This window comes from Somniosus microcephalus, chromosome 12 (assembly GCF_052327205.1).
Source record: "Somniosus microcephalus isolate GS21.2 chromosome 12, FLI_Smic_1.0, whole genome shotgun sequence".
Taxonomy (NCBI): Eukaryota; Metazoa; Chordata; class Chondrichthyes; order Squaliformes; family Somniosidae; genus Somniosus; species Somniosus microcephalus.
The window spans coordinates 202908343-203025044 of NC_140998.1; the positions used below are offsets into that span (position 1 = coordinate 202908343).

The 116702-nt window shown below is 48.8% G+C and overlaps 1 protein-coding gene across 1 annotated transcript; it reads right to left on the minus strand.

Annotated features, from left to right (window-relative positions):
• Positions 1-13891: 13891 nt before the first annotated feature.
• LOC147109911 (uncharacterized) lies at positions 13892-91924 on the minus strand. Its single transcript, XM_086002422.1, has 16 exons — positions 91787-91924; positions 80315-80399; positions 78553-78867; positions 72242-72523; positions 66541-66616; positions 64373-64444; positions 57401-57475; positions 38438-38518; positions 34294-34374; positions 30816-30872; positions 27101-27163; positions 24810-24890; positions 23684-23764; positions 20620-20666; positions 17830-17889; positions 13892-14103 (listed from the first exon to the last, which is right to left on the minus strand). Exons 1-16 carry the CDS (start codon positions 91922-91924, stop codon positions 13892-13894), a joined length of 1806 nt encoding a protein of 601 aa, XP_085858548.1.
• Between the last annotated feature and the right edge of the window lie 24778 nt (positions 91925-116702).

The following is a 116702-nucleotide window of genomic DNA, read 5'->3' on the forward strand; positions in this document are numbered from 1 at the left end:
TCAGTCAGCTGGAGGAGAGCGTGGCTTGACTCGTGCGTGGCCGGGTGACTGGCCCCGTTGCTATTGGAGATGCCGACCCTGTGCTGGGACCCAATGGTAAGGACATGACCGTTTGGACCTCTCTGGTTCCCCTTGCGCTTCAGATCTACATCCTTTGCCACTGTCCCACCAATGCGCATAATGGCACTACTCATGCCTCCTTCGCTGACGCCCTGTCCTCACTCTAAAGCTACTCTTGTGCCTTCCTGCTTTCAGCTGGTGAGGAGGAGGTCCCTGAAGCTGAGAGTGCCAGTCCCTCGGAAGAGGAGGACGACGAGGACCAAGAGGAAGGCGGCACATCGGGGGAACCCTCATCCGCGCCAGGGGATGGCAATGGAGGGGACACGTCTTGCCTGGAGGAGAGCCAGGGGGAAGTGTTGCAGGGGGGTGTAGCTCCTGGGCCCAGTGGCGTCCAGGCACGCGGGAAGGGTCGGGCAGCACGGCTGCCTTCTCCCCAGAGGGGGGGGGAAGTGTTGCAGGGGAGGGCAGTTGCTGGGCCCAGTGGCGTCCAGGCACGCGGGAAGGGTCGGGCAGCACGGCTGCCTTCTCCCCAGAGGGGGAAGTGTTGCAGGGGAGGGCAGTTGCTGGGCCCAGTGGCGTCGAGGCACGCGGGAAGGGTCGGGCAGCTCGGCGGCCTTCTCCCCAGAGGGAGAGTCCGCCCTCCAGTCCGGAGACGGTCCTCGCCCAGGAGGTGCGCCTCCTTGATGAAATGTCCGCGGCCTCGGAGCGGCGCCACAACGAGTTCATGGGGGTTGTGGGACAGTTGCCTCAGGCCATTGAGTCCCTGGCTCATAGCGTGGCCAATTTCGGGGACTCACAGGCCAGGGGTGTCGAGCAACTCGCGGCAGCACAGGCCAGGGGTGTCGACCAACTCGCGGCAGCACAGGACGCGAGTCGCGAGTTCATGAGTGGTGCCGTCCAGACACTGGCTGATCTGATGCGGGCACAGACCAGGGCAGTTCGCGCACTCACTTCTGCCACACTCGCTGTGTCACGGAAGCATCGCCAGGGCACCCGCCGCCCTGCTGCAGCACAGCGGTCTGGCCTTCACCAGATTGCTGCGCTTGCTGCAGTGCCAGGCCGGCCGAGTGCCAGTGTCTCTGGCGACCAGCGAGCGCCTGGCATCAGCCAGCTTGCCCCCATTGCTGCAGCTGCCACTGCCACTCCCCCAGCCAAGGTGCGACGAGCTCCTGGAGAGACTGATGCTGGCCAGCCACAGCTGCAGCAGTCAGCAGCCGGCCCCTCCAGGGCCGGACCTCGTCTAGGCCGACCCCCAAGGGCATCTACCGTCACGCATTGTGCCCCTCAGGAGCCTTCCCCCAGCCTTGCAATACCCACAGGGCCCAGGTTGAGGCGGAGCAACAGGTCGGGCAGGGGCCGGAGAAGCCTGCACAAGGACTCGCCCTCTCGGCACACCAAGTAGAGTGTGTTGCCAACTGTTTTTTTTATATGGGGGTGTTTGTGTTCTGGAGGGGGGGGGGGCTTATTTTGGTAAGGCCGAGGATGAAGGCCAATTGGAAGGACAATTTTTGTTATTCTTCCCCAGGTTGTGGGAGTGAGATATGTTTTTGACTGTTTTTTGGGGGTCTTGTCTGTTTTTCTGTTTCATGTGGGAAGGACGCTGAGTTTGTTAAATAAAGCTTTTTATTTATTCAGCTTGTCCAGGTGTCATGTTTCAAGTGGTTGTTGCGTTAACCGGCTGAGGGCTTGCGGCGCGGCTGCATTCAGGTGCGTTCATTGCCACAAGCCATTCCCTGGCAGGGGGCCTAGAAGTGTCGTTCAATAAGCCGCCGGCGGACGGCCCTTGGACCTTGTGGCTCCCTCCTGGGCTGGTACTCCTCCTCCTCCTCCTGGTCCTCCTGCTCGTCCTCCTGAGGTGGTGGTCCAACGTGAGGTGGCAGTGCCTGAGTCCTGCGGATAGCCAGGTTGTGCAGCATGCAGCAAACGACGACGAACTGGGAGATTCTATCCGGCGAATACTGTAGAGATCCGCCGGAACGATCCAGGCAGCGGAACCGTTGCTTGAGGACGCCAATCGTTTGCTCTATGATGTTCCTTGTGGCTTGATGGCTTTCGTTGTATGCCTCCTCCGCAGGGGTCCTGGGCGCGCGGAGCGGGGTCATGAGCCATGTACACAAAGGGTAGCCCTTGTCCCCAATAAGCCATCCCCTTGGTGGAGGCTGTGCCAGGAACATGTCAGCCACAGTAGTCTGGCGCAGGATAAATGCATCGTGGCTGCTTTCTGGAAAGCAGGCATTGACAGCTAGGATGCGCTGCCTGTTGTCACACACCAGCTGTACATTGAGGGAATGGTAGCCCTTCCGGTTGCGGTAATCCTCGGCATTGTCGATAGGTGCCCGCATAGCCACATGCGTGCAGTCAATGGCGCCCTGCACCATGGGGAAGTCGGCGATCCTGGCAAATCCGACTGCACGCTGCTCCTGCCTCTCTAGGGTCATGGGGAAGGAGATGAATTGGTGTCTCCTTGCGAAAAGGGCATCGGTGACCTGCCGGATGCAGCGATGCACGGCGAACTGGGAGATGTTCGCTATGTCCCCAGCAGCGGCTTGGAAGGAGCCGCTTGCATAAAAGTTCAGAGCCACCGTGACCTTCACTTCCACCGACAGAGACGTCCTGCACATCAGCTGTGGAGGCAGATCTCTGTGAAGCAGCTGGCAGATCTCTGCAACCACCTCCCTTCTGAAGCGCAGCCTCTTAACACAATGCGCGGCAGTCATGGTGAGATAGGACACCTGCTGCCGGTATTCCCTGAGTGGGTAAGGCCTACGTTGCCAACGCCTGACGGCCCCTCTGCGTCTAGGCATGGCTGGCCCTCTCACACAGCGTCTGCGAGCCCTTCGCACATAATGCTGGAACTGAGGGTTGGAACCCCATGCAGCCCCCATAATAAACTTGCAAACAGTGAAATCACAATGAGTCTAATTTCCAAGCTCTGGCCAGAAGCCAAAAATACCTCTCCTATGTTGTCCCAAATCAGTAAGGTCTGTTCCTTGGTCTCTGTCCAGAAATCCAAAGCACTAAAGTCATGGCAGCAAAATGGCTGGCCTTTATAGTTCAGTCTAAGTGCCCTTTAATTAGCGCTCCCCGAGGCCCGCAGGGCCTCTGCTGCGTTCCAGTTCACAGTTCTTAACAGCGCCACGCCCACATTGGGCGGGCGCCACTGAATTTCCGGTTTGGGGCGCACAAACAGCGTTGCACGACGAAATGACGTCATAAGCTGCGCACGCAGCTGAGCGGGCGCAAACACTTTGCGCCGGCGCTAAATGTCAACTGAAGTTGGGCGTAGGCGCAGTTCGGACTGCGCCCGGGCGCTAAGTGCGTAGCGCTGGAAATCTACCCCTCTTAAGGCGTTAACGGCTGGCGAACGCTACTGAATTTCTAGGCCTTAAATTTTTGTTTACAATAGTTAATTTATGTAATTTACAGCAATTTTAAAAATGTGATTTAAAAAAAAAAATTATTTGAAGTTTTACTTATGTTTTGGAGCCGATCTCTAATCATAGATTAGACAGGTCTTCCTGTCAAATCTATGAATGGAGATTCCCTGCTCTGATTGGCTCTCCATGGCCCACGTGATCCCAGGGACGCTGCGAACTACCTGCGCCTCTTGGATACGTGGGCCCTGCGCACCGGCAGATTGAGGAGGCCCATCAATGGAACTCTGCGCCTCCCGGGAGACCTCCGGTTCTGGCGGAGATTTTTCAGGATCGCGCAAATGGAATTTCTGGGCCAATATTGGCTTTGGTCTTCCCAATATTTAATTGGAGGAAATTGCAGCTTATCCAGGGCTGGATGTTGGACAACCATCCTGATATATATATATATGGCCCAGAAATTCGGGTCTCTATGGGTGAGTACGCACGGGGTACATACCCGTAGGCCCAATGGAAGTGCCGGTTTCCTGCATGCACTGCGCATGCGCGGGAAACCGGCACTTCCGTTCCCCTGAAAGAAGGGGTTCAGAGTTCGATCGCGTGCGCAGGAGAGGCTGCGCGGGCGCATCGAACTTACTTTTTTTAGCAGGTTTTCCCGGGAGGGTAAGTCTCCAGAAGTTAGACATGTAAAAAGCAGTCGCAAGGCCTGCTTTTTACAAGGTAAGTGGTGAATTAATTAAAATTAAAACATTTTTTCCACAGGTTTATTATTTTTAAATACTTTAAGGAAAGGTAAGTTTATTTTTAGCTCCATTAGAAAATAAAATTATTTTTTTTCAAAAAATTAAAATTATTGTTAAAAATAGTTATTTCATGTAGTTTATAGTTTATTTTTAAAATGTGATTTTTTTTTTGGATTTATTTGAAAATTTAGTGATGTTTTGGGGCTTATAGTATTTATAAGTTTGACAGCCCTTCCTGTCAAACTTATGAATGAAGCATTCCCTGCTACCATTGGCTCTCCATGGCCCACGTGATCCCAGGGGACGCATCGAACTAACTGCGCCCCTGGGATACGCAAGCACTGTGCGCCGGCAGTTGGAGGAGGCCCAGGATCGGAATTCCACGGGGGCCCACAGCTCAACAGCCGGCGCGCTAGGTAAGTGCAGGTCGGGGGCTTACACCCGCGGGAAGCCCCCGACCCGAATTTCTGGGCCTATATACAGAGTCAGCGAAGGGGTTGTGGTGAGGTAGGACTGGATGCCGTCAGCGTACATGTGGAACCCGAGACCACGTCTTTGGAGGATATCACCCAGGGGCAGCACGTGGATAAGAAATACGAAGGCACCAAGGCTAGATCCCAAGAGGGCTCCCGAAGTAACAGAGCGGAGGTGGGAAGAGAAGCCATTGCAGGAGATTCTCTGGCTACTACGGGATAGGTAAGGGTGGAACCAGGCGAGAGCAGGCACACTCAGCTGGACCAGGGAGGATAGGCGTTGGAGGGGGATTGTGTAGTCAACCATGTGAAAGACTGCAGAGGGGTCAAGAATGGTGAGGGGGGACAGTGCACCACCGACACAGTCAAAGAGGAAGTAATTTGTGACTTTCATTAGGGTCACTGCAGTGCTGCAGCAGAAGTAGAAACCTGATTGGAGAGATTTAAACATCATAAAGTTGCGAGAAAGATGGGTGGGCACGGATTTGGGAGGGGACAACGCGGTCAAAGGCTTGAGAGGAAAGGGAGGTTAGAGATGGGGGTGAAAAATTCGGTTGACTTGCGTCTCCTGTTAGCGCCCTAAGTGGGCAAAGCAACTAGCGCCTGGGCGCAGCGCCGCTAACGCCTCCCGCGAAATTCAGCGGGAGGTTAGTGGCGGCGGTAACTGTTAGCGCCACCGGCGATGATGTCATCGCCCTGCGCAACACCCCGCTCACACCCTGGCCGCGATCATCAGTAGCGCCCCCTGACTTACAGCCGGACGCTATGTCCAACGGGGTCAGGGGGGCCAACCTGCGGCCGGGCCGGCGCTATTTAAAGGAGAGGTGCCGGGTGGCCATTTTTGTTGCTGGCCGCCTGCCAACACCTGCCCCCGTTGCCGACCCAGCCTTCTGAGCAGCCCGCCCCCCACCCCCCGCTGAGTGGCGGCCGCGCTCCGTGAGCCCGGCACTTCTCTTGAGTGCCAGGCTCTTTTGCCAGCACTCCCAATCCCTGGTGGCCCAGCTGGGCCCCGGGTCACGCTGCGCTAGGCCCTTCCCCTTTAATAAGGGGAGGAAGGCCGGCTTTACTGCGGTGCGACGTGCCGCAGCGCCATGCCCCAACAGGAAGACGGGGCACTTCCAGTATTGCCCCGCCTCCCTCTTGAGGCTCTACCGGTGAATTTCGGGCGCGGGGGCGCTAACTTTGTTCCGGAGAAGCTAGCGCCCCAAAGGGGGCGCGACCCAATTTTTCCCCTTGGATTTTATTTGGAGCTGTTCGGGGGGGGGGGGGGGGGCGGTGCCAAAGGTGGATGATTTAAATGGATATTAGTGACAGTCACATATCAAAAATAGAAAGCATCTCATTGTTCTGAAGCCTCGTGCAACTTCAGAAGTGGGAAGTGTTAACAGAGAGAACACGCAACCAATGACTGGCAACGTGCCCTGATGGTTAGAATTGCACTGTAGCATAGTCCACTTCACTTTTGGGAGAAGTTACATTGCGGGAGTCTGGATTTTGCAGTTCTGCATAACAGCAGGTGTGTTCAGTTGGCTGAAAAGCAAAGTGATTGACATTATATTTGTATATTATAAAAGGAACAACAATTCTCTACCACAGAAGGCAGTTGAGGCCAATTCATTAAATATATTCAAGAAGGAGATAGATATATTTTTTAAGGCTAAAGGGATGAAGGGATATGGGGAGAAGGCAGGGTCTGGGTACTGAATTTGGATGATCAGCCATGATCTCATTGAATGGCGGAGCAGGCTCGAGGGGCCGAATGGCCTACTCCTGCTCCTATCTTCTATGTTTCTATGTAAATCCAAAATCTGACAGATATTGTTACAGAAAACTATGCAGCATATTATAAATTAAAAATTGGATTGAGTCTCTCAGGGCTGGTTCCGTATTTTTTAATTTATCTGTTCATAGGATGTGGGCATCGCTGGCAAGGCCGGCATTTATTGCCCATCCCTAGTTGCCCCTTGAGAAGGTGGTGGTGAGCCGCCTTCTTGAACCGCTGCAGTCCGTGTGGTGAAGGTGCTCCCACAGTGCTGTTAGGGAGGGAGTTCCAGGATTTTGACCCAGCGACGATGAAGGAACGGCCGATATATTTCCACGGCGGGATGGTGCGTGTGGCTTGGAGGGCAACTCGGAGGTGATGGTGTTCCCATGCCCCTGCCGCCCTGTGTCATCAGTCCAGGTACTTCTCTTGACCCCGACCCTGCAGGACAACGAGTCATTCTGTTCCTCAGTGCCCCCCCGACCCCCGCCCCGCCATCAGTCTTATCGCTGGTTAAAGGCCGTTAACCATGGCAGAGGGTGTCAGCACAACTGAAGTGATGTCAGACACACAGAATGTCTACATAATAATGTGCCTTTTACTGTAGTTAATCACCATCAGAAATGGTCTTAAATTTATTAGCCCTCACTACAGCATCTCCTACATTGTACAACTGCTGATCGAAGCGAGATGGTCCGAAATATCTCAAACAGAAATCTCGCTAACAAATTAAAGACTGTGTGCCACAATCAATTCTGGAGTGGGGTCAGACCCGGATTCCTGATTTACACTGCATTTTAGTCTAAATTGCATTTTAGTCTAAAGTGGAGCCGAAAACTTTGCATAACAGAATCGAGTAATTTAAACCATTTATCATGAAATGCAATTGCATTCTTGCTTGATGGCACATGGTCTGAGCTCCAGAAATAAGAAATCTTCAAAAAAGACCACAAATGTGGTTGGATATAGTTAATAATTTTAGTGATAATATATCATTGATTAGGATCAGGGAACTCACATATACAGATATAATTGTTATATTACTGTAATAATAAACCTGCAACCCGCGACCTCTACCACCTAGAAGGACAAGGGCAGCAGGCGCATGGGAACATCATCACCTCCAAGTTTCCCTCCAAGTCACACACCATCCTGACTTGGAAGTATATCGGCCGTTCCTTCATCGTCGCTGGGTACAGTTTTGGTCTCCTTATTTAAGGAAGGATATACTTGCATTGGAGGCAGTTCAGAGAAGGTTCGCGAGGTTGATTCCGGAGATGAAGGGGTTTGACTTATGAAGAAAGGTTGAGCAGGTTGGGCCTATACTCATTGGAATTTAGAAGAATGAGAGGTGATCTTATTGAAACATATAAGATACTGAGGGGGCTCGACAAGGTAGATGCAGAGAGGATATTTCCCCTCGTGGGGAAATCTAGAACTCAGGGGCACAATTTTAGAATAAAGGGTCGCCCTTTTAGAACTGAGATGAGGAGGAATTTCTTCTCTCAAGGGTCATAAATCTGTAGAATTCTCTGCCCCAGAGAGCCATGGAGGCTGGGTCATTAAATACATTTAAGGTGGAGATAGACAGAGTTTAGCAAGATAAGGGAGTGAAGGGTTATGGGGAGCGGGCAGGGAAGTGGCTTTGAGCCCGAGATCAGCCATGATCTTATTGAATGGCGGAGCAGGCTCGAGGGGCCAAGTGGCCTATTCCTGCTCCTATTTCTTATGTTCTTATGTAACACCCAGGAACTCCCCCCCCTAACAGCACTGTGGGAGTGCCTTCACCACACGGACTGCAGCGGTTCAAGAAGGCGGCTCACCACCACCTTCTCGAGGGCAATTAGGGATGGGCAATAAATGCCGGCCTTGCCAGCGACGCCCACATCCCAGGAAAGAATTTTTAAAAAATGCCAACTAATATGTGCATTGTGACCAGAGTTCTTTCTGCTCAAAATGTTTTCAGTAAAACATTTAAAAGTTTATAGCTTTGGGCCTATACTCTCTGGAGTTTAGAAGAAGGAGAGGTGATCTCATATAAACATATAAGATTCTGAGAGGGCTTGACAGGGTAGATGCTGAGAGGCTGTTTTCCCTGGCTGGAGAGCCTAGAACTAGTGGGTATAGTCTCTGGATAAGGTGTCGGCCTTTTAGTACTAAGATGAGGACGAATTTCTTCACTCAGAGGGTTGTGAACCTTTGGAATTGTCTGCCCCAAAGGGCTGTGGATACTGAATCGTTGAGTATATTCAAGACTGTGAGCGATAGACTTTTGGACTCATAGTGAATCAAGGGATTTGGAGAACAGCTGGGAAAGTGGAGTTGAGGTAGAAGGTCAGCCACGATCTTATTGAACGGTGGAGCAGGCTCGAGGGGTCGTATGGCCGACTCCCATTCCTAATTCTAATGTTCTGATGTGTCCCTACCTTTGTGATTGGTGGATTTTGTTCATGATTCACAGCATCTGCAAAATAAAGACCAAACTATAAGGAGGCAAGCTGGGTTCATTGGCCTCAGAACATAACAGTCGGTTACCTAACATTCGGAAAGGTAAATGTCCACGTGTGTGGGTTTCTATCTCTCCTATCATCTGTATGACATCTCTGTATTTGCTATGGTTCTAGTGGCAACTGAAATTGTGTGCTCATTATTAAAATATCAGTGCAATATTAGAGCCTGAAGTTTGGATGAAAACAATCCCAATCCGGACAGATCACAGCCAACCAGTATTTTTGTACTATAAAACATCTTCGACACCAATTAACTTCAGGCACCGATTATTGTTCTCTTACATTTTCACCAATATATCAACCATAGAGTCATAACGTCACAGAAGGAGGCCATTCGGCCCATCGAGTCCGTGCCGGCTCTCTGTAGAGCAATCCTGTCAGTCCCATTCTCCCGCTCTATCCCCGTAGCCCTGCAAGTTTATTTCCCTCAAGTGCCTATCCAGTCTCCCCTTGAAAACATTGAGTGTCTCCGCTTCCACCGCGTCCGTCGGCAGCGAGTTCCAGGTCCTCACCACTCGCTGTGTAAAAAAGTTTTCCCTCACATCCCCCCTGTATCTCTTGCCCAAAACCTTAAATCTGTGTCCCCTAGTCCTTGTACCGTCAACTAGTGGGAACAGCCTTTCCCCGACGAGCCTATCCAAACCCGTCATAATCTTGTACACCTCTATCAAATCACCCGCAACCTCCTTTGCGCAAATGAAAACAAATCCAGCATCTCCAACCTGTCCTTGTAGCTAAGATCCCCCATCCCCAGAACCATTTTGGTAAATCTCCTCTGCACCCTCTCAAGGGCCTTCACATCCTTCCTAAAGTGTGGTGACCGGAACTGGACGCAATACTCCAGTTGTGGCCTAACCAGCGCTTTATAAAGGTTCAGCATAACTTCTCTACTTCTGTACTCAATACTTCTATTTGTGAAGCCCAAGATCGCATATGCTTTGTTAACCACTCTCTCAGTATGTCCTGCCACCTTCAGGGACCTATGCACATTAACTCCCGGGTCCCTCTGTCCCTGCACACTCTTTAAAACTGTGCCGTTAAGTGTATATTGTCTCTCCCTGTTCCTTCTGCCAAAATGCATCACCTCACACTTCTCTGTATTAAATTCCATCTGCCACTTGTCTGCCCATTGTGCTAGCCTTTCTATGTCCTGTTGCCGTCCATGCTTTCTTCTTCCTTGCTCAAGTTGCCCTGCAGTAAAAGGCCCAAATGGCCTTTCTCCATTTGTGAGCCTTGGCAATTAATTTTGCCAGATTATCCTCAAGGGCAGTGCACCACAGCATTAACTGCTTTGTTCTCAGCAGAGAATCACACTTACCAGCAGGTGGCACTCGATAATAAATCAGGAGTATGAGCTTGTGCGTGCTCAGCTAAGGCAGCATAGACCAGAAACAAATCTGGGTCTTTCGAAGTATTGCGACTAAGTGCTACTCTTTGACACTAAATGCACCCACTGGGCCATCAGCAGAGCTCGACACCAAAGCTTTACAATTACCCTGTGTAAACATTAGCTGCACTCTACACCGTACATTTAATCTCCTGAGAGATAGCTGTGCGTAAATTCTCCCGATTCCCAAAGGTAATGTGAATGAAATTCCTTCGTCCTCTGATATAATGTGGGGGCTAGGCTGTTATATTCAAATGAAGTTCAACACAGATAAATGTGAGGTATTACATTTTGGTAGGAAGAATAGGGAGGTCACTTATTATTTGGAGGATGCAACTAAACAGGGCGTTGGTGAGACCACACCTGGTGTACTGCATACTGTTTTGGTCTCCTTATTTAGGGAGGGATATACAGGAAACTCTCGATTTACTGGCACCTAGATAACCGGAAATCTCAGTTAACCGGCAAAATTCAGGAGTAGGTTCAGGTAAGTTTTACTTCATATTAGTGGCCATTCCTGGATCTGTGGCCGTGTAACCGGGGTTCCTGCACCTGTTGCAATGCCACAGGGACGCCTGGATCTGTGGCTGGGGTTCCTGCACCTGTTGCCATGCAACAGGGACGCCTGGATCTGTGGCCATGTACGGGGCTCTCGTACCTTTTAACTATACCTCTCAGTAATCCGGACTTTTTGATAAACCGGCAGCACGCCAGTCCCGTCGGTGCCGGATAAAAAAGAGTTTCCTGTACTTGCATTGGAGACAGTTCAAAGAATGTTCACTAGGTTGATTCCTGAGATGAGGGGGTTGTCTTATGAAGAAAGGTTGGGCCTATATTCATTGGAGTTTAGAAGAATGAGAGGTGATCTTATTGAAACATATAAGATTCTGAGGGGGCTTGATAGGGTAGACGCAGAGAGGATGTTTCCCCTCGTGGAGGTATCTAGAACTAGGGGGCATAGTTTCAGAATAAGGGGTCACCCATTTAAAACAGAAATGAGGAGGAATTTTTTCTCTCAGAGGGTCGAGACTCTTTGGAATTCTCTACTCCAGAGAGCTGTGGAGGTAAAGTCATTGAATATATTCAAGGCGGAGATTGACAGATATTTGAACTATAGGGAAGTCAAGGGTTGTGGGGAGCGGGCGGGGAAGTGGAGTTGAGGCCAAGATCAGATCAGCCATGATCTTATTGAATGGCGGAGCAGGCTCGAGGGGCCGAATGGCCAACCCCTGCTCCTGTTTCTTCTGTTCTTAGGAGTCTAGGTGGGGTAGAGGAGCAAAGGGATCTCCGAGTACAAATACACAAATCACTAAAAGTTGCGCCACAGGTTATCAAGGCAATAAAAAAAAGCAAAACAAGCACTGGGATTTATTTCTAGAGAGATGGAATTGAAAAGTAGGGAAGTTATGCTAAACCTGTATTGAACCTTGGTTAGACCACACTTGGAGCACTGCGTACAGTTCTGGTCACCATATTATAAAAAGGATATAGAGGCACTGGAGAGGGGGCAGAGAAGATCTACAAGGATGATACCAGAAATGCGAGGGTACACCTATCAGGAAAGGATGAACAGGCTGGGTCTCTTTTCTCTTGAAAAAAGAAGGCTGAGGGGTGACCTAATAGATGTCTTTAAAATGATGAAAGGTTTTGATAGAGTGGATACAGAGAGAATGTTTCCACTTGTGGGAAAGAGCATAACCAAGAAATCCAATAGGGAATTCAGAAGAAACTTCTTTACCCAGAGAGTGGTGAGAATGTGGAACTCGCTACCACAGGGAGTGGTTGAAGCAAATAATATAGATGCATTTAAGGGGAGGCTGGACAAGCATATGAGGGAGAAGGGAATAGAGGGTTACGCTTATAGATTTTGATGTGGAAAGACGGGAGGAGGCTCGAGTGGAGCTTAAACGCTGGCATGGACTGGTTGGGCCGAATGGCCTGTTTCTGTGCCGTATATCTTATGTAATCCTACAAGTTCATGGCCTGGAAATTTCGGTCGGAGGCTTGCCGCCCGCGTACACCTCCGAACCGCAAGAAAACTCTGTACTTACCTGGTGTCCCTGGAGCATTGGACTCTTGTAGTCCTGGGCTTGCAGGCATGCATACGCCTGGTTAAAGGCTCACGCATCCCAGGAGGGCATGCAGTTCGCAAGCCTCCCTGGGATCACGTGGGCCCACCCAACCAACGGCAAAGCGGTGTTCCCATTCTACTTATGGGGATTTATTTACATACGGAATTCCCATAATCATAACAGACATCACCTAACAAATACAATTTCACAGCACTGAAGTAAAAATAACTGATCACAGCTTCACAATTAATTAAATTACCCTTTAATTAAACATCTAAAATAAAAATTTAATGTTTTGAAAAATAAATTTAAACATTTTGAAATGGGACAAAAATAACCGAAACTAACTTTAAATGTAAGTGAATGTTTAAATCACTTAAAAAAATTGATTTAAACATTTATTTTAACCCTTACGCTTGGCAGGAGTCCAACTCGTGCTAGCGGAAGTGAATTTAATTTACAGCGTTTGCGTACAATCTGTCAAGTTAATCGCATGGGGAAGCGCGGAACGTGCGGGCCATTCACAGCACTGACCACGGCGTGCACTGTGTGTATGATGTCATAGGTCTCGTAAATTCCGGGCCAATGTCTCTATTGAAATAGCTTTGAAACACGTTATGCCGTTCCTGCCCACACAGAATGTCTACGTAATAATGCATCTTTTTCTGTAGTTGATCACCATCAGAAATGGTCTTAAATTTGTTAGGCCTCACTACAGCATCTCCTACATTGTACAACTGCTGATTGAAGCAAGATGCTCCGAAATATTTCGAACAGAAATCTCGCTAACAAATTACAGACTATGTGCCGCAATCGATTCTGGAGTGGAGTTGAGGTAGAAGATTAGCCACGGTCGTGTGGAGAAATTTCAAGTTCTATGAAATAATAAGAAATAGGAGCAGTAGGCCATTCGGCTCCTCGAGCCTGCCCCGCCATTTAATAAGATCATGGCTGATCATCCAAATTCAGTACCCTGTCCCTGCCTTCTCTCCAAATCCCTTGATACCTTTAGCCTTAAGAAATATATCTAACCACTTCATCTCAGGAATTAACCTAGTGAACCTTCTCTGTACTGCCGCCAATGCAAGTATATCCCGCCTTAAATAAGGAGACCAAAACTGTACGCAGTACTCCAGGTGTGGTCTCACCAACGCCCTCTAGAGTTGTAGCAGGACTTCCCTACTTTTATACTCCAACCCCCTTGCAATAATTCACATTCCATTTGCCTTCCTAATTACTTGCTGTACCTGCATGCTAACTTTTTGTGTTTCATGTACAAGGACCCCCAGATCCCTCTGTACCTCAGCATTTTGTAGTCTCTCTATGTTTAAATAATAATTTGCTTTTTTATTTTTCCTACCAAAGTTGATAACCTCACATTTTCCCACATTATACTCCATCTGCCAAATTCTTGCCCACTCACTTAACCTCTCTATATCCCTTTGCTCACTCTTTATGTCCTCCTCACAACTTGCTTTCCCACCTATCTTTGTCTCATCAGCAAATTTGGCTATAGTACACACGGTCCCTTCATCCAAGTCATTAATATATATATATATTGTAAATAGTTGAGGCCCCAGCAGTGCTCCCCTGTGATTTTATGTACTTGGGCAGGTCTCAACCCTGATCTGGACAGTAGCCACATGTTTCCAATATACGTACCGTTTCCTGCCTTCTTCTTCTTATTAACTACTGCATACGACGGGACTTCTGTCACAGTTGCTGCATTAAAAGACAAGAATTTAAACTGGAGCTAAAAACGTGGAGGTCCAAAGTGCACTGAAATACTAAGACATAACATTAATTCGAAGGAATGTTTCAGCAGTTCCAACAATTGCAATTTCTTTACTGATTTGTTGAACTGGCAGTGTCAGCTGTGGCTCAGTGGGTAGCACCCTCGCCTCTGGGTCAGAAGGTTGTGGGTTCATAGTCCCACCCCAGAGACTTGAGCACAGAAATCTAGGCTGACACTCCAGTGCAGTGCTGAGGGAGTGCTGCGCTGTCGGAGGTGCCGTCCTTCAGATGAGACATTGAACCGAGGCCCCGTCTGCTCTCTCAGGTGGACGTAAAAGATCCCATGGCCACTATTTCGAAGAAGAGTAGGATAGTTAACCCCGGTGTCCTGGCCATTTATTTCTCCCTCAATCAACATAACAAAAAAACAGATTGGGCCAGAAATTCGGGTCGGGGGCTTCCCGCAGGTGCAAGCCCCCGACCTGCACTTAGCTAGCGCGCCGGCCGTTGTGCTGTGGGCCCGCGTGGGATTCCGATCCTGGGCCTCCTCCAACTGCCGGCGCGCAGTGCTTGCGTATCCCAGGGGCACAGTTAGTTCGATGCGTCCCCTGGGATCACGTGGGCCATGGAGAGCCAATCGTAGCAGGGAATCTCTATTCATAGATTTGACAGGAAGACCTGTCAAATCTATGAATAGAGATCGGCCCCAAAACCTAACTAAAACTTCAAATAATTTTTTTTTTAAATCACATTTTTAAAATAACTATAAATTACATAAAATAATTATAAACAATAACTAAAATTTTTGAAAAAATTAATTACAGTTTTTAACCAGGCTAAAAATAAACTTACCTTTCTTTAAAGTATTTAAAAATAATAAACCTGTGGAAAAAATGTTTTAATTTTACTTAATTCACCACTTCCTCGTTAAAAGCAGGCCTTGTGACTGCTTTTTAAAAGCGTAACTGCTGGAGACTTACCCTCCTGGAAGAACCTGCAAAAAAAACGGAAGTTCCAGGCGCACGCGTTCGACCTGTGAACCCCTTTCTTCAAGGGAACAGAAGTTCCGGTTTCCCGCGCATGCGCAGTGCATGCACGAAACCGGCACTTTCGTTGGCCCTACGCGTGAGTACCCAGCGCGTACTCACCTGTGGGGACCCGAATTTCTGGCCCAATGTTACCTGGTAATTTTCACATTGCTGTTTGTGGGAGCTTGCAGTGTGCAAATTGGCTGCCGCGATTCCTACATTTACAACAGTGACTACACTCCACAAGCACTTCATTGGTTGTAAAGTGCTTTGAGACGTCCGGTGGTCGTGAAAGGCGCTATAGAAATGCAAGTCTTTCTTTTGTTGCAATGGATATGATTCGCCCATAAAAAGGGAGAAACTGCTCAGCCTCTTACATTCCACCCAAGTGCCCATTATTAGATGGCAGCCTTGACGGTGAGTGTCAACAAGGTGTTCAATTGTCAGAGAGTGGGGAGTGGGAAGTGTCAATGCCCAGCCTGATCCTGTCACATTTGATACTCATTCCAGCAGAGATCACTGAAGAACGGTTCAGTAACAAGGAACAGACTGTCCGTTCAAACGTCAGCCGTGGCTCAGTGGGTAGCGCCCTCGCTTCTGAGTCAGAGGGTTGTGGGTTCGCGTCCCACTCCGGAGACTTTTTTTAAAAATTAGTTTTTATGGGATGTGGGCATCGCTGGCAAGGCCAGCATTTATTTATTTTTTTATTTTTTTATTTATTGCCCATCCCTAATTGCCTTTGAGAAGCTGGTGGTGAGCCGCCATTTCGGACGGCAGTTAAGAGTCAACCGCATTGCTGTGGGTCTGGAGTCACATGTAGGACAGACCAGGTAAGGACGGCAGATTTCCTTCCCTAAAGGACATTAGTGAACCAGATGGGTTTTTACAACAATCCAATAGTTTCATGGTCACCAATCCTGATGCTAGTTTTTTTTAATTCCAGATTTATTTAATTATCTTAATTTAAATTCCCCAGCAGCCACAGTGGGATTTGAACTCATGTCTCCGGATCAGTAGTCCAGGCCTCTGGATTAGTATGTCCAGTATTGACCCAAGCACCACCAGAATTTCCCTGCACTTCTACCAATAGTGCCGTGGGGCATTTACTGTCTAGCCGAGACAACAGATAGTTTAACAGCACCTCAGAGAGTGCAGCACTCCCTCAGTACTGCACTGAAGATTATGGGCTGAAGTCAGAGGTCAGAGGCTGGGGATTCTGTGGCGAGTGTCTCACCTCCTGACTCCCCAAAGCCTTTCCGCCATCTACAAGGCATAAGTCAGGAGTGTGATGGAATACTCTCCACTTGCCTGGATGAGTGCAGCTCCAACAACACTCAAGAAGCTCGACACCATCCAGGACAAAGTGACCCGCTTGATTGGCACCCCATCCACCACCTTAAACATTCAGTCCCTCCACCACCGGCGCACCGTGGCTGCAGTGTGTACCATCTACAAGATGCACTGCAGCAACTCGCCAAGGCTTCTTCGGCAGCACCTCCCAAACCCGCGACCTCTTCCACCTAGAAGGACAAGGACAGCAGGCGCATGGGAACACCACCACCTCCAAGTTCCCCTCCAAATCACACACCATCCTCACTTGGAAATATATCGGCCGTTCCTTCATCGTCGCTGGGTCAAAATCCTGAAACTCCCTCCCTAACAGCACTGTGGGAGCACCTTCACCACACGGACTGCAGCGTTTCAAGAAGGCAGCTCCCCACCACCTTCTCAAGGGCAACTAGGGATGGGCAATAAATGCCGGCCTTGCCAGCGACGCTTACAACCCAGGAACGAAAATAAAAGTCTCTGACGTGGGGCTTGAACCTGCAGCCTTCGGAATCAAAGGGAGAGTGCGTCCGCTGATCCAAGGCTGACAGACCAATAGCAGCCAACTGCTCGATACATGTACAACCCTCAAGACAGTATCTAAGTAATCAAAGGCCCATTCAACTGGTGTTTTCCACCACACAAGTTTCAATCATTATTTATCAAGTGAAATTAAACTTTGATTTAAAGATTAAAGTACATTTTACCAAAATCAGCTCATCGCACTATTATTTTTTGATTCTGGACTCAGGAGTTACTATTTTTAAAATTTGTTTATGGAATGTGGGCATCGCTGGCAAGGCCAGCATTTATTGCCCATCCCTAGTTGCCCTTGAGAAGGTGGTGGTGAGCCACCTTCTTGAACCGCTGCAGTCCGTGTGGTGAAGGTACTCCCACAGTGCTGTTAGGGAGGGAGTTCCAGGATTTTGACCCAGCGACAATGAAGGATCGGCCGATATATTTCTAAGTCAGGATGGTGTATGACTTGGAGGGGGTGGTGTTCCCATGCACCTGCTGCCCTTGTCGTTCTAGGTGGAAGAGGCCGCGGGTTTGTGAGGTGCTGCCGAAGAAGCCTTGGCGAGTTGCTGCAGTGCATCTTGTGGATGGTCCACACTGCAGCCACGGTGCGCCGGTGGTGGCGGGTGTGAGTGTTTGAGGTGGTGGGTGGGGTGCCAATCAAGCGGGCTGCTTTGTCCTATGTAACGATGCTTGGTAGCATTGGAATTTTAGTAACTCCATGGGTTTGTGTTCGTTTATTTATGATTAGTAAGATTACACGTCTGATTGAGGGAAATTCAATTAAAAACGAAACACGATTTTCAATTTAAACCTTTGTAAATATGCTTAAAATTGTACTTGCATTTAATTCTTGGATGCTCCTTATTAATTTCTCTTTGTGCTGGCTCTGCCACCGCAGGAACTGTATTAATGGAAAGGTTTAACTTTCAGACAAAAATGTTCAAACATTAACAGCCCTGCGTTACTTTTCTCACCAAATGTTACTGTTACTATTCCCAAGTGTATAATCCGGAACTCTACAGACCTGAGTGCAAAAATCTAGGCTGACACTCCAGGGCAGTACTGAGGGAGTGCTGCATTGTCGGAGGTGCCGTCTCTCAGATGACGCGTTAAGCCGAGGCCTGGTCTGCCCTCTCAGATGGATGTTGTTATGAATCTTATGATGCATGAAGACTCATGAAAAAGCACTGGATGGCCAGCTGGTGGCGCCGTCCAAGGAGAATAAATAAGCGGACGTGGGCCCAGCATCCCAGGACATTTTGTAAACAGGAACTAGTGAAAGATAACTAGCCCTCCATGTTTTGAAACAAGTTGATTAAAGCCTTGCTTTATACTCGAACCAAGTGCGTAGTGAGTTTTATTACGTCAGACGTAAAATATCCCATGGCAACCATAGAGTTGTCAGCTGTGGCTCAGTGGGCAGCACCCTCGCCTCTGAGCCAGAAGGTTCACGTCTCACTCCTGGGACTTGAGCACATCAAGCTAGGCTGACACTCCAGTGCAGTACTGAGGGGGTGCTGCACTGTCAGAGGTGCCGTCTTTCGGACGAGACATTAAACCGATGCCCCGTCTGCTCTCTCAGGTGGACGTAAAAGACCCCATGGCTCTATTTCGAAGAAGAGCAGGGGGAGTTATCCCTGGTGTCCTGGCCAATATTTATCTCTCAATCAACATCACTAAAGCAGATCATCTGGTCATTATCACATTGCTGTTTGTGGGAGCTTGTTGTGAGTTAGAGTTATATTCGCTAGGGTTTTGAAGAATGAGAGGGGATCTCATTGAAACTTATAAAATTCTAACAGGACTAGACAGACTAGATGCAGGAAGGATGTTCCTGAAGGTGGGGGAGTCCAGAACCAGGGGTCACAGTCTAAGGATAAGGGGTAAGCCATTTAGGACTGAGATGAGGAGGAATTTCTTCACCCAGCGAGTGGTGAACCTGTGGAATTCTGTACCACAAAAGGCAGTTGAGGCCAATTCATTAAATATATTCAAGAAGGTGTTAAATATATTTCTTAAGGCTAAAGGGATCAAGGGATATGGGGAGAAAGCAGGGACAGGGTACTGAATTTGGATGATCAGCCATGATCTCATTAAATGGCGGAGCAGGCTTGAGGGGCCGAATGGCCTACTCCTGCTCCTAACTTCTATGTTTCTATGTGAGCAAAATTGGCTGCCGCGTTTCCTACATTACAACAGTGACTACATTTCAAAAAGTACAACATTGGCTGTAAAGCGCTTTGGGACATCCTGAGGTGGTGAAAGGTGCTATAGAAATGCAAGTTTTCTTTTTATTGATTTAATCCTGTTCACTTATCGGTGGCCGAAATGCACCTTCAACGACTATCAGGGCTCCGACAACGTACAGGTCGAGAGCTAGAGTGACAGTTTGAAGGTCGAGAGCTGGAGTGACAGTTTGAAGGACGAGAGCTGGAGAGAGCAGTTTGAAGGTCGAGAGCTGGAGTGACAGTTTGAAGGTCGAGAGCTGGAGAGACAGTTTGAAGGAGCGAGAGCTGGAGAGACAGTTTGAAGGTCGAGAGCTGGAGTGACAGTTTGAAGGTCGAGAGCTGGAGTGACAGTTTGAAGGTCGAGAGCTGGAGTGAGCAGTTTGAAGGTCGAGAGCTGGAGAGACAGTTTGAAGGTTGAGAGCTGGAGCGGACAGTTTGAAGGTCGAGAGCTGGAGTGAGCAGTTTGAAGGTCGAGAGCTGGAGAGACAGTTTGAAGGTCGAGAGCTGGAGCGGACAGTTTGAAGGTCGAGAGCTGGAGCGGACAGTTTGAAGGTCGAGAGCTGGAGTAACAGTTTGCAGGTCGAGAGCTGGAGCGGAACCCGGTTACCAGGACGCCAAGTTGGACAGCCAGGGGTAATGTGCAGGCCAGGTGTGTGGAAGAAACCGAGGGGAAACATCGAGAAAAACTGAGAGGAAACATCGAGAAAGACAGAGGAAACATCGAGAGAGAGGGGAAACATTGAGAGAGACCAAGATGGAAACATCGAGAAAGACTGAGGGGGCACTTTATTTATTTAATTTTATTAATTAATTAATTAATTAATTACATTTATTTAATTATAAGTTGTGAGTTCCTCACGGTGCTCTCCCAGTGTGGCCACCCTGTAACCACAGATTATTCTAGAAGCCTGGGTAGAAATATCAATGTAATTACTGTAGAAATTACTTTTTTTATATTATTGCTTGTTCATTTTATGTGCTGTCTTTTATTTATTTTATGTCTGCTTTATTTATATTTAAAGTATGTATGCGTGTATATGTCGGTATGTGCTTTTTTGTGATGGCGCCGATGAAGATGGCTGCCGTCCTTGCGAGCTCCGTGCGTACCAGGCAGCTAAGTGTTCTTGCTGCTTGGTGCTCTCGGCTCGTCAAGAAAAAAACATTTCACTGACTAGATTACACTTCTTGTATTTAGTTATGTGACCAATAAAATTGTAATTGTAATTGTAATTGTAAATTGTACAGTGCAAGCAAATAGAATTACGGTCTCATGTTTATATAATGCTCGAGAGGAGATGAGAATGGATATTCAATCCTTTACATGCGCAAACATTATTTAAATAAACCTTGAAGTACATGGGTTGTTCACTGCAGTTGCCCGATTATTATTCGTTTCTACTTACCGCTGGCTTTTAATGTCCAGCTGAACTCACTCGATTGCCCTGTAATGCTGAATGAAAGTGAAACAGTCAAAAGGATTCAGAGGTGTAAAGACTGCATTGTCATTCTGTTATTGGATGGGCAGAATGTTATTTTATCTTTGTCTCTGCGCCTGACTAGGGGAATTCGTGGTCGCCAATTTTTTTTTGGGTGACAGAGAAAATTAGACCAGTAGCCGTATTTTTGTGACCCCCCACTGGTGCGTACGAGGTGCGTACACACCCGTCGGGGTTGCGGAAGTGCCGGTTTCAGGCGAAGTGCTTGCGCTGAAACCCGGCACTTGCGATCGGTCAAGAATTCTCTCGACAGATCATCCACATGCACAGGAAAAGTGACTCTGCGGGCGGAGAGTTGCGCTTTTTGCCTGCTGAACGCCCGTCAAATTCCTACGCCTGGTAAAAGCAGGCCTTATGCCAGCTTAAGAGTTTTAAAAAATAGAAAAATGAAACTTGATAACTCATTCAAAAAGGTAAGTTTAGTTTTAGCCCTGTAAAAAACATTCCTTTTTGTTTGCTGGTGTATTTTTTAGGTGATCCCCATTCATACTTTTGACATAACAACAGAAAACGCTGGGCTGGAAACACTCAGCGGGTCAGGCAGCATCCGTGGAGAGAGAAACAGAGTCACCCTTCACCAGAACTGGAAAAAGCTGGAGATGTAACAGATATTAAGCAGGTACAGAGACGGGGGGGGGGGGGTGGTGGTGGGGGAGGAAGGAATTGAAGGAATATTCTGTGCTAAGGTAGGAGACAGGAAAGATAAAATGTTGCAAATGGGGATGGCAGAATCATACAGCCTGAACAAGGGGGGCAGGGGTTATAGGCTGAACTCAACATTGAGTTCAAAAATTTCAGACTTTTTCCAGTTCTGATGAAGGGTCCCAGACCTGAAACAATGGCCCAGAAATTCAGGTCGGCGGCTTCCCGCGGGTGCAAGCCCCCGACCTGCACTTACCTAGCGCGCCGGCCGTTGAGCTGTGGGCCCGCGTGGAATTCCGATCCTGGGCCTCCTCCAACTGCCGGCGCGCAGTGCTTGCGTATCCCAGGGGCGCAGTTAGTTCGATGCGTCCCCTGAGATCACGTGGGCCATGGAGAGCCAATGGTAGCAGGGAATGCTTCATTCATAAGTTTGACAGGAAGACCTGTCAAACCTATAAATACTATAAGCCCCAAAACATCACTAAATCTTCAAATAATTTTTTTTAAATCACATTTTTAAAAGAAACTATAAATTACATGAAATAACTATTTTAAACAATAATTTAAATTTTTGAAAAAATTAATTACATTTTCTAACTGGGCTAAAAATAAACTTACCTTTCTTTAAAGTATTTAAAAATAATAAACCTGTGGGAAAAATGTTTTAATTTTAATTAATTCACCACTTACCTTGTTAAAAGCAGGCCTTACGCCTGCTTTTTAAAAATGTAACTCCTGGAGACTTACCCACCCGGGAAAACCTGCAAAAAAAACGTATTCCACCACTGAACCCTTTCTGTCAGGGGAATGGAAGTGCCGGTTTCCCGTGCATGCGCAGTGCGTACTCACCCGTAGAGACCCGAATTTCTGGGCCGTTAACTCTGTTTCGCTCTCCACAGATGCTGCCTGGCCTGCTGAGTGTTTCCAGTATTTTCTGCTGTTATTTCAGATTTCCAGCATTCGCAGTATTTTGCTGTCATACTTTTGACCGTTCTGTACGTACAGAACTGTCAAAAGTATAACGGGGATTCTCTTCTTCCATTGGTTGGGCCAGCCCACGGTGATCCCAGGAGCGCCTACGAACCGCTTGCGCCCCTGGGATACCTGGGGCTCTGCCCGCGCGGACCCGGAGAGGCCCAGGATCGCAAGCCGCCATTCCACCTGGGCCGCCAGGTACTTTCGTACGCATTTTGCAGATCGCAAATGTTGTCCCAATAATTTGTGACCGAGTCACGAGAATCACTCCCTAAAATAGACAGACAGAGGTAACTGCAGGTACATTTAAATGGCAGATGGTCTCGTAAGTGAAACAAGATGAAGTTCTAGATTTGTCTGTATGCATCCAGCCACATCCTAATTAGTTATGTATTAAACATATCAACACCATGCAGATATGTCCCATACCAAATTCTTAATGCAATTGTCATGGATTGATAAACTGACAGAATGCAATAAACTGACGAACTTAAATGTGATCATTGAAATCAACAACAAGTTGTATTAAATAGCCTTTAATGTAGTAAAATGTCCCAAGGTGCTTCACAGGAGTGTTAACAAACAAAATTTGACACCGAGCCACAGAAGGAGAAATTACGGCAGATGATCAAAAGCTTGGTCAAAGAGGTAGGTTTCAAGGAGCATCTTAAAGGAGGAGAGAGAGGCGGAGAGGTTTAGGGAGGGAATTCCAGAGCTCGGGGCCCAGGCGGCTGAAGGCACGGCCGCCAATGGTGGAGCGATGGAAATCGGGGGATGGACATGAGTCCAGAATTAGAGGAGCGCAGAGATCTCGGAGGGTTGTGGGGCTGGATGAGGTTACAGAGATAGGGAGGGGCGAGGCCATGGAGGGATTTGAAAACAAGGATGAGAATTTTTAAATCGAGGCCCTGCTTAACTGGGAGCCAATGTAGGTCAGCGAGCACAGGGGAGATGGGTGAACGGGACTTGGTGCGAGTTAGGATACTGGCAGCCGCGTTTTGGACGACCTCAAGTTTACGTAGGGTAGAATGTGGTAGGCCAGCCAGGAGTGCGTTGGAATAGCCAAGTCTAACAAAGGCATGGATGAGGGTTTAAGCAGCGGATGAGCTGAGGCAAGGGCGGAGACTTGCGATGTACCAGAGGTGGAAGTAGGCGGTCTTAGTGATGCCGCGGATGTGTGATTGCGGCTCATCTCGGGGTCAAATATGACACCAAGGTTGCAAACTGTCTGGTTCAGCCTCAGACAGCTGCTAGGGAGAGGGACGGAGTCGGTGGCTGGGGAATGGTGTTTGTGGCACTTCTTCGCTTGTTTAGGTAGGCTAACTATGATTGTTCTGAAGGTTAAGATTTTCACCTGGTTATGGGATTAACATATATCCCAATGGATTCCTCCGACCCCTTGTTGCAGCATGCTATCCAGCAATCACAAAGCTCTCTGTGCCAAAAGAAAAATAACTAATTATTGACATTACTCACGCTCCTCCTGTCCTGCCCAAACAGGCCGGTGAAATGGGCGGACACCTGGCAGATGAAATTTAACGCAGAAAAGTGCAAAGTGATACAGTTTGGTTGGAAGAATGAGGAGAGGCAATATAAACTAAAGGGTACAATCCTAAAGGGGGTGCATGAACAGAGAGACCTGGGGGTATATGTGCACAAATCGTTGACGGTGGCAGGGCAGGTTGAGAAAGCGGTTAAAAAAGCATACGGGATCCTGAGCTTCATAAATAGAGGCATAGAGTACAAAAGCAAGGAAGTTACGATGAATCTTTATAAAACACTGGTTCGGCCTCAACTGGAATACTGTGTCCAATTCTGGGCACCGCACTTTAGGAAGGATGTGAAGGCCTTAGAGAGGGTGCAGAAAAGATTTACGAGAATGGTTCCAGTGATGAGGGACTTTAGTTAGGTGGCTAGACTGGAAAAGCTGGGATTTTTCTCCTTAGAGCAGAGAAGGCTGAGAGGAGATTTGATGGAGGTGTTCGAAATCATGAGGGGTCTGGACAGAGTAGATAGAGAGAAACTGTTCCCATTGGCGGAAGGGTCGGGAACCAGAGGACACAGATTTAAGGTGATTGGCAGAAGAACCAAAGGCGACATGAGGAAAAACTTTTTTACGCAGCGAGTGGTCAGGATCTGGATTGCACTGCTTGAGAGGGTGGTGGAGGCAGACTGAATCACGGCTTTCAAAAGGGAATTGGATAAGTACCTGAAGGAAAAAAATTTGCAGGGCTACGGGGAAAAGGCCGGGAGATTGGGACTAGCTGAAGCGCTCTTGCAGAGAGCCGGCACGGGCTCGATGGGCCAAAAAGCCTCCTTCTGTGCTGTAACCATTCTATGATTCTATGATGTGAGGATGAAGATGTACGAAGTGCAGAAAGGTTTGGTGCAGTTATCACATTCAGACATCACTAAATTCCCAGTCCTGCTGTTCATCTACAGAAAACTGCAACGCTCAGCCAGGGGAGTGGGGCCCTCACCTGATTTCATTGTGTCCCTTTGACTGCTCGTCCTTTCGCAATCCACGGTCACAGCATGACAGCCATACCCCGCGATAATTGCTGTGTGCAAAAAAGCAAATAGCACTGAACCAACGTTGATTAATGTTTGGGGTTGTCTTGCGCAAATTATTATTGGGGAACTTGCCAACGAAACAAAGCTGTGCCACAGTTAAACCAGCCCCTCGTGCCAATGTTCTTGTGAAACTGCATCAAACGCTAGCGAGGCCTCAGCTAGAATACTGCGTACAGTTCTGGTCACCACATTACAGGAAGGATGTGATTGCACTAGAGGGGGTGCAGAGGAGATTTACGAGGATCTTGCCTGGGCTGGGGAATTTTAGCTATGAGGAAAGATTGGATAGGCTGTGTTTGTTTTCTTTGGAACAGAGGAGGCTGAGGGGAGATTTAATTGAGGTGTATAAAATGATGAGGGGGCCTAGAAAGAGTGGATAGGAAGGGCCTATTTCCCCTAGCAGAGTGGTCAATAACCAAGGGGCAGAGATTTAAAGTCATTGGTGGAAGGATTAGAGGGGAGTTGAGGAGAACTCATTTCACCCAGAGGGTGGTGAGGGTCTGGAACTCACTGCCTGAAAGGGTGGTAGAGGCAGGGACCCTCATCACATTTTAAAAGTACTGTACTGCTTTTCCCTTACTTGTCCGAGCGCACGGAGGGTAATTTTGATACCCCCCTTCCATCGGTGTTCCTTAGCAGCAGAATAATACATTGCCCGGTACAAAACTCATCTTTGTACAACAGTGCATCATCTGACTTACCACACTCACGGGAGGATGGTTGGACATTGCAAATGTCTAAAAGGGGGCAAGGAAATTTCCAAACAGAACCAAAAACTGCATGTAATCAAGTTAAGTGCTGAGAAATGGGGAGAGATTGGGTCGACTAGGCCTGTATTCAATAGAGTTTAGAAGAATGAGAGGGGATCTCATTGAAATGTATCCAATTCTGACAGGGCTAGACAGACTGGATGCGGGGAGGATGTTTCCCCTGGCTGGGGGTCTAGAACCAGGGGTCACAGTCTGAGGATATGGGGTACATCATTTAGGACTGGGATGAGGAAACAAAGAAACATAGAAGATAGGAGCAGGAGTAGGCCATTTGGCCCCTCGAGCCTGCTCCACCATTCAATGAGACCATGGCTGATCATCCAAACTCAGTACCCTGTCCCTGCCTTCTCCCCATATCCCTTGATTCCTTTAGCCTTAAGAAATATATCTAACTCCTTCTTGAATATATTTAATGAATTGGCCTCCACTGCCTTCTGTGGTAGAGAATTCCACAGGTTCACCACTCTCTGGGTGAAGAAATTCCTCCTCATCTCAGTCCTAAATGGCTTACCTCTTATCTTTAGAATGTGACCCCTGGTTCTGGACTCCCCTGCCATCGGGAACATCCTTCCTGCATCTAGTCTGTCTAGTCCTGTTAGAATTTTATAAGTTTCAATGAGATCCCCTCTCATTCTTCTAAACTCCAGCGAGTATAAGCCCAATCGACCCAATCTCTCCTCATACGTCATTCCTGCCATCCCAGGTATCAGTCTGGTGAATCTTCGCTGCACTCCCTCCATGGCAAGAACATCCTTCCTCAGATAAGGAGAAATTTCTTCACTCAGAGGGTGGTGAACCTGTGGAATTATCTACCACAGAAGGCTGTGGAGGCCAAGTCACTGAATATATTTAAGAAGGAGATAGTTAGATTTCTAGACACAAAAGGCATCAAGGGGTATGGGGAGAGAGCGGGAAAATGGCATTGAGATAGAGGATCAGCCATGATCTCATTGAATGGCGGAGCAGGCTCGAAGGGCCGAATGGCCTACTCCTGCTCCTATTTTTCTGTTTCTAAATTAAGGGTAGAAATTATATTCCTGAAATAAGTAACATTTGTTGAAAGACATCATAAAGTACCCCAAAATAAAGATAGGTGAACTGTGATTCATATGGGATCAATGTGGCAATAAGTCAAATAATAAAAGTAATTAAAAAAAATCTGAGACCAGGAAAGGTTAGAAATAGCCCAGCATCACGACTGAATATGATCAGAGGTTGATATCTAATGGTTCAAATTTTAATAGTGAGCAACTTAAATCATACGGAAATCCTCTGTAATTTTAACGGAAGTATTATTCGAGATAAAATGAATAGTCTTTGCTGGGAAGAATTTCGTAGTAAAGTCATTTCGATAATATCACACAGTGGGATTTTAACCTTCTGCGTAAGCCCGTTAACATTACCCTCCAGCACTGGTATCCACTCACCTGGCGTCAATGTTCCCCTTTAATCCATTTCGGCAGCATGCCATCCAGGTACAGCAGCAATGCCTTCAGAGCAAACACAGGTTCCAGTGAAGAACTATGAGGAGCAGCTTCTTTTGAAAAGCAGTCACAGACGTTAAACGTGCAACTTTAACAAAGTCAGCCATTCGAAATGAGGGTTATACAATCCATATATAGAATGGTTTTACTTGATTAAATCCTTAAGTTAAGTGGGATTTTTTTTTAAATTCGTTTGTGGGATTTGGCCGTCGCTGGCAAGGCCAGCATTTATTGCCCACCCCTAACTGCCCTTAGAGAAGGTGGTGGTGAGCCGCCTCCTACAACCGCTGCAGTCCATGATACGTCTTTGTAGCAGTTTGGTACAACTTCAGTGACATAAGAACATAAGAAATAAGAGGAGTCGGCCATTCGGTGCCTCAAGCCTGCTCCGCCATTCAATAAGATCATGGCTGATCATCGACCGCAACTCCACTTTACTGCCCGATCTCCATATCCCTTGATTCCCCTAGAGTCCAAAAATCTATCTATCTCGGCCTTGAATATACTCAAAGGGGGTGATTTTCCCAGCCCTGGGGAGGCGTTATAGAGGCAGGACAGCTGGGAAAATGGCAGAATCTGGGAGCGGGTCCCCATCCCGCCCCCAACCCGTCTCCGTGCCATCTTCCCAGGTAGTTAACAGGCAGTTTTTTGGCTAATCCCTATTTTGAGACCTAAAGGGCTGGATTTTCTGAATGGAAAGCTTTTGGAGGCGGGACTGCTGCTTGCCTGGTTTTAGTCCCGCCTCCATCAGCCTATAGCCAACCAGCGGGATCTTCCACTGATTGACCTTGTTAAGCCTGCCCGGCGGGCTCAGCAGGCCAATTAGGGAGAAGTCAGTGACAGAGCACGTCACTGTATGACGTGTCATCTGTCAAGAACTTTTGAAAGAAAAAATTTCATCGTTTGACAGCTCTGTGAAGCTCTCAAACACTGACATTCTGTATAGTTTGATGAGGCCTTATGTTCAGGACTCATCAAACCTTTCTACTTTGCAGAAATCAGATGACTGTTGGATCGGAGGATCCAACAGCCAGACTGTGATCTCTACAATGGAGATGTCGGGGACTCCGGCTCCAAAGCAACTGAAGGCTGTAGGCAGAAACAAAGGTAAGTTAACATTTTCTAACACTTTACACTCACCTCAAATACTTACCACTCCACACTTGCACCCATCACTCACCTCTACATCGCACTTTCAGACCCCTCCGACCTCAACTCAGCTCCTACACCCTGGCGGGGTTCCCCCAGGTCGGAAAGCCCGCACTTCAGAATTAAAAATGGGGATAATCCTATTTCCTGCAAGTTAACTGCCTGTTAACAGGCAGTTAATAGGCTTTAATCCCTTCCCGCCTCCAAGGAGACGGGACCCGGGGCTGGACTGCTTCCTGCCTCCTGGCAACAGGGCACGGAAGCAGGTTGGGGGCTGGTTTGCCACCCGCCCCCAAATTCTGCAACTTTCCCGACAGCCCCGCCTCCATACCTGCCTCCTCGGGGCTGAGAAAATCCAGCCCAAAGGGCGCGATCTTACTTTTTGGTGCAAGTTGGGAGTGGGTCAGCTGACTTGCGGGTTCCGATCCCGTCCCCAAAGACGTCCGACGCACAGACACTATTTTGTGTCAATTGGCCTTGTTAAGCCCTGCCCTGCGGGCTTTCCGGCCAATTAAGAGAAAGCCAGTGCCAGATAACGTCAGTTGATGACGCGTCATCTGCTGGTTTTCTTAAAGGGGACATGCTCATTTTATTTGACAGATGATTTTTCAGTGTTTGACAGCATTGAGGTGCTGCAAACACTGCCAATCACTGTACAAAGGTGAGCCCTTGTACCCAGGCTCTCCAGTCACTCTTTCCTTAGGTTTAAACATATGGTAGCTGCAGGTGAGGTTACAGAAGCAATCTGCCACTGGTGAGAGAGGTTCTCCCAATGAGGTGGGACTACAAAACCACTTCAAACCTTATTACCTAAAGAATAGTCTAAATACATTAAAAATGATTTTCCCAACATTTTCTTTCCTCTGAAACTCAATAGTGTATCATTGGATCCTTCACATCACTTCTGCAGCTGTCATCAATGAAGAAACATTACAGTGGACCCACAGCATGCCACACTTACCCTGGCGTGGTGGCCGGATGTCGGGAAGCCCGCAGTCGATTTGGCAAAATTGAAAAAAGCCTCTTAATTGCCTGACCTGTTAAGTGCCTGCAATCCTCTTCCCACTGCTAGGTGTCGGGTCCCTGTGTAAATCGGGGACCCGACACTTGGGAAGATTGTATGGAGGTGGGTTGACAGCGGGTTCGGGTCCCGCTGTCAATCTTTGCAATTTTGTCAGCAGTCCCACCTCCAAACCCGCCCCCTGAGCACCGGCAAAATTCCCCCCAAAGTATTGGTTTAATTTCTCTGCCATTTCCTTATTGCCCATTATAATTTCTCCTGTCTTAGCCTGTGAGGGACCCACATTTACTTTCGCTAATCTTTTCTTTTTTACATACCTATAGAAGCTTTTACAGTCTGTTTTTATGTTTCTTGCTAGTTTACGCTCATATTCAATTTTCCCTTTCTTTATCAATTTCTTGGTCCTCCTTTGCTGAATTCTAAAATCCTCCCAATCCTCAGGCTTACTACTCTTTGTGGCAACATTATAAGCCTCTTCCTTTGATCTAATACTATCTTTAACGTCTCTTGTCAGCCACGGTTGGGCCACTTTTCCTGCGGGTTTTTTGTGCCTTAAAGGAATGTATATTTGTTGTAAATGTATTAATTCTTTAAATGCTAGCCATTGTCGACTGTCATACCTTTTAATGTAGTTTCCCAATCTACCTTAGCCAATTCGGCCCTCATACCTACGTAGTTTGCTTTGTTTAGATTTAAGACGCTAGTTTCGGATTTACTAAATCATTTTCAAATTCAATATAAAATTCTATCATATTATGGTCACTCTTCCCTAAAGGCACCTTTACTACAAGGTTATTAAATAACCCTTTCTTGTTGCACAATACTTGATCTAAAATAGCCTGTTCCCTAGGTGGTTCCTCATCATACTGATCGAGGAAACTATCTTGCACACATTCCATGAATTTGTCCTCCACACTATTACTGCAAATTTGGTTTGCCCAGTCTATATGCAGATTAAAGTCCCCCATGATTACTGTTAACATGAATCAGTCATTCATGAAAGAAAGACTTATGAAATAATACTGAGCGGCATGCGGGTGGTGCTGTCCAGGGAGAGTATAAATTCTCGGGCACGGGCCCAGCTTGCACAGGGCATTCTTAACAGGAACTTGTGAAGGACACAACTAGACCTCCATGTTGTAAAACCGTTGAAGAAAGCTTTGTTTAACGCTTAGACCAAGTGCCTAGTAATTTTCTTACGGCAACTGCATTGCCCTTGTTACATGCAACTGTAATTTTCTGATTTATACTCTGCCCTACATTACATCTACTGTTTGGGGGCCTATAAACACCTCCCACCAATGTTTTCTGCCCCTTGCTGTTCCTTAGCTCCACCCAAACTGATTCTACTTCTTGAGTTTCGGAGCTAAGTTGTTGTTGTTGTCATTGACCAGTCTCTCCAATGCAAGAGGAGAATTTAAAAGTTGTACGGAAATGAGCAAAGAGACCTGCACCCCAAAATAAAATGTAAACCTTTACTTCACGTACCCTGGTTCATTCGGTGACCTCCCGCTACAGCAGGACTGCAAGATGCCACAGTGGTTCCTGGAAAGCAAACCACATCTGGTCATTTCAGAATAAAGGAGGCTTATGATAAATGTTATGTTGGCAAAACAGTACGGAATCAAGCAGAATACATAGAGCGTAGAGGAAAACTGAAAAAGGAAATAAGAGGGGCAAAGCGAGTGACATGAATCAGTCATTCATGAAAGAAAGACTTATGAATTAATACTGAGCGGCCTACGGGTGGCGCTGTCCAGGGAGAGTATAAATACTCGGGCACGGGCCCAGCATGCGCAGGACATTCTTTAACAGGAACTAGTGAAGGACACAACCAGACCTCCATGTTGTAAAACAGTTGATTAAAGCTTTGTTTAACGCTTAGACCAAGTGCCTAGTAGTTTTCTTACGCCAGCGAGTATAAAAGAAAAGATTAGCAGGGAACACTAAAGTCTTTTATAAACATATAAAAAGAGTAAAAGGATAGCCAACAGGATGGGGCCAATTCAGGACTAAAAAGGAATCTTCTAATGGAGGGAGAGGGCATTGTTGAGCTATTAAATTTTGTCCAGGTGTATGATCTCTAGAAGTTCCCCGCCACCGACATTTGGCTGACTGGCCTATAAAAGAAAAAAACTTGCATACCTTACAGCGCCTTTCACGACCCCAGGACGTCACAAAGTGATTTACAGCCAATTAAGTACTTTTGAAGTGTAGTCACTGTTATAATGTCGGAAATGCGGCAACCCAAATGAGCAGGCATGCGGATTGGGTGGTAAAAAATGCAATATAGTGAAGTGTGAAGTGGATCATTTTGGTAGGGACCATAAGGAGGCCACTTCTTCCTTGAAAAGTTACAAAACTAAATGGGATAGAGGAGGAAAGTAATCTGGGAATACAGATGCATAAATCGCTAAAAGTGGCATCACAATTGGTAAGGCTATAAAAAGACCAAACACAGGGCCAGGATCTATTTCTAAAGGAATAGAACACAAAAGCAAGGAGGTAATGTGAAATTTATATCGAACCTTGGTTAAACCACCCTTGGAGTTCTCCATACAACAAAAAGGGTATTGAAGCGCTCGAGAAAGTGCAGAAAACATTTACAAGGATGTTACAAGATTTGAGAGGGCTCACCTATCAGAAAAGATTGAGCAGACCGGTGCTCTTTTCTCTGGAAAAGAGAAGACTGAGAGGAAACCTGAACTTAATGAACATAAGAAATAGGAGCAGGAATAGGCCACTTGGCCCCTCGAGCCTGCTCCGCCATTCAATAAGATCATGGCTGATCTTAGGCTCAAAGCCACTTCCCTGCCCGCTCCCCATAACCCTTCACTCCCTTATCTTGTAAAAATCTGTCTCTCTCCACCTTAAATGTATTTAATGACCCAGCCTCCACGGCTCTCTGGGGCAGAGAATTCCACAGATTTACGACCCTCTGAGAGAAGTAATTCCTCCTCATCTCAGTTCTAAAAGGGCGACCCTTTATTCTGAAACTGTGGCCCCGAGTTCTAGATTCCCCCACGAGGGGAAACATCCTTTCTGCATCTACCTTGTCGTGCCCCCTCAGTATCTTATATGTTTCAATAAATTCACCTCTCATTCTTCTAAATTCCAATGAGTATAGGCCCAACCTGAAGGAGTATGATAGGAAGAATGAGAAGAAACAGTTTCCGCTCGTGGGTGAGTGTAGAATTAGAGAACATCAATTCTTTTTATTCCTTCCTGGGATGTGGGCATCGCTGGCAAGGCTAGCATATTTTGCCCATACTCTAATTGCCCATGAGAAGGTGGTGGTGAGAAGCCTTCTTGAACCGCTGCAGTCTGTGCAGTGAAGGTACTCCCACAATGCTGTTAGGGAGGGAGTTCTAGGATTTTGACCTAGCGACAATGAAGGAATGGCCGATATATTTCCAAGTCAGGATGGTTTATAACTTGGAGGGCAACTTGCAGGTGGTGGTGTTCCCGTGCGCCTGCTGCCCTTGTCCTTCTAGTTGGAAGAGGTCGCGGGTTTGGGAGGTGCTGCCGAAGAAGCCTTGGCGAGTTGCTGCAGTGCATCTTGTAGATGGTACACACTGCAGCCACGGTGCACTGGTGGTGGAGAGAGTGAATGTTTAAGGTGTGGATGGGGTGACAATCAAGCGGGCTGCTTTGTCCTGGATCGTGTCGAGCTTCTTGTGTTGTTGGAGCAGCACTCATCCAGGCAAGTGGAGAGTATTCCATCACACTCCTGACTTGTGCCTTGTAGATGGTGGAAAGGCTTTGGGGAGTCAGGAGGTGAGACACTCACCGCAGAATCCCCAGCCTCTGATCTGACTTCAGCCCATAACCTTCAGTGCAGTACTGAGGGAGTGCTTCACTCTCTGAGGCGCTGTTAAACTGTCTATCATGTCGGGTGGACGGTAAATGCCCCACGGCACTATTGGTAGAAGTGCAGGGAAACTCGCCAAGGCTTCTTCGGCAGCACCTCCCAAACCCGCGACCTCTACCACCTTCTTCTTCTTAGGCAGTCCCTCGGAACTGAGGATGACTTTCTTCCACACTGAAAATGAGTTCTCAGGTGGCTGATGAGTCCAATGCGGGACCTACAGTCTTTGTCACAGGTGGGGCAGATGTTGGTTGAAGGGGCGGGTGGGTGGTGTGCTTGGGTTGACGTGCGCTCTTTGCGCTACCTGCGCTTGGCTTCCGCTTGCTCCCGGCGAAGAGACTCGAGGTGTTCGGCGCCTTCCTGGATACTTCTCCTCCACTTTGTGCGGTCTTGGACCAGGGATTCCCAGGTGTCGGTGGGAATGTTGCACTTTTTCAAGGAGGCTTTGAGGGTTTCCTTGAAGCATTTCCTCTGCCCACCTGGAGTTCTCTTGCCGTGTCGGAGCTCTGAGTAGAGCGCTAGTTTTGGGAGTCTCGTATTGGGCATGCGGATAATGTGACCCGTCCATCGGAGCTGATCGAGCGTGGTCAAAGCTTTGATGCTGGGGATGTTGGCCTGAGCAAGAACATCGACGTTGGGGCGCCTATCTTGCCAATGGATTTGCAGGATCTTGCGGAGGCAGCGTTGGTGGTACCTCTCCAGTGCTTTGAGGTGCCTGCTGTACATGCTCTACCACCTAGAAGGACAAGGGCAGCAGGCGCACGGGAACACCACCACCTCCAAGTACCCCTCCAAGTCACACACCATCCCGACTTGGAGATATATCAGCTGTTGCTTCATCATCACTGGGTCAAAATCCTGGAACTCCCTCCCTAGCAGCACTGTGGGAGCACCTTCATCACACGGACTGCAGCGGTTCAAGAAGGCGGCTCACCACCACCTTCTCAAGGGCAATTAGGGATGGGCAATAAATGCTGACCTTATCACATCCCATGAACGAATAAATAAAAATAAAAAGACTTAAAGATCCTTCCAGCTGGTGAAAGAGAGAAATGGTGAAAGGAAATGACATATTTCTGCTCCAAAGTTAAGACTTACTCCGTTTTAGTTTCATCCTGCAATTCACTCTTGTCTCGCAGCACACTGCTGCAGCACGATATCGAAAGGCCGCTCAGGGTCCTGCGTATGAATAGATGGTCAGTGCAGAGTACTAGTTCTCTAACCCATTGCCATACAGCGTTTGAAGGCGAATACTTGCAATGTTACAACATTTGCTCCGTCACGTGGCCCCAGGACAGATGTGAAGGAGATGAATTACATTCAAAAATATCCAGACAAATTAAGCAAATCATTACATGTGACAGATTTGAACGTGTAAACTGTCGGGTAATTCATATTTCAAGGAGAAACAGCAAATGCACATGATCAAAAAGACATGGCCGGAATCAAAACTGGGAAAGGGAAAGGATGTTGTGCTAAACATAAAACATAGAAAACATAGAAGATAGGAGCAGGAGTAGGCCATTCGGCCCCTCGAGCCTGCTCCACCATTTAATGAGATCATGGCTGATCATCCAAACTCAGAACCCTGTCCCGCCTTCTCCCCATATCCCTTGATCCCTTTAGCCTTAAGAAATATATCTAACTCCTTTTTGAATATATTTAATGAATTGGCCTCAACTGCCTTCTGTGGTAGAGAATTCCACAGGTTCACCACTCTCTGGGTGAAGAAATTCCTCCTGTAAAATTAAACACATGTAAAACACAAATTCGGCCCCAACCGGAGTATTGTGTCCAATTCTGAGCTCCGCACTTCAGGAAGGATGTGAAGGCTTTGGAGAGGATACAGAGGAGATTTACTAGAATGGTTTCAGGGATGAGGGATTACAGTTACGTGGATGGACTGGAGAAGCTGGGGTTGTTCTCCTTGGAGCAGTGAAGGCTAGGAGGAGATTTGACAGAGCTGTCTAAAATCATGAAGGGTTTAGGTACAGTAAATAAAGAGAAACTATTTTCAATGGCTGAAGGTCGATAACCAGAGGACACAGATTTAAGGTGTTTGGCAAAAGAACCAAAGGCGACGTGAGGAACAACTATTTACGCAGCGAGTGGTCAGGATCTAAAATGCACTGCCTGAAAGGGTGGTGGAGGCAGATTCAATCGTGGCTTTCAAAAGGGAATTGGAGAAGTACCCGATGGAACAAATAAATGCAGGGCTGCGGGGAAAGGACGGGGGAGTGGGACTCTTCAAAAGAGCCGGCACGGGCTCGACGGGCCGAATGACCTCCTTCTGTGCTGTCCTTTTCTATGATTCGGTGCGGATCTGGCCGCTGATTATTCACTGAGCTATTCCACTGTATGCAATGCTGTTAATGATATTAATCAAATGCTAGGATTCATCCCCTCGTATTTAACTACAAATTGGAAGCAGCCATTCTAAGCTTGAAAAGACATGCTTGTTTCGTAGAATAGTAGGCGTGTGGAATAGATTCCGAGCAAATATTTGAAACGTATAAAATTCTGTCAGGGCTAGACAAACTGGATGCAGGGAGGATGTTTCCCCTGGGCTGGGGTGGTCTAGAACAAGGGGTCACAGTCTCAGGTTACGGGGTAGGAAATTTAGGACTGAGATGAGGAGGAATTTCTTCACTCAGAGGGTGGTGAACCTGTGGAATTCTCTACCACAGAAGACTGTGGAGGCCAAGTCACTGAATGTATTTAAGAAGGAGATAGACAGATTTCTAGACACAAAAGGCATCAAGGGGTATGGGGAGAGAGCGGGAATGTGGTAATGAGATAGAGGATCAGCCATGATCATATTGAATGGCGGAGCAGGCTCGAAAGGCCAATTGGCCGACTCCTCTCCTATTTTTCTATGTTTCTATTCTATCAATTAAGGCACCAATTAAGGTCGTTAAGCAATCGTTGGATAAATCTCTCAAATGATCAATAACTCCACTCGGCTCCACAATTTGCAGTTTGCGCACGGTGATCATCATCTATGGACGACGCAAGACGCACATGAAATATAAACAGATGTTGGGCCGTATTTTTGCGACCCCGAAGGATGTCTACGAGGTGCGCCCGCGCCCGCAGGGGCCGCGCAAGTTCCGGGTGTCGGCGCGCGAAGCGCACGCGCTAAAACCCGGCGTTTGCGGTCTGTCAAGAATCCTCTTGACTGATCCTCCGCATCCCCGGGAGACGGGCCTCCACGGGCGGAGAGCTGCGCTATTTGCCCAACTTCCACCCGCTGAATGCCCGTGGGATTCTTAGGCCTGCGTAAGGCCGGCTTTCACCAGCACAAGAGTTTTAAAAAATAGAAAAATAAAATGTTATCACTCACCTATACATTAAAAACCCTGTCCAATAAGGCAAGTTTATTTTTAGCCCCGTTAAAACATACACAATTTTATTTCAAAATATTAAATTTTTGTTTAAAATATTGAATTAAATGGCATTTTAATTAATTTTACATGTGTAATTTTATAAAAATCTATCTCATGTGTTCGTGTATTTTTTAAGTCATCCCCATTCATACTTATGACAGTTTCGTAAGTACGGAATCCCCATAACTATGAATGGGGATTCCCTTCTTTGGTTGGGCCGGCCCACGTGATCCCGGGGGCGCTTGCGAACCGCCTGCCCCCCTCCCGGGATACGTGGGCCTCTGCGCGTTTCTACCAGGAGAGGCCCAGGATCGCGAGCCTCCGTATCTCCCGGACCGCCAGGTAAACGCCTAGGTTTTTTGACAAGCGGGAATCTCCCAATCGCTAAATCAGGCCCAATATATAAAATCAAACAAAAACAGAGAATGCTGGAAACACTCAGCAGGTCAGGCAGCAGCTGTGGAGAGAGAAACAGAATCAACGTTTCAGGTCGAAGACCTTTCTCCTGGACTCCAAGGATTAAATTACGAGGAGAGATTACACAAGTTAGGGTTGCCTTCCTGAGAATTTAGTAGGTTTAGGGGTGAGCTGTTCGAAGTTTTCAAGATATTAAGGGGAACAGGTACGGTAGATAGAGAGAAACTATTTCCGCTGGTTGGGGATTCTAGGACTGGGGGCAAGTCTAAAAATTAGAGCCAGACCTTTCAGGAGTGAAATTAGGAAACACTTCTACACACAAAGGGATGGTAGAAGATTGGAACTCTCTTCAGCAAGTGGCAATTGATGCTAGATCAATTGTTAATTTTAAAATCAGAGATAGATAGATTTTTGTTAACCAGTGGTATTAAGGGATATGGGGCAAAGGCGGGTATATGGAGTTCGGTCGCAGACCAGCCACGATCTCATTGACTGGTGGAACAGGCTCGAGGGGCTCAATGGCCTTCTCCTGTTCCTATGTTCCTTTCATCAGCACTCTGATTTGTTCACTCTGTTAATTCGGCTTCTCTCTCCACAGATGTTGCCTGACCTGCTGAGTGCTTCCAGCATTTCATGCTTTCATTTCAGATTTCCAGCATCCGCCGTATTTGGCTTTTATGATATCATAGAAACAAAGGAGTAGGCCATTCGGCCCCTCGAGCCTGCTCCGCCATTTAATGCGATCATGGCTGATCATCTAAATTCAGTACCCTGTCCCTGCTTTCTCCCCATATCCCTTGATCCCCTTAGCCTTAAGAAATATATCTAACTCCTTCTTGAATATATTTAATGAATTGGCCTCAACTGTCTTCTGTGGTAGAGAATTCCACAGGTTCACCACTCTCTGGGTGAAGAAATTCCTCCTCATCTCTGTCCTAAATGGCTTACCCCTTATCCTTAGACTGTGACCCCTGGTTCTGGACTCCCCCCGCCACCGGGAACATCCTTCCTGCATCTAGTCTGTCTAGTCCTGTTAGAATTTTATAAGTTTCAATGAGATCCCCTCTCATTCTTCTAAACTCCAGCGAGTATAAGCCCAATCGACCCAATCTCTCCTCATACGTCATTCCTGCCATCCCAGGTATCAGTCTGGTGAATCTTCGCTGCACTCCCTCCATGGCAAGCACATCCTTCCTCAGATAAGATGACCAAAACTGCACACAATACTCAAGGTGTGGTCTCACCAAGGCCCTGTACAACTGCAGCTATCAGTGAAGTTATGTGGATGGATGAAAATACTGCAGAATGGCAAAATATATTAAAGGGTGAGGATGTTCAGGATACTGCATGAATTCTGAAGTATGCACACACACACAAAGAGGTTCAATTCTCCCTTCCCTTCACATTGTAATGATTATCTCTGTTACTGGGCTGTTTACCTGGGTTCCTCCACGCAAGGTGACTCACACTTTTTCTTGGGTCTGCTGGAGCAGCATGCTATCCAGGTGCCTTTAAGATTGCTGTACAATTGAGAAACAAACATCTTGATATTCTACAGAGTGGAATCTTGGATAAACTGAACAAAAAGGCAAAAACATTGACAAAATCTATATCTATATATATAAATCGGTCCTTCTGTCTGTCCTTCTGTCTGTCTGCAGGTGCGCGTCTGGGCGGCTATGCGCTCGAAAGTTACAGGGCGTACCTACGCGTGCGTTACGTCGAAAGAAAGCTTACCTTTCCAAAACGGTTTTAAGCATATTTACTTTTCGGCCGGGCTAAAATCGCGCCCGCGGTATCCGAAAAACCTTAACATTCCGCTCATTAGCATCTCATTATCCGCTCATTAGCGACAGAGTGACCTCGAGCTCGACCAATCGTACGCCGGGTTGCTGGCGTGTGCCGCCGTCGTTCTGAACCGAGGTGAGTCGCCGCCATCTTGATTCCAAACTTTTCCTTTCTTTTTCCCGCTTTCTGCGTCTTTAAAAAAAACGTTGCTTTTAAAACACATACTGTTTTTAAAAAAAATGATTTAGAAAGTAATTAACTTACCTAATCTCATTAATTTTCCTACCTTTCCCCGTTTTTCCAGGTAGGCCTCGAAGCCTCGGCCTCTACTCCGCACCTATGCCCTAGCTAGGCACCTCCCGGCCCCACTCGAAGGCTGGAGGGGCGGGCCTCAGCCCAGCACCGCTACCTTACTAAAGCGTGCGCGCGCAGCAGGAGCAGCTGAGACGCGGCGTCTCTCTCTCTGGCTCGGCCGGGGGGGCGGGGCTTGGTGAGCGTCAAGGGTTACCCTGGCAACCGGGCCCACCGGCCGTCTCGCACAGCCGCAATCTTGAAGCCAGCTCGGGAGGCCGGTGCTCGGAAAATCGCGCCTCCGGAGTTTGGTGCTTGGTTGGGGGGTGTGGGGGAGGTGGGAGAGAGAGTCTCGGGGGGGCCAACCTCGGGAGTTCGGGGGGTGGGGATCAGGGGGCTCGGGAGTTTGGGGGGACGGGGATCAGGGGGCTCGGGGACTCTCCCCCTTCCCCTCCCCTCCTCCCTCCTCTCCCCCCGCTCCTCTCTCCTCCTCCCTCCTCCCCCCCGCCTCTCTCCTCCTCCCCCCCTCCTCCCCCCCTCCTCTCTCCTCCTCCCTCCCTCCCCCCCTCCTCTCTCCTGCTCCCTCCCCTCCTCTCTCCTCCTCCCTCCCCCCGCCCCTCCCTCCCCTCCTCCCTCCCCCACCCTCCCCCCCGCCTTCCCCTCCCCTCCCCCCCGCCTTCCCCTCCCCTCCCCCCAGCCCTCCCCTCCCACCCGCCCTCCGCTCCCCTCCTCCCTACCCTCCCCCCCACCCTCCCCTCCCCTCCCCCCTCCTCTCCCCTCCCCCCTCCCTCCCCTCCTCTCTCCTCCTCCTCCCCTCCCTCCCACCGCCTCTCCCTTCCCTCCCCCCTCCCCCCACCCACCCCGCCCTCCCCTCCCCTCTCCCCCGCCCTCCCCACCCCCCCGCCCCTCTCCCCCGCCCTCCCCACCCCCCCGCCCCTCTCCCCCGCCCTCCCTCCCCTCCCCCCCGCCCTCCCCTCCCCTCCTCCTCCCCTCCCCTCTCTCTTCCCCCCAGTCGCTCTCTCTCTTCCCCCCAGTCGCTCTCTCTCTTCCCCCCAGTCGCTCTCTCTCTTCCCCCCAGTCGCTCTCTCTCTTCCCCCCAGTCGCTCTCTCTCTTCCCCCCAGTCGCTCTCTCTCTTCCCCCCAGTCGCTCTCTCTCTTCCCCCCAGTCGCTCTCTCTCTCTCTTCCAACAACAACATGCCCTCGAAAAAGCCTCGGCACCGCCGGGCACTTCAGCTAGTCTATCTATCTATATATATATATAAACGGATCGATCTGTCTGTCTGTCTGTCTGTCCTTCGGTGTGCATCTGTCCGGCTATGCACTCGAAAGTTATAGAGCGTACCTACACGTGCGTTACATCAAAAGAAAGCTTACCATTCCAAAACGGTCGTAAGCGTATTTACGTTTCGGCCGGACAAATATTGCGCCCGCGGTATCCAAAAAACGTTCAAAATTCCGCTCATTAGCATCTCATTATCCGCTCATTAGCGATAGAGTGACGTCGAGGTTGACCAATCGTACGCCAGGTTCCTGGCGCGTGCGGGCGGGCCCTCCTACAGTCGAGTGACGGGACAATTGACCAATGCTACGCTTCGGTGACCTGACGGTCGACCCACACCGCGTGTGTGGGCGGGCCTTATCGTTCTGAACCGAGGTGAGTCGCTGCCATCTTGATTCCAAACTTTTCATTTATTTTTCCCGCTTTCTGCATGTTTCTTTTCAAATCTACATTTCCAGCAAAAAAAAAGTTGCTTTTAAAACACAAATTGTTTTTAAAAAAAGTTAGTTAATTTGTAAATCTTTTCTCTAACCTTTATAATTCTCCTACCTTTCACCATTTTTCCAGGCCCGGGGCCTAGGCTTCTCCAACTGCCAGCAGTGTAACTCTAGACCCAGGCTCCCGGCCTAGACAGAGACAAACACTGGCAGAGCTCTCCCCTCTGCCTCTCCCGGTGTAATGCCTCAGCTCCATTCCCGGGGTCATTAGATGGGGAGGCTTCATAAGCAACTGGGGTAGGTCGCAAGCCCCAAATAATAATCTGAAGATCCTGTGTTTGCAGCTGAGGAAATTTCTTCTGCTGACAGCCCCAGGTTAACGGCAGCCATCTTTGTCAAGGAGGGCAAAAAGTTTCAGTGCGACGCCATTTTGATTCAGTGTGTAACAGAGTGCATGCGCAGCCATCTTAGTACAGGAACATAGAGTGGGTGCGGCTTCTGTGCTCCAAATTGGGTGCTGGTGACCGAGACAGACAATCGACTGTGTGGGCGGGGCCTAATCTTTCCAACTGAAAAGCAAGCGGCGGCCATTGTTTGTGATACAACACACTGAGAGGTGAGCACCCCTTTTTTAATAAAAAGATTGGTGAGGTTGTAAAGTGTATGTTATAGAAAGATTTACCAAAAATGTTTTATAAGTACTTTAAGTTTCATGTTTCCCCACCCCTTGCTCCCCCTGCTCCCTTTCACCCCACCTCCCTTTTCCCCCCTCCCTTCCTCCCTCCCTTTCCCCCCCTTCCCCCCCGTCATTTACCCCCCTCCCCTCCCTCTCCCCCCTCCCTTTCCACCCTTCCCCCCCACCCCCACTACCCCCCCAACCCCCTTCCCCCCCACACCCCCTTCCCCCCCACCACACCCCCCACAATCCCCCCCTTCCCCCCCCACCCCACGAGATCGGGAGGCGGAGAGGGGAGGAGGGCTACCAAGGCAACTGGGGCTCGGGAGGGGAGGGGGAGCGGAGAGGGTTACCCCGGCAACCGGGCTCGCCAGCCGCAATCGGCCGCTCAGGCCCAGGCCCGGAGATCGGGAGGCGGAGAGGGGAGGAGGGTTACCAAGGCAACCGGGGCTCGGGAGGGGAGGGGGAGCAGAGAGGGTTACCCCGGCAACCGGGCTCGCCAGCCGCAATCGGCCGCTCAGGCCCAGAGATTGGGAGGCGGAGAGGGGAGGAGGGTTACCAAGGCAACCGGGCCCGGCCAGCCGCAATCGGCCATCTCAGGCCCCCCTCCCTCTCTCCCCTTACCCCTCCTCCCCTCCCCTCCCCCTCCTCCTCCCCCCATCCCTCACCCCCTCCCTCAGCCCCCTCCCCCCCACCTCCCCCTCCCCCTCTCCCCCCTCCCTCTCCGCCCTCTCTCCCCCTCCCTCTCCCCCCTCTCTCCCCCTCCCTCCCTCCTCCCTGCTCCACCTCCCCCTCCCCCCCTTCCCTCCCTCCCTCCTCCCTGCTCCACCTCCCCCTCCCCCCCTTCCCTCCCTCCCCCTCTCCCTTACCCCCCTCCCCCTCGCTCCCTCACCCCCTCCCCCCCACTCCACCCCCTCCCCCTCCCTCCCCCCTCCCTCCCTCTCCCCCCTCCCCTCCCTCTCCCCCCTCCCCTCCCTCTCCCCCATCCCCTCCCTCCCCTCTCCCCCCTCCCCCCTCCCTCTCCCCCCCTCTCCGCCTCCCTCCCTCCCCCCCCCTCTCCGCCTCCCTCCCCCCCCTCCCTCCCTCCCCCCCCTCCCTCCCTCCCCCCCTCCCTCTCCCCTCCCCCTCCCTCTCCTCCCCCCCCTCCCTCCCTCCCCCCCTCTCCTCCCCCCCCTCCCTCCCTCCCCCCCTCTCCCCCCTCCCCCTCCCTCCCTCCTCCCTCTCCCCCTCTCCCCCCTCCCTGTCCCCCTCTCCCCCTCCCTCCCCCCTCTTTCTCGCTTTCTCTCTTCCCCCCCAGTCGCTCTCTCTCTTCCCCCCAAGTCATTCTCTCTCTTCCCCCCCAGTCGCTCTCTCTCTTCCCCCCCAGTCGCTCTCTCTCTTCCCCCCCAGTCGCGCTCTCTCTTCCCCCCCAGTCGCTCTCTCTCTCTTCCAACAACAACATGCCCTCGAAAAAGCCTCGGCATCGCCGGGCACTCCAGCTAGTCTATATATAAAAGGATATGTCTCTCTGTCTGTCTCTCTGTCCGGCTATACAATCAAAAGTTATAGAGCGTACCTGCACATATGTTATACAAACAAAAGAAAGCTCATCATTAGGGGACTCTTGTAGGCGTATGTCCTTTTTGCTCGGACAAAAATTGTGCCGCCGGTATCCAAAAAACTTTCAAAATTCCGCTCATTATCCGCTCATTTGCATCGAGTGGGGGCGGGTTCATTGTGTGTGCGGGCGGGCCATCCTACAGTTGAGTGACGTGATGATTGACCAAATCTACAGTTCAGTGACCTGACGGTTGACCAATCGGTGCGTGTGTGGGCGGGCCTTATCATTCTGAACCGAGGCGAGTGGCCGCCATCTTGATTCCAAACTGTTCATTTCTTTTTCCCACTTTCTGCGTGTTTCTTTTCAAATCTACATTTCCACCAAAAAAAATTGCTTTTATTAAATTGTTTTAAAAAAAAGTTAATTCATTTGTAAATATTTTCTCTAACCTGATTCTTTTTCCTACCTTTCCCCGTTTTTGTAAGGCCTTGAAGAAGCCTGGGCCTCTCCTGCCCAGCCACGCCCGAGCTAGGTAATTGTCCCACGGCTTCTGGCAAGCTCCTCCCCCCCCTCACCCCCCCAAGTCTCCCCCGTCACGTTACCCGGAGCAACGGCGTCGGCCGTGAGGGGCACGGGACAGGCACAGGGTGCGCGCGGAGCAGGCGACACACAGAAGCCCAAGGCACAGAGTGCGGGAAGGCAGCAGGTGAGATGCGGTGTCTCACTCTCTTCCCCGCACGGCGGTCTTGAAGGCGGCTCGGGCGGGGGGTGGGGGGCGGGGCTCTCGGGAAGTGGTGCTCGGGAGAACGGGGCGCGGGGCGGGGGCTCGGAAGGGGGGGAAGGGTTGCCCCAGCAACTGGGTCTGGCAGTCTCTCACAGCCTCAAGCCGGCTCACGCCCGTTCCCGGGGCTTGGCTCCATTTGCGGCCGCGGGCCACTCGCCCTCTCTCTCTCCTTCCCTCTGTCTCTCTCTCTCCTCCCCTCCCTTCTCTCCCCCCCTCTTTCTCTCCCCCCTCCCCCCTCTTTCTCTCCCCCTCCCCCTCTTTCTCTCCCCCTCCCTCCCTCCCCCTCCCCTTCCTCCTCCCCTCCCCCACCTCCCCCCTCCCCACCACCTCCCCCCACCCCCTCCTCCCCCACCCCCTCCCCCACCACCTCCCCCCACCCCCTCCCCCCACCCCCTCCTCCCCCACCCCCTCCCCCCAGTTGCTCTCTCTCTTCCCCCCCAGTCTCTCGCTCTCTCTCTTCCCCCACAGTCTCTCGCTCTCTCTTCCCCCCCAGTCTCTCGCTCTCTCTTCCCCCCCAGTCTCTCGCTCTCTTCCCCCCCAGTCTCTCGCTCTCTCTCCTCCCCCCCAGTCACTCGCTCTCTCTCTTCCCCCCCAGTCGCTCGCTCTCTCTCTTCCCCCCAGTCGCTCGATCTCTCTCTTCCCCCCAGTCGCGCGCTCTCTCTCTTCCCCCCAGTCGCTCACTCTCTCTCTTCCCCCCAGTCGCTCGCTCTCTCTCTTCCCCCCCAGTCGCTCGATCTCTCTCTTCCCCCCAGTCGCGCGCTCTCTCTCTTCCCCCCAGTCGCTCGCTCTCTCTCTTCCCCCCAGTCGCTCGCTCTCTCTCTCTCTTCCCCCCAGTCGCTCGCTCTCTCTCTCTCTTCCCCCCAGTCGCTCGCTCTCTCTCTCTCTCTTCCCCCCAGTCGCTCGCTCTCTCTCTCTCTCTCTCTCTGCCCCCCAGTCGCTCACTCTCTCTCTCTCTCTTCCCCCCAGTTGCTCTCTCTCTCTCTCTTCCCCCCAGTCGCTCTCTCTCTCTCTTCCAACAACAACATGCCCTCAAAAATCCCTCGGCACCGCCGGGCACTTCAGCTAGTATGTTAATATTGCAGAGCGTGACATCCAGTAATGAACTGTTCATTTTACCCTGGCTCTTGCTAATTGGTTAGCTGACCGAGAACAGGGAGTAGGAATAAATGGGTCATTTTCGGGTTGGCAGGCTGTAACTAGTGGGGTACCACAAGGATCAGTGCTTGGGCCTCAGCTGTTCACAATCTACAGGAAACTCTCGATTTACTGGCACCTAAGTAATCGGAAATCTCTGTTAACCGGCAAAATTCAGGAGTAGGTTCAGGTAAGTTTTACTTCATATTAGTGGCCGTTCCTGGATCTGTGGCTGTGTAACTGGGGTTCGTGCACTTGTTGCTGAGCAACAGGGACGCTTGGCCTGTTGCCGGAGTTCCTGCACATGTTGCTAAGCAACAGGGAAGCCTGGAGTTGTTGCTGTGTACGGAGCTCTCGTACCTTTTAACTGTACCTCTTAGTAATCCGGACTTTTTGATAAACCGGCACCACGCCTGTGGTGTATGTGCCTTTAAGAGCAATTATGGTGTATGTGCCTTTAAGAGCCCCAGGTGTGCGTAATGCCGGTAATTGCCACTTGGGCTATATAAGCCTGTGTATTGTGTATATCCTTTAGAAACCCCCCCCAGACTTGCTTAGTAAATACCAATGAACCAACTCCTGTCTTCAGTGTCTTTATCTACACACGGACACTACAGTGGCGACGAAGAGGAAATGGACATACCTGCAATTCGGCAGCACCTCAAGGACATCGATTCCTCCAGCGTCCAGAAGACTCAAGGAAGTAAGAGAAACTGTGGTTTCACCAGCTGGCCAAGCTGGTGACAGGTACTGCGCTAATCCTTCCTGGGCGTCAGGCTGGAGCTCCAGCGGCGGGCTCTACAGCTGAGACGGGCAGCGAAATCGGAGGCAAGCAATAACGGACTGGGAGGGTGCACTCGAGAGACGGCCGGCGCGGCAAGCAGGTCAGCGTTTAGACCTCCGTCGGGAACGAGTCTCCAACAGTGAATAAACGGAAACCACAGTAAAACAGCGTTGTTATTGGTAGCAGCGGCGGGAAAGCGCGGGAAGCGCCATATCGTTGCTACAGAGAAAAAAAAAAGCGCGGGAAGCGCCATATCTTTTCTGAAATGCCTAAATCTGGTAATATTGAGGCTTTTGATGGCGAAATAGAAGATTGGACCACATACGTGGAAAGAGTAGAGGTTTATTGCACTGCAAATGGAATAGCAGATGAAAAAAAAGCTTCAGTACTTCTGAACTTAATGGGCGCGAAGACATACGGGCTGTTACGAAATTTAATCACTCCAGCCAAACCAAAGGACAAGACTTTTAAAGAAATTGTTGATACCCTGCAGGAGCATTTAAACCCAACACCGCTGCTGATAGCGGAACGATTCAAGTTCTTCAAGAGAAATCAACACAAGAATGAATGTAACGCTGATTACCTAACCGAATTAAGAAAGCTATCAAAGTACTGCCAATTCGGAGCAGGACTATCGGATTATCTTCGAGACAAGTTTGTTTGCGGTCTCTTAAGTGAAGGAACACAAAAAAGACTGCTTTCTGAAAAAGATTTAACATTGGACAAAGCTTTCAGTATGGCTGTATCATACGAAGCAGCAGCAAAAGGAGCTGCAGAGATACAACAAGAGACACAGGACTTCGGCACCCATAAAATGACACAGGAGTTCGGAAGCTGTTGTCGCTGCGGCAGATCCACCCATAACCAGAGGGACTGCTGGTTCAAGAGCAAAGCATGCAGGCAATGTGGTAAGATTGGACACATTGCACGGGTATGCCAATCTGGACAAAATAAATCCACTGACAGAAAACAAAAAATCAATAAGGAAAAGTACAGGAAGGTACAAATGATGACGGACAATAGCTCCGAAGACCAGAATAGCGATAGCGACTCCGAAAACAAGAGACTAAGCTGTCTCAAATTACATAATGTACTTGCCAAAGAGGATTACCAAACCATTTGGGTTACCCTCACAATAGCAGGGTCCCCAGTTAAAATGGAGGTAGATACAGGATCAGCTCTAACCGTAATAAATCGACGAGATTACGAGAGGCTATTTTCGCATATACCTCTAAAAGACACATCCATTATCTTAAAAACATATACGGGGCAGAAAGTCTACCCCAAAGGAAAAATAAGGGTGCCTGTGGTATACAACGGCAAAGAAATACAAAAGTTGTATTTATACATTCTACAAGATGGTGGTCCACCGTTGTTGGGACGTGAATGGATAAGGAAGATACGTTTAGACTGGCACTCCATTCAGGCACTGACGGTGACCAGTAAGGAAAAAAACAATGATGACATCATACCTGAACGATTAAAAGACATCTTGGCCAACGCCAAAGAAGTGTTTCAAGAGAAACTAGGAACCTTGAAAGGCATCACCGCCTCAATAAAAGTGGAAGGTACAGCAATTCCAAAATTTTTTAAGGCAAGACCGGTGCCATACGCAATACGTCCGGCAGTCGAGGCAGAGCTGGAGAATTTGGAAAAGGCAGGCGTATTATCCAAAATAGATTGGAGCGAATGGGCAACACCCATCGTTCCAGTCATGAAAAAAACATTGAAAAATAACTCTGAGGAACAGAAAAAAATTCGCATCTGTGGGGACTTTAAGGTGACTGTAAACCCGGTCCTTCACACGGTACAGTATCCTCTTCCGAGGATAGAAGATATTTTCGCCTCACTATACGGAGGGAAACGTTTCACAAAAATTGACTTGGCACAGGCATATCTACAGATGGAGGTTGAGGAGACCTCTAAAAAGTATCTCACAATAAACACACACAAAGGCCTGTACCAGTACAATCGACTGGTTTTTGGAATAGCATCAGCTCCAGCTATCTGGCAAAGAGCTATGGAGCAAGTCCTGCAAGGGATTCCAGGGACTCAATGCTACCTAGACGACATCCTTATAACAGGAGAAAACGACAACGAGCACCTTGCCAATTTGGAGCAGGTGCTCACTAGGCTGAAAGAACGGGGCCTACGAGCAAATCGCCCCAAGTGCGAATTTTTCCAAAATCAGATATCATATTGTGACCACATAATTAATAAGGAAGGGTTGCATAAGTTACCTGAAAAAATTGAAGCAGTTATAAAAGCCCCAGCACCTGAAAATGTTTCACAATTAAGGTCATTCCTGGGATTAATAAATTACTATCATAAATTTTTACCGAACTTATCAACTATTCTACACCCTCTTAATGATCTTCTACAGACAGGAGTAATTTGGAAATGGAACGAAGACTGTAAACGTGCCTTCCATAAATGTAAAGACTTAATCACATCCGAGAAAGTTTTGGCTCATTACAACCCATCACTACCAATCAGACTGGCGTGCGATGCATCCCCTTACGGCATAGGAGCGGTATTGTCCCATAGATTCCCTGATGGCTCGGAACGGCCGATAGCTTTTGCGTCACGCTCATTGAACTCAGCTGAGCGTAACTATGCCCAGATAGACAGGGAAGCACTCAGCCTGGTATGGGGAGTGAAGAAATTCAACCATTACCTACACGGACAAAAATTTACCTTGCTGACTGACCATCAACCCCTCATCTCCATATTCAACCCTAAAAAAGGTGTCCCCATTATGACGGCACAAAGACTACAGAGGTGGTCCCTTTTTCTAGGGGCACACCAATACAACATTGAATACAAAGGGTCAAAACAGCATGGGAATGCTGACGGTTTATCGCGCCTACCGTTGCCAATGATAGAAGAGGCACCTACAGTAGACCCAGTAGAGATATTCCACTCTACCATAGTGGAATGTCTACCGGTGACAAATTCTGCCATTGAAAGGGAGACAAGAAATGATCCTACTCTCTCACGGGTCTACGATTTAACAGTGAAGGGATGGCCAGCACATGGCGAACCACTGTTGCCAGCATTCTCGCAAAGAAGAGAACAGCTGTCAGTGTGCCGAGGAACCTTGATGTGTGGATCCAGAGTGGTGATTCCACCCAAACTCCAGGATAAAGTGCTAAAGGAGCTTCACGAGGGGCATCTGGGTGGAGTGAAAATGAAGAACCGAGCTAGGGCGTTTGTATGGTGGCCAGGTATCGATGGAGACATCGAAGACATGACCAAGAGCTGCCTAGGATGCCAGGAGGTCCAAAATGCTCCGCCACAGGCCCCTCTACATCCATGGGAGTGGCCCTCATCTCCCTGGCAAAGGGTGCACATCGACTTTGCTGGTCCATTTATGGACTCAATGTTCTTAATCGCAGTTGATGCACACTCCAAGTGGCCGGAGGTAATAAAGATGTCCTCCACCACCACGGAAAAAACCATCACAGTATTAAGGACCATATTTGCCAGGAATGGGCTGCCGGAACAGATATGTTCTGATAATGGACCGCAATTTGTGTCCGAAGAATTCAGAAAGTTCTTAAAGAACAATGGGGTAAAGCACTACCCGTCCGCCCCATACCATCCCGCCACCAATGGATTGGCTGAAAGGTTTGTCCAGACCTTCAAGAAGGCCATCAAGGCCATGGGTAATGAAGACATAAAACTTCAGCATAAGGTGGATAACTTCTTATTTGCATATAGGAATGCAACGCATATGGTTACTAACCAAACTCCCGCCATGATGTTCTACAATAGAAACCTAAGATGCCGGCTGGATTTGGTCAAGCCCAACATCCAAAGGGACGTGGAGAACCGGCAGTTTCAGGGCATGAATGAAAGGCCAACTAGGGCCTTCCAGATAGGCCAACCGGTTTTGGCCCGGGACTACCGTACCGAGAAATGGCAGCCTGGAACTATCTGCACACGATTAGGACCACTGATGTATACCGTGGACATCGGAGACAGCATAATAAGGCGCCATGCTGACCAAATCATCAAGTCATCCGAAAAGGGACAACCTACACCACCACTCTATACATCTAACGATGAAGTAGAGATACCCATATCTACCTCCGATCCGGTGATACTGGAGCCCGATGAACCCGACACTGGCCTTCAAGCAGAATCAGCCTTGCCAGAAGAACCTACTACACCACCAGAAACTACTACACCCCCGAGGCGTTATCCGGACCGAGTCAGGAAGCCTCCTGAGAGACTAACTTATAATTAATTAATACAGCAATGTATATTATTTTGCATATAACATGTAATTAATAATTACTTAAAATATGATGTACTGGTTAGCTAGAAGGGGAGGAATTGTGGTGTATGTGCCTTTAAGAGCAATTATGGTGTATGTGCCTTTAAGAGCCCCAGGTGTGCGTAATGCCGGTAATTGCCACTTGGGCTATATAAGCCTGTGTATTGTGTATATCCTTTAGAAAGCCCCCCCAGACTTGCTTAGTAAATACCTATGAACCAACTCCTGTCTTCAGTGTCTTTATCTACACATGGACACTACAACGCCGGTCCCGGATACCAAAGAGTTTCCTGTACCTCAATGACTTGGGTGAGGGGACCAAATGTAATATATCCAAGTTTGCTGATGATACAAAGCTGGCTGGGAATGTAAGTTGTGAGGAGGCTGCAAGGAGTCTTCAAGGGGATATAGACAGGCTAAGTGAGTGGGCAAGAACATGGCAAATGGAATATAATGCGGAGAAATGTGAAGTTATCCACTTTGGTAGGAAAAATAGAAAAGCAGAGTATTTTTCAAATGGTGAGCGATTGGGAAATGTTGGTGTTCAGAGGGACCTGGGTGTCCTTGTACACGAATCACTAAAAGTTAACATGCAGGTACAGCAAGAAATTAGGAAAGCGAATGGTATGTTGGCCTTTATTACAAGAGGATTTGAGTGTAAGAGTAAAGACGTCTTACTGCAATTATATAGGGCCCTGGTGAGACCACACCTGGAGTATTGTGGACAGTATTGGTCTCCTTACCTGAGGAAGGATATACTTGCCATAGAGGGAGTGCAGCGAAGGTTCACCAGAATGGTTCCTGGGATGGGGGGATTGTCCTATGAGGAGAGATTGAAAGACTAGGCCTATATTTTTTGGAGTTTAGAAGAATGGAAGGTGATCTCATTTAAACATACAATATTCTTACAGGGCTTGACAGGATAGATGCAGGGAGGATGTTTCCCCTGGCTGGGGAGTCTAGAACCAGGGGTCACAGCCTCAGAATAAGGGGTCGGCCATTTAGGACTGAGATGAGGAGAAATTTCTTCACTCAGAGGGTGATGAATCTTTGGAATTCTCTACCCCAGAGGGCTGTGGAGGCTCAGTCACTGAGTATATTCAAGACAGAGATCGATAGATTTTTGAATACTGTATTAAGGGAATCAAGGGATATGGGGATAGTGCAGGAAAGTGGAGATGAGGTAGAAGATCAGCCATGATCTTATTGAATGGCAGAGCAGGCTCGAGGGGCCGAATGGCCGACTCCTGCTCCTATTTCTTATGTTCTTATGTTGAATTCTCTTGTATCCCAGGCAATTTCCTTACTTTAAGGTAACACGTACATGAGATGGGCAGAAGTGGACAAGGAAGCCCGAGACTTTGTTTAACTAACTTTTGGGGCACAGAGTGAAAGACTAAAAAGTGCTACACAGCAGAAAGGAAAGACCTAGAAAGAACTGGAGGAGAATTTGAACAGGAAGTTCAAGGCGGGGGGAGGGGGGGCGATGGAGTGACTGGGACGGATAGAGACAGATTCAAAAGGTTACATTCAAGGCCAAAATACAATTGCAGATAGAGTAGTGATGTGGCAATGGGAGCAAATTCACAAGGAAGTCGGAATATAAAGGAAACATTGTTTCGGTGGGTGGGGTCGTGAAACAAACACCAGCAGTCTAAAATATGGGAAATGTGACTTGCAACACCAGAGCACATGAAAATAAACAAAACTAATGAGACTGTAAAACACTAGTTAGGCCGCAGCTAGAGTACTGCGTACAGTTCTGGTCACCACATTACAGGAAGGATGTGATTGCACTGGAGAGGGTTCGGAGGAGATTTACGAGGGTGTTGCCAGGACTGGGGAAATTTAGCTATGAGGAAAGATTGGATAGGCTGGGGTTATTTTCTTTGGAACAGAGGAGGCTGAGGGGAGATTTAATTGAGGTGTATAAAATGATGAGGGGCCTAGATAGAGTGGATAGGAAGGACCTATTTCCCCTAGCAGAGAGGTCAATAACCAGGGGGCAGAGATTGAAAGTAATTGGTTGAAGGATTACAGGGGAGTTGAGGAGAACTCATTTCACCCAGAGGGTGGTGGGGGTCTGGAACTCACTGCCTGAAAGGGTGGGAGAGGCAGAGACCCTCATCACATTTAAAAAGTACTTGGATATGCCCTTGAAGTGCCGTAACCTACAGGGCTACGGACCGAGAGCTGGAAAGTGGGATTAGGCTGGCTAGCTCTTTTTTGGCTGAATGGCCGAATGGCCTCCTTCTGTGCCGTAAACGTCTATGATTCTACAATAGAAACTTGAGTGTGCTAAGAGCACAATAGTCACAAAGAACCAGACATCAAGTCAACACTGGCATGGAGGAGAGGAGCTTAGCGCTTCAATTATGAGAGGCTCACACTTCATATCAAACCGCAAGCGTGACCCCGAGCTTCCGGTCACCTGTCACTTTAATTCTCCGCTCCACTCCCACCCTGACGTCTCTGTCCTCGGCCTCTTACACTGTTCCAGTGAAGCGCAACGTAAGCTCGAGGTACAGCACCTCATCTTTCGATTCGGCACTTTGCAGCCTTCCGGACTCAACATCGAGTTCAACAATTTCAGATCATAACCTCTGCCCCCATTTTTTTGGATGTCAGCTGTTGCTGACGCTTCTGATACTTCCAGTTACACCTCTAGACCCGTCTTTTGTATCTTAACTTGTCCCATTACCATCTCCTTTCGCCTCGCACCATCATCCCTATTGTCATTTATTTGTTACCTCTAGACTTGACTATTCCAATGCACTCCTGGCTGGCCTCCCACATTCCACCCTATGTAAACTTGAGGTCATCTAAAACTTGGCTGCTCGTGTTCTAACTTGCACCGAGTCCCGTTCGCCCATATCCCTTGTGCTTGCTGACCTACATTGGCTCCCAGTTAAGCAGCGCCTCGATTTCAAAATTCTCAGCCTTGTTTTTAAATCCCTCCGTGACCTCGACACTTCCTATCTCTGTAATCTCTGTAATCTCCTTCAGCCCCACAACCCCCCAGAACTAGCTGCACCCCTAGCCAAGCTGTTCCAGTACAGCTACAACACTGGCATCTACCTGGCAATGTGGAAAATTGCCCAAGTATGTCCTGTCTACAAAAAGCAGGACAAATCCGACCCGGACAATTACCGTCCCATCAGTCTACTCTCAATCATCAGCAAAGTGATGGAAGGTGTCGTCGACAGTGCTATCAAGCGGCACTTACTCAGCAATAACCTGCTAACTGACACCCAGTTTGGGTTCCGCCAGGGCCACTCAGCTCCTGACCTCATTACAGCCTTGGTCCAAACATGGACAAAAGAGCTGAACTCAAGAGCTGAGGTGAGAGTGACTGCCCTTGACATCAAGGCAGCATTTGATCGAGTGTGGCATCAAGGAGCCCTAGCAAAACTGAAGTCAATGGGAATCAAGGGGAAAACTCTCCATTGGTTGGAATCATACCTAGCACAAAGGAAGTTGGCTGTGGTTGTTGGAGGTCATTCATCTCAATCACATGACATCACTGCAGGAGTTCCTCAGGGCAGTGTCCTAGGCCCAACCATCTTCAGTTGTTGCATCAATGACCTTCCCTCCATCATAAGGTCAGAAGTGGGGATGTTCACTGATGATTGCACACTGTTCAGCACCATTCGAGACTCGTCAGATACTGACGCAGTCCGTGTCCATATCCAGCAAGACCTGGACAACATTCAGACTTGGGCTGACAAGTGGCAAGTAACATTCGCACCACACAAGTGCCAGGCAATGACCATCTCCAACAAGCGAGACTCGAACCATCTCCCCTTAACATTCAATGGCATTAGCATCGCTGAATCCCCCACTATCAACATCCTGGGGGTTACCATTGATCAGAAACTGAACTGGACCAGCCATATAAATACTGTGGCTACAAGAGCAGGCCAGAGGCTGGGAATTCTGCAGCGAGTGTCTCACCTCCTGACTCCCCAAAGCATTTCCACCATCTACAAGGCACAAGTCAGGAGTATGATGGAATACTCTCCACTTGCCTGGATGAGTGCAGCTCCAACAACACTCAAGAAGCTCGACACCATTCAGGATAAAGCAGCCCGCTTGATTGGCACTCCATCCACCACCTTCAACATTCACTCCCTGCACCACCGGCGCACTGTGGCTGCAGTGTGGACCATCTACAAGATGCACTGCAGCAACTCGCCAAAGCTCCTTCAACAGCACCTTCCAAACCCGCGACCTCTACCACTTAGAAGGACAAGGGCAGCAGACGCATGGGAACATCACCACCTACAAGTTCCCCTCCAAGCCACACACCATCCTGACTTGGACCTGTATCGCCGTTCCTTCACTGTTGCTGGGCCAAAATCCTGGAACTCCCTTCCTAACAGCATTGTGGGTGTACCTACACCATATGGACTGCAGCGGTTCAAGAAGGCGGTTCACCACCATCTTCTCAAGGGCAATTAGGGATGGGCACTAAATGCAGGCCTAGCCAGTGAAGCCCACATCCCATCAATGAATTAAAAAAAAGATATCTACGCTCCTCTAATTCTGCCCTCTTGAGGGTCCCTGATTATAATCACTCAACCTTTGGTGGCCGTGCCTTCTGTTGACTGGGCCCCAAGCTCTGGAATTCCCTGCCTAAACCTGTCCGCCTCGCTACCTTTCTTTCCTCCTTTAAAACGCTCCTTAAAACCTACCTCTTTGACCAAGCTTTTGGTCACCTGCCCTAATTTATCCTTATGTGGATTGGTGTCAAATTTTTTGTCTTAAAATACTCCCGTGCATCGCCTTGGGACGTTTTACTACATTAAAGGTGCTATATAAATACAAGTTGTTGGTGTTGTTATTCTCTCCTGCCTTCCACCCTATCACAGTCAATCCCTTTTGTTCTTTCCTCCTCTCCCCCCTTTCCCTGCCTCTGTACTCGCTTAAAACCTGTTACATCTCTAGCCTTTTCCAGTTCTGACGAAGGGTCACAGACCTGAAACGTTAACTCTGTTTCGCTCTCCATGGATGCTGCCTGACCTGCTGAGTATTTGCAGCATTTTCAGTTTTTACTTCAAACCATGAGGCTTGGGCCAAAAAAAACACATATTATGCACAATCTTCACACGTAGAAACATAGAAACATAGAAGATAGGAGCAGGAGTAGGCCATTCGGCCCCTCGAGCCTGCTCCGCCATTCAATGAGATCATGGCTGATCATCCAAATTCAGTACCCTGTCCCTGCCTTCTCTCCATACCCCTTGATCCCTTTAGCCTTAAGAAATATATCTAACTCCTTCTTGAATATATTTAATGAATTGGCCTCAACTGCCTTCTGTGGTAGAGAATTCCACAGGTTCACCACTCTCTGGGTGAAGAAATTCCTCCTCATTTCTGTCCTAAATGGCTTACTCCTTATCCTTAGACTGTGACCCCTGGTTCTGGACTCCCCAGCCATCGGGAACATCCTTCCTGCATCCAGTCTGTCCAGTCCTGTTGAATTTTATAAGTTTCAATGAGATCCCCTCTCATTCTTCTAAACTCCAGCGAGTATAAGCCCAATCGACCCAATCTCTCCTCATACGTCATTCCTGCCATCCCAGGTATCAGTCTGGTGAATCTTTGCTGCACTCCCTCCATGGCAAGAACATCCTTCCTCAGATAAGGCGACCAAAACTGCACACAATACTGAAGGTGTGGTCTCACCAAGGCCCTGTACAACTGCCGCAAGACATCCTTGTTTTTGTACTCGAACCCTCTCGCTACGAAGGCCAACATACCATTTGCCTTCTTAACCGCCTGCTGCACCTGCATACTTACCTTCAGCGACTGGTGCACAAGGACACCCAGGTCTCTTTGCAGTTCCTCTTCTCCCAATCTATTGCCATTCAGATAATAATCTGCCTTCCTGTTTTTGCCACCAAAGTGGATAACCTCGCATTTACACTGAAGGTGCATTTACATCGCAGGGATTTAAAAGCAGGGAAGTCTTGCTACAACTGTACAGGGTATTGGTGAGACCACACCTGGAGTACTGCGTAGAGTTTTGGTCTCCTTATTTAAGGAAGGATATACTTGCATTGGAGGCAGTTCAGAGAAGGTTCACGAGGTTGATTCCTGAGATGAAGTGGTTGCCTTATGAAGAAAGATTGAGCAGGTTGGGCCGATACTCATTGGAGTTTAGAAGAATGAGAGGGGATCTTATTGAAACATGTAAGTTACTGAGGGGGCTCGACAGGGTAGATGCAGAGAGGATGTTTCCCCTCGTGGGGAAATTTAGAACTCGGGGGCGTAGTTTCAGAATAAAGGGTCGCCCTTTTAAAACGGAGATGAGGAGGAATTTCTTCTCTCAGAGGGTCGTGAATCTTTGGAATTCTTTGCCCCAGAGAGCCGTGGAGGCTGGGTCATTAAATACATTTAAGGTGGAGATAGACAGATTTTTGAACAATAAGGGAGTGAAGGGTTATGGGGAGCGGGCAGGGAAATGGAGCTGATCCCAAGATCAGATCAGCCATGATCTCATTAAATGGCACAGTAGGCTCGAGGGGCCAAATGGCCGACTCCTGCTCCTATTTCTTATGTTCTTATATGTTCTTAACTGGCTTGTTAAGGAGAGAGTGCTGCTGCCTAACTGGGAACAGGCATCCACAACGTTTTTTCCTCACAGGATCTGTCGCCCGTTTTGCCCTGGACGGCAAGCTGAGAATCTACCTGTGGCACCAAACACAAGCAGTAAAACAGTATCCCCTCCAAGAAATAACAACAGGAAATGCTGGAAATACTCAGCAGGCCAGGCAGCATCCGTGGAGAGAGAAACAGAGTTAACGTTTCAGGTCTGGGGCCCTTGATCAGAACTGGAAAATGCTGGAGATGTAACCGATATTAAGCAGGTGCCGAGACAGGGGGGGCGGGGGGGAGTTGGGGGGGGAGGCTGGTTAGGAGGGGAGGAAGGAATTGGAGGAACATACTGTGCTTATGTAAAAGGCAGGAAAGATAAAACGTTGCAAATTGGAATGACAAAATCAGACAGCATTAAAAATGGAGGCAGGGGTTATAGTTTGAAATTGTTGAACTCAATGTTGAGCCCAGAAGGCTGTAAAGTGCCCAATCGAAAGATGAGGTGCTGTTCCCCGAGCTTACGTTGAGCTTCATTGGAACAATGTAATTGGCCAAGGACAGAGAGGTCAGAGTTGGAGTCAAGCGGAGAATTAAAGTGACAGGCGACCAGAAGCTCGGGGTCACCCTTACGGACTGACGGAGGTGTTCCGCAAAACGTCAGGTCATGCCGCAGCTCAAGATTTACATTGCCAGTGTCATATTGACGGGTGGCATAATCTCTTTGCATGGATGCTCAGCTTGCAGTGTTACCTAACCCTAGTTTCACAGACAGAACACCTTTGTTTTACGCAGGGAGGACCCCTTACCCAGTTTCCTGGTTGTCACAAATGTCCTCCGAAGAACCGTCATTGCAGCATGACACCCAGAAATAAAAGATGTATCTGTAAGAGAAACAATATAAATGATGGAATACCTGTTTTGATAATTCAGATCATTTGTATTAAAAGTGAATTGTCTAATAATGAAATTACTTAAATGGTGATTGATGTAAAAAGACTACTGAGCACTTGGTTTGAGTATAAAACAAGGCTTTAATCAACTGTTTCACAACCATGAGATTCTAGTTACATCACTAGTTCCTGGTTACAGAAACATCCTGAGCAAACTGGGCCCGCGCCCGAGTACTTATACTTCTTGGACAGTGCCACCAGCTGGCCGCCCAGTGTTACTTCATGAGTCATTTCTTCATGAATGATAAGATTCATGACTGTGATAGATTGGGAAATGTTGATGTACAGAGGGATCTGGGTGTCCTTGTACACCAGTCACTGAAAGCAAACATGCAGGTGCAGCAAGCAGTTAGGAAGGCAAATGGTATGTTGGCCTTCATTGCAAGAGGATTTGAGTACAGGAGCAAGGATGCCTTACTACAGTTGTACAGCGCCTTGGTGAGACCACACCTGGAGTACTGTGTGCAGTTTTGGTCTCCTTACCTAAGAAAGGATATACTTGCCATAGAGGGCGTGCAGCGAAGGTTCGCCAGACTGATTCCTGGGATGCCAGGAGTGTCGTATGAGGAGAAATTGGGTTGACTAGGCCTGTATTCACTAGAGTTTATAAGAATGAGAGGGGATCTCATTGACACGTATAAAATTCTGACCGGGCTAGACAGACTGGATGCAGAGAGGATGTTTCCCCTGGCTGGGGGGGGTCTAGAATGAGGGGGTCACAGTCTCAGGATACGGGGTAGGACATTTAGGACTGAGATGAGGAGAAATTTCTTCACTCAGACGGTGGTGAACCTGTGGAATTCTCTACCACAGAAGGCTGTGGAGGCCAAGTCACTGAATATATTTAAGAAGGAGATAGATTTCTAGACACAAAAGGCATCAAGGGGTATGGGGAAAGAGCGGGAATATGGTATTGAGATAGAGGATCAGCCATGATCATATTGAATGGCGGAGCAGGCTCGAAGGGCCGAATGGCCGACTCCTGCTCCTATTTTTCTATGTTTCTAAATTCGATGACAAAGTTTAATAGTGCAGGGATTACTGTTCTATTTTGACAGAACATTGGCCGTATGAATACCTATTTCTAAAGGTATATCTACAGAAGTAGATAGCGTCATCTGTGGCTCAGTGGGTAGCACTCTCGCCTCTGGGTCAGAAGGTTGTGGGTTCAAGTCCCACCCCAGAGACTTGAGCACAGAAACCTAGGCTGGCAGTACTGAGGGAGCGCTGCACTGTCGGAGGTGCCGTCTTTCAGAGGAGAGGTTAAACCGAGGCCCCGTCTGCTCTCTCAGGTGGATGTAAAAGATCCCGTGGCCACTATTGCAAGAAGAGCAGGGGACTTATCCCTGGTGTCCTGGGGCAAAATATTTATCCCTCAATCAACATCACAAAAACAGATTATTTGGTCAATATCACACTGCTGTTTGTGGGAGCTTGCTGAGCGCAGATTGACTGCTGCGTTTCCTACATTACAACAGTGACCACACTTCAAAAAAAAAGTACTTCATTGGCTGTAAAGCGCCTTGGGACATCCTGAGGTCGTGAAAGGCGCTATAGAAATGCAAGTCTTTCTTTCTTTTACTAATGATTGCCCATCATCCAATGAGGGAGGGAGTCAGTCCCTAAGGCTAGAAGGGAAGAGTTGTTGCATTTGGTCGGAGGCGACTGGCATCGGTATGTCATGTAGAAGGACAGCTTGCCCCGACCCCGAAAAAAAGTTCTGGAGCCGCCTACCAGAAACAAAACAGCTAATTCAGGGTCAATTGATATCTTAACAAGGAACTGAATTATTAGGATATCGATAAGGGGAATTGAGGGTCAAAGAAATATTAACCATTTCACATTTACATATTGCATAGAATTAACAACACAGAAACAGGCCATTCGGCCCAACTGGTCGATGCCGGTGTTTATGCTCCACACGAGCCTCCTCCCACCACTCTTCGCCTAACTCTATCAACATAGCCTTCTATTCTTTTCTCCCTTATGTATATATCTAGCTTCCCCTTAAATGCATCTATGTTAGTCGCCTCAACCACTCCCTGTGGTAGCGAGTTCCACATTCTCACCACTCTCTGGGCAAAGAAGTTTCTCCTGAATTCCCTATTGGATTTATTGGTGACTATCTTATATTGATGACCGCTAGTTTTGGATTGCCCCCACAAGTGGAAACATCGTCTCTACATCTACCCTATCGAACGAACCCTTTCATAATTTTAGAGACCTCAATTAGAAGGGCCTTCTCTTTCCTAGAGAAAACAGCCCCAGCCTGTTCAGTCTTTCCTTATCGTTATTATCTCTCAGATCTGGTATCAGCTTTGTAAATCATTTTTGCACCTTCTGCAAGGGGATTTGAGTACAGGAGCAAGGATGTCTTACTACAGTTGTACAGGGCCTTGGTGAGACCACACCTGGAGTACTGTGTGCTGTTTTGGTCTCCTTACCTAAGAAAGGATATACTTGCCATAGAGGGAGTGCAGCGAAGGTTCACCAGACTGATTCCTGGGATGGCAGGACTGTCCTATGAGGAGAGATTGGGTCGACTAGGCCTTTATTCACTAGAGTTTAGAAAAATGAGAGGGGATCTCACTGAAATGTATAACATTCTGACAGGGCTAGACAGACTGGATGCAGGGAGGATGTTTCCTCTGGCAAGAATGAGGGGGTCAGTCTCAGGATACGGGGTAAGACATTTAGGACTGAGAGGAGAAGAAATTTCTTCACTCAGAGGGCGGTGTACCTGTGGAATTCTCTACCACAGAAGGCTGTGGAGGCCAAGTCACTGAATATATTTAAGAAGGAGATAGATAGATTTCTAGACACAAAAGGCATCAAGGGGTATGGGGAGAGAGCGGGAATATGGTATTGAGATAGAGGATCAGCCATGATCATATTGCATGGCGGAGCAGGCTCGAAGGGCTGAATGGCCTACTCCTGCTCCTATTTTTCTGTTTCTATGTCTTCTCCAGTGCCTCTATATCCTTTTTGTAATATAGAGACCAGGACTGTGCACAGTACACTAAGGGTGGTCTAACCAAGGTTCATTTACGTGCTAGTTAGGAAGAGATTTGGGGGGAGAAAAAGGACAATTTGCAACAAAAAAATACATTCACAGCAATTCTATGATCAAAAACAGTGATGGAATAAAGTGGAAGATATGATAGCCTAGAATAGGACAAACTTGGGCAGGAGAATGCATTTAAGGGGATTCTAGATAAGTATATGAACATATGAAAATACGAATTAGGAGCAGGAGTCGGCCACTCGGCCCCTCGAGCCTGCTCTGCCATTCAATAAGATCATGGCTGATCCGATTACTCCACATTCCCACCTACCCCCGATAACCTTTCACCCCCCTTGCTTATCAAGAATCTATCTACCTCTGCCTTAAAACTATTCAAAGACTCTGCTTCCACCGCCCTCTGAGGAAGAGAGTTCCAAAGACTCACGTCCCTCTGTGAGAAAAAAATTCTCCTCATCTCTGTCTTAAATGGGCGACCCCTTATTTTTAAACAGTGACCCCTAGTTCTAGATTCTCCCACAAGAGGAAACATCCTCTCCACATCCACCCTGTCCAGACCCCTCAGGATCTGATAGGTTTCAATCAAGTCACCTCTTACTCTTCTAAACTCCAGCGGATACAAGCCTAGCCTGTACAACCTTTGCTCATAAGGCAACCCGCCCATTCCAGGTATTAGTCGAGTAAACTGCTTCCAACACATTTACATCCTTCCTTAAATAAGGAGACCAATACTGTACACAGTACTCCAGATATGGTCTCACCAATGCCCTGTATAACTGAAGCATAACCTCCCTACTTTTGTATTCAATTCCCCTCGCAATAAACAATAACAGTCTATTAGCTTTCTTAATTACTTGCTGTACCTGCATACTAACCCTTTGCGATTCATGCACTAGGACACCCAGATCTCTCTGCATCTCACAGCTCTGCAATCTCTCACCATTTAGATAATATGCTTCTTTTTTATTCTTCATGCCAAAATGGACAACTTCACATTTTCCCAAATTATACTCCATTTGCCAGATCTTTGCCCACTCACTTAACCTATCTATATCCCTTTGCAGCCTCCTTATGTCCTCTTCACAATTGAGAAACAGGAGAAAGGAATGGTCGGGTTAGATGAAGAGGGTTGGGAGGAGGCTGGTGTGGAGCACAAACACACATGGCGATGACCAATTGGGCTGAATGGCATATTTCTGTGCTGTACATTCTATGCAAATTACTTTTTCCGATATCTGTGGACGAACACTTGGTATAAAATTCCTCTGCTGCTATTTTAAGGAAAGCTGTGACATGTGTAAAGAACGGCCATAGAATGCAGCGAAGAATCACCAGACCGATTCTTGGGATGGGGGGATTGTCCTATGAGGAGAGATTGAGTAGACTAGGCCTATATTCTCTAGAGTTTAGAAGAATGAGAGGTGATCTCATTCAAACATACAAAATCCTTACGGGACTTGACAGGATAGATGCAGGGAGGTTGTTTCCCCTGGCTGGAGAGTCTAGAACCAGGGTCACAGTCTCAGAATAAGGGGTCGGCCATTTAGGACTGAGATGAGGAGAAATTTCTTCACTCAGAGGGTGGTGAATTTTTGGAATTCTCTCCCCCAGAGGGCTGTGGGGGCGCAGTCCTTGAGTATATTCAAGACAGAGATCGATTGATTTTTGAATATTAAGGGAATCAAGGGATATGGGGATAGTGCAGGAAAGTGGAGTTGAGGTAGAAGATCAGCCATGATCTGATTGAATGGCAGAGAAGGCTCGAAGGGCCAAATGGCCGACTCCTGCTCCTATTTCTTCTGTTCTTATGTAACAGCAATCCCCAATCTATTGAGGCAGATCTTTTCCTGTGTGCTAGGCGCAGCGAAATTGTCAATGCATTTATGAAAAACAGGAGGGTAATTGTAACTGTTGGCGGTGTCAGAAAACGGACGATATTGGATCAGCCACACGCTGTGCACAACACGCGATTTTGCGCTCCATTGACTTGAGCGCAAAGGCTGGGATTCAATAGAAAGGAAATCGGAAAATCAAGCAGCCCATCCGATATTGCATATTTGACACCATCGCCAAAAATTAACATTACCCTGCAGGCGTTTGGTTGCACCTAGCGCGTGGAGCAGATCGAGGGGTTGATTTTCAACTTGTCACCTGGGCATAAAACACATTGGGGATCATTTTAACTTCAGGAGATGATGATATGACGGATGATATCGAATTAATCGCCCATTATACAATGTTATATAAAATAGTTGGGGCAATTCAGTGAGGCTCAGCTTACACTCACAATTCCAGATGTGAGGTGAGAGTGACTGCCCTGGACATCAAGGCAGCATTTGACTGAGTGTGGCATCAAGGAGTCCTAGTAAAACTGAAGTCAATGGGAATCGGGGGGGTGAACTCTCCACTGGCTGGAGTCATACCAAGCACAAAGGGAGATGGTTGTGGTGGTTGAAGGTCATTCATCTCAGCCCCAGGACATCGCTGCAGGAGTTCCTCAGGGCAGTGTCCGAGGCCCAACCATCTCCAGCTGCTTCATCAATGACCTTCCCTCCATCATAAGGTCAGAAATGGGGATGTTCGCTGATGACTGCACAGTGTTCAGCGCCATTCACAACTCCTCAGATAATGAAGCAGTCCATGCCCACATGCAACAAGTCCTGGACAACGTTCAGGCTTGGGCTGATAAGTGGCAGCTAACATTCACGCCACAGAAGTGCCAGGCAATGACTATCTGCAACAAGCAAGAGTCTAACCACCGCCCCTTGACATTCAACGGCATTACCATCGCTGAATCCCCCACCATCAACATCCTGGGGGATCACCATTGATCAGAAACTTAACTGGATCAGCCACATAAATACTGTGGCAACAAGAGCAGGTCAGAGGCTAGGTATTCTGCGGCAAGTGTCTCACCTCCTGACTCCCAAAAGCCTTTCCACCATCTACAAGGCACAAGTCAGGAGTGTGATGGAATACTCTCCACTTGCCTGGATGAGTGCAGCTCCAACAACACCCAAGAATCTCAACACCGTCCAGGACAAAGCAGCCCACTTGATTGGCACCCCATCCACCACCTTAAACATTCGCTCCCTCCACCACCGGCGCACCGTGGCTGCAGTGTGTACCACCTACAAGATGCACTGCAGCAACTCGCCAAGGCTTCTTCGGCAGCACCTCCCAAACCCGCGACCTCTTCCACCTAGAAGGGCAAGGGCAGCAGGCGCATGGGAACACCACCACCTCCAAGTTTCCCTCCAAGTAACAGATCATCCTGATTTGGAAGTATATCACCGATCTTTCATCGTCGCAGGGTCAAAAATCCTGGAACTCCCTCCCTAACAGCACTGTGGGAGCACCTTCACCACACAGACTGCAGCGGTTCAAGGCGGCGGCTCACCACCACCTTCTCAAGGGGCAATTAGGAATGGGCAATAAATGCTGGCTTTGCCAGCGACGCCCACATCCCACCAACGAACAAAATAAAAACAGTCACAAACCTAAAATGACATCGGAACAGGAGTAGGCCATTGAGACCCTCGAGCCTGTTCCGCCATTCAACGAGATCACGGCTGGTCTGTGACCTAACCCCATATACCTGCCTTTGGCCCATATCCCTTAATACCTTTGGTTAACAAAAATCTATCCATCTTTACCTCCCTTTTGTGTGTCAACCACCTGTTATAGAAACTATAATGAACAATTGGGCCATTGCTATAACATACGGGGAACCCACAGGGCCAGCTTTGCACACAGGTGACAGGTTGAAAATCTACAACCTTGCTCTGAACAAACTTGACTCTCACCTGACGCAGAAGTAGCAGGAGCACTGCCAGTCACAACAGTTTAACCTGAGCCTGGTCAGAATTCCGCAGCATCTGGAAAAATCAGAACCATGCACCTTAACATAGAAACATAGAAAGATAGGAGCAGGAGTAGGCCATTCGGCCCCTCGAGCCTACTCTGCCATTCAATGCAATCATGGCTGATCATCCAAATTCAGTACCTGGTCCCTGCTTTCTCCCCATACCCCTTGATCCCTTTAGCCTTAAGAAATATATCCAACTCTTTCTTGAATATATTTAATGTATTGGCCTCTACTGCCTTCTGTGGAAGAGAATTCCACAGGTTCACCACTCTCTGGGTGAAGAAATTCCTCCTCATTTCTGTCCTAAATGGCCTACCCCTTATCCTTAGACTGTGACCCCTGGTTCTGGACTCCCCGACCATCGGGAACATCCTTCCTGCATCTAGTCTGTCCAGTCCTGTCAGAATTTTCTAAGTTTCAATGAGATCCCCTCTCATTCTTCTAAACTCCAGCGAGTACAAGCCCAATCGACCCAATCTCTCCTCATACGTCATTCCTGCCATCCCAGGTATCAGCCTGGTGAATCTTCGCTGAACTCCTTCCATGGCAAGAACATCCTTCCTCAGATAAGGTGACCAAAACTGCACACAATACTCAAGATGTGGTCTCACCAAGGCCCTGTACAACTGCAGCAAGACATCCTTGTTCCTGTACTCAAATCCTCTCGCTACGAAGGTCAACATGCCATTTGCCTTCTTAACCGCCTGCTGCACCTGCATGCTTACCTTCAGCGATTGGTGCACAAGGACACCCAGGTCTCGTTGCACTTCCCCTTCTCCCAATCTATTGCCATTCAGATAATAATCTGTCTTCCTGTTTTTGCCACCAAAGTGGATAACCTCACATTTATCCACGTTATATTGCATCTGCCATGCTTTTGCCCAATCACCCAACCTGTCCAAATCATCCTGGAGTTTCTCGGCATCCTCCTCACAGCACACATGCCCACCCAGCTTTGTGTCGTATGCAAATTTGGAGATATTACATCTACTTCCCTTGTCTAGATCATTAATACATATTGTGAATAGCTGGGGTCCAAGGACCGATCCCTGCGGTACCCCACTAGTCACTGCCTGTCAGTCGGAAAAAGACCCGTTTATTCCAACGCTTTGCTTTCTGTCTGCCAACCAGTTCTCTATCCAAGTCAATACCTTGCCCCCAATCCCATGTACCTTAACTTTACATGCTAATCTCTTACGTGGGACCTTATCGAAAGCCTTCTGAAAGTCCAAATATACCACATCCACTGGTTCTCCCTTACCTATTTTACCAGTTACATCCTCAAAAAATTCCAGTAGATTAGTCAAGCATGATTTACCTTTTGTAAATCCATGTTGACTTTGTCCGATCCTGCCACTGTTTTCCAAGGGCTCTGCTATTACATCTTTTATAATGGACTCTAGCATTTTCCCCACTACCGATGTCTGTAATTCCCCGTTTTCTCTCTACCACCTTTTTTGAATAGTGGGGTAACATTAGCTACCCTCCAATCCATGGCTACTGTTCCAGATTCCATCGAATGCTGGAAGATGATCAGCAAAGCATCAACTATTTCTAGGGCCACTTCCTTAAGTACCCTAGGATGTAGATGATCAGGCCCTCGGGATATATCGGCCTTCAACCCGTCAATTTCCCTAACACCATTTCCCTACAAATACTGATTTCTTTCAGTTCCTCCCTTTCATCAGACCCTATGTTCCCCGACATCTCTGGGAGGTTATTTGTGTCCTCCTTTGTGAAGACAGAACCAAAATATGTATTTAATTGGTCAGCCATTTCTTTGTTCCCCATTATAAATTCCCCTGATTCTGACTGCAAGGGACCTACGCTTGACTTCACCAATCTTTTTCTCTTCACATATCTATAAAAGCTTTTACAGTCAGTTTTTATGTTCCCTGAAAGCTTACTCTCATATTCTATTTTCTCTTTGTCCTCCTTTGTTGAATCCTAAACTGCTCCCAATCCTCAGGTTTACTGCTTTTTCTGGCCAATTTATATGTCCTCTCCTTGGATCTTATGCTATCCCTAATTTCCCTCGTTAGCCACGGTTGAGTCACCTTTTTGAAAATCAGACTGGGTAAAATGATGCAGCCTGTGGTTACTTACGTCATCAGAAATGGTCCGACTATGGCCAGAATTATGACCCCTATGAGCAGGTTATAATGATGGTGATCTGAAGGGTCTGTAAAAAAAAAAAAAAGTTCACTGCATTGCAGTTGAACGTATTAATAATCTCCAAGTGGGCTCGCAAGAGTAGGAACTCATTCTACTCTTTGTAGTAACATCATCATATCTCTCTGGTGCAATCATAAATAGATTCATTTCAAATGGTCTATATTGACGAAAAGAATTCTTCCCTCCTGAATGACCTTGGTCCGAATATTCTGATGACTACGGGTGTGTACGGGCTGTGCACACGCCCAAAAGGTCATTGGAAATGCCAGTTTCAGGCATGCCAAGCGCATGCACTGAAAACTGGCATTTCCGATCTGTCCTGCCCTGGAGAAGGGCCTCTGTGGGGGGGGAGAGTTCCGCTTCCTGGAGAACCTCCGCCCGCAGAAAACCCTTCGAAACTTACGCCTGGTAAAAGCAAGAGTTGCAAAAAAAGTTTAAAAAAAATCTTTTTCACTCATTTATAATTAAAAAATACTTTAAAAATAGTAAGTTTATTTTTACCCCAGTAAAAAACTTTAATTACTTTTTACAAAAAGTTAAATTTTTGTTTAAAATATTTAATTTATTGTAATTTCATTTAAAAAATGTGATGTTTTCTTTAAATTTATTAAATGTGTTACAGTGTTTTTGGGGTGATCTCCATTCATATATTTCACGGGTCTATCTGTCAAGTGTATGAAGGGAGATTCCCTTCTGCTATTGGCTCCCCATGGCCCACGTGATCCCAGGGACACTTGCGAACCGCCTGCGCCTCTGGGATACGTGGGCCCTGCGCATTTCGAGTCTGGAGAGGCGCATGAGCGGAAGTATAGGCGCCTCAGCAGCCCTCGGATAAGTTCGTAGATTATTTCCAGGTCAGAGGTCTCCGCACGCAGGAAGCCTCCGATCGGAAAATACAGGCCCTCGTCATCTTCACCGCCTGCATGGTAGTCTAGTCGAGCGGATCGAATTGCGCTTTGGAGAAGGTACTGGATTTCTCCCGGTGCCCTGGCCAATATATATCCCTCCAACCAACATCTCGAAAACAGATTACCTGGTCACTTATGTGCTGCAGTTTGTGAATCCTTGCTGTTTTAATGATGGGAGGACTTTAATGGTAGATGACCACCTTTTCCTAAATGATTCAGAATGTAACGACTATTAAAATGGCTTCCTTGTACCGCTCACCAGAGGTCAAATTGGCTACAGGTAAACAAGGAAATTTATTAGATTGCCAACATATTTATACTACTTCTGAAGAAGCCACTTGATGCTGCTTGGCCCATACATATAAAGGGATATATCATTGAAAAGTTGGTGTTTGCTTGCACTTCCTGTCAATCTTCTGTTGCCACCGATTTGGGCCATACTTTTATGTCAACATTGAAACAGGGCACATTTTGCATCAATATTGAGCATTGCAACATTTAAAATGGAAATCTTGAGTGTAAGCATAAGAAATAGGAGCAGGAGTCGGCCATTCGGCCCCTCGAGCCTGCTCCACCATTCAATAAGTTCATGGTTGATCTGATCTTGGCCTCAACTCCACTTTCCTGCCTGTTCCCCATAACCCTTGACTCCCCTGTAGCTCAAATATCTGTCTCTCTCCGCCTTGAATATATTCAATGACTCCGCCTCCACAGCTCTCTGGGGTAGAGAATTCCAAAGATTCACCGCCCTCTGAGAGAAGAAATTCCTCCTCATCTCCGTTTTAAATGGGCGAGTAACTTTCTGAAGACTATCTCCAAATTCTGTCACCGTCTTGTTGCAAAACATCAACTGATCATCGTTTTGTTATGGGCAAGCTGCCATTATTGCAAATGAGCCAAATCTTGCTGGATTTGCACCTTATTGCCAATTAAAGTCACCGCATAAAGTTAAGTCTGGTAATTCAGAACGTAAATACCCTTTTAAAGATGTGATAATTGTTAATTTATTGCAAGGGGGTTGGAGTATAAAAGCAGGGAAGTCCTGCTACAACTATACAGGGTATTGGAGAGACCACACCTGGAGTACTGCGTACAGTTTTGGTCTCCTTATTTAAGGAAGGATATACTTGCATTGGAGGCAGTTCAGAGACGATTCACACGGTTGATTCCGGAGGTGAAGGGGTTTGACTTATGAAGAAAGGTTGAGCAGGTTGGGCCTATACTCATTGGAATTTAGAAGAATGAGAGGTGATCTTATTGAAACATATAAGATACTGAGGGGGCTCGACAAGGTAGATGCAGAGAGGATGTTTCCCCTCGTAGGGAAACTAAAACTCGGGGGCACAGTTTCAGAATAAAGGGTCGCCCTTTTAGAACGGAGATGAGGAGGAATTTCTTCTCTCAGAGGGTCGTAAATCTGTGGAATTCTCTGCCCCAGAGAGCCCTGGAGGCTGGGTCATTGAATACATTTAAGGTGGAGGTAGACAGATTTTTACAAGATAAGGGAGTGAAGGGTTATGGGGAGCGGGCGGGGAAGTGGCTTTGAGCCCAAGATCAGCCATGATCTTATTGAATGGCGGAGCAGGTTCGAAGGGCCAAGTGGCCTATTCCTGCTCCTATTTTTTATGTTCTTATGTTCTTATAATGCCAATCAACCCCTCTGGCCCAGAAAGGGAACAATTTAAACTATTGCATCTCATAGAGTCATAGAGTCATACAGCACAGAAAGAGGTCCTTCAGCCCATCGCATCCGCGCCTGCCATCAGGCCCTGTCTAATCTAGTCCCATTTTCCAGCATTTGGTCCATAGCCTTGTCTGCTATGGCATTTCAAGTGCTCATCCAAATGCTTCTTGAATGTTGTGAGGGTTCCTGCCTCTACCACCCTTTCAGGCAGTGAGTTCCAGATTCCAACCACCCTCTGGGTGAAAAAGTTTTTCCTCAAATCCCCTCTAAACCTCCTGCCGCTTACCTTGAATCTATGCCCCCTTATTATTGACCCCTCTACTAAGGGAAAAAGTTCCTTTCTATCTACCCTATCTATGCCCCACATAATTTTGTACACCTCAATCAGGTCCCCCCTCAGCCTTCTCTGTTCCAAGGAAAACAACCCCAGCCTGTCCAGTCTTTCTTCATAGCTGAAGCGCTCCAGCCCAGGTAACATCCTGGTGAATCTCCTCTGCACCCTCTCCAAAGCAATCACATCCTTCCTATAGTGTGGTGACCAGAACTGCACACAGTATTCCAGCTGTGGCCTAACCAGCGTTTTGTACAGCTCCATCATAACCTCCCTCCTCTTATATTCTATGCCTCGGCTAATGAAGGCAAGTATCCCATATGCCTTTTTAACCACCTTATCCACCTGTTCTGCTGCCTTCAGGGATCTATGTACATGCACACCAAGGTCCCTCTGATCCTCTGTCTTTCCTAGGGTCTTACCATTCATTGTGTATTCCCTTGCCTTGTTAGTCCCTCCAAAATGCATCACCTCACACTTTTCAGGGTTAAATTCCATTTGCCACTGTTCCGCCCATCTGACCAACCCATCTATATCGTCCTGCAGACTGAGGCTATCCTCCTCGCTATTTACCACCCCACCAATTTTCATGTCATCTGCGAACTTACTGATCATACCTTTTACATTCACATGCAAATCATTAATGTAGACCACAAACAGCAAGGGACCCCACTGGACACAGGCTTCCAGTCACAAAAACAACCTTTGACCATCACCCTCTGCCTTCTGCCACTAAGCCAGTTTTGGATCCAATGTGCTAAGGCACCCTGGATCCCATGGGCTCTTACCTTCTTGACCAGTCTCCTATGCGGGACTTTATCGAAAGCCTTACTGAAATCCATGTGTACCACATCCACTGCGCTACCCTCATCCACACACCTAGTCACCCCCTCGAAAAATTCAATCAAATTAGTCAGACATGATCTTCCCTTGACAAAGCATGCTGACTATCCCTGATTAATCCTTGCCTCTCCAAGTGGAGACTAATTCTGTCCCGCAGAATTTTTTCCAATAATTTCCCTACCACTGATGTTAGGCTCACTGGCCTGTAATTCCCTGGTTTATCCCTACTACCCTTCTTGAATAATGGTACTATGTTAGCTGTTCTCCAGTCCTCTGGCACATCCCCTGTGGCCAGAGAGGTTCTGAAAATTTGTGTCAGAGCCCCCTGCAATCTCCTCCTTTGCCTCACACAGCAACCTGGGATACATCTCGTCCGGGCCTGGGGATTTATCCACTTTTAAGCCTGCTAAAACCGCTAGTACCGCCTCCCTCTCGATGCTAATAAGTTCAAGTATATCACAATCCCCCTGCCCGATTTCTATGTCTACATCGTCCTTCTCCATAGATGCAAAAAATTCATTTAAAACCCCACCTACATCTTCTGGCCCCACAGACAGATTGCCACTTTGGTCCCTAATGGGCCCTACTCTTTCCCTAGTTATCCTCTTGCCCTTAATATACTTATAAAACACCTTAGGATTTTCCTTTATTTTGCTCGCCAGTGTTATTTCATGGCCCCTCCTCGCTCTCCTAATTTCTTTTTTAAGTATCCCCCTGCACTTTTTATACTCCTCTAGGGCTTCATCTGTCTTTAGTCCTTTGTATCTGCCAAAAGCCCCCCTTTATTTCCTAATCCATTCTCGTATATCCCTTGACATCCAAGGTCCCCTGGGCTTGCTGGTCCCACCCTTGACCTTTACGGGAACATGTTGCCATTGTACTCTCTCAATTTCCTTTCTGAAAGACTCCCATTGCTCCGATGTGGATTTTCCTACAAGTAGCTGATCCCAGTCCACTTTGGCCCGATCTCATTTCTTTAGGTGGTAAATATTCAGAGATTTAAAAAAATCTAATTTTAATTTTTTTAAAGTTGTTTTCTAACTTTGTCTTCTTCATTCTCTCTTAATCCAATCTTTCTTCTTCACTATTCTTATTTTTCTTTCTGTACCTAATTCGACTTCAATTCACCCTCCTTCTGCATCGTTCCTCTATTTCCTGCTGAATCCTAAAATCTCATTGGGTAAGGAGATAAACTGTTGATCTAAGGTCCCAGAGGCCCCGTTATTAGCTCCCACCACCAGCAAGTTACGGCACACACAATTGAGTTGAAGGGTACAGGAAAGAAATCTAACTAATGCCGTATGCCACGAGATGCCCCGCTTCAGCAAGAGTTGTCCCATTCTTTTTTTTTTTATTCGTTCACGGGATGTGGGCGTCACTGGCAAGCCCAGCATTTATTGCCCATCCCTAATTGCCTTGCTTAGGCCATTAAGAGGGCTGTTCAGAGTCAACCACCTTGCTGTGGGTCTGGAGTCACATATCGGCCAGACCAGGTAAGGACGGCAGATTTCCTTCCCTAAAGGACATCAGTGAACCAGATGGGTTTTCACAACAATCCGGTAGTTTCATAGTCCCCATGACTGATGGTAACTTTTTATTCCAGATTTATTTAATTAACTGCATTTAAATTCCCCAATTACTGTGGTGGGATTTGAACTCTTGCCTCCAGATTATTAGTCCAGGCCTTTGGATTACTAGTCCAGTAACATTACCACCATGCTACCATTCAAATACACAGCAGCAACTTGCATTTATATAGTGCTTTTAACACAGTAAGACGTCCCAAGGCTCTTCACAGAAGTGTTATCGGACAAAAAACAGTACGTAATTGTTCAATATGAAAAGATATGATTCCCCTGTACTCACTGCCAATGATGTGCAGGAAGTAGGTCTCGCTTGTTATTTCACTAACAGGACTGCTTGCATAACATCTGTATTCACCGGAATTGTTCGTGTTAACAGCAATTATCGTCAAGGTGTCATTTTCCGAGGATAATATTATTCTCTCATTGCTTGTGACAACTGTCCCATTGAAAGACCAAATTCTTCGGGTACAATTGCCGACTACATTGCAGGTCAGACAAACCGTGTCATTCTCTCGCAAGGAGTTGGAAACATTGGCTGAAATAGATGCAGAGGAGATTGGTTCTGTGAACAGAATTGGAAACCAAGAATTATTCACCAGCCTAGGCTAGAAAGATTGAAAGAAATAATGTTATTATATTTAAAAAAGGAATAAAAGAGCTCTACCTATGTGGAGCCTCAACACATTTTTTAAAATTCCTTTTTATGGGATGTAGGGTCGCTGGCAAGGCCGGCATTTATTGCCCATCCCTAACTGCCCTCGAGAAGGTGGTGGTGAGCCACCTTCTTGAACCGCTGCAGTCCGTGTGGTGAAGGTGCTCCCACAGTGCTGTTAGGGAGGGAGTTCCAGGATTTTGACCCAGCGACGATGAAGGAATGGCCGATATATTTCCAAGTCAGGATGGTGTGTGTGACTTGGAGGGAAACTTGGAGGTGGTGGTGTTCCCATGCGCCTGCTGCCCTTGTCCTTCTAGGTGGAAGAGGTCGCGGGTTTGGGAGGTGCTGCCGAAGAAGCCTTGGCGGGTTGCTGCAGTGCATCTTGTAGATGGTACATACTGCAGCCACGGTGCGCCGGTGGTGGAGGGAGTGAATGTTTAAGGTGGTGGATGGGGTGCCAATCAAGCAGACTGCTTTGTCCTGGATGGTGTCGAGCTTCTTGAATGTTGCTAGAGCTGCACTCATCCAGGCAAATCTTTCAGAAACAACTTTTAATAAAGCATATTGGAGCATACCTGGACTACCCTTCCTCCAACCCGCTTTCTGTAAGGACTCAATTCCATTCTCCCAATTTCTCCATCTCCGCCGCACCTGCTCTGACAATGTTACCTTCCATACTAGTGCTTCCGATATGTCTTCCTTTTTCCTCAACCGAGGATTCCCCTCTACTGTGGTTAACATGGCCGTTGACCGTGTCCGTTCTATCTTCTACACTTCTGCCCTCATACCATCCCCTCCCTCCCAGAACCACGATAGGGTTCCCCTTGTCCTCACCTTTCACCCCACCAGCCTCCACATTCAACGGATCATCCTCTGCCACTTCCGCCACCTCCAGTGTGATCCCACCACCAAATACATCTTCCCCTCCCCTTTAAGCATTCCGAAGGGACCGCTCCCTCCGCGACACCCTGATCCACTCCTCCATCACCCCTAACACCCATTCTTCTTCTCCCGGCACCTTCCCGTGCAAGCGCAGGAGAAGCAACACCTGCCCTTTTACCTCCTGCCTTCCCACTATCCAGGGCCCCAAACACTCCTTCCAGGTGAAACAGCGGTCTACTTGTACTTCTTGCAATTTAGTATACTGTATTCACTGCTCACAATGTGGTCTCCTCTACATTGGGGAGATTGGGTGACTGCTTTACGGAACACCTCCGTTCACTCCATAAGCATGACCCCGAGCTTCCGGTCGCCTGTCACTTTAATTCTCCGCTCCACTCCCACTCTGATCTCACCGTCCTCGGCCTCTTGCACTGTTCCAATGAAGTGCAACGTAAGCTGGAGGAACAGCACCTCATCTTTCAATTAGGCATTTTACAGCCTTCTGGAGTCAACATCGAGTTCAACACTTTTAGACCATAAACTCGGCCCCTATATTTTTTATTTATTTATTAAATTTTTAAAAAATTCTCTCACATGGCAGCTGTTGATGATCCTGCCATTGCCATTTACACCTCATCTAGAGTCATCACTTGCTTCTTTTTTTTTATTCATTGATGGGATGTGGGCGTCGCTGGCTGGCTAGGCCTGCATTTAGTGCCCATCCCTAATTGCCCTTGAGAAGATGGTGGTGAGCCGCCTTCTTGAACCGCTGCAGTCCATATGGTGTAGGTACACGCACAATGCTGTTAGGAAGGGAGTTCCAGGATTTTGGCCCAGCGACAGCGAAGGAACGGCGATACAGGTCCAAGTCAGGATGGTGTGTGGCTTGGAGGGGAACTTGGAGTTGGTGATGTTCCCATGCGTCTGCTGCCCTTGTCCTTCTAAGTGGTAGAGGTCGCGGGTTTGGAAGGTGCTGTTGAAGGAGCTTTGGCGAGTTGCTGCAGTGCATCTTGTAGATGGTACACACTGCAGCCACAGTCTGCCGGTGGTGGAGGGAGTGAATGTTGAAGGTGGTGGATGGAGTGCCAATCAAGGGGGTTCCTTTTTCCTGAATGGTGTCGAGCTTCTTGAGTGTTGTTGGAGCTGCACTCATCCAGGCAAGTGGAGAGTATTCCATCACACTTCTGACTTGTGCCTTGTAGATGGTGGAAAGGCTTTGGGGAGTCAGGAAGTGAGACACTCACTGCAGAATTCCCAGCCTCCGGCCTGCTCTTGTAGCCACAGTACTTATATGGCTGGTCCAGTTCAGTTTCTGATCAATGGTAACCCCCAGGATGTTGATAGTGGGGGATTCAGCGATGCTAATGCCATTGAATGTCAAGGGGAGATGGTTCGAGTCTCGCTTGTTGGAGATGGTCATTGCCTGGCACTTGTGTGGTGCGAATGTTACTTGCCACTTGTCAGCCCAAGTCTGAATGTTGTCCAGGTCTTGCTGCATATGGACACGGACTGCGTCAGTATCTGACGAATCTCGAATGGTGCTGAACAGTGTGCAATCATCAGCGAACATCCCCACTTCTGACCTTATGATGGAGGGAAGGTCATTGATGAAACAACTGAAGATGGTTGGGCCTAGGACACTGCCCTGAGGAACTCCTGCAGTGATGTCATGTGATTGAGATGAATGACCTCCAACAACCACAGCCAACTTCCTTTGTGCTAGGTATGATTCCAACCAATGGAGAGTTTTCCCCTTGATTCCCATTGACTTCAGTTTTGCTAGGGCTCCTTGATGCCACACTCGATCAAATGCTGCCTTGATGTCAAGGGCAGTCACTCTCACCTCAGCTCTTGAGTTCAGCTCTTTTGTCCATGTTTGGACCAAGGCTGTAATGAGGTCAGGAGCTGAGTGGCCCTGGCGGAACCCAAACTGGGCGTCAGTTAGCAGGTTATTGCTGAGTAAGTGCCACTTGATAGCACTGTCGACGACACCTTCCATCACTTTGCTGATGATTGAGAGCAGACTGATGAGACGGTAATTGGCCGGGTCGGATTTGTCCTGCTTTTTGTAGACAGGACATACTTGGGCAATTTTCAGCATTGCCGGGTAGATGCCAGTGTTGTAGCTGTACTGGAACAGCTTGTCCCTTTACCATCTCCTTCTGCCTCGCACCATCATCCCTTTTGTCTTTTACTCTCTCCTTCCTTCCATCCTATCACAGACCTTCCCTTTTGTTCTTTCCTACCCTCCTCCCTTTCCCTGCCCCTGCACTTGCTTAAAAATCTGTTACATCTCTAACTTTTTCCAGTTGTGATGAAGGGTCACAGACCTGAAAGGTTTACTCTGTTTTTCTCCCTCCACGGATGCTGCCTGACCTGCTGAGTGTTTCCAGCATTTTCTGTTGTTATTTCAGATTTACAGCATCCGCAGTATTCTGCTATTATATTGGAGTATTACTGCTTAATGTGCTTTTAAACTTCCCTTTTACTCAGAGACATACATATGGGGAATGCATTCTATTTCACCTTCTCCTTACATCTTTACCAGCTCACCCAGAAGCTAGCAGAAGACTATTGAGCATTCTCTTTCAATGGGCAAGGCGAGGTTATACATTTTGGTGTCAAAAACAGGAAGGCAGATTATTATCCGAATGACAATAGATTGGGAGAAGGGGAAGTGCAACGAGACCTGGGTGTCCTTGTGCACCAGTCGCTGAAGGTAAGCATGCAGGTGCAGCAGGCGGTTAAGAAGGCAAATGGTATGTTGGCCTTCGTAGCGAGAGGGTTTGAGTACAGGAACAAGGATGTCTTGCTGCAGTTGCACAGGGCCTTGGTGAAACCACATCTTGAGTATTGTGTGCAGTTTTGGTCGCCTTATCTGAGGAAGGATGTTCTTGCCATGGAAGGAGTTCAGCAAAGATTCACCAGGCTGATACCTGGGATGGCAGGAATGACGTATGAGGAGAGATTGGGTCGATTGGGCTTATACTCGCTGGAGTTTAGAAGAATGAGAGGAGATCTCATTGAAACTTATAAAATTCTGACAGGACTGGACAGACTAGATGCAGGAAGGATGCTCCCAATGGCCGGGGAGTCCAGAACCAGGGGTCACAGTCTAAGGATAAGGGGTAAGCCATTTAGGACAGAAATGAGGAGGAATTTCTTCACCCAGAGAGTGGTGAACCTGTGGAATTCTCCACCACAGAAGGCTGTTGAGGCTAATTCATTAAATATATTCAAGAAGGAGTTGGATATATTTCTTAAGGCTAAAGGGATCAAGGGATATGGGGGAAGGCAGGGACCGGGTACTGAATTTGGATGATCAGCCATGATCGCATTGAATGGCGGAGCAGGCTCGAGGGGCCGAATGGCCTACTCCTGCTCCTATCTTCTATCTGTATTAAATTATATCTGGCATCATTCTGCCCATTTGAAATTATCAGCCCAGATCATACTCTTCTGCAAAATTGAGGTGTACCCCAGAATAACAGGAACTCTGCCCACCCGAGAGATGAGCCCCTGACTCCATCTGATCTTCCAGCCTTTCGGTCATTTCAATATTTTTAAGAGTTCTCACTGGCTTTTGCTAAAGAGTCCCCTAGTTCTAGAGGAGGAGATTTGCTGCCTTGTTTCACAATTTATATTAACGATTTAGACTTAGGAATCAAAAACACAATTTCTAAATTTGCGGATGACACCAAATTGGGCGGGATAGTCAATACTGAGCAGGACTGCAACAAATTACAGGAGGACATTAATAAACTTGTAGAATGGGCATATAATTGGCAAATGAAGTTCAACACAGATAAATGTGAGGTTTTACATTGTGGTAGGAAGAATAGGGAGGTCACATCACTTGGAGGGTGCGAGTCTAGGTGGGGTAGAGGAACAAAGGGATCTCAGAGTACAAATACACAAATCACTAAAAGTTGCAACACAGGTTAGCAAGGCCATAAAAAAAGCACACCAAGCACTTGGGTTTATTTCTAGAGGGATAGAATTGGAAAGTAGGGAAGTTATGCTAAACCTGTATCGAACCTTGGTTAGACCTCACTTGGAGTACTGCGTACAGTTCTGGTCACCATATTATAAGAAGGATATAGAGGCACTGGAGAGGGGGCAGAGAAGATTTACAAGGACGATACCAGAAATGCGAGGGTATACATATCAGGAAAGGATGAACAGGCTGGGTCTCTTTTCTCTTGAAAAAAGAAGGCTGAGGGGTGACCCAATAGAGGTCTTTAAAATTATGAAACATTTTGATAGAGTGGATACAGAGAGAATGTTTCCACTTGTGGGGAAGAGCATAACTAGAGGCCATCAATATAAAATAGCCAGCAAGAAATCTTATAAGGAATTCAGCAGAAACCTCTTAGAACATAAGAAATAGGAGCAGGAATAGGCCACTTGGTCCCTCGAGCCTGCTCCGCCATTCAATAAGATCATGGCTGATCTTGGGCTCACTTCCCTGCCCGCTCCCTATAACCCTTCACTCCCTTATCTTGTAAAAATCTGTCTATCTCCACCTTAAATGTATTTAATGACCCAGCCTCCACGGCTCTCTGGGGCAGAGAATTCCACAGATTTACGACCCTCTGAGAGAAGAAATTTCTCCTCATCTCAGTTCTAAAAGGGCGACCCTTTATTCTGAGACTGTCCCCACGAGGGGGAATATGCTCTCTGCATCAACCTTGTCGAGCCCCCTCAGTATCTTATATGTTTCTTTACCCAGAGAGTGGTGAGAATGTGGAACTCGGAGGAGCGGTTGAAGTGAATAGTATAGATGTATTTAAGGGGAGGCTAGACAAGCATATGAGGGAGAAGGGAATAGAGGGTTATCCTGATAGAGATAGATGAGGAAAGACTGTTGGAGGCTCGAGTGAAGCATAAACACCGGCATGGACTGGTTGGGCCCGCCCAAATCGACCTCCTAGATTTATAATATGACTGTCCCGAGCCACCGAGTATTCAACCGCTCCACGCAGCGAGTGATGGTGAAGCTTATGGTTCGTTACTTCATAAAGATCTGACCATAAAACATTGCTGCTGCTTACCATACACTCGAAGATTGATCCTCGCTATTGCTGTGTCAGTGAATGAGTTCATGGTAACAGAGTAATCTCCACTGTCTGGAAAACTCACTGACTTGAGCAGGAGAGATGCGTTAGGGAATATTAACTCCACCCGTCCAGTGTAATTATTATTTATATCTGGAGTTGTCCCGATCCACAATACGACATCCTTCTCGTTGTGCTTCCAGCTCCCACTCCTCACCTCCACCGACGGCCTCACTGAGAAGATCACAGGATGTCCGACTGTTGCATCAATGAGACTCTGCTCCACCGAGATGGTGAAAGGCTGAGATTCAACTACAGAGGGGGAAAGAAATTAAGAAACCTGTGTTAACATCCAACCAATTTACAGTATTTAAGCAAACATTAAAGGGAGACTGGATGGCGCAGACTTCACAACCAGTGTCACTATTGCTAATTTGACTTGTATTTAACTTTCCTTCACTTCCTGGTTAATCCCCAACACCGAGATGAGAAAATACAATAGAAAATGCTGGAAAAACTCAGCAGGCCAGGCAGCATCCGTGGAGAGAAAATAGAGTCAATGTTTTGGGTGAAAAACCTTTGTCAAGACTAAAGAAGCACAGGAAATGAAATAGATTAAAAGGCCAGGCTGGGAGAGAACAAAAGAGAAGAGATATTAAGAGGTATTAACAAGGTTGAAGAGCCAAATGGAGATCCCGTCGAAGAGAAGAGCAGAACTTCTTCAAGGTAGGCATTCCCAGAAGCGGTGTGGCATTGAAGCAGAAAGTCACCCTCACCAGCAGATAGAAAGAAACAAACAGCAACGGCAGCGAGCCGGGGTCTCTCCATCCTGACAGAGCAGTGTCCGCTCCCGTTATAGACAGCGAGCGGACTGCAACTCCTGTACAATGAGCCAGGTTAGACATTAACCAAAGCAAACTTGGCCGTGAGTCCGGGTCACTTACCTCGCTGAAGAGAGCCAAAGATTTCGATTTACTAAATGAGAGTCACAACATTAATGCGGTGAGACCCCGATACAACTATTGACAAAAGCAGCAAAGTCATCATTAGAGACTGTCAAAAGAAGGTACAAGGCAAGACTGGGAGCTGCCCAGCTCAGTTAGGGAGGTTTGAGGAACAACACCTCATTTTTCGATTAGGCACTTTACAGCTTTCTGGACTCAACATCGAGTTCAACAATTTCAGACCATAACCTCTGCCCCTATCTTTTTTTCCATTTTGTTTCTCTCTCTCACATGACAGCTGTCTTTCATTCTGCCAGTGCCATTTACAATTCATCTGGAGCCATCTTTTATTTCTTAACTTGTCCCATTACCATCTCCTTTTGCCTTGCACCATCATCCCTTTTGTCTGTTAATCTCTCCTGACTTCCACCCTATCACAGACCTTCTGTTTTGTTCTTTCCTCCCCTCCCCCCCCTCTCCCGGCCCCTACACTTGCTTAAAAACCTGTTCCATCTCCAGCTTTTTCCAGTTCTGGCGAAGGGTCATCGACCTGAAACATTAACTCTCTTTCTCTCTCCACAGATGCTGCCTGACCTGCTGAGCATTTCCAGCATTTTCTGTTTATATTTCAGTTAGGGATGCTGCAGGCAATGAACATTGTTGGAAGCTTTTCATAACTATCTGTAGCTTATTTTGCTGAAATTTTGAATATTGTTGACATCATAGCAATTTACGCCACAGGCACAGAAAGAGGTCATGCAGCCCATCGGGTCTGTGGCGGCGGGAATAGAGCGATCCAGCTGAATCCCACTTACCAGCTTTTGGTCCATAGCCTTGTAGGTTACGGCACTGCCAAGTGCTTATCCAAGTACTTTTTAAATGCGATGAGGGTTTCTGCCTCTACCATCCTTTCAGGCTGCAGGAAGATATCAATAAATTGGTCAGGTGGGCAGTACAGTGGCAGATGGAATTCAATCCGGAGAAGTATGAGGTAATGCCTTTGGGGAGGGCTAACAAGGAAAGGGAATACACATTAAATGGTAGGACACCGAGTTGTGTAGAGGAACAAAGGGACCTTGGAGTGCATGTCCACAGATCCCTGAAGGTAGCAGGCCAGGTAGATAAGGTGGTTAAGTAAAGTGGTCAAGTGCCTATCCAGTCTCCCCTTGAAAACATCGAGTGTCTCCGCTTCCACCACTTCCATCGGCAGCGAGTTCCAGGTCCTCACCACTCGCTGCGTAAAAAAGCTTTTCCTCACATCCCCCCGTATCTCTTCCCAAAACCTTAAATCTGTGTCCCCTACTCCTTGGACCATCAACTAGTGGGAACAGCCTTTCCCCTGTCTAGCCTATCCAGACCCGTCATAATTTTGTACACCTCTATCAGATCACCCCTCAACCTCCTTTGCACTAATGAAAACAAATCCAGCTTCTCCAACCTGTCCTTGTAGCTAAGATCCCCCATCCCCGGAACCATTCTGGTAAATCTCCTCCGCACCCTCTCAAGGGCCTTCACATCCTTCCTAAAGCATAACATATTGTGGCAGGTTTAGCGTTGCAGTCAGAGGAGCCTTAAGAAGCTGCGCCTAGAGGAAGGACGTCAAAGAACAAGAAGAAACTACGAGGGAGCTGAAGACTCTACTGCCTTGATGCGGAGATCTTTGGGTTTAAAGGTTACATGTATTGCTTGATGCTGAATTTATGCTTATGTAAACTGTTTTAATGCTGTGTGCAATGTGACATAATAAAACTCACTACGCACTGGGTTCAAGTATAAAGCAAGGCTTTAATCAACTTGTTTCAAAACATGGAGGTCTAGTTATCTTTCACTAGTTCCTGTTTACAAAATGTCCTGGGGAGGCTGGGCCCACGCCCGAGTATTTATACTCCTTGGCCGGCGCCACCAGCTGGCCGTCCAGTGTTATTTCATGAGTCTTTCTTCATGGATCATAAGATTCATAACACAATGTAAATCCTGAATGGTAATTTTAATTAACATAGAGTAGTCAGACTTTCTTTAGCTAGCCACTATCCAGGTTCACGAATCACTGAAACATCTGTATCCCTACACATTTGAGTATTCCATGCGAGGGGAAGAGAGTTTGGTGATATAAACCTGATCATTGGGGGAAGTCGTCGTCGTACGTGTCTTCATACTGTTCCCTTTGGGGAACTGTATGAAGTGGTGGAAGGATTTCTGGCCGCGATTAACGCTTCTTCCGTGACCGTAACCATCTTCGTACCAGCCATTAGGGTGGTTAGTCCTATGGCGGGAGGGTTTTACGGGCTCCCACAACCCATACGAGGGAGGGGCCACCCACACCCACGGACGCAAGTATCCCGCTGGATGTCAACCCAGAATTTAGAGCTGGAGCTCCGACTCCACTTGCTGGGACTGTCTGGAGCGGGGTTCGAAACCCTATGCCTTCTGGCCCAGCGGCAGGGATGCTACCGCTACGCCAAAGGCCCACTCCTATCGGGGGAAGTAAACAAAGACTTGCATTTATATAGCGCCTTTCATGACCACCGGGCGTCTGAAAGCACTCTACAGCCAATGAAGTACTTTTGAAGTTGTAATGTGGGAAATGCGGCAGCCAATTTGTGCACAGCAAGGTCCCACAAGCAGAAATGTGACAATGACCAGCTAATCTGTTTTTGTTATGTTGGTTGAGGGATAAGCAGTGATACCCGCCCTGCTGTACGCCTCAGAGACATGGACCATGTACAGCAGGCACCTCAAAGCACTGGAGAGGTACCACCAACGCTGCCTCCGCAAGATCCTGCAAATCCATTGGCAGGATAGGCGCACCAACGTCAGTGTTCTTGCTCAGGCCAACATCCCCAGCATCGAAGCTTTGACCACGCTCGATCAGCTCCGATGGACGGGTCACATCGTCCACATGCCCAATACGAGACTCCCAAAACAAGCGCTCTACTCGGAGCTCCGGTACGGCAAGAGAGCCCCAGGTGGGCCAAGGAAACGCTTCAAGGACACCCTCAAAGCCTCCTTGAATAAGTGTAACATCCCCACTGACACCTGGGAATCCCTGGCCCAAGACCGCACAAAGTGGAGAAGCATCCGGGAAGGCGCCGAACACCTCGAGTCTCTTCGCCGGGAGCAAGCGGAAGCCAAGCACAGGCAGCGCATGTCAACCCAAGCACCCCACCCACCCACCCCTTCAACCACCGTCTGCCCCGCCTGTGACAGAGACTGTAGGTCCCGCATTGGACTCATCAGTCACCTGAGAACTCATTTTTAATGTAGAAGCAAGTCATCCTCGGTTCCGATGGACTGCCTAAGAAGAAGAAGAGTGGCCAGGACACAGAGATAACTGCCAGTATTCTTTTTCGAAATATTGGCCATGGGATCTTTTACATCCACCTGAGAGCAGACGGGGCCTCGGTTTAATGTCGAAAAATGGCACCTCCGACAGAGCAGCGCTTCCTCAGCACTGCACTGGAGTGTCAGCCTAGCTTGATGTGCTCAAGTCCCTGGAGTGGGACTTGAACCCACAACCTTCTGACTCAGAAGCGAGTGTGCTACCCACTGAGCCACAGCTGACACCATGGATGAGGAATGAAGTCATAAATATTTTGAGTTCATCTGAGAGCATCCATTGTGACCCCTGAGTGAGGCGAATCATCTGGATGGATCCAGAAAGAAGCAAGCGGGCAGGAAATAATTGGAGGTGATTACCTTATGCACAATGTGTCCATTCTCAACATTTCAAAAAGAGGACATAAAAAGTTCACTTTGATATGGAAGAGGAACAGGCAATAAAAGATTATGTCATTTGGAGCTGGCTCAATGGGAGATTTCACTTTTTTTCCACTTTGTTTTCCAAAAAGTTAATCATTGATTTGATTTAACCATGTTTAATACAAGTATTGATGCATACCAAAGCAGAATCCTTGTTCCACTACATTTTTCACTGTGCGTGGGTCCTCTTCTGCTGCTGTAGTTCCTCTTTCAGCTCCAAGGAAGAGATGAAGCTAGCCCACTTACTGGAATTATTCGTGGGCGTGCTTGATTTACCTCAAATGACTCATTAACGAGAGACCAAGTGTTAGTGAGGAGTGGTTCATCCACCTGTCCGAAATTGGACAATGTCGTACTGTCCGTACTTTGTCAAGGAGCCTGGTCATCATGGTATACCTCAACAACAACTGACAAATGATTAACCAGTCTTGCATCAAAGTCCACATCCCAGCTTCAAACTGGTAAGTGCAATAGTCCCCTGCTGGGGTTACTGAACAAAACTGAATTTTGATAATGTGCAAAATACAGAAAAAGGTATAAAATAAGCTGATAATATTATTCCATAGTTACCCAATCACAAATAGATGGCTCCCATACATTGGCCAATGAAAGGCTGGTAACTCTTACACTAAGGGGGTGATTTTGCCAGCCCTAGGGAGGTGGGTATCAAGGCGGGTCTGCCAGGAAAATGGCAGAATTTGCAGGCGGGTACCCAACCCGCCCCCAACCCGCCTCCGTGCCATCTTCCCAGGAGGCGGGTAGCCAACCCATGCCGGGCCCCGTCTCCTGGAGGCTGGAAGGGGAGTACAGGTAGTTAACGGGCAGATAAGAGGATTATCCCCATTTTGCCCACACAAGTGTAGGCTTCCCGAAGGTTGCGAACCTCGCCAGGATCACTGAGGCGAGTGGTGGGTCTGCGGGGGTCGGAGGGGTCCAAAAGTGCGCTGTGGAGGTAAGTGGTGGGTGCAAGTGTGGAGAGCTCAGTATGTGAGGTAAGTGGAAAGTGTTAGAAAAAGTTTACTTACCTTTGTTTCTTCCTGCAGGCTTCAATCGTTAGGGATGCGGAGAGTCTCGCATCTCCGCGGCAGAGATGACAGATGGCCACTGCATTCTCCGATGCAACAACCATCTAATTTCTGCTAAAGAAAGAGGTTTGATGTGTCTTGGATACAAGAACTCATCAAACTACAGAGAATGTCAGTGTTTGACAGCTTCACAGAGCTGTCAAACGATGACAATTGATCTGTCATAAAATATTTGACAGATGAAACGTCACACGCTGACGTGCTCTGTAACCGGCTTCCCCTTAATTGGCCTGCTGAGCCCGCTGGGCGGGCTTAACAAGGTCAATCAAGGGTAAATAGCGTGGGTTGGCCAGAAGTCGATGGAGGTGGGACTAAAACCCGACAAGCGGGAGTCCCGCCTCCAAAAGCTCCCCATTGGCTAAATCCAGCCCTAAGTGTCATTGTGGCTCAATTGGCAAGTACTCTCACCTGAGTCGGAAGGCACGGAGGCGATGTCCCACTCCAGGACTCGAACACATAATCCAGGTTAACACTCCAATACTGAGAGAGAGCTGCATTGTTGGAGGCGAGGGCTTCCGAAGGAAAAGTTAAGCGGAGGCCCCATCTGCTTGTTCAGGTGGATGGAAAAGATCAAATGAGGGGGGGAACAAAAGAAAAGAGAGATTTCTCCTGATGACCTGTCCAATATTTATTTCTCATCAAAAACAATTAATTATTCATCTCATTGCTATTTCTGAGATCTTGCACTCTATAAAGGCAAGTTGGTGTGTTATTTTTTTGTATGTTTAATGTCTGTGAATTATCATTATTTTTGGGGAGGAGACAAAATGATGGGCCCGGATCTTGTGGGGCCAATGATGGCAAATGCGGTCACGAGCCTTGTAAAAGGGGCCACAAGTTGAGAGTTTCCGCTTGTGCTGCGCATGAGGGAGAACCCGGAACTGGCGAGCTGCCAAGGTTCGCCTTGACAGATCTGCCGCACCGACTGAGAAATCACTTTCGCTGGCGCAGAGATGGGCTATTTGCCCAACTGCTGCCCAGCAAATGCCCATGCAACCCTTGCGCCTGGTACAAGCAGGCTTAGGGCCGGCTTTCCAGGGACTCAGCACTGCGCTGGAGTGCCACAACTAGATTTATGTGCTCAAGTCATTGGAGGGGACTGGAAACACAACTTTCTGACTCAGAGGCAAGGGTGCTCCGACTGAGCCATGGCTGATATCCAACTATGCTGTGGCTCAGTTGGTGGCACCCTCGCCTCTTGAGTCAGGAAGGTTGTGGGTTCAAGTCCCACTCTGGGGACTTAAGCACAAAATTCTAAGCTGACACTCCAGTGCAGTGCTGAGTGAGCGCCGCACTGTCGGCGGGGCAGTACTGAGGGAGCGCCGCACTGTCGGAGGGGCAGTACTGAGGGAGCGCCGCACTGTCGGAGGTGCAGTACTGAGGGAGTGCTTCACTGTCGGAGGGGCAGTACTGAGGGAGCGCCGCACAGTCGGAGGGGCAGTACTGAGGGAGCGCCGCACTGTCGGAGGGGCAGTACTGAGGGAGCGCCGCACTGTCGGAGGGGCAGTACTGAGGGAGCGCCGCACTGTCGGAGGGGTAGTACTGAGGGAGTGCTTCACTGTCGGAGGGGCAGTACTGAGGGAGCGCCGCACTGTCGGATGGGCAGTACTGAGGGAGCGCCGCACTGTCGGAGGGGTAGTACTGAGGGAGCGCTTCACTGTCGGAGGGGCAGTTCTGAGGGAACGCCGCACTGTCGGAGGGGCAGTACTGAAGGAGTGCCGCATTGTCGGAGGGGCAGTACTGAGGGAGTGCCGCACTGTCGGAGGGGCAGTACTGAGGGAGTGCCGCACTATCGGAGGGGCAGTACTGAGGGAGCGCCGCACTGTCGGAGGTCAGTACTGAGGGAGCGCCGCACTGTCGGAGGGGCAGTACTGAGGGAGCGCCGCACTGTCGGAGGGGCAGTACTGAGGGAGCGCCGCACTGTCGGAGGGGCAGTACTGAGGGAGCATCGCACTGTCAGAGGGGCAATACTGTGGGAGCGCTGCACTGTCGGAGGGGCAGTACAGAGGGAGCGCTGCACTGTCGGAGGGGCAGTACTGAGGGAGCGCCGCACTGTCGGAGGGGCAGTACTGAGGGAGCGCCGCACTGTCGGAGGTGCAGTACTGAGGGAGTGCTTCACTGTCGGAGGGGCAGTACTGAGGGAGCGCCGCACAGTCGGAGGGGCAGTACTGAGGGAGCGCCGCACTGTCGGAGGGGCAGTACTGAGGGAGCGCCGCACTGTCGGAGGGGCAGTACTGAGGGAGCGCCGCACTGTCGGAGGGGCAGTACTGAGGGAGCGCCGCACTGTCGGAGGGGTAGTACTGAGGGAGTGCTTCACTGTCGGAGGGGCAGTACTGAGAGAGCGCCGCACTGTCGGAGTGCTTCACTATCAGAGGGGTAGTACTGAGGGAGTGCTTCACTGTCGGAGGGGCAGTACTGAGGGAGCACCGCACTGTCGGAGGGGTAGTACTGAGGCAGTGCTTCACTGTCGGAGGGGCAGTACTGAGGGAGCGCCGCACTGTCGGATGGGCAGTACTGAGGGAGCGTCGCACTGTCGGAAGGGCAGTACTGAGGGAGCGCTTCACTGTCGGAGGGGCAGTACTGAGGGAGCGCCGCACTGTCGGAGGGGCAGTACTGAGGGAGCGCCGCACTGTCGGAGGGGCAGTACTGAGGGAGTGCCGCACTGTCGGAGGGGCAGTACTGAGGGAGCGCCGCACTGTCGGAGGGGCAGTACTGAGGGAGCGCCGCACTGTCGGAGGGGCAGTACTGAGGGAGTGCCGCACTGTCGGAGGGGCAGTACTGAGGGAGTGCCGCACTGTCGGAGGGGCAGTACTGAGGGAGCGCTTCACTGTCGGAGGGGCAGTACTGAGGGAGCGCCGCACTGTCGGAGGGGCAGTACTGAGGGAGCGCCGCACTGTCGGAGGGGCAGTACTGAGGGAGTGCCGCACTGTCGGAGGGGCAATACTGTGGGAGCGCTGCACTGTCGGAGGGGCAGTACTGAGGGAGCGCCGCACTGTCAGAGGGGCAGTACTGAGGGAGCGCCGCACTGTTGGAGGTGCCGTCTTTCGGATGAGACGTTAAAACCGAAGCAACCGTCTGGCCTCTCAGTTGGAAGGAAAAGATCCTATGGCACTATTTTGAAGAAGTGCAGAAGATTTATCCCTGGTGTCCTAGCCAATATTTACCCCTCAATCAACATCATTAAAACAGATTATCTGATCATTATCACATTGCTCTTTGTGGGAGTTTGCTGTCTGCAATTTGGCTGTCATGTTTCCTACCTTACAACAGTGACTACACTTCAAAAAGTGCTTCATTGGCTGTAAAGCGCTTTGGGACATCTTGTGGTCGTGAAAGGCCCTATATAAGTGCAAGACTTTCTTTCTTGCAGTGTGAGACTAAAGTCACGTGGAAGTCAGACTTCGGTATAGGGAGCAGCTTACCTTCCGTGAAAGACATTAATGAACCAAATTGGTTTTTAGCAACAATCTGGCAGATTTTGTGGTCCTTCACTGGTGCCAGCCCACAAATTACCAAATTTATTGAATTCAATTTCACAACTTGACATGGTTGGATTTGAATTTCTGGAGTGCAAATCCAAAACCACAGAAATAGGAGCAGGAGTCGGCCATTCGGCCCCTCGAGCAATCTCCGCCATTCAATAAGATCATGGCTGATCTGCTACCTCATCTCCACTTTCCTGCACTATCCCCATATCACTTAATATTCAAAAATCTATCGATCTCTGTCTTGAATATACTCAACGACTGGGCCTCCACAGCCCTCTGGGGTAGAGAATTCCAAAGATTCACAACCCTGAGTGAAGAAATTTCTCCTCATCTCAGTCCTAAATGGCCGACCCCTTATTCTGAGACTGTGACCCCTGGTTCTAGACTCCCCAGCCAGGGGAAACATCCTCCCTGCATCTACCCTGTCAAGCACTGTAGGAATTTTGTATGTTTCAAAGAGATCACCTTCCTTAGGTAAGGAGACCAAAGCTGTACACAATACTCCAGGTGTGGTCTCACCAGGGCCCTATATAATTTCAGTAAGACGTCTTTACTCTTATACTCAAATCCTCTTGTAATAAAGGCCAACATAACATTTGCTTTCCTAATTTATTGCTGTAACTTCATGTTAACTTTTAATGATTCGTGTACAAGGACACCCAGGTCCCTCTGAACACCAACATTTCCCAATCTCTCACCATTTAAAAATTACTCTGCTTTTCTATTTTTCCTACCAAAGTGGATAATTTCACATTTCTCCACATTATATTCCGTTTACCATGTTCTTGCCACTCGCTTAGCCTGTCTATATCCCCTTGAAGCCTCCTTGCTTCCTCCTCACAATTTACATTCCCACCCAGCTTGGTATCATCAGCAAACTTGGATATATTACATTTGGTCCCTTCATCCAAATCATTGATGTAGATTGTTAATAACGGAGGCCCAAGCACTGATCCTTGCAGTACCCCACTGGTTACAGCCTTCCATCCTGAAAATGACCCGTTTATTCCTACCCTCTGTTTTCTGTCCATTAACCAATCCTCAAACCATGTAGGTATATTACCCCCAATCCCAGGAGCCCTATTCGTAAATAGGGCTTACACATTCTCCACATTATATTACAGTCTGGTGAACCTTTGTTGATGGAATACTCTCCACTTGCCTGGATGAGTGCAGCTCCAACAACACTCAAGAAGCTCGACACCATCTAGGACAAAGCAGCCCGCTTGATTGGCACCCCATCCACCACCTTAAACATTCACTCCCTCCACCACCGGCGCACCGTGGTTGCAGTGTGTACCATCTACAAGATGCACTGCAGCAACTCGCCAAGGCTTCTTCGGCAGCACCTCCCACACCCGCGACCTCTTCCACCTAGAAGGACAAAGGCAGCAGGCGCATGGGAACACCACCACCTCCAAGTTCCCCTCCAAGTCACACACCATCCTGACTTAAAAGTATATCGGCCGACCCTTCATCATCACTGGGTCAAAATCCTGGAACTCCCTCCCTAACAGCACTGTGGGAGCACCTTCACCACACGGACTGCAGCGGTTCAGGAAGGCAGCTCACCACCACCTTCTCAAGGGGCAACTAGGGATGGGCAATAAATGCTGGGCTTGCCAGCGACACTCACATCCCATAAACGAATTAAAAAAAAACATTGTACTGTACTCACATTTCCCAGCTTGCCTCTCTCCACGCACTGGACAGGTACAATGGGCTAGAAATTGGATCGCAGGACACCAGTTTTTCCAAGACATATACTGGCGGGAGGTGCGCATCCGCCAGGTGCTGAAAGTGACCCATCCGCCATATAGGATCAGGTGGCCCATAGGCTTCCAGGGCGCCAGCGTTCCCTCTAACTTTTTGTTGGGGTGCGTGGCCCCTATAACGGGTTGCGCCGCCCATTCAAATTCCCCCGGATGTGCGATTTTTCCATTTAGAAAGAAAGAAAGACTTGCATTCCTATAGCGCCTTTCAGGACCACCGGACGTCTCAAAGCGCTTTACAGCCAATGAAGTAGTCACTTGTTGTAATGTGGGAAAAGCAGCAGCTAATTTGCGCACAGCAAGCTCCCACAAACAGCAATGTGACAATGACCAGATAATGTCTCTTTAGTGATGTTGGTTGAGGGATAAATATTGGCCCCAGGACACCGGGGAGAACTCCCCCTGCTCATCTTCGAAATAGTGCCATGGGATCTTTTCCGTCCACCTGAGAGGGCAGACAGGACCTCGGCTAAACATCTCATCCGAAAAACGGAACCTCCGACAGTGCAGCGCCAAGAAACCGGTGAGCGCTATGAGGGGAGCATTGCAGAGCGCTCATCGAAATCATTCAAAAACCTCATTATAACATTAAGATATTCCTGCACTGGTTTTAGGAACCTTTTGGGAAATTAGAAACGTAGAAAAATAGGAGCAGGAGTCGGCCATTCGGCCCTTCGAGCCTGTTCCGCCATTCAATATGATCATGGCTGATCCTCTATCTCAATACCATATTCCCGCTCTCTCCCCATACCCCTTGATGCCTTTTGTGTCTAGAAATCTGTCGATCTCCTCCTTAAATATATTAATATTAATGGGCCAGAACTTCAGGTCCCCACAGGTGAGTACGCGCTGGGTCCTCACCCGTAGGCCCAACGCAAGTGCCGGTTTTGTGCATGCACTGCGCATGCGTGGGAAACCGGAACTTCCGTTCCCTTAAAGGAAGGGGTTCACAGGTCGAACGCGTGCGCTGGAGAGGCAGCGCGTGCGCCTGGAACTTCCCTTTTTTTTTTGCAGGTTTCTCCGGGAGGGTAAGTCTCCAGGAGCTACACTTTTATAAAGCAGTCGCAAGGCCCGCTTTTAACAAGGTAAGTGGTGAATTAAGTAAAATAAAAATATTTTTCCCACAGGTTTATTATTTTCAAATACTTTAAAGAAAGTTAAGTTTATTTTTAGCCCTGTTAGAAACTGTAATTAATTTTTTCAAAAAGTTAAAAATTGTTTTTTTATGTAAGTTATAGTTATTTTAAAAATGTGATTCTTTAAAAAAATTCATTTGAAGTTTCAGTTACGTTTTGGGGCTGAATTGTATTTATAGATTTGACAGGTCTTCCTGTCAAATTTATGAATGAAGCGTTCCCTGCTACCATTGGCTCTCCATGGCCCACGTGATCCCAGGGGATGCTTCGAATTAACTGCGCCCCTGGGATACGCAAGAACTGTGCGCCGGCAGTTGGAGCAGGCCCAGGATCGGAATCCCACGCGGGCCCACAGCACAACGGCTGGCGCGCTAGGTAAGTGCAGGTCGGGGGCTTGCACCCGCGGGAAGCCTCCGACCCAGGAAGGATGTGATCGCGTTGGAGAGGGTGCAGAGGAGGTTCACCAGGATGTTACCAGGGCTGGAGCGCTTCAGCTATGAAGAGAGACTGGGCAGATTGGGTTTGTTTTCCTTGGAGCAGAGGAGGCGGAGGGGGGACATGATTGAGGTGTACAAAATTATGAGGGGCATAGATAGGATGGATGCTGAGGAGCTTTTTCCCTTAGTAGAGGGGTCAATAACTAGGGGGCATAGATTCAAGGTAAAGGGCGGGAGGTTTAGAGGGGATTTGAGAAAGAACTTTTTCACCCAGAGGGTGGTTGGAGTCTGGAACTCACTGCCTGAAAGGGTTGTGGAGGCAGGAACCCTCACAACATTTAAGAAGCATTTGGATGAGCACTTGAAATGCCACAGCATACAAGGCTACGGACCAAATGCTGGAATATGGGATTAGATTAGACAGGGCTTGATGGCCGGCGCGGACACGATGGGCCGAAGGGCCTCTATCCGTGCTGTATAACTCTATGACTCTGTGACCCGAATTTCTGGGCCATTCAGTGACTTGGCCCCCAGAGCCTTCAGAAGGCGGTGGAGGCCAAGTCCCAAATTGGTCTGTCCCAGCACCTGACTCGCCAGGTGAGAAACTCACCCAGCAAATCATGGCACTGGAAGTCAGGAAGGTACCTGAGAGCGTTCTGCTTAAAGGGATAATGCCCTCCATACAGGTGAATTGCTGGTCTGTCCTGCTAGGCTGCTGGTCAACCTTGTCTTTGGACATTTTGTGCATTCCGCGGCCGCCTGAGTTCTGGGAATGACTTTATGCTGGTGCTGGACTGCCTGTCTTCCATGGAAATATTTATTTCACTGAGTTGTGTGGTGCGTTAGGTCCAGCGGAGGAGGAGGAGCAGCAAGGAGGATAGGAGCGAGTAGGGGAAGCTGGGAGAAGAGGGAGGCACTGCGCAGGAGGCTCTACCCACAGTGGGTCATCAAGTGGCGCTTTCCATTGCTCAACCTGACTGAGAAGCAATGTGGGAGGAGCCTGCACTTCACCAAGAATGCTGTAATGGGTCCTTGTTATCTGCAGCCCTGGAGCCCAAACCAGGACAGGAACAACATTTCCTGTGGCAGTAAAGGTCACCGTGGCCCTTAACCTTTTCACCTCAGGGTTGATCCAGGCTGCAGCAGGGCGTTGTTGATTTTGTATCCTCACTCTCTTCCCGTGGAGAATAGAGTCAATCAGGGGACGGTTTCGCAGGCTGTTCAACAGTCTGCGGTTTGAATGCTCCTCCCATGGCCAGTTTGGGTTCCGCCAGGACCACTCGGCTCCAGACCTCAATGCAGTCTTGGTCCAAACATGGACATGGGAGCTGAATTCCAAAGGTGAGGCGAGAGTGACTGCTCTTGACATCAAGGCAGCATTTGACCGAGTGTGACATCAAGGAGCCCGAGTAAAACTGAAGTCATTGGGTATCGGCGGGAAACTCTCCACTGGCTGGAGTCATACCTAGCACAAAGGAAGAAGGTTGTGGGGGTTAGAGGTCAATCATCACAGCCCCAGGACATCAGGGCAGTGTCCTAGGCCCAACCATCTTCAGCTGCTTCATCAATGGCCTTCCCTCCAACATAAGGTCAGAAATGGGGATGATCGCCAATGACTGCACAGTGTTCGCTGCCATTCACAGCTCCTCAGATAATGAAGCAGTTCATGCCTGCATGCAACAAGATCTGGACGACATTCAGGCTTGGGCTGATGAGTGGCAAGAAACATTTGCGCTACAAAAGTGCCAGGCAATGTATCGCCAACAAGCGAGCATCTAACCACTGCCCCTTGACATTCAACGGCATTACCATCACCAAATCCCCCACCATCAACATTCTGGGAGTCACCATTGACCAGAAATTTAACTGGACCAGCCACATAAATACTGTGGCAACAAGAGCAGGTCAGAGGCTGGGTATTCTGCGGCGAGTGTCTCATCTCCTGACTCCCCAAAGCCTTTCCACCATCTACAAGGCACAAGTCAGGTGTGTGATGGAATACTCTCCATTTGCCTGGATGAGTGCAGCTCCAACAACACTCAAGAAGCTCGACACCATCCAGGGCAAAGCAGCCTGCTTGATTGGCACCCCATCCACCACCTTAAACATTCACTCACTCCACCACCGGCGCACCGTGGTTGCAGTGTGTACCATCTACAAGATGCACTGCAGCAACTCACCAAGGCTCCCAAACCCACGCCCCCTACCACCTAGAAGGACAAGGGCAGCAGGCGCATGGGAACACCAACACCTCCCAGTTCCCCCTCCAAGTCACACACACCATCCTGACTTGGAAATATATCGGCCGTTCCTTCATCGTCGCTGGGTCAAAATCCTGGAACTCCCTCCCTAACAGCACTGTGGGAGCACCTTTACCACACGGACTGCAGCGGTTCAAGAAGGTGGCAGTTAGGGATGGACAATAAATGCTGGCCTTGCCAGCGATGCCCACATCCCATGAACAAATTTTTAAACAAGGCCATAACCACCTTTATACCAGGCGATGGGGTGGTTAGTCTATATGGTGGGAGGATTCTTAAGGGCTCCCTCAACCCATATGATGGGGGTTGAACACCTCTATCAGATCTCCTCTTAAGCTCCTCTGCTGTAAGCAGAACAAGCCCAGCTTCTCAAGTCTCTCCACGTAACTGAAGTCCCTCACCCCTGGTACCATTCTGGTCAATCTCCTCTCAACCTTCTCTGCTATAAGGAGAACAACCCCAGCTTCTCCAGTCTCTCCACGTAACTGAAGTCCCTCATCTCTGGAACCATTCTGGTAAATCTCCTCTCAACCTTCACAGAATCACAGAAACCCCACAGTGCAGATAGAGGCCATTTCGGCCCATCGAGCCTGCACCGACACATATCCCACCCTATCCCTGTAACCCCACGTATTTAATCCCCCTAACACTAAGGGTCAATTTATCATAGCCAATCAACCTAACCCGCACATCTTTGGACTGTGGGAGGAAACCGGAGCACCCGGAGAAAACCCACGCAAACACGGGGAGAATGTGCAAACTCCACACAGACAGTCGCCCGAGGCCGGATTCGAACCCGGGTCCCTGGCGCTGTGAGGCAACAGTGCTAACCACTATGCCACCCCTTCTCTGCTCTAAGGGGAACAATCCCAGCTTCTCTAGTCTCTCCACGTAACTGAAGTCCCTCACCCCTGGTACCATTCTGGTAAATCTCCTCTGCACCCTTTTCGAGGCCTTGGCATCCTTCCTAAAGTGTGATGCTGAGAATTGAACACAATACTCCAGCTGAGGCCAAACCAGTGGTTTAGAAAGGTTTAGCATGACCTCCTCTTTTTAAACTCTATTCCTCTATTAATAAAGCCAAGGATCCTTTAACGGCCTCCTCATCTTGTCCTGCCACTTTCAAAGTTTTGTGTATTTTACTCCGAGGACTCTCTGTTCCTGCACCCCCTTTAAGATTGTACCATTTACTTCACATTGCCTCTCCTCATTCTTCCTACCAAAATGCATCGCTTCACACTTCTCCGCATTACATTTCATCTGCAAAGAGAGTGCCCATTATACCAGTCTGTCCATGTCCTCCTGAAGTCTGCTACTACCCTCCTCACTCTATGCTACATTTTTGAGTTTCGAGTCATCTGCAAGCTTTGACACGGAACTTGGGAACGCAGTAAACAGTGAGGAGAACCGCAGACAGACCGGTGAAATTGGCAGACAGATTGCAGATGAAATGTAATGCAGAGAAACGTAAAGCGATGCATTTTTCAAAAAAGAACGAGGAGGGACAATATGAACTAAACGGTACAATCATAAAAGGGGAGCAGTACAGAGAGACCTGGGGGTTCAGACACACAAACGCTTGACGGTAGCAGGACAAGTTGATAAAGCTGTTTAAAAAAGCATGTGGGATCCCGGGGTTTATAAATAGAAGCATGTAACACAAATAAAAGGAAACTATGCTAAACATTTATAAATTACTGGAGAGGCCTCAGCTGGAATATTGACCTGAATACTAACAGGCAGGTTACATAGCTGGGGGAAGGGGCAGATTTTCGGACGGGAAACTCAGAAGCTATGGAGCTTTATCTCCACAGCGTGTCTCTTTTGCACTTCAAAGGTTCCCCTGCCCGGAGGTCAGCCGGACTGACAGGCTTGGCTTCCAGTCGGGCGGGGAGGACTCTGGAGAGCAGGGGCAGGTAGGTCCGTTCCCCGACCCAGGGGGAGGTGGGTCCAATCCCGGGGGGCGGGGTGGGGGATCCGATCCCCGATCCCGGGCGGTGGCCGGGTGTTCCGAATCACGGCCTCGGGTGGGGACAAATCCCGGGGGAGGAGGGTCCAATTCCCGATCCCGGACGGGCGGTACGGTCCCCAATCTCAGGGTGATGAGTCCGATCCTGGGGAGGGGTCCTATCCCAGCTCCCGGGCGAGGCAGTCTGATATCCAATCCTGGGGAGAGGGGGGTCTGATCCAGGGAGTCTTTGTATGAAACATAGAAACACTGAAACATAGAAAAAAAGGAGCAGGAGTGGGCCATTCGGCCCTTCGAGCCTGCTCCGCCATTCAATATGATCATGGCTGATCCTCTGTCTCAATACCATATTCCCGCTCTCTCCCCATACCCCTTGATGCCTTTTGTGTCTAGAAATCTATCTATCTCCTTCTTAAATATATTCAGTGATTTGGCCTCCACAGCCTTCTGTGGTAGAGAATTCCACATGTTCACCACCCTCTGAGTGAAGAAATTTCTCTTCATCTCAGTCCTAAATGTCCTACCCCGTATCCTGAGACTGTGACCCCCGTGTTCTGGACCCCCCAGCCAGGGGAAAAATCCTCCCTGCATCCAGTCTGTCTAGCCCTGTCAGAATTGTATACGTTTCCACGAGATCCCCTCTCATTCTTCTAAACTCTAGTGAATACAGGCCTAGTTGACCCAATCTCTCCTCATAAGACAGTCCTGCCACCCCAGGAACCAGTCTGGTGAACCTTCGCTACACTCCCTCTATGGCAAGTATGTCCTTTCTTAGGTAAGGAGACCAAAACTGCACACAGTACTCCAGGTGTGGTCTCACCAAGGTCCTGTATAACTGTAGTAAGACATCCTTGCTCCTGTACTCAAATCCTCTTGCATTTCATTATTACAATGAAGGCCAACATACCATTTGCCTTCCTAACTGCTTGCTGCACCTGCATGTTTGCTTTCAGTGACTGGTGTACAAGGACACCCAGGTCCTTTGTACATCAACATTTCCCAATCTAGCACCATTTAAATAATACTCTGCCTTTCTGTTTTACCTACCGAAGTGGATAACTTCACATTGATCCACATTATACTGAATCTGCCATTTATTTGCCCACTCACTCAACTTGTCTAAATCGCCTTGAAGCCTCTTTGCATCCTCCTCACAACTCACAATTCCACCTAGTTTTGTGTCGTCAGCAAACTTGGAAATATTACATTTGGTTCCCTCATCCAAATCATTGATATATATTGTGAATAATGAGTGCAGCTCCAACAACACTCAAGAAGCTCGACACCATCCAGGACAAAGCAGCCCGCATGATTGGCACCCCATCCACCACCTTAAACATTCACTCCCTCCACCACCGGCACACCGTGGCTGCAGTGTGTACCATCTACAAGATGCACTGCAGCAACTCGCCAAGGCTTCTTCGGCAGCACCTCCCAAACCCGCAACATCTACCACCTAGAAGGACAAGGGCAGCAGGCGCATGGGAACACCACCACCTCCAAGTTCCACCTCCAAGTCACACCTCCAAGTCACACACACCATCCTGACTTGGAAATATATCGGCCGTTCCTTCATCGTCGCTGGGTCAAAATCCTGGAATTCCCTCCCTAACAGCACTGTGGGAGTACCTTCACCACACGGACTGCAGCGGTTCAAGGCGGCGGCTCACCACCATCTTCTCAAGGGCAATTAGGGATGGGCAATAAATGCTGGCCTTGACAGTGATGGGGAGGAAGGCTTGCAATACCGCGGCACGTGCGTGGCATTGCGGCACGTAGCGCCGTGATATTCCATCGCTGCGTCCTAAGAGGGAGGCGGGGTGCTTCCAGTTGCGCCCCACTTCTCTCTTGGGGTGCTACCACTCAATTTCACCTGCGGGGCTGCTACTATTAGTAACGCCCCAGCGAAGTTTGTACCCCAAAGAAGGTGCGACTCAATTTTTCCCCCTGATGAATTTCCCCCGCTCTATCCCCGTAGCCCTGCAAGTTTATTTCCCTCAAGTGTCTATCCAGTCTCCCCTTGAAAACATTGAGGCCTCGATTTTAACTGACCCGTGGAGTCGGGATTGGAGGCGTGCGGGGGGTTAAAGTCCCGAATTCGGGGGTCCCGACACCATCCCGCCCCCAACCCGCCTCCATGTGAGTTTCAAAGGAGGCAGGTACCCGCCCCACACTGAGACCCGCCTACCCGAGGCGGGAAGAGATTAGTGCCAATTAACTGCCTGTTAACAGGTAGTTACCAGGCAGATTTTAGCCTAATCCCTATTTTAAAGCTTGAAGTGTGGGATTCCCAATGGCTCCAAGCCAGGCCAAGTTAGAGGAGTCGGGCCGTCGGGTTGAAGGACTTGGAGGGGTCGAGATCTCGGTGTTCAGGTGAGTGATGGGTGCATGAGTGCAAAGGTAAGTGTGTTTGGTGTGTCTAAAGAAGTTTAAATTACCTGTACTTACCTTAACAGCCTTCCTTCCTCTAGGTTTCGGGAGTCCATCATCTAACCGGCACAGAAAGCAGAATGGCTGCGATCTGTCAAAAGTGACAGCCTGCAGCTTTCTGTGCTGTTGAGATTTCTAACTGAGTCTGTGGAGAAGGACTCCGGTTAGAAGACTGTCAGCGTTTGACAGCTTCAAACAGCTGTGAAACACTGAGATTTCATCTGTCAACACGTCTTGACAGATGAAATTTCAGTCTGTGACGTCACACCTGTTGCTGGGTGGCCCTTAACTGGCCTGCTGAGCCCGCTGGGTGGGCTCAACAAAGTCAATCAAGTTAAAATCGCATGGATTGGCCGCATCTCGATGGAGGCGGGACTACAACCCCGATAGATGTAGTCCTGCCTCCTTCCCGACTTCTGAGTGAAAATCACCCCGAGTGTCTCCGCTTCCATCACTTCCGTCGGTAGCGAGTTCCAGGTCCTCACCACTCGCTGCGTAAAAAAGTTTTTCCTCACATCCCCCCTGTATCTCTTCCCAAAACCTTAAATCTGTGTCCCCTAGTCCTTGTACCATTACTAGGGACAGCCTTTCCCCGTCTAGCCTATCCAAACCCGTCGTAATCTTGTACACCTCTATCAAATCACCCCTCAACCTCCTTTGCTCCAATGAAAACAAATCCAGCTTCTCCAACCTGTCCTTGTAGCTAAGATCCCCCATCCCCGGAACCATTCTGGTAAATCTCCTCTGCACCCTCTCAAGGGTCTTCACATCCTTCCTAAAGCGCTGAAGTTACGAAGAGTCTGGTTCAATCTGGGGGCAGTGTCCGAGGAGGGGGGGGATTGAATCGATGACAAAGGGTATTTGTCGCGGGGCCGAAGATGATGGCTTTGGTCTCCCCTATGTTTAACTGGAGGAAACTACGGCCCATTGAGCACTGGATGTCGGACTAGAAGTCTGATAACAGAGGCAATGAACAGGTCAAGACAGGTGATGGAGTGGTAAGGCAGAATGTCTACAGAGTACGTGTGGAAACTCTCCCCATGTTACCAAAGGGGCAAGGATGGATCCTTGGGGAACTCCAAGGAGTTTGCGGGATAGGATATGAACAGCAGGGTTTTAAGCCAAAGTTTCGAGTAAAAGAGCAAGGGAAGCTATTTCTGGAGATGCTCTGGCTATGACTGGATAGGCAAGCGTGGAAGCAAATGAGGGCAGTCCCACTGAGCGGGACAATGGAGACGAGGCATTGGAGGAGAATGGTCTGGTCAGCTATGTTAGTGAGGACAAGGAGGGACAATGCATCACAGTCACAGAGGACGTCATTTGTGACATTGATTAGGGCAGTTTCAACGCTGTGGCAGGGGCCGCAAAATTAATTGGAGAGATTCAAATCTGTGTGCAGTTTTCGTCGCCTTATCTGAGGAAGGATGTTCTTGCCATGGAGGGAGTGCAGCGAAGATTCACCAGGCTGATACCTGGGATGGCAGAAATGACGTTTGAGGAGAGATTGGGTCGATTGGGCTTATACTCGCTGGAGTTTAGAAGAATGAGAGAGGATCTCATTGAAACTTATAAAATTCTAACAGGACTAGACAGACTAGATGCAGGAAGGATGTTCCCGATGGCCGGGGAGTCCAGAACCAGGGGTCACAGTCTAAGGATAAGGGGTCAGCCATTTAGGACAGAGATGAGGAGGAATTTCTTCACCCAGAGAGTGGTGAACCTGTGGAATTCTCTACCACAGAAGGCAGTTGAGGCCAATTCATTAAATATATTCAAGAAGGAGTTAGATATATTTCTTAAGGCTAAAGGGATCAAGGGATATGGGGAGAAGGCAGGGACAGGGTACTGAATTTGGATGATCAGCCATGATCTCATTGAATGGCGGAGCAGGCTCGAGGGGCCGAATGGCCTACTCCTGCTCCTATCTTCTATGTTAACTTGGTACCACTCTCTGGAATTCCCTCCCTAAATCCCTCTGCCTTGTTCTTCTTTAAAAGAAAGACTTACATTTCTATAGCGCCTTTCACGACCACCGGACGTCTCAAAGTGCTTTACAGGCAATGAAGTACTTTTTAGAGTGCATCATTGTTGTAATGTGGGAAACACGGCAGCCAATTTGCACACAGCAAGCTCCCACAAAGAGTGATGTGATAATGACCAGATAATCTGTTTTTGTTATGTTGATTGAGGGATAAATATTGGCTGGGACACCGGGAAGAACTTCCCTGGTCTTCTTTGAAATAGTGCCATGGGTCCACCTGAGAGAGCAGACGGGGCTTTGGTTTAGCTTTTCATCCCTCAGTACTGCACTGGAGCATTAGCCTAGATTTAAGTTCTCAAGCTCCTGGAGTGGGACTTGAACCCACAACCTTCTGACTCAGAGGCGAGTGTGCTACCCACTGAGCCACGGCTGACAGTAAGAACTTCCTTAAAATGCACTTCTCTGAGCAAGCACCTGGTCACCCTCCTAATCTTTTTCTTTAGCTCTCTATTCTTCTCACATCTCTTAAGCCCCTTAAGATGTTTTTCTAAGGTGCTTTGTTATTGCATGAACCCCCACACAAAAACTTGCATCTCAATTCAATTTTAGTGCAGTGGCACTATTTTTTCTGCTGGTATAATAATTTGCAACATTCAAAAAACAATGCAACTTGCCTTCATTGTGCATTTTCTCTTTAAGTGGCTGGGTGGCAGTGCAGCCATCCCTCCCGGGAGAACACTGCCGATCAGTCCTCCAGTCTGCCCAGGCGCTGGGTGGCGCTGCAGCCATCCCTCCCGGGAGAACACTGCCGATCAGTCCTCCAGTCTGCCCAGGCGCTGGGTGGCGCTGCAGCCATCCCTCCAGGGAGAACACTGCCAATCAGTCCTCCAGTCTGCCCAGGCACTGGGTGGCGCTACAGCCATCCCTCCCGGGAGCACGCTGCTGCCAATCAGTCCTCCAGTCTGAAATAACAACAGAAAATGCTGGAAAAACTCAGCAGGTCAGGCAACATCCGTGGACAGAAATTTGAGTTGACATTTCAGGTCGAACCCCTTCTTCAAAACTGGAAAGAAAAGATAGATCAGAGGCAGGGCTGCGATCGGACAAAAGAATAAAAGAAACAAAAGAAGTAAAAAAGAGACAATAAAAGGTATTAGAAGCTCGGCGAGATGGTAATAGGCCGAGATTGGTGTAAAGTGTACTGGCAGGGCAAGAGATGGCTGCCAGATGTGAAAGAGAAACAAAAGGAAAGGGGGGGGGGGGAAAGGAGTGGAAAAATTACATGAAAAAATGAAATAGGGGCCGAGGTTATGATCTGAAATTGTTGAACTCGATATTGAGTCCGGAAGGCTGCAGAGTGCCTAATCGGAAGATGAGGTGCTGTTCCTCGAGGTTACGTTGCGCTTCCGTGGAACAATACAAGAGGCCAAGGACGGTGAGGTCCTAGTGGTAATGGAGCGGTGAATTAAAATGACAGGCGACCGGAAGCTCGGGGTCACCCTTACGGACTGAACGGAGGTGTTCCGCAAAGCGCTCGGTGGCGCTGCAGCCATCCCTCCCGGGAGCCGCTGCCAATCAGTCCTCCAGTCTATCCAGGCGCTGGGTGGCGCTGCAGCCATCCCTCCGGGGAACGGCTGTCAATCAGTCCTCCAGTCTGCCCAGGCGCTGCATCCATCCCTCCCGGGAGCACGCTGCCAATCAGTCCTCCAGTCTGTCCAGGCGCTGGGTGGCGCTGCAGCCATCCCTCCCGGGAGAACACTGCCGATCAGTCCTCCAGTCTATCCAGGCGCTGGGTGGCGCTGCAGCCATCCCTCCGGGGAACGGCTGTCAATCAGTCCTCCAGTCTGCCCAGGCGCTGCATCCATCCCTCCCGGGAGCACGCTGCCAATCAGTCCTCCAGTCTGTCCAGGCGCTGGGTGGCGCTGCAGCCATCCCTCCCGGGAGAACACTGCCGATCAGTCCTCCAGTCTGCCCAGGCCCTAGGTGGTGCTGCAGCCATCCCTCCGGGGAGCGGCTGTTAATCAGTCCTCCAGGCTACCCAGGCGCTGCAGCCATCCCTCCCGGGAGCACGTTGCCGATCAATGCTCCAGTTTGAGTAGACGCTCGGTGGAGCTGCTTCATCCCTGAGCGGCACGACCGCCTTTATCCCGCAATTGCGGACGGACGGGAGCCGGGAGCCCGTCGCACATCTTGGTAATTTTGCCGCGTCGAAACGCCGATACTTTGACTACCGTAAGCCAGCGAGTTCATAAATTAGGCCGTACCCTAAATCTCAGGTTTTGTGAGCTTTAAATATCGTCCTTAATGGCGTTTTCCTTCCTCTGAGCCCGGATATTCTCCTGTACAAACATGGCCACCCCTTCAGTTTAAAATAACAGCTTCTGCGTACCGCCTGGCGCGTCATGACGTTTATGATCTGTCGTAACGCGATGACGCCACCATTTTGGGCGTTTAATGATTGTAGACGGGCCATTCATATTTCAGAGTAGGCTGGGCACCTTCCCCAATAAAGCACCGAGGTCTTTTTTGTTGAGTCAAACATATTTATTTAATTATGGTAGTACTTGTTACAACTCATCAATTACATAATAAATCCATTACATTTATTAGCCGCAATAAAACAAAGCCTTAAAAACAGCTTTAGGGTTAACAGTATAAATGCAGTGGTAAATTTTACAGACAAATCAACAATATTAACAGTACAGGCTACCGGAACCACGATAGGGTTCCCCTTGTCCTCACCTTTCACCACACCAGCCTCCACATTCAGTGGATCATCCTCCGCCACCTCCAAAGTGATCCCACCACCAAACGCATCGTCCCCTCACTTCCCCTTTCAGCATTCCGTAGAGACCGCTCCCTCCGAGACACCCAAGTCCACTCCACTATCACCCCCAGCAACCGTTCCCCTTCGCCCGGCACCTTCCCATGCAAGCGCAGCAGATGTAACACCTGCCCTTATACCTCCCCCCCTTCCCACTGTCCAGGGCCCCAAACACCCCTTCCAGGTGAAACAGCGATTTACATGTACTTCTTGCTATCTAGTATACTGCATTCGCTGCTCACGATGTGGTCTCCTTTACATTAGGGAGACCAACCGCAGATTATGTGACCGCTTTGCGGAACACCTCCGTTCAGTTCGTAAGGGTGACCCCGAGCTTCCGGTCGCCTGTCATTTTAATTCACCGCCCCATTCCCACTCGGACCTCACCGTCCTCAGCCTCTTGCATTGTTCCACGGAAGCTCACCGTAAGCTTGAGGAACAGCACCTCATCTTTCGATAAGGCACTTTACAGCCTTCCGGACTCAATATCGAGTTCAACAATTTCAGATCATAACATAGAAACATAGAAGATAGGAGCAGGAGTAGGCCATTCGGCCCTTCGAGCCTGCTCTGCCATTCAACGAGATCATGGCTGATCATCCAAACCCTAGCACCTGGTCCCTACACCGACAGCCATCCCACCCAAGCCGTAACCCCACGTATTTAATCCCCCCTAACACTAAGGGCCAATTTTTATCATAGCCAATCAACCTAACCCGCACACCTTTGGACTGTGGGAGGAAACCGGAGCACCCGGAGGAAACCCACGCAAACACGGGGAGAATGTGCAAACTCCACACAGACAGTCACCCGAGGCCGGATTTGAACCCGGGTCCCTGGCGCTGTGAGGCAACAGTGCTGCTATTACATTTTTACTTACATTTTTTATCCACACCTTTGTTTTGGCCTTTCCCTCGCCCCCGCCTTTTTTTTTCTCTCTCTAACATGGCAGCTGTCTCCCATTCTGCCAGCACATTTCACACCTAATCTAGAGCCGTCTTTTGTCTCCACTAGTCCTATCACCATCGCGTCTCGTTTTGAATACCTCTTAATGTCTCTTCTCTTTTGTTCTCTCCCAGCCTGGCCTCTTAATCTATTTCATTTCCTGTGCCTCTTTAGTCTTGACAAAGGGGTTTTCACCCAAAGCGTTGAAGCTATTTTCTCTCCACGGATGTTGCCTGGCCTGCTGAGTTTTTCCAGCATTTTCTGTTATTATTTCGGATTTCCAGCATCTGCAGTATTATGCTATCGTTAACAGTACAGGTACCCGTAATGAAAAAACAATTTTACGCCAGTCCTATTGGCAATTTAGTAACTCTTTGTTTTTGCTTGGTATTACCTGTTGAGCACAGAGGTCTTGCTGATTACAATGACCTGCCTTTTTCTGAAGTGTAGTCACTGTTGTGATGTAGGAAATGCGGCAGCCAATTTGTGCACAGCAAGCTCCCACAAACAGCAGTGTGATAACGACCAGATCATCTGTTTTTGTTATGTTGATTGAGGGATAAATATTGGCCCCAGGACACCAGGGAGAACTCCCCCTGCTCTTCTTCCAAATAGTGCCACGGGATCTTTTACTTCCACCTGAGACGGGGCCTCGCTTCGAGGTCTCACCCGAAATACGGCACCTCCGACAGTGGAGCACTGCACTGGGAGTTCTCGATGCTGGGGATGTTACATAGAAACATAGAAGATAGGAGCAGGAGTAGGCCATTCGGCCCCTCGAGCCTGTTCCGCCATTTAATGAGATCATGGCTGATCATCCAAATTCAGTACCCTGTCCCTTGCCTTCTCCCCATATCCCTTGATCCCTTTAGCCTTAAGAAATATATCCAATGCCTTCTTGAATATATATTTAATGAATTGGCCTCAACTGCCTTCTCTGGTAGAGAATTCCACAGGTTCACCACACTCTGGGTGAAGAAATTCCTCCTCTTCTCTGTCCTAAATGGCTTACCCCTTATCCTTAGACTGTGACCCCTGGTTCTGGACTCCCCGACCATCGGGAACATCCTTCCTGCATCTAGTCGTGTTAGAATTTTATAAGTTTGAATGAGCAAGTACACTAACGTTGGTGCGCCTATTCTGCCAATGGATTTGTAGGATCTTGCGGAGGCAGCGTTGGTGGTACCTCTCCTGTGCCCTGAGGTACCCGCCTCGAACACCTCGAGTCTCTTCGCCGGGAGCAAGCGGAAGCTGAGCGCAGGCAGCGCCAGGAGCGCGCGTCAACCCAAGCACCCACACCCACCCACCCGTCCCTTCAACCACTGTCTGCCCCACCTGTGACAGAGACTGTAGGTCCCGCATTGGACTCATCAGTCACCTGAGAACTCATTTTTAATGTGGAAGCAAGTCATCCTCGGTTCCGAGGGACTGCCTAAGAAGAGAAGCACTGGGAGTCCGAAATAACAACAGAAAATGCTGGAAAAACTCAGCAGGCCAGGCAACATCCGTGGAGAGAGAAATAGAGTCAATGTTTCAGGTCGAAACCCTTCGTCAGGACTGAAAAATCCTATCGTACTGCGCTGGGAGTGTCAGCCTAGATTTTTGTGCCCCAGTCTCTGGAGTGGGACTCGAACCCACAACCTTCTGATTCGGAGGTGACGGTGCTATCCACTGAGCCATAGCTGACGCTGTGGGAGGTCCCGAGGACGTGAAAGCCCTATATAAATGCAAGACTTTATTCCTTTAACGTATAAATGGGCAAAGCAGAAACCTGTCCACGTTTTGCACAAACACGAAGGAAAGTGGAAGGAAATGAAAATGGGTGCTTTCTACAACAGCCGTGCGATCAGCAGCGCCAGTTTTTTTTTTTACATACAACAACAACAATGTGCATTTATGTAGCGCCTTTACCATAGTAAAACGTCCCAAGGCGCTTCACAGGAGTATTATAAGATAACAAATTGACACCGAGCCACATAAGGAGGAATTAGGGCAGATGACCAAAAGCTTGGTCAAAGAGGTAGGTTTTAAGGACTACACTTCCTCCCACCCCGCCTCCTATAAAGACTCTATTCCATTCTCCCAGTTTCTCCGTATCCGACACATCTGCTCTGACGATGCCACCTTCCACACCAGTGCTCCCGACATGTCTTCCTTTTTCCTCAACCGAGGATTCCCCATTACTGTGGTTGACACAGCCCTCGACTGTGTCCGTTCTATCTCCCGCACTTCTGCCCTCGCACCTGCCCCTCCCTCCTGGAACCACGATAGAGTTCCCCTTGTCCTCGCCTTTCACCCCACCAGGCTCCACATTCAACGGATCATCCTCCGCCATTTCCACCACCTCCAACGTGATCCCACCACCAAACGCATCTTCCCCTCCCCTCCCCTTTCAGCATTCCGTAGGGACCGCACCCTCCGAGATACCCTGGTCCACTCCTCTATCACCCCCAGCACCCCTTCGCCTGGCACCTTCCCATGCAAGCGCAGGAGATGCAACACCTGCCCTTATACCTCCCCCCTTCCCACTATCCAGGGCCTCAAACACCCCTTCCAGGTGAAACAGCGATTTACTTGTACTTCTTGCAATCTAGTATACTGTATTCGCTGCTCACGATGTGGTCTCCTCTACATTGGGGAGATCAAATGCAGATTGGGTGCCCGCTTTGCGGAACTCCTCCGTTCAGTCTGTAAGGGTGACCCCGAGCTTCTGGCCGCCTGTCACTTTAATTCTCCGTTCCGCTCCCACTCGGACCTCACTGTACTCGGGCTCTTGCATTGTGCCACGGAAGCTCACCATAAACTCGAGGAACAGCATCTCATCATCCGATTAGGCACTTTACAGCCTTCTGGACTCAATATCGAGTTCAACAACTTCAGATCATAACCTCGGCCCCTATTGCATTTTTACATATTTTTTATCCACACCTTTGTTTTGGCCCTTTCCCCCGCCCCCACCCCTTTTTTCTCTCCCACATGGCAGCTGTCTCCCATTCTGCCTGGCCTGCTGACTTTTTCCAGCATTTTCTGTTATATTAGAAAGAATTCATAGTTGCCAACTGTCCACATTTTGCACGGACTGTAAGGAAAGTGCGTGGAAATGAAAACTTGGTGGTTTCTGTAACAGGCGGCCAACACACAGCAGCAATTTGTTTACTTTGAATATACATTGTACAGCACCGAAGCAGGCCATTCGGCCCAACTAGTATGTGCTAGTCTTTTACGCCTTGCCTCGGGTTAAAAATCTACCACCATGTGTTCCTGGCCTCCGCTCACACTGCTATTCCCTAGGCCGCAAAAGGCGACTGACCATCTGCTGTTTTGAATTAAATTGACTCATAATCCGTTGTGCGGTGCCTCTCGATGTCCATGCACGATGCCTCGGCACATGCACAGAAAAGGTAACGCACAAAGGATGAATGGGGCAATTTTACTGGACGGTGGGGCCCTCAAGCAGGAGTTGGAATTACTGAGAGGTACGATGCTGCTGGCATAGGAACATAGCAGCAGGAGTAGGCCATTCGGCCCCTCGAGCCTGCTCTGCCATTTAATGAGATCATGACTGATCATCCAAATTCAGTACCCTGTCCCTGCCTTCTCCCCATATCCCTTGATCCCTTTAGCCTTAAGAAATATATCTAACTCCTTCTTGAATATATTTAATGAATTGGCCTCCACTGCCTTTTGTGGTAGAGAATTCCACAGGTTCACCACTCTCTGGGTGAAGAAATTCCTCCTCATCTCTGTCCTAAATGGCTTACCCCTTATCCTTAGACTGTGACCCCTGGTTCTGGACTCCCACGCCATCGGGAACATCCTTCCTGCATCTAGTCTGTCTAGTCCTGTTAGAATTTTATAAGTTTCAATGAGATCTCCTCTCATTCTTCTAAACTCCAGCGAATCTAAGCCCAATCGACCCAATCTCTCCTCATATGTCATTCCTGCCATCCCAGGTATCAGTCTGGTGAATCTTCACTGCACTCTCTCCATGGCAAGAGCATCCTTCCTCAGATAAGGCGGCCAAAACTGCACACAATACTCATGGCGTGGTCTCACCAAGGCCCTGCACAACTGCAGCAGGACATCCTTGCTCCTGTACTCAAATCCTCTCGCTGTGAAGGCCAACATACCATTTGCCTTCTTAACCGCCTGCTGCACCTGCATGCTTACCTTCAGCGACTGGTGCACAAGGACACCCAGGTCTCGTTGCACTTCCCCTTTTCCCAATCTATTGCCGTTCAGATAATCTGTCTTCTTGTTTTTTCCACCGAAGTGGATAACCTTGCACTGATTTGCCATGCATCTGCCCAATCACCCAACATGTCCAAATCATACTGGAGTTTCTCTGCATCCTCCTCACAGCACACACACCCACCCAGCTTTGTGTCATCTGCAAACTTGAAGATATTACATCTGGTTCCCTCGTCTAGATCATTAATATATATTGTGAATAGCTGGGGTCCTAGGACCAATCCCTGCGATACCCCACGAGTCACTGCCTGCCACTCGGAAAAAGACCCGTTTATTCCAACTCTTTGCTTCCTGACTGCCAACCAGTTCTCTATCCAAGTCAATACCTTGCCCCCAATCCCATGTGCTTTAACTTTACACGCTAATCTCTTATGTGGGACCTTATCGAAAGCCTTCTGAAAGTCCAAAAACACCACATCCACTGGTTCTCCCTTATCTACTCTACCAGTTACATCCTCAAAAATTCCAGTAGATTAGTCAAGCATGATTTACCTTTTGTAAATCCATGTTGACTTTGCCCGACAGCGTGGAGGTCTTGGGTCAGCGGGCTCTGCAGCCAGTAACAGCGGTCACTTCTGTTGATTTGTCCCCCGAGCTGTTGGAGGTGCTAGGCCGGAGCCCGCATTGATTTCCACCTCGAAGAAGCCTTCGCCCCTCGCTGTCTGAATCCCTCTCTCGGTCGTGTATATTTATAGTTATTTCGCTGGGCTGGTGATTATCTGGTGTCAATCATCTATAATCCAATTGTGTTGCGAGAAGGCATTTCTCCCTGTCCATTTCGGCATGGCTGACGAGGCCTTTCTCTTATCTTTCTGAGGAATGTTTTGTTATTTTTTTTGAAGGACATTTTATGACTTCTCGGTTCCTTCTTGTCTCGCAATGGTATCATCGCCCTATGTTGTCTTGCATTTTAAAATCCTCTTATCACTTCCATTTGTCTTTCGGTGTTTGTTATTTGACCTTGCTGCCACTTCAGCCATATTGTTCCTGGCTGCATTTCAATCTCTGTTCTAAGAATCGAAAACCTCATCTATGAATCTAATTGCTATTTCTTACACCGTCCCAAAGCACTTTGCAGCCAATCAGGTACTTTTTATATGTCGTCACTGTTGTCCTGTAGAAAACACGTTTTGCGCACAGCAAGCTCCCACAAACGGCAATGTGATAATGAGCAGATAATCTGTTTTAGTGACGTTGATTGAGGAATAAATATTCGGCAAGGGTGAGAACACCCCTGCTGCTCTTCAAATAGTGCCATGGGATCTTTTATTCTACGTGAGAGGATTCGATTTAACTTCCCATCCGAAAGACGGCACCTCCGACAGTGCGGCGCTCCCTCAGCACTGCACTGCAGTGTCAGCCTAGATTTTTGTGCTCAAGTCTCTGGAGTGGGACTGGAACCCACAACCTTCTGGCTGAGGGGCGAGAGTGCTACCCACACCTAATGTCCTTCAGGGAAGGAAATCTGCTGTCCTTACCTGGTCTGGCCTATATGTGATGCCAGACCCACAGCAATGTGGTTGACTCTTAACTGCCCTCTGAACAGGCCTAGCAAGTCACTCAGTTGCAACTAACCGCGATGAAACATAATGGCCCAGAAATTCGGGTCGGGGGCTTCCCGCGGGTGTACGCCCCCAACCTGCACTTACCTACCGCGCCGGCCGTTGAGCTCTGGGCCCGCGTGGGATTCCGATCATGGGCCTGGCCCAGCTGCCGGCGTGCAGTGCTTGCGTGTCCCAGGGGCGCAGTTAGTGCAATGTGTCCCCTGGGTTCACGTGGGCCATGGGCAGCCAATCGGAGGAGGGAAAAGCCCATTCATAAGATTGACAGGAAGACCTGTCAAAACATATAAATACTGCGAGCCCCAAAATAGCAGTAAACCTTCAAATAAATAAAATTTTAAAAAAATCACACTTTTTAAATAAACTATAAATTACATTAAATAACTATTTTAAACAATTTAAATTTTTGAAAAAAATAATTTTATATTCTAACGGGGCTAAAAATAAACTTACCTTTTAAAATATTTAAAAATAATAAACCTGTGGAAAAAATGTTTTAATTTTAATTAATTGACCAGCAGGCCTTACGCCTGCTGTTTACATTTCTAAATCCTGCAGGCTTACGATCACGGGAAAACCTGCAAAAAAAACCGAAGTTCGATGCGCACGTGCAGCCTCCCCCGCGCGCATTCGATCTCTGTACCCCTTCGTTCAGAGGAACAGAAGTGCCGGTTTCCCGCGCATGCGTAGTGCATGCAGCAATCCGGCACTTCCATTCGGCCTACGGGTGAGTACCCCGTGCGTACTTATGCGTGGAGACCCGAATTTCTGGGCCATGAAGACCTAACAGCACTGTGGGAGCACCTTCACCACACGGACTGCAGCGGTTCAAGAAGGCTGCTCACCACCACCTTCTCAAGGGGCAATTAGGGATGGGCAATAAATGCCGGCCTTGCCAGCAATGCTCAGATCCTATAAGCGAATAAAAAAAAGAATGGCCTATTTCTGGGCCGTACATTACAACAGTGACTACACTCCAAAAGTACTTCATTGCCTGTAAAGCGCTTTGAGACGTCTGGTGGTCGTGAAAGGCGCTCTATAAATGCAAGTCTTATTCTTTCTTTACATCCGATGTGAAACTGCAGCGAAAGAGTTAATCACGTTGAGTTTAGACTAGTGCCAGACTGGGGTGGATGGCAAGGACTGGCTGCTTTCCAAGTGCCTGTTGTAGGAAACGAGGGGGAAGTGGTGATTGCGAAAGTAGGAAAAAACACGGAATGCACCTAATCATCACTGCAGTAAGTCAGCAGATTATGCCATCTCAATGAAAAGCACCCTCTGAGGTGTTGCAGGCTCTCTGCCGAAAGTACCAAAAGGTCATGGTTGGTGGTTCGTACTCTGCAATCCAGGTCCATAATCCTCCCCTGGCTGTCCTGAAGGCGAGCACTCTGCCGAGGTGCTGGTTGCTGCCCAGTGCCTCACCCAGGTGCCCATTCATTAAATGTGACCCTTGGCAGTTGGGTTCAGTAAATCGGAGGACCTTGGCAGTGAGTGTCAGTAGGTGGGAGGACCTTGGCAGCGAGTGTCAGTGGGTGGGAGGACCTTGGCAGTGAGTGTCAGTAGGTCGGAGGACCTTGGCAGTGAGTGTCAGTAGGTCAGAGGACCTTGGCCATGAGTGCCAATGGGTCGGAGGACCTTGGCAGTGAGCGTCAGTGGGTGGGTGGACCTTGGCAGTGAGTGTGTGGACCTTGGCAGTGAGTGTCAGTAGGTCGGAGGACCTTGGCAGTGAGTGTCAGTAGGTCGGAGGACCTTGGCAGTGAGTGTCAGTAGGTCGGAGGACCTTGGCAGCGAGTGTCAGTGGGTTGGAGGACCTTGGCAGTGAGCGTCAGTGGGTGGGTGGACCTTGGCAGCGAGTGTCAGTAGGTGGGAGGACCTTGGCAGCGAGTGTCAGTAGGTTGGAGGACCTTGGCAGTGAGCGTCAGTGGGTGGGAGGACCTTGGCAGTGAGTGTCAATGGGTCGGAGGACCTTGGCAGTGAGTGTCAGTAGGTGGGAGGACCTTGGCAGCGAGTGTCAGTAGGTTGGAGGACCTTGGCAGTGAGTGTCAATGGGTTGGAGGACCTTGGCAGTGAGCGTCAGTAGGTCGGAGGACCTTGGCAGTGAGTGTCAGTGGGTGGGAGGGCCTTGGCAGTGAGTGTCAATGGGTCGGAGGACCTTGGCAGTGAGTGTCAGTGGGTCGGAGGACCTTGGCAGTGAGTGTCAGTAGGTGGGAGGACCTTGGCAGTGAGTGTCAGTGGGTGGGAGGGCCTTGGCAGTGAGTGTCAATGGGTCGGAGGACCTTGGCAGTGAGTGTCAATGGGTCGGAGGACCTTGGCAGTGAGTGTCAATGGGTCGGAGGACCTTGGCAGTGTCAGTGGGTGGGAGGGCCTTGGCAGTGAGTGTCAATGGGTTGGAGGACCTTGGCAGTGAGTGTCAGTAGGTGGGAGGACCTTGGCAGTGAGTGTCAGTGGGTGGGAGGACCTTGGCAGCGAGTGTCAGTAAGTCGGAGGACCTTGGCAGTGAGTGTCAGTAGGTCGGAGGACCTTGGCAGTGAGTGTCAGTGGGTGGGAGGGCCTTGGCAGTGAGTGTCAGTGGGTGGGAGGACCTTGGCAGTGAGTGTCAGTGGGTCGGAGGACCTTGGCAGTGAGTGTCAGTGGGTGGGAGGACCTTGGCAGCGAGTGTCAATGGGTTGGAGGACCTTGGCAGCGAGTGTCAGTGGGTCGGAGGACCTTGGCAGTGAGTGTCAGTGGGTGGGAGGACCTTGGCAGCGAGTGTCAGTGGGTGGGAGGACCTTGGCAGTGAGTGTCAGTAGGTCGGAGGACCTTGGCAGCGAGTGTCAGTGGGTGGGAGGACCTTGGCAGTGAGTGTCAGTGGGTGGGAGGACCTTGGCAGTGAGTGTCAATGGGTCGGAGGACCTTGGCAGTGAGTGTCAATGGGTCGGAGGACCTTGGCAGTGTCAGTGGGTGGGAGGGCCTTGGCAGTGAGTGTCAATGGGTTGGAGGACCTTGGCAGTGAGTGTCAGTAGGTGGGAGGACCTTGGCAGTGAGTGTCAGTGGGTGGGAGGACCTTGGCAGCGAGTGTCAGTAAGTCGGAGGACCTTGGCAGTGAGTGTCAGTAGGTCGGAGGACCTTGGCAGTGAGTGTCAGTGGGTGGGAGGGCCTTGGCAGTGAGTGTCAGTGGGTGGGAGGACCTTGGCAGTGAGTGTCAGTGGGTCGGAGGACCTTGGCAGTGAGTGTCAGTGGGTGGGAGGACCTTGGCAGCGAGTGTCAATGGGTTGGAGGACCTTGGCAGCGAGTGTCAGTGGGTCGGAGGACCTTGGCAGTGAGTGTCAGTGGGTGGGAGGACCTTGGCAGCGAGTGTCAGTGGGTGGGAGGACCTTGGCAGTGAGTGTCAGTAGGTCGGAGGACCTTGGCAGCGAGTGTCAGTGGGTGGGAGGACCTTGGCAGTGAGTGTCAGTGGGTGGGAGGACCTTGGCAGCGAGTGTCAATGGGTTGGAGGACCTTGGCAGCGAGTGTTAGTGGGTCGGAGGACCTTGGCAGCGAGTGTCAATGGGTTGGAGGACCTTGGCAGCGAGTGTCAGTGGGTCGGAGGACCTTGGCAGTGAGTGTCAGTGGGTCGGAGGACCTTGGCAGTGAGCATCAGTGGGTCGGAGGACCTTGGCAGTGAGTGTCAGTGGGTCGGAGGACCTTGGCAGTGAGCGTCAGTGGGTGGGTGGGCCTTGGCAGTGAGTGTCAATGGGTCGGAGGACCTTGGCAGCGAGTGTCAGTGGGTCGGAGGACCTTGGCAGCGAGTGTCAATAGGTTGGAGGACCTTGGCAGCGAGTGTCAGTGGGTTGGAGGACCTTGGCAGCGAGTGTCAGTCGGTTGGAGGACTTCACAGCCAATCCTGTCCTTGCCTGACGTGTACGTCCATGTACTGTTCAGAGGTTGCCGGTACACCGATTAGGAGCAGGCACTTGGTGCTTATTTATTCTCCTCGCCCCCGCACCCCATTGTCCTGAGGCACGGAGACCACTAGTGTAGTGACCACCTCAGTCCTAAGTGAGATCAGTTAACTCCGAACGGCTGGAATCCGCTAGTGTCTGATGTGTAGACTGCGCACTGCAGCAAAAATGATCCCTGGGATGAGAGGGCTGTCCTATGATGTGAGATTGAGTAGATTGGGCCTATATTCGCTGGAGTTTAGAAGAACGAGAGGTGATCTCATTGAAACACATAAGATTCTGAGGGGGATTGACAAGGTAGATGCTGAGAGGCTGTTTCCCCCTGGCTGGTGAGTCTAGAACTAGGGGGCATAGTCTCAGGATAAGGGGTCGGCCATTTAAGACTGAGGTGAGGAGGAATTTCTTCACTCAGAGGGTTGTGAATCTTTGGAATTCTCTACCCCAGAGGGCTGTGGATGCTCAGTCGTTGAGTCATAGTCATAGAGTCATAACGACACAGAAGGAGGCCATTCGGCCCATCGAGTCCGTACCGGCTCTCTGTAGAGCAATCCAGTCAGTCCCATTCCTCGCTCTATCCCCGTAGCCCTGCAAGTTTAGTTCCCTCAAGTGTCTATCCAGCCTCCCCTTGAAAACATCGAGTGTCTCCGCTTCCACCACTTCCGTCGGCAGCGAGTTCCAGGTCCTCACCACTCGCTGCGTAAAAAAGCTTTTCCTCACATCCCCCCCTGTATCTCTTGCCCAAAACCTTAAATCTGTGCCCCCCTAGTCCTTGTACCATCAACTAGTGGGAACAGCCTTTCCCCGACTAGCCTATCCAAGCCTGTCATAATCTTGTACACCTCTATCAAATCTCCCCTCTACCACCTTTGCTCTAATGAAAACAAATCCAGCTTCTCCAACCTGTCCTTGTAGCTAAGATGCCCCCATCCCCGGAACCATTCTGGTAAATCTCCTCTGCACCCTCTCAAGGGCCTTCACATCCTTCCTAAAGTGTGGTGACCAGAACTGGACGCAATACTCCAGTTGTGGTCTAACCAGCGCTTTATAAAGGTTAAGCATTACTTCCGTAAGGGGGACCCCGAGCTTCCGGTCGCCTGTCACTTCAATTCACCGCACCATTCCCACTCGGACCTTACCGTACTCGGGCTCTTGCATTGTTCCACGGAAGCTCAGCGTAAGCTCGAGGAACAGCACCTCATCTTCCGATTAGACACTTTACAGTCCTCTGGACTCAAGATAGAGTTCAACAATTTCAGATCATAACCTCAGCCCCTATCACATATATATTTTTTCCCTTTCTTTTTTTTAATCCACCCTTTTGTCTGGGCTTTTATCTTCCCTCCCACATGGCAGCTGTCCTTCATTCTGCCAGGGCCATTCACACTTCGTCTAGCGCCATCCTTTATTCCTTGAATATCTCTCAATGTCTCTCAATCTCTCCTGCTTTCTATCCTATCACTGACCTTCCCTTTTGTTCTTTCATCCCCTCCCCTTTTCCCAGCCCCCACTTGCTTTAAAATCTATCCCTTTTCCTGCTTTTTTTCCAGTTCTGACGAAGGGTCTTCGACCTGAACCGTTGACTCCGTTTCTCTCTCTACGGATGCTGCCCTGGACGTGCTGAGTTTTTTCAGCGTTTTCTGTTGTTATTCAACATAGAAACATAGACGATAGGAGCAGGAGTAGGCCATTCGGCCCCTCGAGCCTGCTCCGCCATTCAATGAGATCATGGCTGATCATCCAAATTCAGTACCCTGTCCCTGCCTTCTCTCCATATCCCTTGATCCCTTTAGCCTTAAGAAATATATCTAACTCCTTCTTGAATATATTTAATGAATTGGCCTCTACTGCCTTCTGTGTTAGAGAATTCCACAGGTTCGCCACTCTCTGGATGAAGAAATTCCTCCTCATCTCTGTCCTAAATGGCTTACCCCTTATCCTTAGACTGTGACCCCTGGTTCTGGACTCCCCGACCATCGGGAACATCCTTCCTGCATCTAGTCTGTCTAGTCCTGTTAGAATTTTATAAGTTTCAATGAGATCCCCTCTCATTCTTCTAAACTCTAACGAGTATAAGCCCAATCGACCCAATCTCTCCTCATACGTCATTACTGCCATCCCAGGTATCAGTCTGGTGAATCTTCGCTGCACTCCCTCCATGGCAAGAACATCCTTCCTCAGATAAAACGACCAAAACTGCACACAATACTCAAGGTGTGGTCTCACCAAGGCCCTGTACAACTGCAGCAAGACATCCTTGTTCCTGTACTCAAACCCTCTCGCTACTTCTCTACTTCCTAAAATCCATGTAGACAACATCCATTGTTGAGTTTATTAAAGACAGAGATCGATAGATTTTTGGACTCTGGGGGAAGTCAAGGGATTTGGGCAGGAAACTGGAGATGAGGTCGAAGATTACCCATGATCTTATTGAATGGCGGAGCAGGTTGGAAGGGCCGTATAACCTGCTCCTGCTCCTAACTCTTATGTCCTTAGTTCTCTAATAATGGGGTCAGAGCAGGGATTGGTATGTTAAGACCAGGGGGGACTCGTGAAGATGTACAGATAGGTGAAGCATACAGGGTTTTAATTGATTCCTATTGAGCTCAGGAGTATGCAGAATTTTCCCTGCCAGTAATTAAGTGCGAGGTACAGGGAAGACTGTGCTTCCGTCACCTGCAGTTCAAATCTAACATCTGTGAAGAGCTTTTGAAACTTATAAAATTCTGACAGGACTGGACAGACTAGATGCAGGAAGGATGTTCCCGATGGTCGGGGAGTCCAGAACCAGGGGTCACAGTCTAAGGATAAGGGGTAGGCCATTTAGGACAGAAAGGAGGAGGAATTTCTTCACCCAGAGAGTGGTGAATCTGTGGAATTCTCTACCACAGAAGGCAGTTGAGGCCAATTCATTAAATATATTCAAGAAGGAGTTGGATATATTTCTTAAGGCTAAAGGGATCAAGGGGTATGGGGAGAAAGCAGGAACCGGGTACTGAATTTGAATGATCAGCCATGATCGCATTGAATGGCGGAGCAGGCTCGAGGGGCCGACTGGCCTACTCCTGCTCCTATCTTCTATGTTTTTGACATTTCTTGATTCTTCTCTTGTTGCCCACACAGAAGAGGAGTACACGTCACCCTGGAGCATTTCTCGGATGCTTGTCAGGAATTTGGCCTCACTATTAGCCCGAAGAAGACGGAAGTTATACACCAGCCTGCTCCGGGTAAACCTTATGGGGGAAAAATTCAGTTGTTTGCGCCTCCCGTTAGCGCCTTAAGAGGGCGCCAATTGGGGCGCAAAGCAACTAGCGCCCGGGCGCGGCGATGTTTGTGCCGCTCGCGAAATTAACTAGACATTTTGCGGCGGCGCTAAACACTACCAC

Coding starts and splice junctions, on each gene's coding strand:
- LOC147109911 (XM_086002422.1), bottom strand. CDS start 91,924: ATGCACAAAATGTCCAAAGACAAGGTTGACCAGCAGCCTAGCAGGACA. Junction 38,519..57,400: donor TGTGACAACCAGGAAACTGG/GTAAGGGGTCCT, acceptor TCAATTGTACAG/CAATCTTAAAGGCACCTGGA. Junction 27,164..30,815: donor AGGTCACCGAATGAACCAGG/GTACGTGAAGTA, acceptor TTTGCTCTGAAG/GCATTGCTGCTGTACCTGGA.